The 121,896-nt window shown below is 39.5% G+C and overlaps 26 protein-coding genes across 26 annotated transcripts; 15 read left to right on the top strand and 11 right to left on the bottom strand.

The window, feature by feature from the left end:
* Positions 1-1,313: 1,313 nt before the first annotated feature.
* EAF01_007543 (uncharacterized protein) lies at positions 1,314-4,034 on the top strand (the record flags this gene model as incomplete). The annotated part of the gene is made up of 1 exon (XM_038915799.1): positions 1,314-4,034. The coding sequence occupies one exon, from the start codon at positions 1,314-1,316 to the stop codon at positions 4,032-4,034; it is 2,721 nt and encodes a 906-aa protein (XP_038768270.1).
* A 738-nt stretch (positions 4,035-4,772) lies between these two features.
* On the bottom strand, positions 4,773-6,685 carry EAF01_007542 (uncharacterized protein; the record flags this gene model as incomplete). The annotated part of the gene is made up of 2 exons (XM_038915798.1): positions 4,773-5,325; positions 5,382-6,685. 2 exons carry the CDS (start codon positions 6,683-6,685, stop codon positions 4,773-4,775), a joined length of 1,857 nt encoding a protein of 618 aa, XP_038768269.1.
* Positions 6,686-10,184: 3,499 nt separating this feature from the next.
* On the top strand, positions 10,185-13,460 carry EAF01_007541 (uncharacterized protein; the record flags this gene model as incomplete). Its single annotated transcript, XM_038915797.1, has 1 exon — positions 10,185-13,460. The coding sequence occupies one exon, from the start codon at positions 10,185-10,187 to the stop codon at positions 13,458-13,460; it is 3,276 nt and encodes a 1,091-aa protein (XP_038768268.1).
* Positions 13,461-13,642: 182 nt separating this feature from the next.
* On the bottom strand, positions 13,643-14,742 carry EAF01_007540 (uncharacterized protein; the record flags this gene model as incomplete). The annotated part of the gene is made up of 3 exons (XM_038915796.1): positions 13,643-14,015; positions 14,156-14,306; positions 14,439-14,742. 3 exons carry the CDS (start codon positions 14,740-14,742, stop codon positions 13,643-13,645), a joined length of 828 nt encoding a protein of 275 aa, XP_038768267.1.
* An 818-nt stretch (positions 14,743-15,560) lies between these two features.
* EAF01_007539 (uncharacterized protein) lies at positions 15,561-17,125 on the bottom strand (the record flags this gene model as incomplete). The annotated part of the gene is given in 6 exon segments (XM_038915795.1): positions 15,561-16,082; positions 16,134-16,322; positions 16,362-16,402; positions 16,418-16,753; positions 16,846-16,888; positions 16,940-17,125. 6 exon segments carry the CDS (start codon positions 17,123-17,125, stop codon positions 15,561-15,563), a joined length of 1,317 nt encoding a protein of 438 aa, XP_038768266.1.
* Positions 17,126-17,832: 707 nt separating this feature from the next.
* On the bottom strand, positions 17,833-20,947 carry EAF01_007538 (uncharacterized protein; the record flags this gene model as incomplete). The annotated part of the gene is made up of 2 exons (XM_038915794.1): positions 17,833-19,856; positions 19,906-20,947. The coding sequence occupies 2 exons, from the start codon at positions 20,945-20,947 to the stop codon at positions 17,833-17,835; spliced, it is 3,066 nt and encodes a 1,021-aa protein (XP_038768265.1).
* Positions 20,948-21,631: 684 nt separating this feature from the next.
* EAF01_007537 (uncharacterized protein) lies at positions 21,632-24,861 on the bottom strand (the record flags this gene model as incomplete). The annotated part of the gene is made up of 2 exons (XM_038915793.1): positions 21,632-24,340; positions 24,400-24,861. 2 exons carry the CDS (start codon positions 24,859-24,861, stop codon positions 21,632-21,634), a joined length of 3,171 nt encoding a protein of 1,056 aa, XP_038768264.1.
* Positions 24,862-25,504: 643 nt separating this feature from the next.
* On the bottom strand, positions 25,505-31,043 carry EAF01_007536 (uncharacterized protein). Its single transcript, XM_038915792.1, has 4 exons — positions 30,063-31,043; positions 28,494-29,645; positions 27,918-28,411; positions 25,505-27,834 (listed from the first exon to the last, which is right to left on the bottom strand). The coding sequence occupies exons 1-4, from the start codon at positions 30,306-30,308 to the stop codon at positions 25,623-25,625; spliced, it is 4,104 nt and encodes a 1,367-aa protein (XP_038768263.1). The 5' UTR covers positions 30,309-31,043; the 3' UTR covers positions 25,505-25,622.
* Positions 31,044-31,301: 258 nt separating this feature from the next.
* On the top strand, positions 31,302-32,675 carry EAF01_007535 (uncharacterized protein; the record flags this gene model as incomplete). The annotated part of the gene is made up of 3 exons (XM_038915791.1): positions 31,302-31,527; positions 31,586-31,723; positions 31,777-32,675. 3 exons carry the CDS (start codon positions 31,302-31,304, stop codon positions 32,673-32,675), a joined length of 1,263 nt encoding a protein of 420 aa, XP_038768262.1.
* Positions 32,676-32,936: 261 nt separating this feature from the next.
* EAF01_007534 (uncharacterized protein) lies at positions 32,937-35,065 on the bottom strand (the record flags this gene model as incomplete). Its single annotated transcript, XM_038915790.1, has 3 exons — positions 32,937-34,079; positions 34,137-34,534; positions 34,591-35,065. 3 exons carry the CDS (start codon positions 35,063-35,065, stop codon positions 32,937-32,939), a joined length of 2,016 nt encoding a protein of 671 aa, XP_038768261.1.
* An 883-nt stretch (positions 35,066-35,948) lies between these two features.
* Positions 35,949-37,255, top strand: EAF01_007533 (uncharacterized protein). The gene is made up of 4 exons (XM_038915789.1): positions 35,949-36,198; positions 36,361-36,627; positions 36,685-36,814; positions 36,872-37,255. The coding sequence occupies exons 1-4, from the start codon at positions 36,166-36,168 to the stop codon at positions 36,940-36,942; spliced, it is 501 nt and encodes a 166-aa protein (XP_038768260.1). The 5' UTR covers positions 35,949-36,165; the 3' UTR covers positions 36,943-37,255.
* Positions 37,256-37,469: 214 nt separating this feature from the next.
* On the top strand, positions 37,470-39,426 carry EAF01_007532 (uncharacterized protein; the record flags this gene model as incomplete). The annotated part of the gene is made up of 6 exons (XM_038915788.1): positions 37,470-37,595; positions 37,645-38,160; positions 38,209-38,416; positions 38,470-38,847; positions 38,900-39,145; positions 39,197-39,426. The coding sequence occupies 6 exons, from the start codon at positions 37,470-37,472 to the stop codon at positions 39,424-39,426; spliced, it is 1,704 nt and encodes a 567-aa protein (XP_038768259.1).
* Positions 39,427-41,601: 2,175 nt separating this feature from the next.
* On the top strand, positions 41,602-42,633 carry EAF01_007531 (uncharacterized protein; the record flags this gene model as incomplete). The annotated part of the gene is made up of 3 exons (XM_038915787.1): positions 41,602-41,646; positions 41,727-42,123; positions 42,212-42,633. The coding sequence occupies 3 exons, from the start codon at positions 41,602-41,604 to the stop codon at positions 42,631-42,633; spliced, it is 864 nt and encodes a 287-aa protein (XP_038768258.1).
* A 1,645-nt stretch (positions 42,634-44,278) lies between these two features.
* On the top strand, positions 44,279-44,939 carry EAF01_007530 (uncharacterized protein; the record flags this gene model as incomplete). Its single annotated transcript, XM_038915786.1, has 2 exons — positions 44,279-44,527; positions 44,607-44,939. The coding sequence occupies 2 exons, from the start codon at positions 44,279-44,281 to the stop codon at positions 44,937-44,939; spliced, it is 582 nt and encodes a 193-aa protein (XP_038768257.1).
* A 7,725-nt stretch (positions 44,940-52,664) lies between these two features.
* EAF01_007529 (uncharacterized protein) lies at positions 52,665-54,488 on the top strand (the record flags this gene model as incomplete). The annotated part of the gene is made up of 5 exons (XM_038915785.1): positions 52,665-52,833; positions 52,892-53,042; positions 53,097-54,064; positions 54,115-54,398; positions 54,453-54,488. The coding sequence occupies 5 exons, from the start codon at positions 52,665-52,667 to the stop codon at positions 54,486-54,488; spliced, it is 1,608 nt and encodes a 535-aa protein (XP_038768256.1).
* Positions 54,489-57,451: 2,963 nt separating this feature from the next.
* EAF01_007528 (uncharacterized protein) lies at positions 57,452-58,425 on the bottom strand (the record flags this gene model as incomplete). Its single annotated transcript, XM_038915784.1, has 7 exons — positions 57,452-57,544; positions 57,626-57,691; positions 57,744-57,848; positions 57,913-57,978; positions 58,031-58,129; positions 58,178-58,296; positions 58,350-58,425. The coding sequence occupies 7 exons, from the start codon at positions 58,423-58,425 to the stop codon at positions 57,452-57,454; spliced, it is 624 nt and encodes a 207-aa protein (XP_038768255.1).
* A 4,341-nt stretch (positions 58,426-62,766) lies between these two features.
* On the top strand, positions 62,767-63,472 carry EAF01_007527 (uncharacterized protein; the record flags this gene model as incomplete). The annotated part of the gene is made up of 2 exons (XM_038915783.1): positions 62,767-63,103; positions 63,159-63,472. The coding sequence occupies 2 exons, from the start codon at positions 62,767-62,769 to the stop codon at positions 63,470-63,472; spliced, it is 651 nt and encodes a 216-aa protein (XP_038768254.1).
* A 967-nt stretch (positions 63,473-64,439) lies between these two features.
* On the bottom strand, positions 64,440-66,946 carry EAF01_007526 (uncharacterized protein; the record flags this gene model as incomplete). The annotated part of the gene is made up of 2 exons (XM_038915782.1): positions 64,440-66,776; positions 66,852-66,946. The coding sequence occupies 2 exons, from the start codon at positions 66,944-66,946 to the stop codon at positions 64,631-64,633; spliced, it is 2,241 nt and encodes a 746-aa protein (XP_038768253.1). The 3' UTR covers positions 64,440-64,630.
* Positions 66,947-67,828: 882 nt separating this feature from the next.
* EAF01_007525 (uncharacterized protein) lies at positions 67,829-70,235 on the bottom strand. The gene is made up of 6 exons (XM_038915781.1): positions 69,940-70,235; positions 68,964-69,871; positions 68,902-68,907; positions 68,440-68,645; positions 68,231-68,318; positions 67,829-68,148 (listed from the first exon to the last, which is right to left on the bottom strand). The coding sequence occupies exons 1-6, from the start codon at positions 70,126-70,128 to the stop codon at positions 67,971-67,973; spliced, it is 1,575 nt and encodes a 524-aa protein (XP_038768252.1). The 5' UTR covers positions 70,129-70,235; the 3' UTR covers positions 67,829-67,970.
* A 401-nt stretch (positions 70,236-70,636) lies between these two features.
* Positions 70,637-70,901, top strand: EAF01_007524 (uncharacterized protein; the record flags this gene model as incomplete). Its single annotated transcript, XM_038915780.1, has 2 exons — positions 70,637-70,773; positions 70,805-70,901. 2 exons carry the CDS (start codon positions 70,637-70,639, stop codon positions 70,899-70,901), a joined length of 234 nt encoding a protein of 77 aa, XP_038768251.1.
* Positions 70,902-72,803: 1,902 nt separating this feature from the next.
* Positions 72,804-74,210, top strand: EAF01_007523 (uncharacterized protein; the record flags this gene model as incomplete). Its single annotated transcript, XM_038915779.1, has 1 exon — positions 72,804-74,210. The coding sequence occupies one exon, from the start codon at positions 72,804-72,806 to the stop codon at positions 74,208-74,210; it is 1,407 nt and encodes a 468-aa protein (XP_038768250.1).
* Positions 74,211-76,234: 2,024 nt separating this feature from the next.
* EAF01_007522 (uncharacterized protein) lies at positions 76,235-80,246 on the top strand (the record flags this gene model as incomplete). Its single annotated transcript, XM_038915778.1, has 3 exons — positions 76,235-76,305; positions 76,370-79,576; positions 79,661-80,246. 3 exons carry the CDS (start codon positions 76,235-76,237, stop codon positions 80,244-80,246), a joined length of 3,864 nt encoding a protein of 1,287 aa, XP_038768249.1.
* An 8,091-nt stretch (positions 80,247-88,337) lies between these two features.
* EAF01_007521 (uncharacterized protein) lies at positions 88,338-90,896 on the top strand (the record flags this gene model as incomplete). Its single annotated transcript, XM_038915777.1, has 2 exons — positions 88,338-88,879; positions 88,946-90,896. The coding sequence occupies 2 exons, from the start codon at positions 88,338-88,340 to the stop codon at positions 90,894-90,896; spliced, it is 2,493 nt and encodes an 830-aa protein (XP_038768248.1).
* Positions 90,897-98,685: 7,789 nt separating this feature from the next.
* Positions 98,686-99,715, top strand: EAF01_007520 (uncharacterized protein; the record flags this gene model as incomplete). Its single annotated transcript, XM_038915776.1, has 2 exons — positions 98,686-98,984; positions 99,046-99,715. 2 exons carry the CDS (start codon positions 98,686-98,688, stop codon positions 99,713-99,715), a joined length of 969 nt encoding a protein of 322 aa, XP_038768247.1.
* A 2,237-nt stretch (positions 99,716-101,952) lies between these two features.
* EAF01_007519 (uncharacterized protein) lies at positions 101,953-102,813 on the top strand (the record flags this gene model as incomplete). The annotated part of the gene is made up of 1 exon (XM_038915775.1): positions 101,953-102,813. One exon carries the CDS (start codon positions 101,953-101,955, stop codon positions 102,811-102,813), a length of 861 nt encoding a protein of 286 aa, XP_038768246.1.
* Positions 102,814-115,777: 12,964 nt separating this feature from the next.
* Positions 115,778-118,876, bottom strand: EAF01_007518 (uncharacterized protein; the record flags this gene model as incomplete). The annotated part of the gene is made up of 3 exons (XM_038915774.1): positions 115,778-116,334; positions 116,392-118,357; positions 118,409-118,876. 3 exons carry the CDS (start codon positions 118,874-118,876, stop codon positions 115,778-115,780), a joined length of 2,991 nt encoding a protein of 996 aa, XP_038768245.1.
* Between the last annotated feature and the right edge of the window lie 3,020 nt (positions 118,877-121,896).

The raw sequence follows: 121,896 nt of genomic DNA, 5'->3' as shown, positions 1-121,896 counted from the left end.
GATGAATCTCGAGAAAGCTTTGGTGGTCATTGATTCTATGGTTGCTTTGCCCGATTCTGTCTATGTTGATACGATGCCGAGTTGGAACATTTGCCCACATTGTGACTTGCATTTCTGGAGACACAAGATAGTTTTACGGTCATAAAGTTTCGACATTTATAAAAGGAAGGGTTTCCACGATGACGGTACGAACAGTTTGTTGATTCCATCCTTCTCGCCTGCATGCTTGTGTATCCTGTACTGCTCAAAACTTCAAGTTGTTGATTTTGGTCTTGAGAACGTTAACAAGCCATCGCTCCCAAAGCAAACTGCCTTGTTGTTTTGATGCCTGTTCCAATATGAGGGGTTTTGATCATGGCCTGCGACATGAGTGTTGCATCTAAGGAAGACCTACTCGAGTGAATCGTGGGGATCACGGTGCTAATTGAAGGCTAGCGTCCGGCAAATGGCCCGGGATATCTAGCTTCTTATCTTTTTCAAATCATTCTATGAAACAATTCAAAGAACCCCCAGTTAACAACGAAGCCATTGCCAGCCAATTTTTCCAGTCAATTGGCACGATAGTATGAAATCCTTCCTTATCATCAGTTCAGTATATAGACAAGCATATCAATTATGCCTTGAAATCGGAAATACTTCGTTCCCGTCGCTAGTAGTAACGGTTGGTGGCCGAATCTGATGCACCAATCATGTTCGACCATCATAGAGATAAGAAAAGAAAAAAAGCACAAGTCTGGTCCGCTCTGAGCCACCAAATGTATCTTACTCAAGCCCATGGCTACTGATGGGTATAGATATGGGTACAGAGAAAGGTTTTCTTATCTTCTCTGCATCAAGATAAAGAGATATCCGCGGAAATCCTCAAAGATCCTACTTTGCTTCAGGAGCTGCACCATCCACGATATCGTGCTTTAGGAAAGTCATAGTTTGACTTTAGGTGATACCCTCTGTAAATTTGATGATTGACACACTTGTCTGGAGAGTTCCTAGTGGGATTTCTACCGTAGGACTTATTGACTGAAATGATTTCAAATAATTGGTGCACTGTGCTCCATCGCTCCTTGTACCCATCTGGGTTTTGCCTTTAGTCTTTCCTTGCATCATCACTCTCCATTATTGTTATCCGCGGAGAAGTTTATATGTTCAATGGCTTGAAACCCTCGTCAAATATTCGTTTCCTCATCTATCTGAGCGCAAGAGGATTTCACTGGATTAATACCATCATATACTACAGACTTTCAGTTGTAAGAATTTTCCAACTGTTTCGTCTCATTCTCATGATTTCGATATCTTGAACGAAGAAGGGAATCCCAATGGCTAGTGCTCAATTCATGAATGAACTCTCTCCCGAGGTTGATGCGGAGATGTCGAAGATGATCCCTCAATTGCCACAGACTCCACCAGATTCAAATGAGAACAGTGCAGATGAGCTGGGTTCTTTATCAAGTCGACCTAGTTCAACCTCATTGTCATCGCAGCGATACACTCTCCCACCTCCAACGAATCCACCGACAGAAATTCTCAAGGAGGACTTAAAAACACCAGACAATCAAGTGCCCCGGGACCCTCGACTAATTCGGCTGACTGGAATTCATCCATTCAATACCGAGCCTCCATTAAGCGCTTTATATGATGAAGGATTCCTCACATCGCCTGAACTGTTCTATGTCCGAAATCATGGAGCTGTACCTCATGTTGAGGACTCATCAATACCCGACTGGGAATTCTCCGTCGAGGGACTGGTCAAAAAACCCTTTACGCTCACACTCAAAGATCTCCTGAGAGAATACGAACAAATCACCGTACCTATAACACTTGTCTGTGCCGGTAATCGTCGTAAAGAACAGAACCAAGTCCGGAAATCTAAAGGTTTCTCGTGGGGAGCTGCAGGCGTGTCAACGGCATTATGGACAGGCGTACCAATGTACGAACTGATTAGAAAAGCGATGCCAATGAGGGGAGCAAAGTATGTTTGTATGGAGGGTGCCGATAAGCTTCCTAATGGTTACTATGGAACTTCCCTGAAGCTTAACTGGGTTATGGACCCAAATAGAGGAATCATGATAGCTCACAAGATGAACGGAGAAATGCTTCGACCCGATCATGGTAAACCTTTACGAGCTGTTGTTCCCGGTCAAATTGGTGGCCGCAGTGTGAAATGGTTGAAGAAGATTATTGTTACTGCAGCTCCTAGCGATAATTGGTACCACATCTACGATAATCGAGTCCTCCCAACTATGATCAGCCCCGAGCAGAGTGCTAATGAACCCAAGTGGTGGACCGATGAGAGATATGCTATCTACGATTTGAGTACCAACAGCGCCACCGCATACCCAGAACACGAAGAGCGAATATCTTTGGTAAACGGAAAGCAAATATATCGTGCAAAGGGCTATGCGTATGGTGGTGGCGGACGACGTATTACGAGAGTCGAGGTGACACTTGACAAAGGAATATCGTGGGCGTTAGCTGATATACGATACCACGAAGACGAATATCGAGACCGTGCTTACGAAGATGAAACATTGTTCGGAGGTAAATTAGATATGGAATGGAGAGAAACATGTTTCACATGGTGTTTTTGGGAGGTTGATCTGGGGATTCAAGATCTTGCAATGTCAGGAGATATTATGGTAAGAGCCATGGACGAGAGTATGAATGTTCAACCGAGGGATATGTACTGGAGTGTGCTTGGCATGATGAATAACCCATGGTATCGAGTGACCATTGCCAAAGAAGGCGATTATTTACGCTTCGAACACCCCACACAACCAGCACTTATGCCAGGAGGATGGATGGAAAGAGTCAAAGCTGCTGGAGGGAATCTCGCCAATGGATTTTGGGGCGAGAAGATGGGTACTGAAGATGATTCTGTCGCTTCGGTAGAAGTCAAGCAAGAGATAAAAATGACAAAAGACGACTTGAAGCGTGAAATATCCATCGAGGAATTACGTCAACATGACAACGAAAAGGAACCCTGGTTTGTGCTCAACGGCGAAGTCTACGACGGTGCCCCATTCCTGGAAGGTCACCCAGGAGGCGCAACAAGTATTACCGGAGCCGCAGGCCAAGACTCCACCGACGAATTCATGGCCATCCATTCCGAGACGGCAAAAGCAATGATGTCCGCCTACCACATTGGAACTCTTTCCTCCTCAGTCCGCAGCTCCCTTCTCAACCCCGAACCCCTCTCCTCCTCATCTCAATGTCTCCGTCCCATCTTCCTCCAACCCAAAAGCTGGCAAAAAGCCATCCTCACCGCCAAAAAAGTCATCTCGAGCGATACGCGCATCTTTTCTTTTACTCTCGATCATCCAGAGCAAGTCATCGGGTTGCCGGTTGGTCAACATCTCATGATGCGCTTACGGGATCGCGTTACTAGGGAAGCGATCATACGATCTTACACGCCTCTTTCGCTCGGGACCGATAAAGGAGTTTTGGAAATCTTAATCAAGATCTATGTGAAAAATGAAAAGGGACCAGGAGGAAAAATGACAATGGCCTTGGAAAGTATACCCGTCGGGCATGCAATCGATTTCAAAGGACCGGTTGGAAAATTCGAGTACCTGTCGAAAGGGGAATGTGTAATTGGAGGTAAAAAGAGGAGGGTCAAGAGATTCTTGATGATCTGTGGAGGAAGTGGCGTTACACCTATTTTCTCAGTATTGAGAGCGGTTCTGAATGAAGAGGAGACGGGAAGTGCGCCAAAATGCATAGTGTTAGATGGCAATAGGAAGGCGGAAGATATTCTCTGCAGAGAGGAGTTAGATAGTTTGGTGAAGGGAAAAGAGGAGAGATGTAGATTAGTATATGCTTTGAGTCAGCCAACAGAGGAATGGAAAGGATTACGAGGGAGACTTGGAAAAGATGTTTTGGAGAAGGAAATCGGCAGGTTTGAGATGAGCGATGAGGATGATGGCTATAGGGATGGTGAACAGCTGGTTTTGATCTGTGGACCTCAACCGCTGGAGAAGAGTGTACATGGTATATTGGCGGATTTAGGGTGGAGAGATCAGGATCTACTTTTCTTTTGAGGTTTGGGGGTTTGAGGGATTGGAGGTTGGGAGGGGTGGGTTAGTATATATGGAATGGTTGTATTTATTGCTATGGAATTGCGTTTGGATCAATGGAAGGGAGGATGCTTGAATATGGTATTGATGGAGTATGTCAATAAATAGAATATGATTATTAACGAGATGTTTGTTGGATGTTATGTATCAGGGAGTGAGTCTACTAGTGAGTACATCGATTCGCGGAACATTTCTCAGCCTTTGAAACTTTCCACAAACTCATATTCTAGTCATCTGAGATCAAAATCCGTCCTTTCGATTATTCAATTTTTGATGAATAGTTGAATTCATTCTCGACATACATGTGCAAATAAACAAATTCATTCTCTAATACCTCAATATCAATATCCATTTTCTACTTATTCGAAGATTATTGAATCATTGAAATCATTCCCGAGCTACACAAACCGCCATCTCAAGCGATCCTCTCAAGTTCATTTTCCCAGTATCTCATCCGTTTGAACACTCACTAGTAATCCAAGTAAAAGAACATATCGTATCAGGATTTGAAAGCTTTATTTTTCTAAAGCTAGCTAGGTAGCACATCTAACTATTAATAAGCATCGGCTAATCATTGTGAAAGCTCTACCTGGTATATTGCCCCTCTTACTAGCGAACCCCGCGTTAGCAAGATTGATATGTGATGGATATATTCGCTAGCTCCCAATCGCTTAGCAACAATTGTTAATTTAATTCCTGTATCTATCTACCGAAGCCAAACCATCCTTTCTTCTGCTGTTGGTGCTGCTCCAGTGGTTCCTCTGGCTCTGACTCCTTCGCTTCTTCCTTCACAACAACCTTTTCTGAAGCTTTCTCGGTTGTTCTTCCTGGATAATCGACATAGTTCCACGCCGAATCGAAGAATAGTGGTTTGACGGGTACAACTTCCAGTTTTGGAGGATAGTTTACGAGATTCTTGAGGTCCACAACTCCGTCGGCTGGGTACTCATGGAGACGTTCAACTAAAGGAACTTGTTGTGCGTTTCCATCGCCTGGTTTGGGGGTAGTTGAGGTGAGATTAGATATCTCAACTAGGGCTCGATAGCGTTGAAGTTCGCATTGAAGATAAGCGAGGAGGTTTTCACTTTCGGAGGGAGTGACATTTAGATTAGGTGGAGCATCTGTAGTCGTTGTGTCCATTGACGAGGAGAGTTTTGAGTGGGCAGCTGCGCATTTTTCTGTTGCGCGGTTCAAGAGAGCTAGTGCATTTTGGGGATTTGAAAGAACTGCGTGGGAGCGGGCTATTATCAAACACCTATTTTAAGTGTCAGTTACTTTGCATGGTAAATCAAAGTTATTGGATCAACTTACTTAAGAGCTTGGAAATAGCTATATTTTGCATCTAGCTCTTCCTGTAGACTAGAATCTGCTGCAACACCTGGAAGCTCTTTAATTGACTCAATACTTTGTAAGATTGCGTCATAGAGAACAACCTTCTCACGTAGTTTTGCGAGTTTACGTCCTATAGAATCATCTTTGATGAATCTCTTGCTCTTCTCTGCGGAAAATGATTGAACGTAGTCGATAATCCCGTCTTGCTGTCCCACCATTACCCTGTTTCTGCCTATACGCCAGCCAATCATATCATAGCTAACAGCGGTCCTAGTTACTAATAGGCTTTGCATTCGCTTATCTCCTTGCCCAACGCCCTCCGAAGCTAGCTCGTCAATAGCATTCTTTGTAGCGTCTACTACCTCTTGACTAGCGATTAAAATATCGTCGTAAGCGAAGCCCCTATCCTTAGGACTGGATGAGGAAAGAGCGTTGGAAAGTTTCGTCGTTGCTGCCTTTACTGATCCAAGGGCAGTAGCTATTGCCGCATCTTCTAAAACCACGCTCCTAGATCGCCAGACAATAGTTTTGATTGTCCCATCTGATTCCAGACTTTCGACTTCTGATATTGTCCCTTCGTCTTTCAAACAATCGGGGTCTAACTTTTCCAACTGCCTTGTCATCTCTTGATCTTCCGAGGGGAAATTCTTGCGGGCAATGGCAGATATAGCTAATGTTCGAGGCAGTCCCATCTTATAAGCCGCGTATCGTATACTGGGATCAACGGGGTCGGTCAAGAGATCCTTGAAGATATCCGCTTTGGTGACCTTGGAAAGTGCAGTGTATATGATCCAAGCTTCTGAGTAGCTCTTCACACAGGACTCCCAACTTTCCTTCTCGAAATACCTCGCTCCGGCGAGAGAAGCAGTATATGCTTTAACTTCCAGTATGTCAACATCGTTCGCGTGGGTATTCAACTCATCGGACAGTAATCGAAAAAGATGGTGGGCACATTTGACGGCTTTGTGAAGGCGAGAATCGATGTGCGATCGGGTTGGACCAGTTATACCATTTTTGTCGAGCATGTGCGTTTCCTTCATCATCATTGCGTTCGCATAACATCTTTCGGCCAGGAGTAATTGAACATGAACAAATTCATGGTTGCGACTAATATCCTCCACAGTAATAGGTTTGTTGAAGTACTTTGCGCGGCGTTTTGTCGCGATGTCAAGTTTTTTTCTCAGTGTATGAATTTGGCTCGTAAGTTCAGCTTGATATTCCTTGTAAGATGAGTCGATATGTATCTTAGCACGTCTTTCAACGACAAACTTCGTGATCTCCATCGTTCGAGGGCGGTTGAGAGGAGGGTTGGGTGGATTGCGGGATTGTGGGGTTGTAGAAGAGGTACAGATCAGTTGAATTAAATCCTGGCAGAATGATTTCAGTACAAGGAAAGCGGTCAACGAAATACTGGGTTGGACCTTCTCGATTACTCATCTTCATAGTGTCTTGAGATTTAACTAACGTGATTCATCACCGAGTGGATCATATTACCAAATAAATTACTTTCACTTGAAATATTTATATCTCAATTTAACATACATTTTATTAATCAATTATTATGTAATCGAATAATAATAAAGCTCGAATACTTTTAATTATTGAAACTATTCGAAAAGATAAAAAACTTAGTATTTAATAATCTGTTAAGCTATATAATATATTATATATAATACTATATTATAAAATAAATGGTTTTACTTTTTATATCAAATCTCTATCAAATGGTAGTAATCTTTTGAAATTAAAAAAGAAGATTATTATTTAATATATAATTAATATGGATATAAAAGGTTTTATATTTAAATATAAAGGGGTGGAAGATATGACAAATTATATTCTTGAATTAAGAGGAGTAAAGAAAGTTGAAAAATAATGGGCGTATTGATTTGTAAAATGTAATAAAGAGTTAAGGATGTGTTTTACTTATATTTATAACTTTCAAAAAGCTTTTTGTAAAGATTTTAAGCTTATTGGAGATTGGTTTCGATTTATATCGAATATATGAGATAAATTTAGTATTCTTGATTGTGATTTATAGAATTTCGATGAAATAGGTTTTATAATAGGAATTATAAATGCTGGTATGGTTGTTATTAGCTTTGAAAGATTCGATAGAAGTAAAGTTATATAGTTAGGCAATCGAGAATGGGCGATAGTGATTATATGTGGTAATAATGAGGGGGATATTATACTTTTATTTTTGATAGTTTAAGGATAAATGTATTTTTTCAATTGATATATGGAAATTGATTTTCTTATAGATTGAGTTATTAAATCTATTTCTAATGAATAGATGAACAATGAGATAGAGTTAGAATGGTTAAAACATTTCGATAAATATATAAGAAATCAAATTAAGGGTAAATATAGAATACTAGTATTGGATGGGTATAAGAGTTACGAATCAATACTATTCCAGAACTATTATAAAGAGAATAATATTAAATGTATATGTTTATTATTGTATTCAAGTCATTTAATTTAGTCTTTTGATATTGAATGTTTTAGTACTTTAAAATGAGAATATGGTATTCAAATTGAGGGGTTTATAAGAGTATATATTAATTATATTTCAAAGGTCGAATTCTTTATAGTTTTCAAAGCTGTATATTAATGGTCAATTATGAATCAGAATATGAAAGTTGGGTTTCGAGGAGCAGAATTAATTCCATTTGATCTTGAAGTAGTGCTTTCTAAATTAGATATTCGAATTTATACGCCTACTCTTTTCCCTTTCAATTTAAATCTCTGGATCTCTCAAACTCCTTATAATCTTATAGAAGTTCTTTTTCAATCAATACTAGTTGTTACAACGGATTAGTAACAGGCTGTAGAATCACCAACGTATAGGCTATAATGGTACTATAAGCCTCGGTGATTCAGCTGCAGTATACCGGGGGACGCTAGGCACCCAGGAGAGCCTCAGGCATGTATATAGTATTAGTCATAGGATACCCTAGAAACATAGGACATAGTTCCCAGGACAATAGGCCCTAGGAAAGACAGAACACAGTAAGCAAGAAGGCTTCACTAGGATTAGTAATGTCCCAGGGGATTAGCCCCAGGACAAAAGAATAAGCTAGGACACCAAGTCACGGGATTAGTGTCCCGTGATGGACAGCTCAGGAACGACAGCGCTCCAGGAGCGCCCGGCTGTCCCAGCTGTCCAAGTAAGACGAAGATCTATATAAGGGAATGGGTTTCATTACAATGTAGAGCTTCGTGCTCAAGAACAATCATTAGTTTCATTACTATAGTTACGAGAATTGCAACCAGTTACAACCTTATTGAATTCCTACTTGAAGTCTAGTCTAAACCACCTCGAGAGATCTCTAGACACTTCCACGTGACCCTAGAGGCAGCTCCCGTAACACTAGTTAAATCTTGAATAACTCGTTATTAATCAAGCTTTTCTATACCTTTATTTAAGACTGTACTAGCTTTAGCTAAAGGTATAAAGAGACTAGCACATGAGAATACACTTTTAAGTGTAGAAAACTATACATTTCGAAAAGCTAATGAAGTATTAAGCTGATGTTGATGCGTAAAAAAGATATAAATATGTTAAGGAGGAGTATTTATTGAATAGGAGACTATGGATATATTATTTTAGTAAAAAGTTGATATTCAGATTCGATGCGATAAGTATTAAAATGGGGGGAATTTTAATAGGGAAGTATTTTTTAGTTGATATTGTAGTAATTGTGGAAAGATAGATTATAATATGAGAACTTATCAAATTGATATAATAGATTCTAAATTATTAGATTCTTAATAGCTTTAATTAATTGAATTAATGGTTATTGAATAATATGAATTTGAATGTGTTAATTGAGGTGAAAGTGATTTATTTGGTGATATGATCCACTCGGTGATGAATCACGTTATATGATTCAAATGTGGCTGATTTATAATTCAATTACCAAAGATGTAATAAGTGGTCAAATGCGTGGAGCTCCTCTATTGACTGTGTTGGATCAATACAATCAAATGCTTGCAGTCTCTCAACACCAATACAACAATCGAACGCTTTCAATACATCTAATCATGTCTAGATAGAATTGGGCTTGAAGCTCATACCCATATCCCGTGTGATGCTTATAGACACACTTTCCTCTGTGCCCCGGTGATGTCTGAATGTCTGTTTCTTCATCGAGACTTTATAAGTCGAATATGTATCGGTAGGTGAGAGAAACAGTGGGAGAGAACAGACTACCAGGAACCTAGAACTCATATCTTTCTTTCTCTCTTTCTTCCTTTCTCTCTTCCTATTCCAAATAAGGTTTTCAAACTAATCCATTTTAAAGACTTTCATGATCCAACACAATTCGGAACAATGAAATGGTGATATCATCACTATGCTCTTGGCGGACGGACAATACACCCCTCCATACAAAAAACAAATACTGCTTGCTTACTTAAGCAACCGGAGCAAAAATAAAACAATGATCCGACCCAGCTAAATTTATTGCCTACGTTGATATGTGAAGTTTTTGCCTCTTTTACCTTTATCAAACTCGATATCTCACTGAAACCACCATAGATTGACAGATTGTCGAAAGATCGGTATCTTCTCCTTGCCTTCTCAGTTTCAGTCTAATTTTTGACTGTGCAAAGCATGTTCTACGGTGACTACAGAGCTTGTGTGTGATCTTTTTCACTGACAAAATCGGCTGACATCGAGTTAGATTTTGATTTTCACGTTAGAGCCGCACACCGGTGACGATTAAATCTGTCTTCTACATATTCGTATACGATTTCTGTCTCTCTTGGTAGGGCATGCTCGAGCGCACGGCGGGATGTCTTGAAACAGGCAGTCTGCGGCGCCTTCTACCAGGACCAAAACACTTAGCCAAAAGTCGTCGCGCGCTTCATTCGGGATTCTGGACTCACGGTGCAATCGAGCTTGAGCTCTCGCCATTATGGCAGCTCATGTTACAAGGACCTGATTCTATCGAGGGCTCGAGCTCACGATCACCCAACGATGGAACTGTGAGCGAAAATCCTGGCCTCTTCTTGGACTTTCTCTATCCAGCCAGTACACTTAAATTCCTACGGCAATATCCAGGGTTGGGAGTTGATAGACAAGATGGGAAGAGGACCAGACTGGGATTGAGAAGTCCTGGCTATCGGCTCTACACATCTTCTGCTAAGAAACCTTCGTTAGCATTGGTTCCGGTAGATGCAGAGACGAAAGAATCCATTGAGATTAAGAAGCGTCCCATTATACATGAGCCACCTGACGATGCAGCAACCATTGCAACTGTTCTAGGAATAACAACATCATCCCGATACGAAGAGGTATGGCGAAAATATCGGCGTCTGGAATTTGGGAGCTGGGCCGAGGAGCGAATTCGAATTCAAGTCTTAGAATATATGGCAGCTTCAAATCGTATAGTAGATGCGGAGAGGGCCACTTCATTGTTCGAGCGATCTGATGAACGTCGAGAGAAACCAGAGATATACGAGATTGTGATTCGTACTTATTTGAGACTGCAGAATTTCACGAGAGCGAATGAACTTTACCACTACTCCCTCGAAAAGTTCAACACAACGGCTGGAGGATCAGATATCATGTTACATTTCATGACAAATAATTTATGGTCGCAAGCCTTCACTCTCTGGACAGAGGTGCAGCTGCACGAGAATCTCACCGGACCACGTTATGATATGTTTAAAAGTTTACATCACATAGAAGATCTTCCCAACAAAGCTTTACTCCTAGCAAAGTATGTCAACAAGTCACCCCGCCTTTCCTCCGAAGTTGAAACTCTACCATCTGAAGCCCTCACGAAATTTGCTACGGCAGTGATTACCTCAGCTCTACTGAGTGCCAAACACTTTTCATATGCCACATTCTGGCCGCTTCTAAGACATATTCAGGGCTGGGGAACTGAGACGGTTCCTCTTTATACACAGGCAACAAACATGCTACTATCTCTCGGTCAACTAAAAGCAGCCACCGTTCTTTACAGGCAGGCCCGAGAAAGCCCAATAAAGAATCTCTTACTTCCAAGATCCATGTTACAATCCATACTGCAAATATTCTTCAAAAATCATGATTTAGTTGGAGTACAAGAAGTATTTGCGGATATATTCCGCTTCAATCAGACTTTGGATCGAGCGTCGCACAGGAGATGCATGGATGAATTTGCACGACACGGAGATGCTGACACCGTTCATGCCTTGTTTGAACAGTTTGCAGAAAAGTATATGCGATTAGAAAGTGAATCTGCAACCAGTCCTAATCCTCTGGCATCGGCCGATGATATGGCGCCTCTCCTACACGTTCACGCAAGACGAGGAGAGCCCAAAATAGTCCTCGAGGTGTTCAAAAATATCCGAAAAAAATATCGTCTTAAGCCGACCATAACATGTTGCAACATTCTCATCAGTGCTTATGCACAGGTTGGTCAAATTGATGACGCCTTTGAGACTTTTGAATCTACTGTCAACAAACGAAAACTTCAACCTGATGACTACACATTTGGAACACTGATGGGGATGTGTGCCTCACGCGGTGATCTTGAAAACACCATTGAGCTTTATCGTGTGTCTGCTACTTATGGAGTTGAGAAGAGTGCAGCTATGGTTAGCACTCTCGTGACTGCTTATTTGGCAGGCGATCGATTGGAAGAAGCTGAAACCATATGCGAAGAGGCCGTGAAATTAAAGTTCTCGGATTCACGAACGCGCATGTGGAATTCTTTGCTTGTTGCTTGGGCAATGCGTTATGACCTTGTCAACGTTAATCGAATCCTTCAAAGAATGTCTAAGCTTGATATAGAGCATGATGGTGATACTTATGCTGCTCTCATGCAAGCGCTGGCTATGGTAAAACAGCCCGAACGTGCCTGGCAGATATTAGCAGAAGTTATGCCAGAAGCTGGTATACCTGCCACTAGTCTTCATTATGCGATCGTGATGGGTGGTTATCTTGCTACTAATAGCTACAAGGAAGTTTTTGTGATCCAAGATCGAATGCTTGAGCAAAAAAGAATGAAAACTGCTAGCACAAAGTTCTTGGAGTTGAGAGCTGCAATTCACGCAGCTAGGCTTACTTGGGGAGATCCACACGGCGCCATGGAGATTTTTGAACAAGTTGTCCAAACAATGAATCCTCGCGATATTAGCGACAAAGTCAGGAAAGGTATTCAGCACGAGCCACTTGATATCGCTTTTCCTACCACGTTCTTCGGGTATATTATATTTGTACTTTCGAAAAATATGGAGATAACATCCGCCAAGGATATGCATCAACGTTTCTTAAGATTGCTACCAGCCGATAGAAGAGACACACAGCCCGGGAATGTTACCACTGCTTTGATGTCACTGAAACTTCAAGAACTAGATTACGACGCCGTGGAGGATCTGTGGCATCAGTTCGTGTCCGATACCCGAAAGCGAGCTCAATCCCTTCGGCTTTCCAAATCACTTTCTCGTACCAATGATTCCGAAAAGGCGGAAGTGGTTGAAAGTGACGTCGGGAATGTATCTGAAGAGGGCGTTTTGGAAGATACCAAGGTCGATCAGCAGGAGAGCAAGGAGCCAATCAAGGCAGCACATAGACTCGCTCTGACAAAAGCCTTGCATTTCTACATGATGGCTCTTGCAAGGCAAGGAAAAATCAACGTTATGATACGAACTGTCAACGAGATTACGGATATGGGATTTCAATTGAGCAATCAAAATTGGAACGAATATATCCAACATCTTACCAAGTTTCGACATTTCAAACTAGCATTCAAGATATGCGAAACGGTCCTTATGGACCATTGGAAGGGATGGGCGAAGCTAAGAGCTTTGACAAGCGAGAAAAACAGATTACCTCTGGAAATTAGGAGGAAGGGAAAGCTATTGACGTCTCTACGTCCAGATTACCGCACATTTCTATACCTTACCAAAGGCTTTCTCAATATACAAGCTATGGCTGCGGAATCAAGGGCTAATCGACTTTTACTCAACGATTTGGAGCACGATTGTTCGAGGACACTGAATGCCATCAAAACCATGGTTAGAACAGGAGATTCTCTAGAACGAGAAATTTTGGGGTGAAGCGTATTTGATACCTTTTGTACAGTATGTATTTCATGTACGATACATAGATATAGATTTTGTGATAGATTATTACATACAAATAAACTCAACTTTGTTAGTCTCAAGACTTCAACAGCATATATTTAGACAATATTTTATCTCTCATATCCTTCTCTTCCCATTCCACAATCTTGAAGTACTCAAGATATCCCATTGACTCCACTAACTTTTCTCGCACTCGTGATTCCTACATCCGCCAACCCACTCAACGCAAACATGGCAGCAGTTCCAGCATTTGCACTGTATTCCAAATGGGCTAGTCGTATGACATCTCCCCCTTTACAAATATCGTCTTTCGGATCACAAATCGTCATCACTTTACTCGAATCGATACCCGCCACCGCAGTACCATTCTTGGGATCTCCAAACATGACGACGGATTTCACGCGTGATGTGGTGGTTGTGGGGAGCGAACTCATGGCTAGATGAACTAGTTGAGCTCCTTGAGAGTAGCCGGATACAGTGAGATGCGTATTGGGACAGCTGGTTAGAGTGTTGTTTATTAGGTTGGCCCTGGGGTGTGTTAGTTATTTAGTTTAGGGTGGGGTAGGGTGGGGAGGGGAAGGAGGAGAAGGAGGAGAAGGAGGAGAAGGAGGAGAAGGAGGAGAAGGAGGAGAAGGAGAAGGAGGAGGAGAAGGAGAAGGAAGACAAACATAGTTTTTGCACCAGCGGGATCACCGCCGGCGAGGAATCCGGATACGCTGGCGGAATAATCAACGCCTTGGATGAACATACTCCCTGTTTGGTTCATATATGCGGCGAGGGCGGTGAAGAATGGAGGACCGGTTAGGATGCCCACGTTGCCTGGTTGGTGAGTTAGTCATGTTGGCTTCGCTTCGCTACCTCGTTTCCCGTGTATTTATTTGATTCCTCTCTCGAGAGAGTGATAAGAATTTATAAATAAATAAGTAGGAAAATGAAACAGAATATACATACCCACTTCCCCCGTTCCCCGCGCAAACAACACAGTCATGGTAGCACAACTCCCATTGCTATCCAGCACATCATTCTGCGTAATCACATTTCCTCTATCCCCGAGGAAGGTTTTCAAGGTACTAGAGTTCTGGAGATCGCTTCCGAGAGTGCCGAGTTCGCTGGCTACGGAGGAGAGATCGCGGGTTTGGATTTCGATGGGGTGGGCTCTTCTGAGGTGGAGGTTGAGGGGGAAAAAGGGAAGTGAGGAGATGGTCGTTATGAAGAGGGAGATGAGGGGGAGGTAGAAAAATGTTTGGAAGGGCATTATGGGGAGGGAAATGGAAGGACCGGCCTTTGAGATTGATTGGGATGGATGGATGAGGGATGGGAAGGGAAGGGAATGTTCTTGGCATGTGTTTGTGTTTGTGGAAGAGGTATGGGATGGGATGGTAATAAGGAAGAGTAAGAAAATGATATGAAACCAGCTCTTTAGTTTCTGAATGGTGAAGATTTAGTTTGTTAGATGCATGGTTTCCTAGAAACATATTCAGCCACGATTGGGGAGGGAGAGATATCTGATGAAATCATGGCATTTTTGAGCGGCTTATCTGCAGGAATTTTGGTCTGAAGTTTGTAAGTCTATTGTTTTGCTATCTGCATGTGGTGGCTGTCACGAATGATGTTTGAGAGTTGATGTTGTATATGGAATGGATGGGTGTTTTGAAACGGTCTGAGAGGTTGTATTGTTATGTGATTATGTAAGCCGATATTGTCATTCGCTAATTGCCAATGGGTGAGTGCTCTCGTGATCTACTCCTCCTCGACTTAAAAATTGTAATACAAACAAGCTTGGATTGATTGATCTCGGAATCTATAATTTGATTATTTGATCTGTGATGAATCATATCGTCAGATCTTTAGGTTCGAAATGTTATTGCGAGTTCAAATTGTGCAGTGTTTCCATCAGTCCCGTACAACCACTGCTGCGAATCTTCGAGCAGTACATTGAGATTCCCTAGGCACACGAAGTCGAAATGCTAAAAGTTTTTCACAATTGATTTCTTCTAGAAGGCCTCAATCGTGAAGGATAATACGTCCATCAATTGGTGGGAGAGAAAATCGTCTATAGACTATCTCCTGACATCAACAACTGCCAACAGGGAAAAAAGAAGTTGTATCGGGAACCACGATCAAGGAATTGATTGCGCTCCCACTCCAAGAAGGTGCGACGTTAGAGCTAGGGCACTCTCGACGATCAAGATCAAACCTAGAGCCAGGTGTGGTTGCTCGCCATCCCAATTGCCTCTCAAGCTCGAACGACCACATTCCGGCGAGATATACCTTGTTTTTGGTCGGTAAGTATTCCCCAAATTGACGTGCCACACCAGCTATTGCCATGAGTATATCAGTTGGATACGAAAGCATAGTTTTTCTATACATCAGTAAGAGCTGAGTCCAGAACATTCGAAAATTGAAGTTTGCAGTAGGAGACTGAGGAAATAGAAGGTGATCATCGGGTATCTTTAAACATGATGATACGACAGAGAATGACTCTGATGCCATTCTTTTTTGACATTTCCATATCACTTCCCCGTCAAGAAACTGCAATGTCCTTTTGGTAAGAGCCCTTTCTTGTACAACCCAACCACGCTGATTTAGGGGTGCCTCTCAAATGGTCTGAAGCCATTTGTACTTGTTAAGATTTGTTATTCTTACTGGGCTTGTCAGACGCGGATATTTTGCTCTATAAAGATTTACACGTAGGACGTCGTCCACCATAAAGTTTTTCGGAAAGAAAAGGCCCTTTGATCCATCGGTCGCAGCAGAGGCTGCGATACAGCAAAAGGCATTCCCATAGACCTGGGACATTTTCGGTGCTTCATTCTCCCAATCTGGGATGGAATCCTGGATGATGCAAAGACTGTCAATCCAAAGTTATCTTACGTTGACGTCTCGTAAGAGTCTTTCCCCTACATCGATGGCATCTTGGAAAGTTTAACTTAGATGAGAAATGGGTAACCCTTGTTGAAAAGCTTCAATATTCTTCGTTGTCAAAGTGAGAACCGGTGCTTTACCCCAGCAGTGACTTATAGTCGCGTATGAACTTCCAGGTCCTATGTTAGACGACAAGATCAACCTTGGAGGATCGCATTCAACATCAATGAGACGTGTAGGCAAGCAACGCAAAGTCTTCTCAGAGATTGAAGCGGAATTGTATAATTCATGAGTTTCTTGGCACATTCTTATCGATGAATAACAGAAGTTCCTCCATCTCTCTTGAGAAAAATGATTGGTGTTTGTAAGAGAATGTGACATTTTATGAAAGTCGCGGTAACCTGTATAGCAATTTCAGCAGGAATGCTTAAACTCTTCGTGTTGAACCTTGGAGCTGTAGCTCAAGAATTGGACACTATGAAAAGTGCTTTACCATTTAACGTGTCTAAAACTAGCACTAAAACTCCACCACCCTTCTAATTTGTCTTCTCATAGGTTGTTTTGTAGGACAGCTTGTAATAGCCCACAGAAATGCCTTCCTTTAGTTCAAGAGACAAAGAGTTTATGACGAAACGCCTTGCAATATCATTCAAGGACAACGCATTGGTATTATTGTTTGAGTAGAAGCTCCGATAAACTCCCTCATCCCTAAATGCTCTCCATACCACAGCGCAGAAACGACAGCCTCCATGTGTGCCGTTCAATATCAACATCATGGTAGGTATTCTTCTTTGGCTAGTTTCAACCCTACCATATCCTCCGTTTCACTTCCAATCTCTATGTTGTGGAAGAGTATGCTGTTGCAAAGCTCACAAAGTGTTGTGATTTCATTCCCATCATAGGATCCGGAGGGATCGGGCGTTTCCAGGTTGCCGCTGGCCATGCCTTTGGAAGTCTCCGAGATGTACAAATTTCCTGCCTTTGCGGAATTGATGATATGTTACTCAGTTGCTGACATGAATGAAGACAGATGATAAATTTTTCTTGCGTCGCACTTTTGAATGGAGAGGGTTTGGGCAGAATTTATGAAATTGAGTGTATAGCTCCATGGTGTCTAGGATTCTTTCCAGGACCCCGGACACTATGATAAAATCAACCGATATCTAATTGGTGCTTAATAAGCTCCACATTATTTTGGACACACCTTGTCTTCTATCAGGATAACGCTTATGCTTCGACCAAAATATAACTTCATCTTCAAGTTTTTATAGAAACAAAGGTTTACTTGCCTGTACTTCTCCAGTTCCTGAACATTCGTGCAAATGAATCAAAAGCGCTGAAGGTACCAAACTTTATGCTCACCGGGAAGGACTTTCCACTTGAGAACTCAAATAACAGCCCTTATATCTCATCTCATAACTGCTAAATTTTTGGTTCATTGGTATCTTTATATGTACACTCAGATTCCCCTATTCTACCTCTACTCCTCCTTCGCAGGACCTCCTGCCGCAGCTTGAGCAATATGACTCTGCCACCAATTAACCCAATCACTTACAAAACTAGCCTGAATCTTCACACCTTCGACATCGCACTTTGTCATCGTGTGCAAGTAAACCTTTCCAATCTTCTCAAACTGACTCTTGTCCGCTCGATATATACCAGAGGCCAAAGATAAACTAGCTGTACTTGCAGCTTTGGCGAAGACCTTAGACTGGTCCTTGAGTACTTCCTCATGGATGCTCTTGATCAATGCGATGTGTGCCTTGACATTAATCTCAACCTCGGCTTCCGAAGACGATGTCTTCGATTTGGACTTTGCGAAAGCTTGAATTATAGAGAATGCCTTGTCACTCAAGTGTTTGGCCTTGGTAGTACGGATCAATCGTAACAAAGGTAATAGGATTTCCGCAGCCAAGGGATCAGACGCTTGCTTCTTGGCATATATATCAAGAAGATCCAAAACTCTGCTTTTGAAGTTGACCATATTTTCTTTGGCGTCCTTTTGTTCTTGTTTCTTACTTGGTCCCTTCTTTTGCATTCTTCCGAGAACCTCCTCTAGCTTTGGAGTTAGAGCATCCATTCCTGAATCAGTCATATCGGAGTCGCTATCGCCATCCTCGTCTTCGTCATTTTGGTCTAATGCTGAGGTGCCGAGAATCTTCGCTAAAGCGTCGTTGAGCTCTTTGTTAGCCTCGTCGTCTCCCTCATCTTCATCGTCTTCGGATTCTTCTTCATTCTCTTCCTCGTCGCTCTCTTCCTCTTCCTCTGCAAGATGTGAATTCAAGTGACCCTCCTCGCCATTCATGTCAACAACTTCGACATCCGAATCCATTTCGTCATCTTCTTCATCAACATCCATCGCGTCTTCATCATCTGGGTTCTCATCAAACATTTCCTGTTGTCCCCTCATGTTTTCGCTAGTTTCCAGCACGTCTGTCATGAGTTTTAATCCACCTTCAGTCATCTCACTCATGAAAGCAGTAAATACATGTTGAGTGACCTTTCGGAGAAGGGCGGATGGTCTAGAAAGGAAAGACAGTAAGAGCTCCACAAGAACCTCGAAAGGTTCAACTTCCGAATCTTCTGTTGATTTGTGTTTGATTAAGTTGTCGTAACATAGCTTCAACTCATCTAAAATGGACACGGCTTCAACATCTCCATTATACAACTGAAAGATTACTAAAGCATATAACAGTGACAGGGTTTGGAAAGTTGCCTTATCCTTTCCTCCTTTCTTCGCTTTCTTCATGAGTTTCTGTAATGTGGTGAATGCAGCATCTTTAGCACCAGTGATGAGTCCATCCATGGCGACTGCGTCAGGTGTGCAGGAAATAACTAAATCGCAGGGGTAATGATAGCCGTCCATATTAGATAATAGATGGGTAAATGCCGATGTCAATCGGTTTCTGATTAATGTTCGGGTTCCTTCAGAAATGGGAGGTTTAGCCTCTGAGTTATTCGAGTATGCTAATGATGCAAGCTGAGGTAACGCAGCGGTTTTGATCCAACTTGAGTTTTCTGATGCTTCTGTGATATCAACATGTCGAATTGCGGTTAAGACATAGTCTCCGAACATTTGTCGACGTTTTTCGGCGTCATTGGTTTCCGAGCTTGGTACGACTAAAACGGGAGAGGTGAGAACATCGAGGACGGCCTCGCCATTTGTGTCATCAACCATGCTTAGCAGTTTCTCTATCGTTTTTGTCTTTGTGACCCGGTCAAAACTGTATGCACCGTTACCGTCAATCAATCCTTGGAGGACAACAACCAATGCTTCAGGATTCTCTTCCACTGCGTGTGTAAGAACCTTGAGCGACTTGTCGGCGGCCCGGTTTAGGAAACGGTCTTTTTCCTGAACGTGATTGATGAGGCAGCGGACGAGATTGTGGCTGAAAATACTAGTGATAAGTGTTGTACACGAAATATGGCTTTGAATCATTCGTTGAAAAACTAAGAAGCCCCAGAATTTACGCTCTCTCGATGCAGATGCAGAAAACAGATTTTCTAGCGAACAGTCAATAATGGGTCAAGATATAGATTGTAAATAACGTACCATCAACAGTAACCTTCCAAAATTTGTCGAATTCAGACATGATGTTCTTGGCCTTGCTATTAGCTGCTTTAACATATTGACTCAAGACAATCTCCCAAACAAAATGTAACTTCGCATTCCATGTTCCAGTTTGCTTGGCTTGTTGTCCTTTACTCGAAGTATCCTCGCTAGAAGAACTCTCCTTGAGTGCTTTTGCAAGGGAGTTGAGGTGCTCCAATGGGTTACCACTCTGCCCCCAAGGGTTACTTGGAAACTTCATTTTTGGAAACTTGTCCCTCGCTCTGAGCCAGATACCAACACCTTCTGGCGAGAGTCCTAATCCAACATCGCACAATTTTTTCAAGGTAGATTCCGCCTGTTCTTGGTTCATCTGCTCCAAAGCTTCCATAATTACCCAACCGCATTCCTCCCGAGTCCAGGACTTTTTGCTGGATAAATCCAATAGCTTGTCCAGAATCAATTCCCATTTTCCATCGACCGAGAAAAGTATCTTGGACCTGACAAAGCATTGCAGTCCAAACAATAATCCAAGCGCATGATCTTTCTGTTCCTGTCCGCTAAGATCGCCCTCGGGCTTTGTTTTGAGGATTAAAAATTCGAAGACGTTATCGAAAGTCAATCCAGGATATCTTGTCGCACTTAAATTCGCCGAACCAAAAAGCTGGGCCAAGAGTTCCGAAAGTACAATGCTGAAGCCCAATCGCGCTCCCTTCCTGCCACTTGCGAGTCCCCGAAACAATCTTCTCTCCAAGTGCTTTTGTAATGTTGATTCTTCCACTCCATCCCCGCCTAACAATCCGGATACAATCGCATTGGCGGCATCAAGTCGTTGCGAATCATCCTCACTACTAAGCATATCGTAAAGATTGACTTCGCGCTTCAAATCGTCGCCTCTTGGGTTGTTGACAAAGGGTGATGTATCGAGAGGAGCAGGTGTTTCCACGGGCTTCTTGGTTGTTGGCTTAGAGGGTTTTTGTTGCTTTTTGGCAGCAGGAGCTGCAACTGCAGCATCTTGAGCTGAACGCTTTCTTTTGCTACCCATTTCGAATTATAAATTGATAGTTGCAGAAATTGTAAAATTTGAAGAGCTCAGTCTGAAAACTTGACCAAAAATTAAATTCTGCCATGAGGCGGTAAGACTATCAGCTCTCAAATCGGATTAGTAGACTTATACCTTGCTAGCGTCTTTTTAATATGGGTTCGAGAAGCTCCCCTCGAGCTCCCCATATTCTGGAGGCCGGCCAGGCATACAAAAGTCCAGAACTTCTCAACTACAGGTAACCAACGTCTTATATCGAAGATTTGGTCTATCACTTCGTCCAAGTACACTCAAAGGCTTCGAAGGAGTATTTCTTCATCTTCATTCATTCACACGTTGAAGACATAACCTAACCCATCTAGATAGCTAGTACATACACATCATGACAGTTGTCATCCAATGTCTGGAATCGAGTAGCATCTGCCTAAATCCTGATAGTTGATAACAACCATTCATCACAAATTAAAACATTAATCCCCTCATCCTATTCCTTCTTGGCAACCTCATTGCTCCTTGATTGTAAGATACATGTATGGTATCTTGTGAATGTATCACTATTGTAAGGTGAACAAAACAGGGGTATAATCATTCGACTTTTAAGTAAAGCATGTACATTGAGGGGCAAAGTTTAAATGGCTCATGCATAATACATACAAATATCCTTTTCACTATCTACCATTAATCTACTCAAGAGATATCGAAAAGTGGCTTCAACTTCAAAATCAGTGCCCACTCATCCTTCTTGACTTCATCTCTGTAGAACTCCTTTAGGGTGTCGATACTCTTTCTGCTAATCAATGAGTACAATGTATCAGATTCCTCCAAATGTCTACCATAAGTCGGTTGTGAACTGCCCATTTCGATTTTGATAGCAACGGAAGGTTCTCCTCTCTTGCACTTTTCGAGTTGCTTGTGATCACGTTCAATGGATGTGACTCTTCCAATACCCACAATCTCTTTACTACCAGTGACCGAGTTGTGTTTGACAGCGGCTATAGGGGTGTGCAATCTGAGATTTCCTTCAACAACATCAACACCGATGACAATAGGGCCGGTTTTGTTGAAGACAGCTACTGGTTTAAGAACGCAGGGGAAGACTGCCAAAAGTTTAGAAGCTTCCTTCTTTGCCTCAGCAATAACCTGCATATGCTTGGTGAAAGAATCGAAAAGATGATAGATAATATCTGCAGTAAAGATCTTGATGCCTTGATCATCAGCGTATTGTTGAGCCTCCTTATCAATCTTAACATCGAAACATAACATGACCGCGTATTCCTTTTGCTTCTCAAGCATGGTACCACAATTCATTACATCTCTCCTGAAAACTGGACCAATGCCGACATTGGCAACAGGAATCTTAGATACCTTCAAGAAATCTAGAAGAGCTTCCAAAGATCCAAGAGTAGATGCTTGGACGGTGACACCACGTCCAGACTTCTCAACTCGGCTGAAGAGTGCACCAAGATCGGACTCAACCTCAGCCTCGACATCCGACTCATCATCGTCAGGGCCAACAACCATCAATCTTGAACCTGCAATAGCGCCTTCGAGACCGGGTGCAGAAATCTTGACACCGAGGGCGGCCTTGACTTCCTTGTTATGGACATATTGGGATTTGAGACGAAGTTCTTTCATCTCGGCTGGTGTTAAGAGTGCTCGAATATTTGTGGTAATGGCTCCATCTACACCACATACTACAATACGATCGCCCTCTCGAAGGATACCGTTGGATAGAATAACATCAATAGTCATACCGAAACCCTCGATAGCCTTGACCTCGAGGACAGTACATTGAACTTCTGAAAGGTACATCAAAGCACCGACCATACGCTCTTGGGTAAGTTGAAGAATCAACTTAAGCATATCTGGAATACCCTCACCGGTGTGAGCTGACGTAGGAACCAGGGAAACATTCTTGGCCATAGATTTGTTCTCGTAGAAAACTTCAGCGTTAAATCCTTGCTCGGCAAAAGCAACCTTTGTATCTGCGAGACGCTTTGCGAATTCGTTTTGGACACCCTTGTTTTGAAGTGCCAAACTCTCTTGGAATCCGTTGTTATCGACCTTCTTCCAGCCATAAAGACGATCAATCTTGTTGAGAGCTACGATGAAAGGTGTCTTTCTATCCCGAAGAAGTTTCATCGATTCCAAAGTCTGAGGCTCAAGACCGTGCATAATATCGACGACAAGAATGGCAATGTTACAAAGCGAAGAACCACGAGAACGTAAGTTAGAGAAAGACTCGTGACCAGGTGTATCGATCACCAAGAGACCAGGCACCTTGAGGTCAAAGCTCTCATCTTTGTTTACTACTGCAATCTTCTTCCTGATAGCCTCAACTGGGAAGTAAGTCGCACCAATTTGTTGCGTAATACCACCAGCTTCTCCTTCCTGCACGTTAGTTTGTCGAATCTTGTCCAAGAGCTTGGTTTTTCCAGTATCGACGTGTCCAAGAATACAGCAAATAGGGGAACGCAAGTTGTCCTTTGATCTAGCCGCCAATGCTGCTTCGTGTGCCTTTCGTTTTCTTTCCGCGGCTTCGTTCTTTCGTTTAAGTTCAGCCAATTCTCTCGCTGTGGCTTCTTCGTCATCGGATGAATCTTCGTCTTCTGAATCAGAATCAGAATCAGAATCTTCTTGCTCCTTCTTCCTAAGCGGCAAGGAAGAGGCAGCTTTCTTCTCGCCTTCTTCCTCGGAATCTGCATCCCAGCTTTCCTTGACATCCTCATCTTCTTCGTCAGCAGCCGCCTCCCAGTCTTCTAGCTCACTGTCCTCTTTGCTTTGCTTGGCGGCTTGTTCAGCAGCTTCTTTCTCTGCTTTAGCTGCAGCCTCTGCGGCGATTCTCTCGGCTTCCTTCTTCGCGCGTTCGGCGGCTTCGGCAAGGGCTCTCTCTTCATCCGCCTTGATTTCGGCAGGATTCTTCTTTACACCCTTCTTTTTGTTGCCATAGACAACCTTTTTCTTTTCCCCGCCCTCTCCACCTCCAACCTTTACACCGGCATCGATCATTTGCTTTAGTTTCATTTCATTTCGCAATTTCTCTTCCCGTTGAGCCTTGGTGAGATAAGTTCCCTCCCTCTTTTGTTGTTCAATCTTCTCCTTCTCCTTTTGTTTTCGCAAAGCTCTGGCCTCTTCACGCTTCTTCTCCTCTTCAGCTTCTCGGCGTTCCTCTTCTTCGATTCGAGCCTTCTCAGCTGCAATGGCAGCGGCTCTTTCAGCTTCCCGCTTTCTCAGTTCCTCTTGTTGTTTTTGTAGCTTTGCAAGAGCAGCTGGAATCTTTTTGCCTTTCCCACCTGGAGCGGGAGTCGGTGCGGCCTCGACGGGTTTCTCTTCCTCGACTGGCTTCTCAGGCTCGGCAGCCTTTCCACCTGGAGTGGTCTTCTTTTTCAAAGCTGCCTACAGATTATACAATTAGCAAACTCTCAAAAGAACCTTGAACCAAGGATTTAACGTACTTGTTCCTTTTTCCTCTGCTTTTCTCTCTCCTTCTTCAACTTTTCTTTTTGCGCTTTCGTGAGCATTTTTCCGTCCGCACCCACTTCATCATCTCCTGCATCGTCATTCTTTGCAGGCTTAGCTTGCGCATTCTTTCCTTTTCCCTTCTTCTCTGGCAAGGCGAATTCATCATCTATTGAAGCTTCAACGGGAGCTTTATCGGCGAAATCATCCTGAGCTTGTTCGTCGGCGGCTGGTGGGTCCTCGCCCTCAACGAAATCTTCCATCTGCTTTCCCTTTTTGCCTTTCTTTTGCTTCTTGCGCATCATAGCCATGAGACCTCCTGCAGGGAATTCCTCTTCAGGATCAGCCTCTGCGGCATCGGCATCGGGTTCAGTTGCCTTGACAGGTTCAACGGTCTCTCCCAACTCCGCCTCCCAGTCATCATTCTGCTTCTTATTGTTCTTCTTCTTGGGTGCCATTTTGGTGTTTGAGATTGTCGTCAATTTCTAGAACGAAAAGGTGGGAAGAGTTGCCTTATTATAGTAAGAATTACGTGGCGAAATCAAAAATCGAGGTTATTTAGATCGAGGATTTAATTCGAGAAGATCCCAAACAAATCAGCTAGCCTTAAAAAGATTAGTGACAGCTGTTCAATGAATGTTAATTTGACAATCTAGTGAAAGAGTGCCAAAAAAGATGATGATTGAATAACTTTCGAGATTCACTGTAGCGTGAATGTATGAATGTTATTTCGAGTGAGATTGAAGATTTTGAGGTATGCGCGGGGCATTTTAATCTTTGAATGTGCGTTCGATGGTTTGACTGATTTGCGTTCAAATTCACACTAGGCAGGGATCTAAACGAGTTTACCCCCCTCCTTGGAATTCTTTCACTTCATTCTTCATTCTATATTTCTGTGTCCCTTCCAAATCTTTCTCTTTGTACTCTTCAAGATAACATTGTGAAGTTCTTGGGATCGAAGTCTTGATATATGAATTAGATGGATCGGGAGTTTTTTGTATAATAATTCATCTACTTTTGAGCGCTTGATTCTTTTTTTCATCTCAGTCTATAATCAATCATGCCTACATGTCTCCCTACTTCATACCCCATTGCAAAACTCTGGAAATATTACACGGGGTGTGATCTCTTATTTTGAGTCAAATACATCCTTGGCTCTTGAGATAATTACTTTTTATGATTCATAATATTTGAAATGCCATTGAACCATATGAAACTATTAAACGACTGGTCTCAAAAACACTCCCAAATCGTCATAAGCCTGCTCTATATAGACAATAGGGTCATTACCAGTTTCCAACTTTCCCTCATGCATATTCTCGAGTAGCATACAAAACCGCTTAAACTGTCTCTTGTTCTCATCAGTTTGACGATCCCCAATTCCAAACATTGCTTCGAGTTTGTCATTTTCCAATACCCTTTTCAGAATATCACCGTCAACTTGCATATCTGCAGGGCCATGTTTTGGTTCCAAGTCGGCTGATCCATCCCATGGCCGTCCTCCAACAAGACCAGAACTTCTTGCAAGATTGGCAACATATCTGAGAAATTGCCACGCTCGAACATTAAGGGTGGTAAAATGATATAATGATCCATCAATTCCTATCCCCAAAGTCTCAGAGTTCATTTCATCATTGAAGATCGCACCAAGACCATGAAGACGAGTAGAATCCACGACAGAATCCCCAGATTTATGAACTTTCCAACTTGAATCCCATACAGGACGACAATTCGCAGATCGAAATCGGATTACTGAAGCCGGTAGTCGTGCTTCAAATATAGTATCGAGTGTATCAACTTTCAAGCCCGAACTAGCCCACAAACCAATGACAGATCTTGACCTGTCCGAGACAAACTCAATTTGACTATTATCGGATTCTCCAAGAGGATTTGGTCTGCCAATCATGTGGTGGAGAGATTCGTGTTGAAATTGATCGGTATGCGTATGACGAAGATGAACAGTTCCATCAGTTTTGATGACCTCTAGAATTTGTAGAGAATGATGTCTGGTAAGAGCATATATCTTTCCAGAATCATAAGACAGTGAAATAGCTGGTGAAAGTAGTTTGGCTTCTGCCACGTTTTCATTAAACTTCCTTTCCGCCCTATTTAGCGTGCTATAGTATAGTTTAACTTCGTTGCCGCTTTGTGCACAGTAGTACAAGCCTTCAGAATCTCCAACAACTGAATACACAGAAGTGAAATTTTTGAACTGAGTCGTTTGCCAAAATGATATCTTGGGTCGACCAGAATATGTCACCGGAGCATCATCACTGTTGGTTGAGATAATCACAACCCTACCTCCACTGGTACATACGACAATAAAATTCCAAATGGAAGTTCCATGACAGTATAGCCATTCATAAATGCAAAGGATTTTCTCATCAAAGCGGCCCAATCCTGCTACAAAACTTGTTTGTGGCCCATTCTTCTTGACCCTTGGGTTAGATAAATCCTCGCCAGTTTCGGGGTCTATAAAGTAGAGTGTACTTCGGCCGTCTATAGAGGCGCCAACAACAAACGCATTGCGAACCTCCGAATGGATGATTCGATATGGTGTTCCTCTAATGGGGATGCGGCGAGGTACCGTTTTTGATTTCATTCCCATTCTGGCGAGTAGAATCCGATTGTATGATATCAGAAGAACATCAGTATCAACTAGTGATGCAGATTCGAGCGGTAATATGGAGTTGATATTCGGCTGCTGTAGGGTAGTGTTCAGTGCGTCCACCAGCCAAATTTGATCCGCTTTGATAGTCATTCTCGTTGTCAGCTTCCTTGGGGATTTTCCATCAGTATTTTGAGTACTTAGATTCATCTTAAAAATCTTCTCATCGCAATTCACGAACAGGCAGTCCAATTGTTCGGCTTGAGTTAACGTTGCCACACTACCTCCGAATCTAACACAACAAGACCTGCGAATATAGAAATCCTGTCCGGTTTGAGCAATGTCCAATGAAATAACTAAACCAGTGAGTGTTCCACACAGTAAAGTGAAGTTGTCAGGAGTTGACGAGGGTATAACAAGAATACTGGCCAATGCTCGAAGATCATAACTACACCCTTCGTAGATGGTAGGTACGCGTAAGTGAAATTCTTCCCGCCCAATGAACATCAGGAAAACTTCCCCATCCTTTTTCTCTCCAGTAACTATAAGCCCTTGAGGATCTTGTGGGTGCAGATACATCGCGATGCAAGTTATTTCTCCACCTTCGGGGGTCCACTCGATAATTGTCTTGGGAGTATACAACATGGTAGGTGGCGATGTACTATTATCGATGGTGGCATCGAGTATGCGAAGCATACGCTCTTTCTCGTGATGAGTGGTAAAAAGTACCTTTCCACCGCAGATGATGGCATTGTTAATGAATGAGGTTGAAATTGTTAAAGCTTGAGGATAGCCCATCATATTCAAATCGTTAAGTGTAGTACTAAGGAAATGGTCAGACGGCTTGATCACATCCACACGACTTTTCAGAGTATAGCTCATGATATGAGAAGCTGGAAGACATACCAATTGCCCGAGTCGAGAACAACAATGGATCGTTCTGTTACTTGTATTGCACGATTTCCGCAGACGCTGGTCACAATAGTCCGGCTCGTCAGATCTAATGGGATATGACTTGGGTCAAGTTCTTCTGCATTAGTCCGGTCTAGAGAAATTTGTAAAATAGCTGATCGATCCTCGAGCGAAAGTAAAACCCAGTCGTCACCACCAGCTGAACCTGAGTATACTTCTGAGGGCAAAATCCATGCTTTCGTGACCGCAGAATGAAACTCAAGATCTAGGCCAAGAATTGCTTCAATACCAGACCTCAGTTCTGTGATGGATGATAGTGCTCCTTTTCCGCTGCAAACAAATATCGAATCTGGCGTAGGAACGAAGCTCTGGGTTCTGGTATTAATGTTTAAGTTAGATTTCAAAACTTTCCTTATCACTACAAGATCCATAGCTGGCGACCAGTTTTGTGTGTCTTTTTTAACATTAGGCTGTGCTCGAGCCGTATTCTATGATGATAAATGGTCAGTGAAGTTCCCGGCAAATTCCTTCACCCGGTGTTGCAATGAGATACCATATGTTTATACTCACCAAATAAGTTCCTCCAATACTAGCGTCGCCCCCAGAAACAAGCACATCGCCATGGCGGTGAATATCCGGATCAAGTGAATAATCTGCACAAGCAAAAGCTTCCCCGATATTGCATTGCATCTCGCCAACATCGGTTATAGAAAGATCAAGATCTTGTCTATCGTGATTCACCTGTAATAGACAGATCCACCCATCCTCTCGAGCGAGATATACATCATCATGTTCCGCTGTATGATGGGGCAAACGAGTTGGTTTTGCCCAGGCTGTCCATAAGGGCACGTCTGAGCCTTGATAAAGGTCAAGGGGTTGTCTTGGATTGGATGCAATTGGTATGCATTCAGGTGCGCCCTCCAAAATGCCTTTGTAAGCCACCATAGAATGCTTGTTCACTAGAATAAACGCGGCTTGAAAGCGTAAAGGTATGAACAATAGGGGGATCTCCATCAAGGCATAACCTTTTTTGCCTCGAGAATTTCGTGATTTAATGGCTGAGAGGGGTTCCCCAGCTCTCCATGAATAAATGAGCATTCTTATCTTGCCGTTCATCGTTACTATCAGTAGCAGAATGATATCATCTTCTGAACCAGCTGGAGGATGAAGGAATTCCAATTTCAAAATTGCTCCTTTACAGAGAATGATCTTCTCAGACTCGATAAACTGAAGTTCTTCGCCATTGGTATATTGACGATTCAGCTCCGTTCTTGACTCCAATGCCTGGACTGTGAAACATTGTTCAGAACAACCTATTACCAAATATCTTGAACTCGGGTCAATAGATAGATGCGTTCCAGGCTGGAGCTTGTCCAGCGCTTTGGATAACCGTCGCCTACTTGACATGAACTTCCACGATCCGTCGCCAGACTGGTGTAGCGTTAAAAAGACCGAATCGCTAGATGTGTCCGCTTCGAGTTGTAAAACTAGAATCTGAGGTGGCAAAAGTGACTTGGAAGATGATGGATTATCTGACGATGCCGAAAAGTTGATCATGTCGACATCTTCACACTCCTCCTTGACACGCACTTGCTCCTTTTGGTAGTCTTCGAGCGATCCCAGAACAGTTGCATTGCGAATTCTGGAACCGAAGTCGTCCTTTCGGATAACTTCAAATAGATGCGGGCCAACTCCCAATCGTCTAATCTCGACAAATGTGTCCTGACTTTGTTAGCGGTCATTCGAAGTAAGATGGGTATCATCATATGAATGAAACAGGTGCCGGCGTGTGTAGTGACTTATCCATCTCTTCATACATGCTCAAGATAGAAAGTATTATAAGGTACTACAGTTACCTGCTCGGCCTCAAACGTTTGCATTCGTATAAAATCCTCCAATACTATGAGTACACTGGGTGTCATGAATATCTCTAACAATGTGAGTATATTAGGTGTTTAGAATTCTTGATAGGCTCTGGGTCATTGTCATCAAATGATCTTCTCCAGTACTTGCAGAATCTCAGTGACGACAGTTCTGTTCCTCCCCAAATAATAAAAGAACTAATAACGACAATAGACAAGAGCAACATAGCTAAAATACAGCCCGACAGCATGACAAACGAAAAATGCGTTTACTTACTCCAATATATGCTACATCGTTGTACTCCTGACCACGAAGTTTAATGGGCAGAATCCAATGTACAAGAGGGCTAGGAATGATTGTTTGAGTCAAAACACCACGGATCGGAGGACGTATCGTTTCCATGGTATGATCGATTGCCCTATCGTCCATTCGATTGTAGCGTTGAAGCAGTGTATGGGTATCGACAGTCCTGGTAACCCATTGTCCGTCAACCAAGACTTGTGTTTGCAATGGAAATGCCATGGGGACAATTCAAATAAGCTTGATTGCCCAATTGATTGTCATCCGAAATAGGAAGACACGACGTGCCTCGTATATGCAAACCTAGTCGAGAGGTACTTGATAATAGGTATTGTGTAGAAGGTGGAATGATGAATGATCGACCGCCTTAGGTATTGAATGTGAATTTCGAGAGGAAATTTCGAGAGGACTGATCAATGAATTGGACAGATATTGATTGCATCATTAGCCTCGGGAACTTTATTTTTTTAAGCTTTTGACCATAAGATTAGGGGGAGAATATTGATATTGAAAGTTGGAGGTGCTTCAGAATATTAATATCCCGATAATGGTACTCAGGTAGGTGAACGACATGAAAAGTTTGGCCTATGAACGAGCGAGCCTATTCATCCATGACCACCTGGTAAGGACAATATTGATACTTGGGGTTGCTTTCAAATGCTAGTATTCCGATCATGCTCCTCAGATGAATCGCCTGAAAGCTGTCTCTACCACTTGAGCAATTGAAATGTTGTAGCCAGCACGAATCCTCGTATCAATATAAATTTATGTGACCTTGATCGTGACTTCTGTATTTGTATTTAGCCTTTACCAAACAAGGCTGATCGATAGACCTCTTTCGGGCCGAAATATCATAGAAAATGTAAGACTTCAGACATTTATCTCTCTAGAGAAAGCGTAAAGTATTCCGTGAGAAAATGCATACCCTTTTCAACTCAAAACATATTTCGGTTGTCATCAAACTGAGTTAATAAATGAATCTATCATATTTTATTTGACATGGATTGAACAGAATCCCTGACTGAAGACGGGAAACCATCAAGGTCGCTTCTACTCTATTTTTACGCTAAGCTATCGATCAAACTGGTAACAATGGAAGGGGTATTCTACGAGACTCACTACAAGTGATTTATTGGCTCTTTGTCGGATTTCTTTCTCCGACTTTACAACAGGCTATCATGATAATTCGACTCTCTAAATTCCATCATACTCAATATGGAGTCTAATGAGCAACCCATGAAGAGAGAGAAGTCCTCGGCAAGCTCCTCGAGAGCCTCGTCCCGCTCCCCCTCAAATTCCACCAAAGCGAAGCAAGCACGAGAGCCTACTGAAAAGGAGGTAAAGATCTTGGAGGCATGCAAATGGAAAGATTTGGATACGATTAGAGAATTGGCCACATCGAAAGGTGGCTTGGTCTCAGATGAAGTGCGTCGTCAAGCATGTAAGATGTTCAAGCTCCCGAACAAACCTTTGGATTCGAATCTGACAATGAATAATAGGGCCTATACTCCTCGGCTGTGACAATGAACACAGCGACACAAAGGGCGATTTGACGAGCTGGAAGGAACTGCCAAAGCATGGGGATGAGGATCAGGTTGCGCTGGATGTCAATCGGTCCTTCATATACTATCCAAACGGTATGGTTACGGAAACACCATGAAGCAACATAGTGCAAGCTAATTATGACCAGATCAAACCTCGAAAGAGATTGGCCATAGGAAGGAAGAACTCTCTGACCTCATCATCGAAGTCCTACGTCGCAATCCTTATCTCTGCTACTTCCAAGGTTACCACGATATCTGCCAAGTACTCCTTCTTGTTCTCCCACCTGCTATTCGCACCCCCTCAGTCGCCCGGCTTTCTGCACTTCGAATTCGCGACTTCATGCTTCCAACTCTATCTCCAGCTCTCGCACAACTTCGCCTTATCCCATCCATCATAAATACTGTCTCTCCTGCTCTTCGCACTCATCTCTCACAAACCCAGCCATTCTTTGCTCTCTCGGGTACCCTTACAATGTACGCACATGATATACAAGAATATGGTGATATCGCCCGGCTTTTCGACGTTTTATTGGCACGAGAGACTGTCTTTTCTGTCTATATGTTTGCACAAATTGTCCTTTCACGCTCCGAAGAGCTTTTCGAGACACCCGCCGATGAACCGGAAATGTTACATTCTATACTTTCGAAACTACCTAAACCTCTCGATCTCGAATCTCTCATTTTCAATACTGTCAAGTTATTTGAGAAGCATCCACCTGAAACTTTACCCTCCTGGAGATCGATTTCTTCATCCAGCGTGCTTAAAACCGCTCGTTGGTCTGATCAGGTCACAAAACAGAGCCTTTCAGATGGCCAGAGATATTTCGCGCAACAAGTCAAGGAATTACAATGGGCTGCAAAACGTGATGAATTATTAAAGATGATGTGGAGATACAGACGGCCTGCTAAGGCTATTAGTATTGCAGTTTTGGCCGGAATTTTCTCATATCACTGTATACCTAGATCGAATGTAGTAGGAAGACGCTGGACGTCTATATTTGGGGTTTTCTGGGAATTACTGGGCGGGGGTTACAAGGACCATTGAAATATAGGTTGGGCAGGGTCTACTGACTGTGTATAAGGTCTTTGGGGTATCCGGGTATTGGGAATGGAGTATAGACGGGTTCATTAATGGTTGGGTGGAGCATGATTTCTTCTACAGCGTAGATTATCTCCGGCTCTCTTCCTATCATAAGAAAAGTTTTTGTTTTTCTTCACGAGTACAAATTGGATGATTGAAATAACACGCCTTGATAAGTGTACACGCTCAAAAACTTCCAATCCAGTATCAAAAAGAAGTGAAGGGTCAGATACCCTCCCCGAACGCGTTCTTCAACCCCTCAAAATGCGCCCTCTGTTCCCCGGCTAATTTACCCTCTACATCCCCTACAATTGTCAAAATCAACGAATAATTATTAAACAAAAAACGTTCCTTCTTCCTCTTATCCGGCATGACTCCCGCGCACTTGGTCAAAAAGGCTTCCATCTCGCTTCTCAGTCTTGCCAGACTACTCGCGACAGGTTCATCATCCCCTGCTTCGGTACTCAATTCCAAGATGCCCTGTAGAAATTGACCGAAACGTTGGGTCATGAAGTGCGGAGCTGCGGATTGTTTAGCTTGTTCTGAAGCTGAGGGTTTGCGGGTAGGGAGGGCGGATGTTAGGGTGCGGACGGATTCGCAGTGGATGTCCATGGTGAGTTGGAAGCGTGGCCAGAGGAGCATGGATGTTGCGTTGATGTAGGAATCTACGGCGGGGATCTTGCGGCGTTGAAGGGAAAATGCAAAGTGTTGATTCAAGCGCACACATAGGAGGAGACCCAGACAATCGTGGGACTCGTGGACGAGAGACTTGGTGAGAGATTGGCCGAGGGAGAAAGTGGGTTCGAAGATGAAGTTGAAGTGTCGGGAGATGGTAGCGTAGGTTAGAGAGGGGGAGAAGAAAGAGGTAAGAAAGGAGTATTCGGCGGAAGCGTTGTCAATCAGCGCTAGGTTGAAGTTACGGAAAGGAAACTCCATGTAATGTGTTTGTTTATCTTCTTCGGCTAGGAAGGAGGGTAGTGCAGTTTGGTTTGGGGTTTTGAGGAGGTCGATTCGTCGACCGAGATTGAATGCGTCATGCGGCGGACCTGTTTGTTTAGATCCTGAAAGAAGGGTAGTCTTACGAGACCCATCATCTGATCCGAGCACATCGTGTCTGTCTAATACATGAAGCTTGATCTTTTCCAACGCCTTCAAATACCTCGTGAACTGATTAAGGAAGTACCATCGCATTGTATTCATGTATGCTTGACCAAGCTCCTCAGCCAACTTTGGGTGATGTCTATGCAAGAATGCATATAAATCTTTGTAGCGAAGAAAGTGCTGTTGTTGAATAATCTGTGCATTTATATTCGGCGATCGCAATGCTTTTACTTGAGCAACGAGGAAATCTCTGATTCTTTCCAGTGCCTAGAGATAAAAAGTCAATATGTTTTTCGCAGGAGGGATCAGAAGAGGCGAGTCTACTTTGGAAACTAAATTCTCCAGCAAAGGCTTAAGATCGTTCACACCCTTTATAACACGTTGCTCCTTTGATTTAGCATCCATTGCCTTTGATCGTTTCTCAACTTCCGCTAATGCTCGAACCCAAGCTTCATCTATAGCTCCATCCACGATTTTTTTAACGACAGCTGGAGAGACACTGATCTCTTCCACTATAGGCCCAAGTCCGTTCTCTACTACTTTGCGATTCTCCAACCTTACACTCAAAGCCGTTGATCGTGCTTGTAGAGTTTCGATCTCCGCAGAAACCATAGCAAGATCGTTTTGAAAGCTGGTGAGGTTTATCTCGACTGAATTAAGAACATCATCGCAAGCGCGAATTGATCGATGGAGGCCTTCGAACTTTTCTTTATCGCGCTCATCTGTTGAAACTATCAGCAATTGCGCATTGCAATTTAAGAGGAAGTAGTATACATACATTCCTCCAGTGTTTGAGTTTTATATACATGCTCAACCTCAATATCGAGAGGTTCTCCTGCTACAATGTCTTGTAGACTTAACCCTCCGAAATCCCATTCGCCTTCATCGTCTTCCTCTTTAATGGGAGCAACTGTCCCATTTGTAATCCCCGAGCTCTTCGTTGGTGGCAGTTTCGTGCTTTCCCCATTGTTCAATAGTGTTCCCAAAACCTCCAAAGGATCTGGCACATTCGGAGGTGTGACTGCTTGTTTGAGGTTCGAACCATTGGGTCTCCGTGATAATAGCAAGGATGAATTAGAGTCATTAGAGACTAACGATAGGGAAGACGATCTCGGATTGAAAGGGGGTCTGCCACCAACTGGAGATGGTACAAGATGACTCGGTCGACGAGGGAGATTTGGGATCCTATTTAATGGGGGAGGGGGAGAAGCAGAAGGTGTTGTATGTCCGGATAATCGATCTAATGACCACATTCTGATGGTCGAAATGTAAAGTAGTTAATTCCTCTCCCCATGCGCCAATAACAAATTGAAATGGAAAGGATTCGTATTTTCTATGCAATACTTGAGGTGTTACTCCTGGTGTCATCTGAATAAAGCAGTTAAAGTATAAACAATAGGGAGCTTCAGCTTATCGATATAGAACAGACCAGATTATCGAAAATGGCATCCTCAGCACCCAAAGCTTTGTAAACACTTAACAAAGCAAAGTAATGAGATTGGCTACCTCAACTGGAGAGATTATACCAGGAAAAGAACTCAAACATCACTTCTCACATAAACAAGTAGGTACCTCTTCTAATGCCTACCTACTCAAGCTCCAGCTGCTGTTGAAAGCTTTGTATAATTGTTGAAGGGAGGGAAATATGTTGTGAATTGATAGCGATAAGGAATATGGATCTATGTGGTTAGGTAGGTATGCCTCTCAAGCCACCTCTATTCTGCTTTGTGGCTGGAGTACCTTGACAAGAGAAGACTGGACGGTGAAGTCGTGGATATACACAAGGAAAATGATTGAGAACTTGGATTTACTAACGTACCACTGTGCTACCAAGATATCTATAGCAGCCCTGGAGTCTTCATTCAATGCTCTCCTTCTTCCCCCCTTCTTAATCAGTACTCCCAACTTATCTTCAGAGCAGCATCCTGTCATGTGATCCGCGTTCCCCTCACTTTGCACCCAAGAAATAGTCAACCCGAAATATAACATAACAACAACAGTAGATCGAGATAGCCAATTAAAATCGGAGAAGCAGCTTTGTATTTTTCAGCCACTCTTTCATGTCCGATTTATCCAATAACCGTAATAGGACTGAAGTTCAAATCCAATAATTTAACTGGTTGAACTATCTCCACCCTCGACTTTTTTTCACAAAAAAACTGGAACTAAATGGTCGCTAAAATCTACCAATCTTTCCAGGACCAGATTCCCTTCCACACACCACATTCTATTCTTCCTCGATTTTATAAATTCTTCCACACCTCCTAATCTTTTCGCAATCATTCTCATCACGACTCCTCAACTCTATCAATTTTTATTCTAACTCCCCAACTCCCCCCAAATACCTCTCAAGATGTCTGGAGAAGCCCCAGTTGATGACTCTCAAGTAAGATAAAAATTTGTCCTTTCTTTCTGTGTGTCGATTTCACCCCGCACATGAACTCTTTCCCCCCCCACCAAAAATCGCTTTGCGTGCATATCAACCAAAATCAACGACGACGAATATGATCAAACTTGATAACTGACCTTTTTTTTCTTCTTCGAATAGCATGAGCACACCTTCGATTCCGCCGATGCTGGTGCATCCACCACCTACCCTATGCAATGTTCTGCCTTGAGAAAGAACGGATTCGTCTGCATCAAGAACCGCCCTTGCAAGATCATCGACATGTCTACCTCCAAGACCGGTAAGCACGGTCACGCCAAAGTCCATCTCGTCGCCACCGATATCTTCACCGGAAAGAAGCTCGAAGAACTTTGCCCATCCACCCACAACATGGATGTCCCCAACGTTTCCCGTGTCGAGTACCAATTGGTAAGAATATAATCACACGGTCAATCGTTGGGCGCGTTCGCTAACGAATCTTTGAAGCTCAACATCACTGATGATGATTTCCTCTCCTTGATGTCTGAGGGAGGTGATCTCAAGGAGGATGTTAAGTTGCCAGATGGAGAGGTCGGCCAAAAGATCCGTGGTCTTTTCGACTCCGACAAGGACACCAGTAAGTAATGCATATTCGGGATAATTCCAACATATCACTGACAAATCCTTCTTCCAGACGTTATTGTCCTCACTGCTATGGGTGAGCAACTCGCTATCGATGGAAAGGAGGCACCAAAATCTGGTTAAACATCTGAAAAGTAATATCCCCAAGATTTTCGCGATAGCATGGGTTATTTTGCGTGAATGTCTGTTCGCCCGAAGGTCCTTAAATTCAGAGGAATATGATGCTTTCGGATATCTACATTCTTATGGTCTACGTTGGGGCGATTTGATCTACGAAAACTTGGTCATACTGGTTATCTTATCTCTCCTAGCTTCCCCAGTATCATAATTTCATAGCTGAATGCTGTTTTATGATATCCTTGACCGGCGTAGTCAAGCGGGCATGCTACATAGTTTGTTTTCACGAAATAAAAAATTATCTCCCAGTTATCAAGAATTTATGTGAGGCGCATAAATCTACAATTTCCACCAGTGAAGTACCTACTAGTAGTACATTAAAAAAAAAGTAGAAGTGCTATGTCCACCCGCTTCTAGCGCCAATTTTTCCACGTAAACGATTTCGGGAAAATGAAACCCGATTTTATGTACTGAATATGCCACTGGAAGTCATGATTCAAAAACTCTCAAAGTGCTAATCTCTGCTATAAGCTATGTCATCAGCGATTGATTATCACAAATTTCGCAGAGGGGAGACATGTAGTGAAGAAGGATGCCGCGCTCGAAAATTCTATATTGAAGATGGTAAAAAGTTTTGTCAACGAGGTCATGAGCAAGCAGTTTGTAAACGTTTCCAAACTAAATTGGTCATAAAATAACTCAGTCTAGGGTTTTACACAAACTCAACAAGATGAGGATGACTGGAACCAACAAGGGAAGAAGTCAAGAAAACGGCGAGAGCAAAAAGAGCAGGTGGAAAAAGTTTTCGGGGGCCGTGATGCCACGCAACTCTATTTACAATGTTACCAATTGATCCTTTGGAAACAAACCCACTGGTTAGTGACAGTGAAGGGCTTTCCAGAAGAATTAGAAACTATCGTGAGAGATTTGTGGGAATTGAGATTGAGAGTTTTACAAGGTTCGGGAGACGAGAGAAGTGAGTATGGGACCGAATTTGGGTCAACGACGGAAGGAGACGACACGGATACGGATGGGACAGGTTATAGAAGTACGGCTTCGACTGTTATGAGTAGGAAGAGGGCATCTAGGGCCAAGAAAAATCTTCCAAAATTAATTGAGACTCTGGGGTTCTGCTACCTTGGAATACTGCTTTTACGACTGCCTACAAGTTTAGGAGAAATATATAAATGGGCAACTAGGGATGAGATTATCTATACACGAGTGGTAAGTGAGGTTCGTAAACATAGTTCCCTATTTACTAAACGAATGCAGATTAAAGAAATCCCCAAGGAAATGAGAGCTCGATTACCAGGTCATTATTTCAGAGCACTTGAGATCCACGGTATCTTGAACGGGCATAGACTTCATCAAACAGTACTCGATATGATTTCATTCTTCAATTTCAATTTCGAAATGGTTTTCCCCCCAATAAACCACAAAATACTTCTATACAAGAGTGTTAGAGATTTGGGTCTTCCAGGTGTGTTTCCAACCTCAGATTCAGAGTTCTTTTTTAAATCTAACCTTTCTCAGTTGACATTTACATGGCTGTAAATCATCTTGCTGAGATTCTGGAATACAATTTCTCATACCCGATCCACAACAAGCGGTTACATGGAACAACTGGATATCCAGAATATCAACTCACCAGTCTGATAGTTATTGCCACAAAACTCAGCCAGCCATTCGACGACATACACCGTCATCCAGAAAGCAATCTAGATGCCACAGCCGCAAAAATCAACTGGACTAAATGGCAAAGTATCATGTTCGATAATCCGACTGAAGGCTTGAAGCGTGGAGATGAAATCAAAATCACAGATGCAGACGTTTTCAAAATGACTGGAGAACAAATGGACGACTGGATGAGTTGGTATCACAAGACTTGGATCGATGATAGGGATCAGAAAGGTGAGCAGATACTACATTGGTTGAATATGGTTTTCACTAAGATTCTGAACAGTTCCTCAGCAAGTTTTGGAGCTCTTTCCATTGCCGGACATCCTACCTGAGACGACAATGGCAATAGTCGATCCAGATCCAATCAATCGGGCCAAAGAAGTCCACAAAACATTAATCCTTCAAAAGCCAGTAGCTTGTGTGGATGATGAAGAATCCCAAGATATTGTTCGCCCTGGTGAAAAGTATAGAAGATATCGGACAGTTGAAGAGTTACCTGAAAGTGCTAAGGCCTTTTTTGAGATTGCTGGTAAGTTGTTCCTGTTAGATGATGTCTTCATGCTCTCGTTGACTGGTTTAGCGAGAAATATTGGAACTTCTATTGGGAAATTGGTACATGGTGTTTTTACTACTGAGATTCAATTGGAAAAATGGATGTTAGATGAGCGTAGGAAAGAATTGTTAGAGCAGGAAGAGAGTGAGGGGAAAAACGCTCATCAGGAGGAGATGATACATGGCGTCGAGGTAGATGACGACGTCGAAGAGGAAGAATCCGATGATAGAGACGTTGATTCTCCCACGAAAGAGTGAGCATGAATCAATTGGGTTCCTTATTAGTTCGTGTGCAATTTTCGAAGGACTGGTTCAGGTAATATTTCCGGTTCGGATGTATTGGGAAAGGGTGCGATCTTGCTTCGAATAGGTTCATTGGTGTTTAGGATTCATTATAGATACCCAGAGAAATAACTGAATGGAAGCTTCAGGCTCGATAATGTTTACATCAATAGGATCAATTAATTTCTAACATCGTTCTATCACACCCTGATGGCTACCTGTTTGATGAGCGGGCGGCCTCAAATTCGAGGGTGGACACCTGGTCATGTCATGTGATCCAACGCGCTAGGGTTTTTCTCGCTTCCCAACCCACATTCTTTGCAATATTCGACTTGAGTTGGGACTTCGAAATTCAGATTTCCACGACAAGTACGACAAATCGAAGAACCTCAGCAACCAGTAAGTATATACAGCCCTTGCGGTCATTTAAAATGCTTCCGAGTAATTACTGACCTCGTTTGCGATTTTAGTGCAGATGTAAGAACCCCCGATATCCCACCCGCCACCTACCACGAGATAACATGATTTTCGGATTTATTTGCGACATCGATACACAGATTTATATGATAGGAAACTGATGATACATTGATAGCTTCGTCAAGACCCTTACGGGCAAGACCATCACTCTTGAGGTCGAGTCCTCTGACACCATCGACAATGTTAAGGCCAAGATCCAAGACAAGGAGGGAATTCCCCCCGATCAACAACGTTTGATCTTCGCTGGAAAGCAACTTGAGGACGGACGTACTCTCTCAGACTACAACATCCAAAAGGTACGATTGTCTCACACTCCGGATTGAATCGACAAGTTTGGACATCTCTGGGAATTATTGGAGCTGGAGGACGTACATAAAGGGGATAATGAGATGGAAGCATCGGAATTGGCTGATTGACATTATTTTGCCCATAGGAATCCACTCTCCACTTGGTCCTCCGCCTCCGTGGTGGTCTTATTGAGCCATCTCTCAAGGCCCTTGCCTCCAAGTTCAACTGCGAGAAGATGATCTGCAGAAAATGCTACGTACGTTTTTCGATTTTTCCCATCAAGTCACGACATACTGATTAACAAATTTAGGCCCGTCTCCCTCCCCGTGCTACCAACTGCAGAAAGAAGAAGTGCGGACACACCAACCAACTCCGCCCAAAGAAGAAGCTCAAGTAAATGTTTCGCTCCTATGGCGTTTGGGTTCACAGGGAGATTGTGGAAGGGAGGATTGGTGCGCGGATGTATCAATGGGTTCTTTGCGTGGCCGGCTCTGTATTTGAGAACAATAGCATGAGGCAAATGAAGCAATGAGACGATTGTTCAGCACACCAATTACAAATATCTTCAAGAACACTCTTTCGTGTGCCGTTGAATTTGAAGTCGATATGTGCCTGCCTGCCTGAACTAATTTGATTTGCCTTTCTAGTTCGATTGTGGGCTTTGGGCCAATATTGAAGGACTTCTTGCTTTGGACAAATGGCTGCATCACGGGAACGAACTATCTATCCTATATACCGTCCAGTATTGCGTCAAGCGATGACTTTGTGACGAATGGTACTTTCTGACAATCTTCCCTACCAGCATAATCTCCAGATGACCTAGTGAGATGCATTTATTGCCTGGTAGGCGAATTCCCTTCCAGCAGAAACCTAATTAGAGTTGAGCGGAGTGGGATCATGATTCGCTGGGTACGTATTGGAACAAGGGTAGTACAACAATCGGTGGTCATCTTCAAGGGTGGATATACTGGTATAACAATAGTTTCTAGTCTTATTATCGTGGTGGATCAGCACAAGTCTTTTCAGCACTGTGGCTATTGTGAAAGATGTAATGTTGTAAAGCACCAGAGATTTATTAGATCAATTTGATTGTTACCCGAATGAATATATCTAAGTGATTCCTGTCTAGTATAACATTAAGAGATCTCTTTGTACCAATTCGAATAGTTATACGATTAACAAAGAATACTTATGTAAGAAAACATTTTGAACTTTCTATATCTCATCTAATCAGCGGAATGAACACTCGTTTTGCAGGGATGATATCGCCTGCATCTCTTAGCGCGCCTATCTCCAGATTCGCAAGCTGTCCCAAGCTACAACATAGAACATCACTCACGCAACAATCCTCGCAACGTCAAATTATTCTAGTTGCAGCAAAACAAAATGTCGGGAGCTGGATATGATGTCGTCGTCGATGTGGACGAGGAGGTATGCTTATCATTTACTTTCCCCAGGACTCATTTTTCTCCCTTCAATCCAAACCCATTTTCTCATACTAACAAACCCAGGGCGATCTAGGCCACACTGATCTCCAAGAAGATCTCTCCTTCCACAATTCCAATTTCGAAAACAATCCCTCCTCATCCCGCAATAAGCCCACATCGCCTGGTCTCCCCGCTCCAGCGACTGCAGGTGGTCCCAATACCTCGAAACGTTACCTCTGGTCCCTACATTTCTACTCACAGTTCTTTGATGTCGATACTTCTTCCGTTCTAGCACGATGTTGGGCAGCTTTATATCCTCGTGCAAATTTCTTGGATGTATTAGAGGGGAATCCGGATTTGTATGGTCCATTTTGGATTGCTACGACGGTTATCTTTATTCTATTCATGGGAGGAACGGTTAGTTTGTATCTTGCGGAAAGAGGAGAAGGAAGATTTGCGTACGATTTTGGGTTGTTGAGCGGTAGGTTCTCTCTTTTCCTTGAGTGGGAATTGAAGTGCATCGATGGTTAGAGAGAATGAACATAATACTAACTTGGGTTCTTCCGCAGGCGCCGCAGGTCTAATCTATGGATACACATTCGTAATTCCAATTCTTCTCTTCCTTGCCCTCAAATATTTTGGCAGCGAATCTGCCAATCTTCTCGAATGCGCTGCTCTTTACGGTTACTCCAATCTCGTATGGATTCCTGTCGCATTGGTCTCCTGGTCATCCCTTACAATCATGAATTGGGTATTCGTAGGAGTTGGATTCGGGTTGAGCGTTGCTTTCCTTCTTAGGAATTTGTATCCAGTTCTCAGCGCTACGGATAAACAGACAAGTAAAATATTACTTATCATGGTGGTTGTTCTACATGCAGGTTTGGCAATTGCTATTAAGGTGTTGTTCTTTGCCCATGGAAGTCCGGTTGCTAAGAAGCCGGAGGGGGAAGATCCTGCTAAGGAAGCCAATCCAAGTAGGATGCTGTTTTAAATTGGAGATATTGTGAGGAATATTTTGCCTCATGATGAAGGGTTGAGGAGATACTGAGTAAAGGCTGGCCCAAATTAAAGGGGGAGGAATATCTTTAAGGAGTATAAGTCATTTCAAAATCCAACAAATAGATTGATACCCATTATCATGTACAATATATCATTTTAACCTGTGGTTTGGTTCATCGTGTTTCGACTTTCGCTTTAAGTACTACACTCCGTTCTATCATGGATCCATTATACACTTGATCTGCAACAGCCGTTCAAAGTATCCGAGAATTAAGATTCTAACTCTGAATTTAGGTTGCCTAGAAAGATTTACTGATATATTTGTGTGTCTTGCCAAGATATCGTCCCTCTGGAAAGTAAAGGTATCCAGGTGCTTAAGCTCTCGCATAGCAAGTTGTTCCTGGTGAACTCCTGGTGAGCTCGTTTGAGAACGAGATTTGGCTACTTGATCTTCCAGGTGAGCCGCCTTGTAGATTATTGAATAGATCAAATTATTCTTTACGATATCAGAATTCGCGAAAACATCTTGATTTAGCATAACCTATGATTTTTTTCTATGCCCATTGTTTTTTTAATTTTGATGTGCTCTCAATTATTTGTCTTGACAATGACATGACGAAATCTAACATGGATCGCTAGACGGTAAATCGGGTACCCTACTTTCGGGCCACTCTCCTTTTGAGCCACTTTTTACACCAAAAATGGAATTTTTAATTCTTTTATTTATAAATAGAATTTATTGAAAATTTATATATATATAATTCAGATCGTTTTGAATTTAATCTAAAGTTTTTAGATTTTTAGGATTTTTTTATATTGAAATCTAAAACTTCAAAATATCGATTTTTAAATTTATATAAAAATCATATATAAATTTAAATTTTTTATAAAATCTTTAATAACTTTTTAATAAAAATTATTAAAAATAAACTATAAATTTTTTTTATAAATTTATAATATATTTATTTTAAAGAATTCAAAAAAAAAAAATTCCTATAAATAAATATTTAAAAGAATACCCTCAAAATTACAGAAATTATTTATATTACTCTAAACTCACTATATACTATATCTCTATATCTATTAATTTTTTTTTAAATTTTTTTTAATTTCTATATAAATTTAAATTCAAAACTTTCAAAAAGATATATAGTTTTCTTTTAATAATTATTACTAAAAAGTTATTAAAGATTTTATAAAAGTTTTAAATTTATATATAATTCTTATACAAATTAAAAAATCGATATTTTAAAGGTTTGAATTTCAATACAGAAAATTCCTAAAAATTTCAAAATTTCAAAATAAGCTTAAAATAGTTTAAATTATATATATTCAAATTTTTATTAAATTAGATTATATATTGATAAAGATATTAATAGGCTAAAAAAACGATTTATGATATAAAAGGGTGGCTCAAAATAGAGATGGCTTGAAAGTAGGGTGGTCGACTTACCTCAAATCCAGGGTAATATTTCATCCCTCCATCCATTCCACCATCAAAACCACACCTCCGATAGAAGGGAAGAAAGAAAGTCTTTCCATAACACGACCGTCCATACCCTTGCAGTCGTCAACTAGATCCAGCGTCGAATACATATTTGCTTTCACAGATTCGAAACTAATAAAAAAAGGAGATTATGGCGACCCCGAGAGTATCGCGCACTCTAGCCCGCGGGTTCCAATCGCGCATTGGGGCTTCATCTGCAAGATGCTATACTATGTCACATTTGTCTACGAGCAGTTGCAGGAATTTTAACAAGAGGGTTCGAGATAGTGGATTGATGAATGCGGGATTCTTTGATCGAGAGTCGGTTCAACTTTCCAGACAAATTCGATCGTATTCGCAGGAATCAGAGACGAAATCCAAATACTACACTTTCGAAGATGTTTGTTCTTCTCCCTCCTTTTCCCTCACTCCTTCCCAATCAGATTTACTAACCTAATGTTTTTCTTTCTCTCCCTCAGATCCAAACCCTCACCTCCTCTCCCCACCCCAACACCCACATAATCGATGTCCGCACACCCCTCGAAATCCAACAAACAGGACGGATTCCCAGCGCGGTAAATATTTCTATCACGACACATCCGGATGCGTTTAGTATTAGTGAAGAGGAATTTGAAGATCGGTTTGGCTTTGAGAGACCGGGGAAGGAAGAGGAATGTGTGTTTTATTGTAAGGCGGGGGTGAGGTCGAGAGCGGCGGCCCAGATTGCGAGGGGGAATGGGTGGAGAAGTGTGGGTGAGTTTGAGGGGAGTTGGGGGGAGTGGAGTGAGAAGGGGGGAGCGGTGGAGAGGTGAGGGGAGAGGGGAGAGGGGGGATAATGGGATGATGGGAGAGTGGTATCATTGGTATTTTGGTGGGATATAGTATTGATGGGCTACAACCCGTGTATTGCAGATACATTTATTGTGTGTTGACTTCTCAAAATCATACTTACAAGATGAAATCCTCTTGCCTTGCAAATGAAAATAGATTACTGCAGACCTAGTAGTCACTCAGAGTAAAAGTAACTCTATATCATACTCTTTTTGATTATATATTATATCATGAAGCAAAGTCCTCGTATCTGTATAAGGCTTGTATTCAGCTCTACACATTCAATATGCATTGCTCCAGCCTTGAGAGGATCTGTGCGGCTATCTCTCCTAAGTCTTTGGATGGAAAACCAAAGTTTGATACCTATGGAAGATGCAAAATTCGATAGGAAGTCAGATGGTATTTGTCTGTACCACTGAAACCCAATCCTTAAGTCTTAGCAAAGTGGTAGTCATTCTTGCTCTCTCAATGTTTCTCATGTAATATCATATATTGTTCTTCTTACCCTTGCTGCGTTCATCTATCTATAGCATTTCGTTTCGTTTCGTCTTCTCGAGTCACTATTCCTGTATATATATTAAATACCTATCTCCCATCCAATAAGTGCGATCGTCTAGCAATTTATTATACAGACTTATCTCGGGTCGTCTCATTTTATCTCATCTCATCTCATCTTATGTTATTTTTATTTCATATCCTTTTCCTGAATTTCCGATTTCCAATTCCCAATTCCCAACACTCACTCGTTTATCAAAAGGAGACTATCTATTCAATAGGTATTTAATAATGTTTTACTCTCCCCTCATATCACAATTTTCCCATCCATATAGAAAACAATTGAAAATTGATTAGTAGAAGCGAAATTTAGATCTGATCTAATCTGTAAGCTTGGAGAATTGTGGGAGCTGGGATTGGATTGGATTTATAAGTTAGGTAACCGATTTCCCTACTATATGCACGTTTTTATTATTTATATAAAATATTGAATTAAATTGAATTAAAAATTAAAAAAGCAATATTATAATTTGAAATTTAAATTTGAAATAATTGAATTAAATTGGTTTAATATTTTGAAATAAAAAATTTAAAAATCTCAAAAATTATAGTAATAATAATAATAAATAAGACATCGAATTTTTATAGAAAAAAATATTTATTTATTAATATATTTTATAATATAATTAAAAATATGAGTTTTATTTAATGAAATTATAAAACTATATATATTATAATATAAAATATTTGAAAAAAAAAACTAAAGCTTTTATTAAAAATTTGAAATTATATTGATATTAAATTCTAATATTTTTTGTAGAAAATATTTTAAAGATTAATTATTAGTAAAATAATAAATTTAATATATTTTATTTCATTTTTAAGTTATATAATATTAATAATCTTTAAAAAAATATAAATATATTAAAATCTATAATTCATTAATATTACATCTAAATAAAGATTTATAAATATAATTAATAATTTGATTTAATTCAATAATAAATATAATATAAATATTTATTAGTTTTTTTAAGAAATTTTAATTTAAAACATTTTTATTATAAAGATTTTAATCAATTATTAAAGAATAAAACTATATTGATTAAATCTTAATTTAATAAAAAAATTAAATTTTGAAAATTTGATTATTAATTAACATTAAATCAACTTTTATTTGAAAAAATTATTTTAAAAAAATAAATTAATAATATTTCGAATTACAAAAAACTTATTTCTAAAGAATTTTATTTTAAAATTAAAATTAAAATAATTTTAAAAATAAAATTTTAAAAATAAAAGATTTTTTTAAATAATTTCCCTTAATAAATTAAAAATTTATATATTTTAATATCTAACATAATTCCTTTTCCAAAAATATAATTTTTAAATCTTCAATATTAGATATAAAATTTAAATTCATTTTAAAATATATTTTCAACTTTCTCAAAATAATTATAAATAATTCAAAAAATCTAAGAATCCATATTAAATTTAATTCTTTTTACTTTTTTGATTTTTTTGATTTTTTTATAATATTATTGATATCAAAAAATCTATAAAAATCTATTATAATTCTAAAAATCTATTATAATATATTATTTATTAAGAAATTATATATCAAAATTCTATATTCTCTTTATCCAATTATTCAATCAATTCTCAATTTAATAATTTGAAATTCTTATAAATCTAAATTAATAATATTAATTAATCATAGAATTGAATTTTATATTATTATAATGATTTTTAAATTTTAAATTTATTTTTATTTTGATATAAAAAAGCGTACATATAGTAGGATCGTGCACGTAGTAGGGAAATCGATTAGATGTGTATTATATTTTGTAGATGGAGTTGGGAAAGGAGGTTTGTGAGTATATGGTTTTGTGTGTATGTTGAGATTTTTCGGGGATGGTTGAAGGTTAAAATGAATGAATGCATAGATGGTTAGATGGTTTGCTGCTTGTTATTTGTTTATAGGCTGAGAGGTATGCGTGTATATATCTATAGATATAAAGTTTGATAACTGATGTATATGGATTTTGAGAATAATAGAAGGAGGAGTATAGGGAATAAAAAGGGAATAAAAAGGGAATAAAAATAAGAGTAAAAATAAGAATAAAAATAAGAATAAGAATATGAATATGAATAAGAATGCGGATGTAATCAAGATGGTCAAAGGAGATATAAATGTACTCGTAATTTATGCGAATTACAACTGTAAAGCAAAAGAATCAGATCTATACATCTAATCCAGTACAACCGCTCATAAACCAACTAGGAAATTCAATTCCTAGGTAGACAAGATATATAAGATTAATACAAGAAACACATGAATAACAAGACTATGAAACTAGAAACCATTCCCAGTTTCCAACTCGATTAGAAGGATGAAATTAAATTTCTGATATTAGGTATTAGGTAGTTAGGGAAGAAGGTAGAAGAGTTGAGTCATGAGATGGGTGGTGGCGAGTTCCAACTTCCTATTATTGTATCTTGAATACCTAGTGGGTAGTTGATTTTGGATTTTGGATTTTCTTAATTTGCGGAATGAGGGGAGAGGAAGGGGGAGGGGGAGATGGCAAAGGGAGAGAAGAGGAGAAGGGCAAGGGGAGGAAATTATTGATTACTTCTGACTCCTGACTCCTGACTCCTGATTCCTGATTCCTGATTCCTGGCTCCTGGCTCCCGACTCTAAATCCCCAACTCTGAACTCTAAACTCTCAACTTTAAACTCTCAATTTATAAATACATACATACATACATACATACATACATACATACATACATATATGTATATATAGATAATGAGAATTTATAATTAAAGTGTAAAAATGCTTTGGGAAAAGACCATAGGATAGATGCTTCATGGTATATGAAATTCAGAACGGGGGGTTACCGGGGCCTTGGAGCAAAGACGAGTAGGTAGTTCATACCATCCGAAATTCAGAATGGGAAATTAGGGGGTTCGCAGAGCAATGTGTAATGAATTGTTCGATATGCGAGGTGTGCTTCTACCAAGGGAGAAGATTTGGCAGTGTGTGGTGATGATGGATCTTGATCTTGACGTATCACATCGAGCACTTTTTTTCCGGGATATTCTCGATCCTAGATTCAAGATGTATGGGCCGGATCTGAGGGCTGATTCTCAGTCTCAAGTTCGAGATATGTAGACCAGATTTGAGGGCGTAGACAAAGTGAGGGGAGGGCATTGAGAAAAAAGCGGAGGGTTTAGGAATGGAGGAGTTGAAAATTACCTCTTACGTGTCCTGTTTTTCAGGGAAGCCAGAATGAGAATCTCTAACGAAGATGTGGATAGAATGCTACACTTATGTTTGGCTGGAGACTCTAAAATAAGAATGACCACATCCTGGAGTATTGTTGAACGAAAACTGGAAGATACTGGGAAGTTGAGAGTACTTGATTGTTGGCTTGAGAAGGATACGGAAGACGTAGCACCCACGTATTCGGAGGTCCTAAATGTCTAATTGTATTCTATCTAAAGAGCTAGCTATGTATACAAAGTCCTGGCCTTATATAGACGCTACGGAAAGAGCTAGTCTGTTTCGCTTTCGCTTAGGGCTTGCAATACAGTGGCTAGGTGAATTGAAGCTATTCACTACGATCGGGACGATCAAGGTTCATACATGGATAAAGATGAGGATGTTGAAAAAGCTAAGAAGAGGGAAAATTTGTAAGAAAAGAGAATAGCAGCAGCAGGAGAAAAGCAGAGAGAAAAGTGAAATGAAAAAATTGGAGAAGGAAGAGGAAGAAAGGAGGGAAAGGAACAAGAGACGCATAGGAATGGGAAGAGAGAAAGAGATAAGATGCTATTCCATCAACTGCGAGCTTGTGAATTTGATTCATTTGAAAGACGTCGTGTGGTAAGAATGAGAAAGTAGAGGCATGTGTATAAGGTGATATTTGATTCTGATGTTGGAGATCTAATTTTTTTGGAAAGATATTTTTGAGTTTGTATAAATACTCAAGAGATAGAATCTTCCAAATGTTCTTGATGTGAATTAGAAAGGTAGAACTGAATTCGGTGTATCAAAATTTCAGATGAGTTATAGAACAGTATGAATTAAGTCTGAGAATAGCAGAATGAAAATCGATCTTCTTTCGTCTATGACTATGTGTATAGGAGTTGGTATCCAGCAATGTGAGAGATGTTCCCGTGAGTGTTTCCCAGCGTGAAATTGATAAACCAAACCAAAGTGAAGCAGAAAGGCAGAAAGGGTAGGCATATTAAAAGGAGAATCAAAAAGACATCACATATTTCTTAGACCACATCTCGCACCGAAAAATCCATATTGATACCCAGGAAATCAAAGTAGCAACAAAACACATACATAACAATTAACATCAAAACAAACAACAGTAAACCCCATCACCAAAATTCGCATCCAGTATCCCGCACCAAGTCTAGATTAGAATCTCCCACTAAAGAGATACTCGACTCGTGATCATATGACATGACACCTTCTCATCATGATGAAGGATTCACACCCCTCTTCTTCCAACGAAGTAAGCTTATTTTCAGGGAAAATACTACGTAGAATACTAGGTCGAGTAGCACGAGAGTAGATACCTAGTAGCTCGGGTATTTATTCCTTTGTGTGATTATAGCTTGATTTGTTGATTTTGGTATTGAGGGTTGAGGGGCGGGGCTGGGAATTAGTGATTGGAGACTCGGGAGAGAATGGATTGGGTGAAGAGGATTGAAAGATATGGTTGGATTATAGTTTTTTTTGAGTGGTAGATGGTGGTATTATTTGGAGTTTATAGAGGTTGGATAAGATGAGGGTTTGGGTCCTTGTATTAGAGATGTTGCGAGTGGAAGACTGATACTGATTTGGAAAATTCGAGGTGGCTGTGTTGTGAAATATGTTGGTCCATGCTGCTGACCAGAACAGACTCGCGAGTTAAGATACATACATTACTTCCCCACTATTATCATTACACTCCGTACCGGTATTACATACTATGTAAGCATGTAATATGTACGCGTATCAAAAGTAAGTTAACCATTCGATTAACTTAAAATCACGTTGTTGGACTGACTCCTCGGTGGACTGAGCTAACACATGTTTTATCTATGAGGTGATCTGAGAAGTTGATTCAGATTAGGTTTTGGGTGGATTTTTGGAGTTTGGAGATGGGTAATGGGAGGGATGGGTGTTGTTTGTTTGATGGAGGAATCTGGCGTAGAAAGGTACCGGCTGAATGTATATGTGTGTTTTGTGTTTTGAGTAGGAGGCTCCGAGGTTCGTTCAAGTTGTGGTGTTTTTATGGAAGGGGGGATTTGGTCGCGGGATGAAGATATATTTTTGATCTTGAATAGGGGATACATGTATGCCAAGACTAGGGTTTGTTGAGTTGGTTGATTGTACAGCACAACCAGCCACCAGTTTTGTTCATTAGGACCGAGTACAAATTGGAGGCTCCGAGTACAGATGGATTTCTCGTGATTTAGTTAGAAATGGAGATTCATCATCATCGTGAGCAGATGGAGTTGAGTGTTCCTCTATTGTTCTGACACGTCTTGAGTATTTTGGTTTACTACTCGGATATGCTTCTAGTTTGAAGAATCTACCTAGTAACCGTGGCTTCATCTAGACGTTAGCTACCAAAGTCTATAGTATGCTTATTAGTACGACTACGGTACTTAGGATCAATATATATCATGCCAGAATGGAGTTTACTGCAATCACTCCTCTTCCTTGGACTTGATAAGTATGGAAGCTTCGGAAGATATGGAAAATGGTTGGTAATATATTTGACCAGGATTGTTCGTAGGTATGCAAATCTTTCATTTCTAGTGGTGGTGAACGGATAATATGATGTCGATATTAGGCTCAGAAACAATAACTCAGGTCAGCAAAGGGTCAGCACCACAATGGCACCAACAGAAAAGTAACAGGCGCACACTATGAGAACCAACCATAATCATTCCGTACCTGTTTGCTTGCTTATACTTTTCTTCAACTCATACAAACTTTGACTTTCCTCATTCTAACAAAAGCTTGACCTTACGAACCTATCCACCTATCAATCAACCCATAACCCTTGAACTACTATCTAGCCCTATTGTTTGCTTCCGAACCTAGACATACGAATCAATGGATTGAAAGAATAATGCCGTCTCTTGATAGAATGAGATACTGTTGCATTCTCTTCTCGCCCTCCTTATCTGTTGTGTAGAAGATTACCGAGTACCGGTATAGAAGTGAAGTGAAGTGAAGTGAAGTGAACATGTAACTACCTAGGGACCGGTGCAACACGCGCATTCGCTACACTCATCCTCGTGAATGAGTAGATTCTAATTGTCTTCTACTTGACAACTGTACTCCGGATAACTGTACTCCCGTAGCCGTATCCCGTGTTACAGTACAGCTTTCCGATGAACATCTCATTTCCCAGAATCATCCACCACATATCGCGCCACTAGTCAATAGATCGTAGATGCCCTTTTGGGACGTCTACTTCCGCCCTAGTATGATTAGCTCATAGACTTTCACTCCACTGATGTTCACGTTGGAATTTTCTTTCCTCTCTTTCCTCTCTGTCCTCTCTTGCCGGGCGGATGAACCCTTGTTGGAAAGGTCTCTCGAGGGCCTTTAATGAAATCTAATAATCCTAGTTCAATCCAATCCAATAGCAAACAACCTTGGAAGCTCCTTCAATACTCCTCGTTAGATGAATTTTTCAGATCGGTCTATTCACCCGATGGTGCCCCAATCTAACTAAACTCATCAAATTGGATCATAGATGATTGGATGCAATCGTTGCTCAGGCAGCTGGAGTGGATTACTTAATCAAATTCCGTTACTTCCCAATTCTTCCTTATGGTAAGGCTCTGGTGCTTCATAATACAATACAATAAATAAATTCCCCGACTTTCCCATCCTCCCACTCAGATTCTTCCCTTCCTTTCCATACATTTCAATTCTTCTTAATAACTTTTATCCAACAACTTGTCGTATCGTACAAGTAGTAGATATCTTCTGACAAGAGAGACTGCATAGTTACTAGTCAGATTGATATTCTTATAAGATTGTTCTTCATATCAATCTTCTCTTTTTGTGATTGTTACTTGCGACCCCAAAAATATTTTCGGTTGTTGTTGTTGAGGAAAGGCGTCATTGTCAATACATTGTCAATACATTACATTTCCCGTTTGGTTCATATACCACAACGAACAAACCATGGCGGACGTGGTACAAAATATCACTTATGCCTCACCTGTGGCAGATGCAAAATTGGCTCAGATTATTGGGCATCCTCAACTCAATAGTTATTTAGCCAAACTGGCAGAAGTCAGCGCATGGCAGATTGTGCTTACAATTCTTTGCCTCATGGTAGCTTATGATCAATGTAAGAAGAAACTTCTCAACGCGTCAATGGACCAATCGCACCACTAACACCTTGAAAGTTAGTTATCTCTGGCAAAAAGGTTCAATCATCGGTCCAGCATGGAAAGCCCCCTTTATCGGTCCATTTTTACAATCTGTCAATCCAAAATTTCATGAATATCAAGCAAAATGGGCAAGCGGTGACCTCAGTTGCGTATCTGTTTTCCACAAGTAAGTCAACACCATGATGTGCCGCTTCAAAAATTAGGCCCTAATCATTTTCAGATTCGTTGTTATTGCTTCTACGCGTGATATGGCTCGAAAAGTTTTCAATTCCCCAGCATACGTTAAACCATGCGTAGTCGATGCAGCACACAAGTTATTGGGCGAGACCAACTGGGTTTTCCTGGACGGAAAGGCTCATGTCGATTTCCGAAAGGGTCTCAATGGATTATTTACTCGCAAAGCTCTCGATTGCTATCTCCCAGGGCAAGACGACGTCTATAACCAATACAATAAAAGATTCGCCAAGATTACTGAGGAAGCTGGAGGAAAACCCATTCCATTCATGTCCGAATTCCGAGAATTGCTGTGCGCCGTTTCCTGTCGTACATTCGTTGGTTTCTACATCTCAGATGAAGCTATCAAGAAGATTGCCGACGATTACTACAACATCACTGCTGCTTTGGAATTGGTCAACTTCCCAATCATTCTTCCATTCACCAAGTCTTGGTATGGGAAGATTGCTGCTGATATGGTGCTTGAGGAATTCTCCAAATGTGCCGCAAAGAGCAAGGTTCGCATGGCTGCTGGTGGTGAAGTTTCTTGTATCATGGATGGATGGATCAAGTCTCAACTCGAGTCCGCTGCTTGGCGCGAGGCAGAAGAAAAGGGTCTCTCAACTAAAGGAATGACCAAGCCAACACCATTACTCCGTGAATTCACCGACTACGAAATCGCTCAAACCGTCTTTACCTTCTTGTTCGCTTCCCAAGATGCTACTAGCAGTGCCGCTACCTGGTTATTCCAAGTGATGGCTCAACGTCCCGAGGTTTTAGATAAGGTCCGCGAGGAGAACTTACGCGTTCGTGGTGGTGATAAACGAGTTAGACCAAACATGGACATGATGGAAAGCATGAAATATACTCGTGCCGTGGTTAGAGAGTTATTGAGATGGCGCCCTCCTGTTCTCATGGTCCCATATGTTGCCAAGAAAGCATTCCCAATTACTCCGGAGTATACTGTTCCTAAAGGTATGTGAAGCTGACACAAAACCAATGTCCAATTCTAACCACTGCAATAGGAGCCATGATTGTGCCAACAACTTACCCAGCTTTACGCGATCCTGATGTATATGACCGACCTGACGAATTCGACCCTGAACGTTATTTCTCTGGTGACGCAGAAGCAAAGGGTGCTAAGAACTATTTGGTCTTTGGAACTGGTGCTCATTATTGCCTGGGACAAGAATATGCCCAAATGAACCTTGCTCTTATGATTGGAAAGGCATCGATGGAACTTGACTGGGTTCATCATCCAACTCCTAGATCAGAAGAGATCAAGGTCTTTGCTACAATTTTCCCTATGGTTAGTATATAATCACGTTGAATGGCACTTGATCATTACTAACACCAATTACAGGATGATTGTCCATTGACCTTTACAAAGAGACCTTGATCATCTTAATATCTCTGTTCGAATTTTCGAAATTTTTCACCAATCTTCACACTACCTTCTCACCATTTTTTATTATCGGAACGCCAATCTCCGCATACTAGGGGCAAAGTTGCGGCAGTAAGGTTATGATCATTTTAATGCATTAGACTGGGCGTTCAAATGTTTCTGTCCATTACATTATAGGGGAAGGAAAGGCGTTATTCACGAAAGTAGTAATGAAGATAGGGATGGAAGAGTTGGTTTGTGTAACTTCTTCAACTTTTGACGAAGAAAGCACGTGAAACTCACCAAAGGATATGTAATCAATTATAATTAGTCATCATCTTTTGTTTTTCAAACGAGGTAAGAAGTGAAGCATAAGAAATGAGAATAAAGATTCATTTGAATTGCAATAAGTGGGTTTATGAATACTTTGATGATTTGATTGAATAGTGACCTTGCTGTGCTTTACGTAGGTTGATATGAGAGAAGATGAGATGGATAGGGGAGGCGAAGAAATGAGATGAGATGATGAGTTTGAGGAAGGGGGAGGGGGAGGAGGAGGGAGAGGGGAGAGGGGAGAGGGGAGAGGGGAGAGGGGAGAGGGAAGTGGCGAACTTGGAGAATCTAGGTTATTGGGATGGATGAACGAATGTGTAGGTTTGAAAGTTAGAGGGGGAGTTTTAGAGAAGGGAGCGTAGAGAGGGGTTGTCGTACACGATCTGCTATACTCTATACGATGTCCGAGATGCGAGATGGGATGCAAGATGGGATATACGATATACGAGGGTGGTCAGGTGAGGGTTTGGATTTGGATTTGGATTTGGATTTGGATTGATTAGGGTGGTGTGTGTGTTTATTAAGGAGGGGAGGACGGAAGGAGGGGAGGATAGAAAAATTGGATGGTGTGTGGTGTGTGGTGTGTGGATTATACTAAGTACGTAAGTGCTTTGATGTGGGATGTTGATGGTCTTTTTGTGTGTGGGTTTCATGTGTGGGGTTATTGTGTGGGGTTTTTGTGCATTGTGTGATGGTTTGGGGTTGGGGTTGTGGTTTTGGGAGATGTGTGGAGAGGTTATGGTTATGGTTGTGGTTGTGGTGCTTGGGATGATAGTGAGGAATAGTAGTGAGGAATGGGTGATGAGGAATGGGTAATAAGTGATATTGCTCTATTGTTAATTGAGTTGGAATCGGGTTTGAAATAGGATATTGGGATATAGTTGAATGGGAATGGTCTTGAGTGGAGAAGGAGTATTAAATGAGTCAGTATTATTAATTGAGTGAATGAGTGGGTGGGTGGCAGTGGGGAATTTCGAATGTAGCTGAGAAGGATTGGTCACGAGATGAGATGATTGGGGCGGGGTGTAGATGGATAGGGGATTGGATAGTGTATGGTACTTGGTGTGTGTGTGTATATGGATATACAGATATACGGATAAGGAAACTCGGAAATATGATATCGGAGAGGAGGATTACTAGGTAGGTAGGTAGGTAGGTGGGTAGGTATGAGAAGATGTGCTGTGCTGTGGAGATGGCGATTGTGTTTTAGGTTTTGGGTTGTGTATTTTGATCTTTGTATTCTTTTTGGATCTTTTTTTGCGGGGGGTAGAGGGAGTAGAAAGAGGGGAGGAGGTGGGAAGAGGTGGAAAGAGGGAGTGTTGTCTGAAGGGTTCTGGTGATTTTGAGGGCATCGTTTTTCTCTGTCCGTGACTGTTCTTTTTTGGGTTTGAGGGATTGAGTGGGTGGGTGAGTGAGTGAGTGGGTAGAGAGGTAGATAGGTATAGAATGATTAAATTTGATAATCTCTTTGATGTTTGAAAAGAATCAATCTCTTCTGTGAGTAGAATTATTGTTCTTTCCTCTTTTTTGAGGAGGGGCGGAGGCGGGGAAAGGGGAAAGGGGGAAATGATGTAATCCAATTGGTTGTGGTTGTGGTTTGGGTTTGGTTTTGGGTCTTGAGATTTGGCGTGGAGGTGAAGGTGGAGATGGAGATGGAGGTTAAAGGGAGCTGGAGAGGTTCTTGATTTATGGGAGTTCATAAATTTAGTATAAATGTAATCTTACATTGTGGTTGAAGGAAGGGTGTGTGGTGTGGATCTGAATGAGCAATATTGAAGAGCTGAGATGGGATGGAATGGGATTGAATGTGGAAAGTTTGTTCGATTTCTTTGGTTTTCTGGTAGGTGTCAGGGTGTGAGGGTGTTTGTTTGTAGAGTTTATGAGAGAGTGTGTGTTTATGTTTGGTTGTGTGTGATGTGGTGCGTGGAGTAGAAGTATGATAAAAGGGGAGGCTCGAGATGGGGTGGGGAATTCAGGTTTGGGGAGGTGCTGTGACGTGGACCATGTGGTTGAAGTTAGCGGGATGGATTGGGAGTGGAGGATTTTTTTAAGGGGGGTTGGAGAGTTGAGGGATAGCATGGGGATGGGATGGGGATGTATGTGTTTCTATGTACATGTATACATATTCTTCAATGAGGAAATGGTTCAGCCAGGCACTTGGAATCTGTGATCCATCCCCATTGTTGATGCGTAGTACTTTGATTTTGAAAGCAAAATGACGGGAAGGAGATGAGAGATGATAATCGAAGAAGAGTGAGAAATCGAGGGGATTTTGCTTTCTTCTTTCTGCATAGGAAAGGACATACATATTTCATTGACGGGATCATATCACGAGAAACAGATGAGATACGAGAATCAGGAATACTCATACTGTAGACTATGTATGCAGGGTCTCAATTTGTCCTGCTCTGGGGTGTAAGGAAATCAATGGAAATTCCATTTCTTCGTATAGCTAAATAGATGGATAGGCATTATCAATTTCGATTCCAATTCGAATCCGAGGTCTGTTTCTGTTTCTGTATCTCTCGCACGCGCGCTCACGGATCCATGAATATAGTCTCTCTCCCCTTGTGAAGTCACTAATAATGGATAGATCTCTTTGATGTGGATACAGAGATCTGGGGATTGGGACGAGATGAGGAATCTTATTCCTTGTGGGTGTGGCGGCTGTTAACGTAGCTGAGTTCAGGCTCGCGCTTGGAATTGACGTAACTCAATTCTGGCTCTCGCTTGGAGTTCTGAGGAGAGAATGTTAGTATTAGGGGAGTTGGCGGGGTATGGAGAAGGAGAAGAAGGGAGGGGGGGGTTGCGGGACGTACGACGTAGCTTAGCTCGGGTGAGCGTTTAGAGTTGACATAGCTCAATTCGGGCTCTCGCTTGGAGTTCTGAAAATCTGTCAATAGGGGCGTACCAAAGAATGGGAAGTGCCAAACTAACCACATAACTGAGCTCAGGCTCAGCTTCACGCTTCGAATTCACATAGCTCAATTCTGGCTCTCTCTTCGAATTCACATAAGTGAGTTCGGGCTCCCGCTTGGAGTTCTGAAGAGAATGTTTTAGTGGATCGGATGGAGATTGGGATTGGGATTGGGATTGATGAGCATACCACGTAGCTAAGCTCAGGTTCTCGTTTGGAGTTGACATAGCTGAGTTCGGGCTCTCGCTTGGAGTTCTGAAAATCTGTCAATAGGGGCGTACCAAAGAATGGGAAGTGCCAAACTAACCACATAACTGAGCTCTGGCTCGCGTTTGGAATTCACATAGCTCAACTCTGGCTCACGCTTTGAGTTAACATAGCTAAGTTCTGGTTCTCGCTTCGAATTCTACACTCCCATGAGCTAAATACCACACAATACCCTCACAAAACATACCACATAACTCAATTCCGCAGCGCGGCTATTCACATAAGATAGCTCTGGATCACGTTTAGCCATAAACCAATCCAGTTGAGCATATGTAGCATCCAACACACCTCGGGCTTTGACTTCTTCTGCTTCTAGTCAGTGATGATTTTTTTGTTTCTAGGAAGGGTGTGATATAGACCTTGAATAGGGCTCAGAGGTGCTGCATATGCGAGACTGAGAATGGCTGTAGCCAGGATTATGGTCATGCGAACCATTTTAGAGAGGTGTTTTGGGGGTGTTTGGGCTTCGGGGTGGGCTTGTTGGAGGTTGGCTTGGAAGGATTGATGTGATTGAACGATTGAGAGAAGTAAAGTTAGACTTTTAGTTATAGACTTTTAGTTATGGACTGTTTATATAGATATCTTTTGACTTCAAATAAATGAGAATGTGTGAGTCTTTTTGGTCTACCCACAAAGCGAACGGGGAGATCCGAAAGTGCTGCACAAGACTATCCTATAGAGTTACATACTTCCAAGTATTGTAACTCACTGTTATCTAGCTGTCGATCTATTCTTTTCGTTCATTCATACATACAAGATAAGACCATCCCCGCAAATGGAAGTGTTGTAATACGTTTTTAGACATACAACTGTATGCATCACCGCGTAATTTGTGACGATGAGTCGTTGAATCTATCGAATTATATCTTCGGCAAGTAAAATAAAACGCATCCCCGATTTGAGAAGCCAGAAATATGTAAGATTACAAAATCGTGAATTAGATCCTAGTATCCTTTCAAAGCATATCGGTAAATTGAGGTTTGTCGAAACCACTACATGGATGTCGAAACAGGTAATAATGAGACTTTTCAAAAATCTCCGCTGCGACGAAAACTGTGGCGAAGCAGATGTTGAAGAAATACCTCATTTAACTGTTTCTTTATCACTGTTCCGTTGTTTGTGTTTGCTGAAGCAATCCTTGTCAATAATGACCTAGATGTCATTTTTAGATATATATCTGCATGTATAAGTGGCTTCTTACTTTTACGAGAATAGACTTGGTTTGATTGGGGTTATATATCGGAAAGCAAGAGTGAAACTGGAGCATGAGATTAATATATGGAGAAGGTGTGGGCGTGCAAATGGGGATTACGTGGGGAGGAAGCAGGGTTAGTTAGGATAGGGGTGGAAAGACACCCTTTATTATCACTGACAGGAGAAATACACACTGATCTAACTTGTGTTTCTGCTGAGTGATTTAATGTGGCTAGAATTGATGTCACTCTGTATAGCTGTTATAGGCCGCAAGCAATTTGGGCAAGTGACTTCACTACAAGCGTTTCGGGTATGTCCAGGAGAGGAGATGGTGTTTACACGGTCTACATAGCATTTGTTTAAAACAGTTCAAGTTTGTTATGATGCCGCTGATACTACTACTGCCGTGTATCTCTACACGGCTTTGATCTATCACCAATCCATGTATTCCGTATATAAAATATGATACTTACAAACAGGGTTGCTATTCAAGTATCTATATCTGACTTACGAATGACGTAGCTTCCACATCTAGCAAGCAGCTAATTGAGATACGGATTCTGAGATATCTTCATCTTCGTTCTCTGCTACTAATCAATTGCTTCCGTATTAAAACCGAGTCTAAAAAATGTCAAGTCGTCATTCCGCGGAAACGCCAAATCTACACTTGGAGAGCTCATCCACACTTTACAAGATAACCAAAGATACAAGGAATGATATCCTAATCTACTGGTAGATAATTATCTAAAAAAAACCCTTCTCATCCAACTAAAAGTCCAAATCACACTCTGTACGACCTCTCGCGAAACACAAAAGTTTGCACGCGAACGGGAGAAATTAGCCGAACCCTCGATTCCGGGACTGCAGATATCGTCGTGCATATCCCTATCTGCATAAGTTGGCTTGCATATTCGTGGATCGTGGATCGAGATAATCGTGCATTATGTGGCTTTCTTTTGCTAGCTGAAAGAGAGGAGGGTGGTTTTCTCCTATCTAGAGAGAATGCGGGGAGGGAGTTATGGTGGGTAGGTGTAGCGTGTTGAGATGGTTGAATATTGGGGGTTTAGTGTTGATTATGAGGTGGTTACAAATGAGAATTAGGATCTATTGGCAAGTAATTGCTTATATCAACTAGAATTTAAGTCAATAATGTTCATTTTGCTATCAGTTATTCGATGCATCATGGAAAGAACCTGGTATGAGTATCATGTCAACATCTTCTCCTAAAAATGAGCTAATATAGCTACTTGCTTTATAAAAAAGCAACTCAAAAGGAATAAAGGTCTTATTAAAGTGAACAAAATCACTAGTGGGTGCATATGGATTGACGGGACAGTTTCCAATCATCGAGATTTATAACAAATTCATTTTTTGGTTGTTTGATATCAGAATTTATGGTTTAATTGTTTTATTCTATAACGTAGTTTATCAGTATATGCACCATATCAATATGTACATCACTTTTACCTTAATTTACACTCTTCAATCTCAACATACGATTTATCAACCATTTATTATATAATCGAATAATAAAAAAGGGAGAATACTTTTAGCTATTGAAGCTATTAAAAAAGACAAAAAACTTTTGATTTGAAAGGTTGTTAAATTATATAATATTACATATATAATACTTATTCAAAGAATAAATAGAATAACTCCTACAACTGAATTTCGATTACAAAATCTGAAACTTATTAAAGTAAAAGAGTAAGTGATTATTTCATATATTCTTGATATGAATTCGAAAGGTTTTTCTCCTAAACTTAAAGGGGTAGAAGATATAGCGAATTATATTCTCAAATCGAAAGAAAAAAAAACTGTTAAAAAGTTTTGAGCATATTGATTTATAAAATGATATAAAAAATTAAAGATATATTTTAGTTATGTTTATAATTTTCAAAAAGTTTTTTATAAGAATTCTAAGCTTTTTAAAAAATAATTTCGATTAATTGTGAATATGCGAGCAAAATATGATATTTTGGATAGAGATTTCTATAATTTCAATGAAATAGGCTTTATGATAGGAATTATATATGTAATAATGATTGTTATTAATGCTAAGAAATGTGGTAGAAGCAAATCAGTACAGTTAGGTAATCGAGAATAGACTATAGTAATAATATACGGAAATAAAGAGGATAAAATTATTCCCTTATTTCTAGTAGTTCAAGGATAGGTTTATCTCTTTAATTAATATATCGAAATCAATCTTCCTATAAACTAAGCTATTAAATTTATATTTAATAAATGAACAAATAATAAAACGGATTTAGAATAATTAAAATACTTCGATAAGTATATTAAGAATCGAAGAAAAGGTAAATATCGAATGTTAGTGCTGGATGGGTATAAAAATCACAAATCAATAGCTTTTTAAGTATACTATAAAGAGAATAATATTATATATTTATATTTACTATTGTATTCAAGTCATTTAACTTAATTATTTAATGTTGATTGTTTTAGTAATTTAAAACGTTTATATGATGATTAAATTAATGGATTTATTAAGGTATATATTAATCATATTTTGAAGATTAAATTCTTTATAGCTTTTAAAGCTATATACAAGGAATTAATTACTTCTTAAAATATGAAATCAGGATTTCAAGGAATAAATTTAATCCTATTTAATCCTAAAGCTGTACTCTCGAAATTAGATATTCGAATTTGTACATCTACCCCCCCCTTTTTCGATCTAGATTAATGAATCTCTTAAACCCTTTACAACCCAACTAAAGCTTTTTTTTTAATTAATATTAGTTAAATCTTGAATAACTTATTATTAATTAAACTTATTTATATTTATATTTGAAACTATATTAGCTCTAACTAAAGATATAAAGCAATTAGCTTATAAAAATACACTTTTAAATATAGAGATTTATATATTTCAAGTAGTGAATAAGGTATTAAGTAAATATCGACACATAAAAAACTTAATTATATTAAGGAGGAGTGCTTATCGAATAAAAAGCTTTTGATATATTATCTTAGCAAAAAGTTGATATTCAAATTCAATATAACGAATATCAAAAAGAAAGTAAATTCAATAAGGAAGTATCTTCTATTTAATATTATAGTAAATATGGAAAGATAGGTTATAATATAAGAACCTATCAAAATAATATAATAAATTCTAAATTATTAGATTCTGAATAATTTTAATCAATTGATTCAATTATTATTGAATAATATAGGTTTGAAAGTGTAAATTGAGGTAAAAGTGGTGTATGCACTGATAAACTACGTTATAAGTAATTATAACAACTTCTAGAATCTACGAGTAATATATCGAGAGATATCTGCGAGTATATTTTTGCAGTGTCCTATTAGTCTATACACCAACTGGTGGTTAGTATTGAGAGAAGAAATTTCGATTTTATAAACATCACTTATTTAACACAATCCGAAGTGCAGCACCCGATTCCTAGTTTATGATGTTATATCATACGCATTAACTGTATAACTTACAGTATACCATCTACCACATTCCGTTCGAAAACAGCTACTCCATCATTTCCTCTCCTATCCGCACTTCACTTCTCACTTCATCAATCTCTAACCTCTCCGTTCTTCAATATGGGTTTCAATCAACGCATACTACAGATGTTTAAGTACAATAAGCCATTCACATATGCAGAATTGGATACCTCACGTGTAAACTCGGATACTGAATATCAAGATGAAGATGGGCTTCTCAACCGCTTTTCTGTCGGCGATGAATCATTAGAAAATGCTGAAAAGGGAGACACAGATACTTGCTATAAGCATCACTCATTTGTGAGATGTCTGGGCTGGCTGAATGGTCTTTTCTTTTGTTTGTCTTTGTACTTGTTTACAGCAGCTATGCTTAATTGGAAGCAAGTTCCAGGCGGAAAAGAGCGAAATTGGGCGTTGAAGCAAGTCTCCGAAAAGTGTAAGATGCAAAAAATCTCCAGCACTGAAAGAATATCTTATTAAGAAAACCACAGCTCCAATTCTAGACGCGATCGACATTCCGCTTTCAACCTGGCGACTCAACGGCACTTTTCTCGAACGTGAAAACGAATCCATCTACCGGCAACCTCCATCCCCCGAAGTCGACGCAGCATGGGCCCGCATCGAGACTCAAATCCTATTCCCCTCTCCCGACAAGATCTTCTCAACCAGGGTAAAAACCCCGATCTCTATGCCAAATTTCCCGAATCCTTTGGATTCGGCCCCGACGCCTTCATCGGCCGCATCGACGTCTTCCATCAAATCCACTGTCTCAACCGGCTACGCATGCATCTCTACTGGAACGTAGCATACTACTACCCCCGATGAACAAATGGGGAAATACCACCAATTGCATGCTTCGCATTGCGTGTATGCGTTATTGCAGAATCTAATGTGTCAGGGAAATGTGGATACGTATGGTCATTATTGGGTGGATATGCAGGAAAATGCGGTGCCGGACTTCAATATTAATCATAAGTGTAGGGACTTTGAGGCGATTCTGGAGTATCATGATGAGATTGCGGTGCCGTTGGAGAAGTTTGGGGAGTTGAGGAGACCGCTGGATGAGCCGGTTAGACATATGACGCATGAGGCAAAGGAGATATTTAGATGGTTTGATAATCATGCGGATGATGGTCAGGATGGGACGGAGATTTTGTGATGGGTTGAATTGGACTGGATTAGAAGTTGGATGTTGTGCAATGATATTGAGATGTTGGGAACGAACTGCTGGTGGGAACTGTTGATAATGTGCACCGTGTTGAGAAAAAGTCGTCTCGGGTTTTGAGAAAGGATACCTACTAATATGTAGCCTATCTGGTACAAACCATATCTAAATCAAAATTTATCCAGTAGCAAAGCTAGAGAAAAGAAATTGCATAAAGCTTACATAAACGACTAGCTATTGGTGACTAGTAACTACAACACCATACCCGTGCATCTCAACTCACACATTTCCCAAAAGATCAACAATCTGATGGAAACATGCTTCAGAATCTCCAACAAATTTTGTAATACCTAGTTCAAGCTCTTGACATTCCGTCAATTCATACAATTTTCACATAATACCCCAGACCCCCTTCTTCAATTCATCGTCTCATCAAATTTCCTAAGAAACCAAACTTGTTCCTTCAGTCCATTACATACTACCCCATCTATTCAATCCAATATCCAAACGCCAAGTTATCAAATTTTCTCTCCCCCCTTTTCTCTTTCCGTCCATTCATTCATTTCATTCTATCTCATTACTCCAACCCCCTCCCTCTTTCCCCCGAAACATCCCCCTATCACATCCCTATACCCTACCCCCTAACCGTAACCGTCTCCCTCGCCGTAACCGTGACACTCACACTCACCGTCTCCGTCTGCGTCTCCGTCGCACCACCCACACAACTACTCATACTAGTAATTTTCCCATCCCCTCCCACTCCCAAACAAACATTCACCGCCGCGCTCATACTCGTCGCTACTGGCGCAGTAGTAATCGTACTCGTTTCCTTCGGCGGCGAATACTCAACGTCGTTGTTCTCCGCCCATCATCACTCACACTTGTAGCTATAGATGTGCGAACAGGAGTCTGAGCAGTAGAAGAAGGAGAAGGTGTAGTCTGTGCCAAACCATTACCACCCGCTGTTGCGGAAGCTGTAGGACTAGCGTTGATGATGGTTATAGATGTCGTTGCGCCGCTATTTCCTTCGTTGCTTGTGGTTTTGGGAGCGCCGTTGCCAGAACCAAATCTAGAATTAGATTTTGAACCGGATCCAGCAGTAACGGGAATAATAGTTAATGCTGTCACAGCACCGTTGTTCGAATCTGCGGTGTTTATACTGATGATTATGGTGCTGGCTATTTCTATAGTTTTGGGGATTTCGACTGTGGTTCTTTGGGTTGTAGGTGCGGGGATAGATTCTTGACTGGCGGTTTCTTTGATGGAGGATGTAGAGGTAGGTATCCTTGTGGTGCTAGAAGATGACTCTCTTGTTTTTGTTGATGGTGTTACGGTTGTTAGGAGGATTTCTGCGGTGCTAGCAGGTTGTGTAGTGGGTAGTTCGGGGAAAATTGTAGTTTGTGGCTCTGAGGATGGGGAAAACGAAGAGACCTCAGACGTTTTGATAGTTGTTGCTACCGAAGAGAATGATGATGTGGAGGAGTCGAATTTTGTGGTTTTCACTTGTATAGATGAAGTCGAGGTTGTAGATGAAGATGAAGAGCTTGGGATAACTCCAATAGTTGAGGATGGAACAACTGTGGTTATGTATACAAATGTTGTTTGCAGAGAATCACTCGATGTAGTCTGAGATGAATCTCCCGTTATTGAGGATTTTTGAGTAGCACTCTGCTCAGATGTTCCTGTGGTAGAGGTTGGGACAACTCCTAGAGTCGAAGATGGCACAATTGTGGTTACGTATACAAATGTCGTTTGTAGAGAATCAGTCGATGTCGCCTGAGACGCATCTCCCGTCATTGAAGTTTGGGGAGTAACACTCCGCTCAGACGTTCCTGTGGTAGAGCCTGGCGCTTGAGTAACCGACGTACTAGACGGCGTGATTGTGCTCTGCGGTTGAGCCGTAACCTTCGAAGTCTCCTTCGTCGATAAGACACTTTCCACTAAACTTGAGGCTCCAGCAGTACTCGATAGAACCGTTATGGGTGACAGTGTTTCCCTTACAGAACTCTGAGAAGTGACTCCAGAAGCCTTCGTTGTAATACTAATCGTGGGTCCGGAACTCAGACCCGAATTACTGGAGATTTGCGGGATTCCCGTGGCTACCGTGCTTGAATTTCCAGTACCAAATGGTGCGACTGATACACCCGACACTGACGTCAGTACTGATGTCAAAGTTGCTGACGAAAACCCCTCAGAAGTCTCACCCGAAGAGCTCTTTGGGGTTGCAGTAGCCTTTGAAGAGGTAGTTGGAAGAAGTGGGAATGTCGTACTCTGAACAGAATTCAGACTTGATGGTGTCGAACTATCTAATGATATTGAGGAAACTTTCGCCGTAAGATTACTCTCAGGTAAACTCGTAGGTAGAGGCGCAAATGTTGTAGTCTGCAAAGAAACCTGGCTCGAGGAGGAAGAACTCGCTTGTGAATCAGATGTACCCTGACTTGATGCTTCACTCTGCGTAGAAGATTTTCCGGTAGGCGCCGTGTTCAACGGTGGAGTAATCGTCAATGTTAGTTCTGTTGCTGTTGGAATTCCGCTTCCATCTCTGGTTTTGGTTTTTGAAACTTGACTTGATCGTGCCGGGGCTGTACCTCCTGTACTTGATATGATTGAAGAAAGTAGCTGGGAGGAAGATGTAGCAGGGCTCAATGACGTCTTTGATTCGTTATATTCATCTGATGACGTGCTAGAAGTACCCGTCGCGTTTTTCGATTCCGTCGTTTTCGATCCCTCAGTTGATTGTACCACAGACGTCGTTGAAGTGCTGCTCGACTGTGAGGAAAGAGTCGTTGCACTCGTACTGGATGTGGTGATTCCTTCTATTGACGATGTGGATTCGGGTTGAGCTGTAGTACTGATTATCGAAGAAGTGACCGTCCCAGGTAAAATAGTGATCGCGATGGGAGTAACACTATCTCTTTTCCTTTCACCACCTCGTATAAAACTAGTGCCAAATTAGAATTACCCAACGCGGAACCCTCTCAAAAAGTGACATGGGGTAGAAGAGAAGAGCACTTACTTCCTACTTGTTCCATTGCGCCACAACGGACCAGCCGCACCAAGATGAGAAAGAAAAATGGTACTAAAAAGAAATAGCGGAGGTGAGACCTTCATGATAGTAGAGATGATATCTTTTAATAAATATTTCGTGGGAAGAGTTTTTAGGAGGAAAGGAAAAGCTAGATGTGGACCAGGTTTATATACTGATAAAGATGGGAAAGATTGCAAGTTTTGAGTATCAAAATTAATGATTAACAATTTAGCAAAGAAATTTGTGAACAAAAAAAAAAGAGAAGGAAATAATCAACGACAGACAAGACACGAAACAATGAATGGAATTGAAAATAGGAAAACGAATGATGAGTAGAATATGGAAACTGAAATCATGTTACCAAAAGTCTCGACTCATTCTATATACTCGAAATCTCAATAAAGAGGACCGGGAATGCGACCCAAACCCACTAAGTGCATTGCATTGCAAACTTGGCGCTTTTCCAGAACTCCATCAGATCGACAGGTAAATAGACAACTGGTCAGTTTGCTGTACGATTAACTACAGTTCGATCTGGTTTCCACTCGACTTTCCTCATCCAATAAATGCAAAGTACACAACATATAGCTCAAACATGACGTTGGCGCTTAGTAAAATTATCTCGTCTGAAAGAATCGCGTTGTGAATCATTTGATTGGCTAGGATTAATTTCAGGGGATGTGTTTAGCGAACCCGAAAATGAGTGGATGAAACGACAAGCGCGAATAAAAAGCTTGACTCACATGAGAAATGTAACGTGAACCTGTCGTATTAAAGATGAATCGATATGTTCAGTGGCTTGTCGATGAGAATATCGAATAGTTCAAGCATGAGGCTCAATTCTCATGTTGTGGTAGGTTACCCAGATGATGGCCATTGAACGGCTGCGCGCCTAGACCTTTCGGGATCTGCATAGATCCAATGATCTGATTGTTTGCATGAGAATGGTTATAGAGAAAAGTCTAGATGTAAGATAATTTGATTAAGCTAAAAAGCCGCTGAATCTAGATCTCCCAAAATAGCAAGTCTTGTAATCTTACGTGCATTGCCGATTTTCATTACTCCACCCGCCGAATCTACCGACCGTCCTCATCCATCATTCTCCAGTCAAAGTTTGAAATACCCCGGCTGCAACCTTTTAAAGACTCCCTCGGGATCATACTTTCTTTGTACATCCCTGAGTTTATTCTCATTAACCTCTCCATAGCCACCAAAAACGTTTTGTTCTTTACTTGCGTAATTCATATAAATAAACCGATCATCAAGTCCCCATTCTTTTGCCAAACTACCACAAGCACAGTGTCAGTTATCATGGTTAGATGGATCTTGAAGAAAAGTAGAACGAAATAAGGAAGGATAATACTGACTCAACAGCCCTTTCTACAAATCGATCCAATACCGTGAAAACTTTCTCGTCATCTTCTTCATTTTCCCATCCCCAATTAAGGTTCATTACTATCTTCTGTTAGCTTCTTTCTGATTCGACTCTTGTCCATGTCCTCTCTTCCTCCTCCCCTGCTCCCCTGTTACCTCTCGCCTTGTCCCCTTTGCACATATTATCTCTTTCTTCACTTACTGCTAAGCGGACCTCCTTCCGTCTCTAAACCCAATATGTTCCCGCCCCTTTTCTGCATATGTCCAATAATACTAAGTGAAAGAGGTTGAAATGCAACAAATGGCATAATTCCTGGTACGTCTACAACGCCATTCGCTTCTTCCACGAAGATCTCATGAATCTTTTTGAAAAGAGTGGCGTTATTTTTGAAAGTGACTGTTTTCCATCTAGAACAAGAGAGAATTTGGTATGTTAGCACTGATCATAAATACTAGGTATTGGTAAGAAAAGACTTCCGAGGTGTAAGAAGGTCTTTCATCTCGTCTTCTTAACAGATATATGTATATATGCTTTCAATCAGAAGAGTCAATGAAAATAAGACATAGTAATTGCAGGATGCTAGCGTTCATCTTAGATCCGCGGAGGATTGCATATATCGCTTATCTGGTAACGCGAACAACGATCGAAGGAAAGATCACCTACGTTTCTCTAAAAACATATCAGCACAACGACACCCAATATCTCATATTACGACAATATCTTACCTCAAAAAAGCCGTCTGATTAATTGACACCGACAACTCCTCCATACTCGCTAATCCCGTCGCACCACCCAAACTTACAAGGTCGTTCAACGCTTTAAAAATTGTCGCATTTGCCACCGGTTTTGCATACACAGGTCCACTAAACGTCACAAACCCTCCCAAACTTGGTACATATCCACAACCAATATATAAATGGGCATTGTCGTCAGTCGGTGCATCAATAATAAATTGAGAATACACATCAAAGAGTGAAGCATTGGAAGCCAAACTGTAATATTTGGATCCTCCCCATAAAAGTCCTTGTTCAAATGCAAATGCATCGAACCTCGTTACTATCCCGAAGTTCGTACCGGATCCGCCACGAAGGGCTTGGTAGAGATCTGGATGTGATGTTGGAGATGCATTGACAATACTGCCGTCTGCGAGAACAACTTCGTAATTGAGAATGTTATCGCAAGCCCATCCGTACTTGCCGGAGAAATAAGATATTCCACCGCCAAGTGTAAGTCCTCCCACTCCCACTCCGGCTTCCCTTCCTCCTACTACGCTGACTCCCAATGGATCTAACACTTGATAGACATCATACCATGTATTTCCAGGTCCGATACTTACTGTTCCTCTATCTGCACTCAATTGAACTGTATTTAATTTTTGCAGATTGACCAAGATACCACCTTGTATACTCGATGCTCCAGCAAATGAAGCATGCCCCCCGCTTTTCACAGCGAAAGGGCAATCCGTCAGTTGAGAAATCTTGATAGTTGTAGAGATATCTTGAGGAGTTGTAACATCGAAACGGCAGCTCGGTACGACTTCGGCTTGTTGAACTGACCAATATGGGAGGGGTGCATAGGATGGAGACGACGGGGTTGTGAGCTTGGTGGGAGAGAGGAGAGAGAGAATTTTACACTAAATTGATAAAAATGTGATTAACCGATATCGTATTCATGAAGTGAATCGTGAAACAGAACACTCACTGCCAATTGACACTTATTAACGCCTCCGTAGGTCTCGCCTAGCTCTAGAATTTGGGCATATATTTCCGGATCAAGGGAATCCAGACCTAGGCTGGTCAAGTTGGCTGAATTAAAAGCTGGCGGTGTAAACGCTGCGCATAGAGAAATGACAGTGGTAATTCCCACAAACAAAGTGTCATGAAAACGCATGGTCCAAGATTCTGAGAGTGTGTGATACTTTGCCTGAGAAGAAATGCGAGAGCAGAGTACAATTACTCTTAGAATCTACACCTACGAGATCAAGGGCCCAACGCTCGTGGAAAGCATATTTATACTATCTATGTCCACATGAGCGATCACATCGGAACTGGGTTTTACCCGTGACGATACTTATCTCCAGTCGGTAACTTCGGAATTTACTCAATCACATTAAGCCTAGTATATGGCAGATCTCCCAACAACTAAGCCCACTTGGGGGTTAGCTCAATATCATAATCAAAACTTCGTAAAGGAGATATATTTGAATTACAACAAATCGTTATTGAATCAGCAATTACTATTCTGCTATGACATAATTACTTATATCACTCTTAGATACTAAATCAAGAGAGCTTGAATGGTACATCAAATAGAGTCATACAGAATCAAAGCTCTAATTATTCTAGAGGCGAAGACAATGTGCGGCGGTGCAACGGTCAGGAATGGAGGATATACCAAGATGACCCCTTTCTTTAGATACGCGACAAGGCTCGGAGTCGCAAGCGTACCGAAGATATTGGAACTTCATTTGATGCAAAAACCCTCCTCCTCAACATATCAAGAGAAGAAAGAATGGAAGAAAATGAAGCACTCGACGTTAGTATGATGGATACTTGAAATGATACAGAAAGATTGAGAAGACTACTGAGATCCCAACGGCTCTGCGAGAAAATCCTATCAAGCTTACCAGGAGAATTGAAACTCTAGACAAAAATACGATTTAAAAGGTAAGCTCTCCGCAAAGTCTCCAATAAAGAGCGCTTTGTGTATAACCGCAGCAATTTCGCTTCAGCAGTTAGTTCTATAGCGCGATCACTTACACCAGTGGCGCGCTGTAGTCGTATCGATTCGTTGCTGCTACTTACATGGTTCTGCTATCAAAACTTCCAGAGAAATTTCCTATCGAGATGGGAATCATGGTACGAGTGATACAAATTACGAGAAACTCAGACAAACACCTCACAGGGCGATATCACAGCCGCATATTTTATCCACACACCAGAAGTCTTCACCGAAAACTCGGTACCCGGCTCAGTTGGAAACTCTTCCTCTGCGTGGACATATATCCGCTCATAAACCAGCAAATGTCTTTCCCTCACTACAAGAGTACGAATCCTTGGTACAATTCTATCATTTGCAGCCAAGATTATGAACATCTCGCCGGCTCAGCAGCCTGGAAAGCTCGAGCTACTAATAGCTTTGGGGGTTGAGACTATGACGGAGGTGGATTAGTCCATATAGATGGCACTATTTTGAATGAAATCGATCAATGGACGATGAAAGATTGAGCAACCCATTGAATCCTATCCTGCAGGTGTTCTTCTGCCCAGCCTTTAGGGGAGAGAGGAAACCGATGGCTCTGTTGTCAAAAGTATGTGGACGCCTGTGCTGGAACTGACTGACCTGTACTTTCGCATCTCTAGTCTGAAGTCTCTAGCCGCCGCGTCTAATGAGCGCTATGTGAATTGGGAAATAAGTAGACCACTATGGAAATAAATCCCGCGCTAGAATACTTCACTATGCAGACATATTGACCATCCAGCCAAGCAGCTAACTTTCACTCTCCAGCTTCCACATTCCTAAACTGAACCTATCAGAGGAGTTTTTTTTTTGCTCATATAAAATAATTGTTCGAAGCAGCATAGCATCCACACAGTTCTTTCCCTTCCCATCTCAAATATTCCTCTCTACATATACAAATCGAAATCACATAAACTCCGATATCCCACCTTCGAAAAATAACGATCAAATATGCCACCAAATCCGTATCTCCATTTACTAAGTTCTCCAGAATTTCTCTTTCTCATTCTCTTTCTCATTCTCACTATTCAATTTTAACTTTCCATCATCTCTCAATCCCAAAAATCAGTAACCAATTTCGTCGAGCCTGATACCCAAAACTCTACTCCCAAACGAAGCTGAAGAAGAAAATGATAACCGGTTTTATTCATCTCACAGTACAGTGTGAAATCAAAAAATCTATCTCAGGAATCAATCCCCGAAATCAATTCGCAAAAACACAAATACCTTTCGTACAGCAACACCTACAATCCGACTCTATATGAATCTCAATTCGAGATCCATTGTCTTGCATTACATCTGCATTTACATTTGCATAGCAAAACATAACATTTACATCACATTTCAGCCCATACGCATAGACTCAGCGAACACCTATAATCCTTCACGTCCATACGACAACCTATCTCGGCTGTCCATACGACGGCTAAACCTCGGTTCTCGTTCGCCCATTCGTACGAACGAGCTGGCTGGCCTTGTGAATGAAGTGGATTCATTCCTGTATATATTTCTATCGGTCATGCAATGCAATACATACTACCTAGGTAGGTGGGTAGGTAGGTATCTTTTATTAGAATTTTGGATTATTTATTATAAACAAATACCGGTATACTAGGTAGGTAATTGGAAATGAATGACGATCATCAATTCCCATTACCATTCCAATTCCATGAAAGGAGTAAGTACACATGAATTTAATGCCGCGGGTTCGGATCTGAGGATCCCCTGCTAAACCTCTCAGTATATATAAAGACACTCTTTTCTATCTCATCTACTTCCTATCACCATCTCCATCAAACTGTACATACTCGACTCGCTCTCCCATCATGCTCGCCACTACAATTATCTCATTACTATTTCTGGCATTACCAGCGCGATCAGCAACCGGTCAAGCTACAAACTTCAATATCAGTATAGCCGAGCTCGAATCATATGGATGCAATGCATCCTGTCAAGCAATCCTATCCGTATCTAATCCTGCCGACCTCGAAACCACAGGTACAGAATTCGACTTTGATTTCTACAGCACACCAATCAATTTCTCTTCCTCTGCTCCAGGTGATCTTCTGAAAATGCAGCCTGTCGATAGCTCTACCCTGGACATACCCGATGGCATTGCAACTTTCCGATTTCAGTATACTTCTAAAGACTTAGATGGTACTATCGTCCCATCCAGTGGCTTTATAGCATTTCCTTTTGCCTCCCCAGCCAATGGGAGCCAGTTTCCACTTGTCGCGTTTGCCCACGGTACAATTGGTGTTCATCGAGGATGCGCACCCTCGTCTTCCACTAATCTTTTTAATTATAATAGCTGGGCCCAATTGGTTTACGGTGGCAATGCTGTTGTAGCCACGGATTATGCCGGTCTCGGAAACAACTATACCTTACACAAATACTCTGCTTTCACGGCCCATGCCAATGATATATACTATTCCGTTCAGGCAGCTCGGAAAGCATTTCCTGGTATGTTCACAAAAGAATGGGCAAGTCTAGGACATTCTCAAGGTGGTGGCGCCGTATGGAAGCTATCGGAGCATCCTCTTGTACAGAAAAAAAGCTCTGGATATCTTGGAACAGTCGCCATATCTCCCGCATCTAAGCTTTATGACATGTCAGTCGAGACGTTCAAAAGCATAATCCCTCGTCCTGATTTTCATCAATTTGTCGCTACTGCCGAACTTGGCCAGCTTGTTTACGGCCTCAAGGCAACCTTTCCCAATGACACGGCACCATTGTTGGCCGATGCGATGAGAAAGCGGGTGGAGTTGGCCGATGTCATGCAGTCATGCACTTTATCTTCTATGGGCCTCTCCCTAGACTTGCGACGGGACCAGTACGCAGTCGCTAATGGAACACCTGCGACTGATGAATTACTCAAAAAATTCCAGGACATGAACGCACCAGCACAAGGTGATTGGGCTTCGAAGGCAATATTGATCATCCAGGGCTGGAACGATACCTCAGTTCTCCCTCAAACTACCTTGGAGTCATTCCAGGCAACTGTGAATGCAGGAAATGTTGCACATTTGATGAGATATCCGGGACTAGACCACTCTGCGACAATCACAGCTTCTACTCCTTTGTGGTTGAAGTATCTAGCTGGGTTGTTTGCTCATAAGAAACAACCCCACAAGTCGTCGGATACCACGATTGTGCCATTTAATGTAAACGTGGCCAAAACCCCATTGGAGCTTCCTACCAACGAGGAGCCTCTATTGAGCCTACTAGGGTGAATGATAGAAAATCATGATGAAGAGGAGGATGTTTGCAGGACGTCTTTTCTTAAGCAATGACTTCAATGGCTCGCTAGAGCTCGTGGCGCTCTTGATAGGTTCTTTCCATGTACTTTAGAAGATTGAGTGTAGACTGCCAATGCGCGGGCAAAACCGTCGAATCGTTTGTAGATAGAAACTGAATCTGAGTAATTTTGCTTTTACATAGTAAGCTATGAAGTATGTTTGATGTGAAGCTTGCACTCTCTAAGCTCCATCATAGTTGTGAAGTCGTGATGTTTAAAGGTGGTAGAACTCCACGAGATAGAATTCCTCAAGTAACCAGGAACATTTCGAGATAGAATGTGCTAGAAGCTTCATTCTCTAAACTTCCACTGTAGCTGTGAAGTCATGAAGTCTCAAGGTGGTAGGACATCATGAGATAGGATTCCTCAGATAAACAGGAACCTTTGGAGATGGAATGTGCTATATAGTATTCAAGTCATGGTTAACCATCGATTACTCAATAAGGTGATAGTTACGCGTATCATAGTATGTCTTCCCCCTTAATCGATGCAATGTGCTGATGGCTAAACAAAACCCAGGCCTCTGTATGCACTGTACCCTGCCCGCATCAAGCATGTAAAGTCGTAGACGTATAGAGGATCAAGAATTCATTGAACTTCGAATATCTAGGTAGGTAAGCTCGGATTGTGGGGTTGCAGTTGAGTTGGGATTAAGGTTATTGATGTAATCGAGATAAACAATTGCTGAAATGAGGTAAGGTTATGATCAGAGTTACCATAATACCATGTTCCATATTGAACCATTGAGGCTGAGGTTGATGATGTACAGTTTAGTCTGGATCCTGCGACACTGTTTCAACTTCCGACCATGGAAATGGAAATGGTTGATGTTCTTCATTAAAAGTAAAAGTATAATGATGATTCCAAGGTTACCGACATTAGCCACGCCACATTCTAGTCCACGAGCCACGAGCCACAAGCCACAAACCATCATTCATCTGGGCAGCCATCATCAATCACCTGCAGCTATCAACTATCAACTATTATTTATCAATGATTATGTATTAATGTAATTAGCCATTATCCAATAGTCGCCATCCATCAGCTATCATCTCTCAGCCGTCAATTATTAGTTCTCATGTATCAATTGATTTCTACTCAATTCATTAGTCATTATCTGTCAGCCATTATCCAATCTGTCAGCCATGATCCACCAGCCATAATCCACCAGCCATTATCCACCAGCCATGAGCCCCCACCAGCCCACCCACAAGCCACCTCCAAAAAGCACTCCTCTCATTCCATCCTGCCCGGCTCTTGGTAGTTCGTAGAAGAAGGCAAAAAACCAAAAACCCCCCCCCCCCCCCCAAAAAAAAGATCTAACCACCGATTATCATTTCCTCTGTAACGTTTCGTACTTATTATTATGCCGAGTACTCGACTCAGTCTATCTACTTATCTACCTAACCTCAGACTACTCGAACTACCAAGAAACTCCATTGATCGAATTCACAATTTCACCATGCCATCGCCGGCGATCAATATACAGATTTTATTTCCCAGACTACATCCACTTCAACTGATCGGTCCAATCAAGATTCCAAGATCTCCGCCGCCTTATACCTAGCTACTACCTAGCTATTGCTACTACTGATACCACTGATACCACCGATACTACAATCTTTTTTGGATCTTGCTAACCTTAATAACTTCCTTGTCATTGAATTCTCATTATTTTCATGATAACTCGCACCACAACCTGTCGCCCTATGCTAATTTGACTTCATTTATGTTACCATTCATTCACTCGCTCACTCAATCACTCACTCACTCACTCATTCATTCACTCATTCATTCATTCATTCATTTGCTCATCCAATCTCATCCGACTGTCCTGGCTACCTTCCCACCGGGGTAAAGCGGGCAGTGGGTAGAGTTTGCCCTTTCTGATCAATTGTACATTCATACTTGAGCATGACGCTTGTGAAGAGATTCCATTAAGTCACCTCCCCAACTGCGATGCCCACCAAGTTCAGTTCGGAAACATCTATTAGGGTGTCGGAAATTCAAAGAGTACGAGAAGTTTATAAGTTAGTGATTGGAATCTTTCTTATCCTTTCGACTCGTATTCAATCCTAATAATTGATTGTCTAGATATCTTCCCCCCTTCGCAGCACCCCTCATTCCCCCGCCCAAACAAAATGATAAAGATGTAGGAAGTGCAAAAATCTACCCCAAGGCATTCTCCTCATCGGATCGGGCACTCAATGCCTTTGCACAACTCGGCGCTTTGCGACTAAAGGCAAGGCGGGCTATGATTTCCCTCGTCGATCGTACACATGAATATATCTTGGCAGAGTCGACAAAGACCTTATCATCACAAAATGATGATGTGCACGATGATGGAGATTTCCTATGGCTAGGCTTACGAACTATACCCCGCGAAGACTCATTGTGTGCTGCGGTCATAAATACACCGCGATCAGAGAGTCAGCGTGACGATACTGAATTTCGACCTAAAGTGATACCCAAAGTTATAAACGATCTGTCTAACGAAACCTTGCGCTACGACCCCGATATCATCGGATGCCCGAAAATACGGTTCGTGGCTACTGTGCCCATACGATCTCGTGAAGGGTTTGACATAGGGGCTTATAGTGTGTTTGATGATCTTCCTCGGAATGGATTGTTGCCGGAAGAAATGGAATTTCTAACAGACATAACTGATACAGTGATGGAGCACCTTGAGAACATTGCTGTAAAGCGAGACCATTTGAGAGGAGAGAAGATGGTGAAGGGACTAGGATTGTTTGTAGAAGGTCATTCTAGCATTAAGTCTTGGTGGCTGCGCACTCGAAATGATCGTGAAACATCTGTTCGGGGTAGAGATTCACACGCTACAACAAGCGTAGGGAATCTGACGGTTGCTACTGAAGCTACCCATGAAACTTCGGAGGCTGCTGATCAATTGCGAGAGATGGAAGAGTCGATACCTCTACTGCCGACCTCATCCTCACCTACGAGTAATCTTCGCAAAGATCTGCCACTCAGACCGAGAGGTGAAAATGACGAATCGAATGACCATTCCTCTGTTGAAGTGAGGGATAGCTCACCTTACTTTGGGGAACAACGCGATCAACCATCCACCCTTAATCTACCCAATCATTCTCCCCAAATACCTCCTGATTCTCCATCGAATGAAACCCCCAGAAGTTCATTCTTCAAGTCTGCTGATCAAGCGCTTCTATCCGTGGCAGCCAGAGAAACAACCATCAACGAAAATAAAACTCGATCTCCTTCCGAAAAAGCCGAAGTTTTAAAAAGAATGCTTTCCCGTGCTAGCAATCTCATACGTGAGTCGACAGATGTGGAAGGCGTAATTTTTTTTGATGCCAAAGAAAGCTCTTTTGGGCACCAATCTTCTTTGCATAACCAAGAGAGAATTGCTGGCTTACATGATGCTGCACAGATATCTAGCAGCGAAGATGCTTCGAAAACAACTTCGCGGCCTGATACCTCGGATAGTGTTGATGGAAGAGATCATGACAGGGGGTCAGGCATGAAGGTACAGGCTTCACAAACACGCATGTGTGAAGTACTAGCATATTCTACAGCCTTACGCTGTACATTGCGTGGGGACCCAAGCTCTCCAGAGCACCTCACTGTCAAAGAAAATTTTGTTCGCCGCCTTCTCAAGCGGCATCCTCATGGCAGAGTTTTTGCATTTGACGAAGGGGGTCATATGTCGTCAAGTGAAGATGATCTTCTCGACGCTGCGCCGAGTGGAGAAATATCAATTGTTGCAGAAACTCCTCAAAACTCGATAGTTAAGAAAGCATCCTCTAAGGTTCTGGAAGGCCAAACTATGCTACGAATATTTCCCGGTGCTAGATACGTAATGATTCTACCATTGTGGGATTCGCATAATGAGCGCTGGTTTGCTAGTACTATGCTTTGGACTTCAGATCCAACTCGAGTACTCAGTCTTGATGATGATCTAAATTACGTGGCTGCTTTCGGAAACAGTATCATGGCTGAAGTCTCTCGTCTAGAAATAGTTGCATCCGATCAAACGAAGACTGCCTTGATATCATCTATAAGTCACGAATTGAGGAGTCCATTACAAGGAATTCAAGGATCGATCGAGCTTCTACAAGATACGCAAATTAGCAATTATCAAAGGAGTGCGTTGGAGACAATTGGACATTGTTCTACAACTTTACTTGATACATTAACCAATGTACTTGACTTCGCAAAAATCAATAACTTTACCACAGCGCAAAAGACGGAACAAAGAGTGGTACGCAACTCGTCTAAGATACGAAGGGCTATCCCAGCAGAGAAGTTTCAGATCTATGGGACAATCAGCTTGACCTCGGATCTTGATATTGCCTCTATCACCGAGGATGTCATTAATGGTATATATGCTGGGCATGTTCATGTTATTCACTCGAATCCACATGATGCTTACACTGATGGTGACTATCTAAACTCACCTACCAGTTCTGATTTTCCAGGAATAAAGGAACCGGCGCCGCTATCTGTAATTCTTGACGTAGACCACAAATCCAACTGGACTTTTCTGACTCAACCTGGGGCCTGGAAGCGTATTTTGATGAATATATTTGGCAACGCCTTAAAATATACCACATCAGGATTGATCAAAGTCAGTCTCGGATGTAAGACTGCCACACCGAAGAATTCAAGAATGAATCAAGCGTTCATCACTCTGACGATCAGTGACACTGGTAAGGGCATTGCGGAAGATTTTCTAAAGCGTCAAATATATACTCCTTTTGCCCAGGAAGACAGCTTGACACCCGGCGCTGGATTGGGTCTTAGTATTGTTCGTCAAATTGTCAGAGCACTCGATGGAAAAATCGATGTTTTTAGCATCCAAGGCACTGGTACAGTTGTAAAAGTTGTTCTCAAACTAGAGAAGTCCCAACCACATTTTGGTGACCTAACTCGCTTGCCAAACAATATCGAAAAAGCTAGAAGTTACACTAATGGTCTAGACTTGGTATTCATAGGAATGAAAATTTCAACGCCTGAGCCTGAGAAAGAGGCATATCTGGAATCCAGTCATGATAGATCTGTGGGTCCAGCAATCTCTAAGATGACCAGGAATTGGTTTGGAATGAAGCCTAGTGAAGCTGTTGAATTTGATGCAATGACTGCAGATATCTTCATGGTAACTTCCGAAAAATTCTATGAATTAGAGAATCATTGGAAAACTCTCTACTCGAAAACTACAGATGATACACAGAAGAAGCACTTGATTGTTTTAACAGGCTTTGAACAATCTGAAAGAAGAACGTTATTCGAGAACTACCAAAATATACATTTCCTCAGCAATCCGTATGTTTTATCTTCATTACCCATGGTCTACATTTCTTATTCTTCCTCAATTGAAATCCTTGAAGACGGCTAATAATATTCTAGAATCGGCCCCAAAAAGCTCGCAGATTGTTTTCTCTCCATATTTGAAAGATCTAATAGCCGGAACGATAGTTGCTTCCTCGCAATGCCTCTTCTTAATCCACGACGAATCACCTCTCCTTCCCTTAACACAATTATTGCCAAACCAGATCAAAGTCACTCACTATCCGGAATTCTCTTGACCAACAAGCCGATCGCACTCCTCGTAGAAGACAACACCATCAACATGAAGATTCTCATCGCCTGTATGAAAAAACTATCTGTGCAATATTACTGCGCGGTAAATGGTCTGCATGCAGTAACCACCTACCAAAACGCGAGAGTCAAACCGGATATTATATTCATGGATATAAGTATGCCGATCATGAATGGGTTTGAGGCATCTCGAAACATTAGGGGGTTAGAGAAGAGAGAGGGTTTGAAAGCAAGTGTTATTGTGGCGGTGACTGGGTTGGCTAGCGACGAGAGTCAAAGGGAGGCGTACAGCAGTGGGATTAATCTTTTCTTGAGTAAGCCCGTGCCTTTGAAGGAGTTGGGAAAGATTGTGTTGGAGATGGAGAAGGAAAATGAGAGGAGAGGAAGTGGGTAGGAGTTAAGGGTTTGATGGAGTTAGAAGGAGGATTGGGTGAATAGATGAACGGGTGTTTCAGGTTTCAGGAGTAATTTGGGATATTATGAGATGGACTGAGATCGGATGGAATCGGATGACACTGGATGACATCGGTCCTCGGATGATGTGAAATCCTATGAGACTCGGCTGGGCCTTGATGACATGGAATGAAAAGCAACGGTATAAAAACGGATGGGTTGGAGTGGAATGGGATGACATAAAATAAGCAACAGAAAGAATATGCATTTACCTAGCCTTCTATACAAAAATACAATGATACCCTGTATACGAATGATGGGATTTTTTATATTTATCTTTTTTGTAATATAGAACTTTTGTATATAGTTTGTTTAGGATGGATAGTTTAAAAGTTTAGTTTGATAGTTGAAAAGTTTATAGTTTGGTGTAGGAATTTGATGTAGTAATTTAATGTAGTAGTTTGATGTGGGATTTGAAGATTGTTAATTATGTAGATTGCGAAGATTGTATGATTTGATTTGATTGAGTTGGAGTTGCGGAGTGGATGGGTGAATTTTGATTGATCTTGAGATAGATTTGTTTGAATGAGCGAGTATGGGATGTGAGGGGTAAGGCATGGTGAGGTTGGGGCTCGGGTTGGGGTTGGATTTGTAGAAGGGAAATGGGAAATGGGAAATAGGTTGTGATATTGAAGGGGGAGAAAGAGATGGGAGGGGAAGGGAAGGGAGGGGATGGGATGAGATAGAAGAAGATGGGAGGAAGGGGGAGGGGAATCTTTTTGGGTTTGGAAGTTTGGAGTTTGGAGTTTGAAGGAGATAAGGAGATGAGAAGATGAGAAGATGAGAAGATGAGAAGATGAGAAGATGAGAAGATGAGAAGATGAGAAGATGAGAAGATGAGAAGATGAGAAGATGAGAAGGCTGAAGTATAGATTTTAGATTTTGGGAGGAAGAGGAGAGATGAATGGAGGGAGGAGTGAGGGAGGAGGGGATATGATTGTGGTGAGGATATGAGGGTTAGATTTAAGGGTTAGATTTGAGGGTTAGATCTGAGGGTTAGATTTGAGGGTTAGATTTGAGGGTTAGATTTGAGGGTTAGATTTGAGGGTTAGATTTGAGGGTTAGATTTGAGGGTTAGATTTGAGGGTTAGATTTGAGGGTTGGAGTTTCGATTTGTTGGGGGGGGGGGGGGCAGGAGATCTGGGATGGGAAAGTTTGACGAATGGATTGATTGATTGGATTGATGGAGAGAGACAGGAGGAGAGGAGGAGAGAAGGAGAGGAGGATTAGATTTGAGATGAGGGTTAGATTTGAGAAGGGGAGATGGGAGATTGAATGAATGGATTGATAGGTGGTAAATGAATGATGATAGATGATAAATATCAATTCCCTATCATTACCTAGATATAACAGAATGGATGTGAAAATTGTCTAGAATCATATCATTCTAGGCTCATTAATTTAGATTCATCATTCTAGCGAAGAGGTAGCTTAGATTTCATTTCATTTCGATTAATTCATATTCTATGATCCATCTTTCTATTATACTTTACCCACCCACCTACCTACCAATCTATCTACCTACTCACTTAGGTATTCAACAGAATATCTCATAACCAAACACCCACCGCCATCCACATAAATAAACATGATGTGATAACTTGTGAGAAGAAGGATGGATGCGATGCTGATGAGTATCAAATCAGCATACTAGGTAATTATATCGGTACCTAGATGATGAGAAATATAGATACAGAAATGATCTCATTTCAATTCGAATTTCCACTCTCGAGGTATAAGTCGGGTATCCTACTTTCTGACCACCCCCTTTTCAAGCCACCTTTCATTACTTAAATAATAATAAAACTTTTTTATTCATGAATAGAATTTATTGAAAATTTATGTATATATAATTCAGATCATTTTAAGCTTATGATGAAGATTTCAGATTTTTAGGAATTTTTTAGATGGAGATTTGAAGCTTTATAATATCGATTTTATAATTTGTATGAGAATTACATATAAATTCTTTTTTTTAATCTTTAAAAACTTTTTAATAAAAATCATTAAAAATAAACTATAGACTTTTATTACAAATTTATATTATTTATAATATAAAAGATTCAAAAAAAATAAAAAGTCCTTTAATTAATAAGTATTTATAGGAGTACTTTTGAAATTGTAGAGATTATTTTTCTCTATTTAAGTTATATATTTATAACTATTGAATTTTTCTTAGTTTTTTAAATTATTTATATAAATTCAAGCTCAAAACCTTTAAAAAAGTAATTCATTTCTTTTTATCAATTACAATTAAAAAGTTATTAAAGATTTAAAATTATTTTCAAATTTATATATAATTCTTATATATATTAAGATTCTATAATAGGGAATATATCGAATAGACTCTAGATTACTCAATAGGTATAAAGTAATAAATGTATTAAAGGATATTGAAAACTAAGTATATACTCTAACTAAATCCGAAGATATACTAAACTATATATATTATCGATTTAAACCTTACAATCTTATAACTTTAATATGTCTTCTTACTATAATATTTATATTTAATACTATAAATAATAAAGTTTTTCTTAATCTATACTAAACTAATTAATCATTTAGTATAAATTATCTAAATAAATTATATTATCAATCCTTTAGTAATCTTTATAGAGCTAGAGTTTCCTCTAATTAATAACTATGTCCTCGTAATAATACAAATCAAAAAATCAATATTATAAAACTTCAGATCTTTATCTAGAAAAATCCTAAAAGTCTGAAATTTTCAGAATAAGCTTAAAATGATCTGAATTATATATATATATAAATTTTCAAGAAATTCTATTCATAGATAAAAAATATATCAATAAGCTAAAAAGGGATTTTTGATGTAAATGAGTAGCCCAAAAGAGGAGTGGTCAGAAAGTAGGGTACCCGACTTAAAATTTAAATCCTTATGCTGAGGGACTTGCTGTCCTTGGGACATTTATTAGGTAGGTGTACATGGAGATGGATATGTACTCATGGGAAAGATGAGGAGATATTAGAAGTATGCTGTGTGTAGTTTATAGATTGTTGTTTAGGGTTTGGAATGAGAGAGGATGAATATGATACATGTTTTTCTTGGCGTAGTCAATTTTGACTCTACCCTAAGGACTATTGAATCCTATACTATTCGTCGAGTAAAGAGTAATCTGCATTCGAAAGAAGGAATGCAGTGTTCCTGCTACGGTTGAACTCTAGTCGGTTAGGCGATATAAGTGTAAGATAGAGTAGGTAGAAAATACAAAGCCAAGTTTGTAGAATCGACAAAGATACTACTCACCTACCTACCCCAGGTTGATCGACAAGCGCTAATACCGATTCGTAGGATCAACCCCATCTCGCTGATCTCTAAATGATACAATGTGCGTCATACGATTGAGGTTCGTGAGGATGGCTATATGGAATTTGTATGTGTAGGAGATTCAAAGCTAGTTTCGTGGGTTGGTGTCAACTTTACATGTGGAAAGAGGGTTCGATTGTAAAGTGGAATGTAGAGATTGATTTGCCTGGGAGAATTTACAATTTGAGATGCATATGGGCTGTTAATGATGGGGAATTGTGCTGTATTCCAGTACTAGATATGGTATTTCTTTCTCATCATGAATCATGTACATTCAGATGCACATTCGGATGGTGAAATGATAGAAGTTTTAGATCTATGATGAGATGGTCTAGCAGATAGCTGGTCTGTAACCATAGGGCCGCATAGCTCGAGGTGCATAGTGATAACATGTGTTGTATTATTGTCCTGAGAAAATATAGGACCATCGAGGAGAAATAAACCTTCCCGTGCATGCCATCGGAATACCGAGTCTGCAACTAGCCGAACTCAAAAAGTCACACACTTCGTGTATATCAAAACTTATATCAAAGATTTCGGACCTTCTCAGCCGGTAAAGTCGGGAGATAATGGTACACGTGAGATTTACAAGATTGGTTTCATACACATCTTCCACTCATTCTTGCATCTTGATTTGATGTTCTTCGTACTAGGTCGACATCAGATGGAAATATTATATGGACTTCCATAACATCGTCATTGCGTAGGTCTTTCAATTCTTTACCCGTGTGAAGGTATAGACTTAGTGTATGCAATAAGGTCTGCCAGCACACAACACATTTGAATACTAGTACCTGGACCTATGTATGGTTCCATGATTTCATTGGTCGAACGAGTCCCGTGATGTAAAATGCATCGGAAGTTTGTTCTGCTGATGCATCGAGTGCATTTCACGCTGCTCAGGCGTAACACCGAAAACGAGGTTCGAAAGATTGGTTCCAACAGTGGAGCAGGTAGATATATGTGAGTTGAGAGAAGATATTTTCCAGGTACCAGGAACAAAGATTATTAGATGGCACCACCGACCTCGGCATGGATGTGTTCAAAAACAAAAGCCAAGAAATATGAGTGGCGGAATTCAAAGTCGATGTTGTGTGACCCAAGGCTTTGGGATTCGGGTCAGTTGATGGGTGGTTTTCATAGAAGGAAAATCATATCCTCACTTACGAGTCATCTTTCCTTCCACCATCATCGTCGTCGTCATCATCATGCGCGGATAAAAAAGTACGCCATTCATGTTCTGCCACTTATTTTTCAAGAATTCCTGTGATTGTTTTTCGTGCCTTGCATTTTGCCGATGCAGAAGTATCTTTTTTGGGTGGTTCCTGAGTGTGGTAGGTAAGGTTAGGTCAATTCGGACCTGGATTCGCATTTGTCTGGGTATGGTCCGGCTAGACGATCAATTATAAAGATCTGCAGGATCGAGTTATGCCTACCAATACCTACGCTGCCTCGCTGCCAAATAGAATTGCTTAGCTGAGGGATATCTTTGTACGAAGAAGATGAGGCTAGATAGTATGAGATGAGTGTACCGGACCGGTGTATGTAGTGGTTGGATGATAGAGTCAGCTTACTATTTTGGCGGGTGGATGTAGTAAATGTAGTAATGTAATGTAGCACCTAGCAATCCATCTTCTTGACAGTACAGTATCGTGGTGTTTTCTTGGCTTCAAAGTTGATTGTTCACTGGCTGATTTATATAACGTGTTGGATGAACGAACACCTTCTTCCTTCTTCCCCAATATATGGATGAACTTGTGATTCGCTCCTCGGTTGATGTTATTGGATCGGAATAATTAACTGCATCGATTGACTCGGTCAACGACTAGACAAGGGGGCCCAAGATTATGTTTTATTCGAATCCCTTTCGACGGTGAGGAAGAATTCAAAGATAATGACTGATAATAAAAGGATCCTCCATTCCAGGACTCTTTGCCCTGCCCTGCCCCGCCCCTCGATTGCTTATCGCAGTTAGTGGCGGCACATTAGCTCACAGGTAGAGAGAGCACAGGGCGTATCGGATAGAAAGTGTCAAGCATCTTGTCAAGCCATGAGATTCAAAGGAGCGAATGAGCAGGAAAGATTACCCACCGAGCCACCGTAGAGTCGAGAAAGAAAGGAATAAGACCCGATCCGATACGATACCGATAGCCCAATATCATAAATATCATTCATGTTCACGAGGCGACTCTCGAGAGTCGGTATACTCGGGATGTTGTGTATGATATATGTTGGTGGCATCACATCTCAGACTACTGTAATATTACACATATTTACACATATTTACACATATTACACATTACATGATGATTAACATGTTACGTGTAATCTATTTGCTGTTAACAAATAGAATTCTTACCAGTATTTTTTTCTCAAGAGGGGTAGAATCGTAGAAGAAACTTATTGAATATACTATTTAATATTGATCCACTTATGAAAATGTAAAACGATGACTTGCAGTGCTTACTGAAATATAATAGGATGCTTGGGTTATGTTAAGCGCATGTGCTGCGGGCTGGAGCGGTTCAGGTAAGGGACAGGAACATGAATTCAAGTTAATCCTCGTCACTTTCAGTGGCTCGAGAGTTGAGTGAAAGTTTTGAAGATGCAAGATGGGTTGGTTGTAAAGTGGAAAAAAAAAAGTGTACCGTTCCTGAAAATATGGGTTTCCCGCTGTCATCTTGTCATCTTGTTAGGTCCTCCTTATATTCATTCATCCGTACGCCCATTTATTCCTTGATTCATTTATCCAAATCAATGTTCATACGAGTATTCCGGACCGGACTTTGGTTCCATCTTAATAGCCAGCTTCGTACCAGCTCATAAGCCATCAAATGATATACATGTAGACATTGTTCAGCTGTGGGTAGACTAAGAGAATAGGAATACCATACCCACCTAGTACGTGAGACTGAATGAAAATGGGACTGGTCGGAATGAAGGGGGGTATGCGTCTATCGATTTCTTCTGCCGAGAAGTTATTTTGGTATTCCGATTTGGAAAGGTAAATGTGTGTTGCGTGTCTATAACCGGAAATCCAGTCAATTTCTTTGTATCAAAGACAGACTTTGACTAACTCTCATACCGATGATTTCCTTTATTCTACTCCTCATTATTCGGTAACTTTTCCCTTCGTACCTTTTGTACCTTTTCGTGCCTTGTGGTAGACCACTTGGAATTCGCTTATCGTTACGCTACCATAAGGTTATTGGTTTAACTATGACAGCTTGAGAGAGCTTGAGACGGAAATTTATGATACTTTACCAGCTTCCCTGCTTAGATGAAATACTAACATTGGGTATAATAATAGGTGAGGAAACTAAAAAGATTCCTTTGAATAAAACTCTCCATTGTCTGCCTCCCTCCCTCTCTCTTCCTCTTCCTCTTCCTCTTCCTGACATAAAAGTAATCGTGCCTGGACTCATCCCACCTATCGATACTTTTTTTTATAGCTACGAGACCGATCTAATTTTCATGGTGATATAATATAACATATGATATATAATATATTAATGAAATGCTATGAAAGCTAGAGAGTTGAGTGGATATAGATAAAAATCCTTTGTACCCTCATACCTTACACTTACACACACTTATACACCCCTTCTCATACAATTTTATTCAGTCAGAAAATCTTTCGAATCTTCCAAATCTATCAAGTCGTCAAGGTATATCTTGTTCAGGTGTTCGTCTTGTCCTAACCCGAATCCTTCCTTTCGTGAAACACTCAAGGCTAGCTACCCGGCTACTCGAGTCGAGCTATTCTTCTACCCCTTCATTTGCTTCTGCCACAGCCAACAAGCAAGCAAGCAAGCAAGCAAGCAAGCAAGCAAACTTCGAACGAAAGACCATCAACTACAATCCACGCACATAATCAATCTTCATAATATCTCCAAACTATAACATACATAATAGCCATACAAAAGTTTTACCTTATCGTCCCTCGGAATCTTGGGATCAACTCAAGGTACAAGTCTTGAATCATAGATCCATTCACAACGATATCGAGATCAATTCTTGCAGATCTTATAAAAAGTCGTCTAAAGCGTCTAAAGATTTATAGAAAACAATCCTTGCATCACTCACTACACTATACCGGGTAGCGATAATCTCTCGCAATCAAATCAATTTTTAATCTTTGCGGACGGAAACGAGGCAAAAAGAGGAAAAGAGCAAAAGAGCAACTTTTATTCTCCCGGTCGCATATTATTGTTGTAACCACTACCTACCTAGTATTTCCTTGTCCCCCCCCCGCCATCCTCTTATCGACGACATAATATTATCGCCGTCACTCGGATAACCTCTACCTCTACCTCTACCTCGACCTCGACCTCGACCTCTATAATACTGAACAAGTATTGGGAAAAAAATAAAAGTCTTTCCCAGAAAAAGAAATCCTCGATTGTTAATTCATCGTCCTGTCAACAATACTCTCTTTGATACGGTTGCAGGTCTAGGCTGTGTCGTCTTCATTTCCAGGCTGAAAGAATATCATCGGAGCTGGATTCTTTTGAAACCAAGCCTCTACTTGGGTACCTTTGCCCTGCTTACCACTATCCATAACACACTCTTACTTGTCTTGATGCGGTGACAGAGTTACGATTCATATCGCCTCATCCTTTTCATCCCTTTCACGACCTACTATCGCGAATCACCCCTCTCGTCGAGTCCGTAGTGGTCAGTTCAATATCATCGACCACAATGAGTACCGATCCTCAATCAACTCGGGAGCCAGCATCTGGTCCGAGATCCGGTCCCTCCTTCCCACCTACAAATACCATCCGTACAAATACCCTCAATGGTTCCGAAGTCGAAGGACCATTCAGTGGCCTGAATCCCCAAGAGTCGACGGTTACGACACCTCGACCCAATACCGCACCCAATACCCAACCTCGGCCGATGCATGGATCGGAAGATGCAACAACTCCTACAACAGTCACATTCAGACCGGTCTCAGATGCGCTTGCCAATCAGAGACCTCTTCCACAGGCTCCTTTCGATGTCGCCGCGACCATTCCAGAAACCGTGGCAGGTTTGACAGCCATGAACAGAAATAATTCGACGAGATCAAATAATTCTATCGGTTCTGAAGATGTTGATATGGACAAATCCGATGCTGCTAGTTCCAATGGCAATAGCCCAAGACCGCACAAGAAGAAGAAGAGTCAGAAATTCTATTGCACGGATTATCCGCCATGTAACCTCAACTTTACCAGAACCGAGCATTTGCAGCGTCATATAAGGTAATTCACTACGTTCTGAACCACTCTACAATCACCTCTCATCTACTAACCCTTGGCGTGATGCAGAAAACATACAGGAGAACGTCCTTACGAATGCTTTTGTGGGCGATACTTCTCTCGAAGAGACAATCTACGCCAACATGCCCAAACGGTACATCAAAAGGAGGAAATCCCCCCCGGATCGTTGGCAGCCACTAGCACGAGATTTCCTAGACAGCCTCGTACAGATAGATCTAAGCCTCCTGGCAGACAGAGAGCTGCCACAGTGAGCGAGCAGGTACCTTCATATCGTGGTCATCATCGAAATTCTTACTCCACTTCCAGCATAATGTCGAATATGTCGCACGCATCGAGTTATAGTCAAGCACACAATCTCAGACGTCCGCTCGCTCTACAGATGCCTAGCCCTTTGACAAGACGCCCAAGCTCACCTGGAGGTTATAGTACGCCCACTTCTGCTACTTTTTCAACTGGTCAGAATAGTCCGCGATGGCCAACGCTCGGGTTTCAATCATCTCCCGGGCCAGGCGTGGGTGTACAAATACCAGCTGGTCGCATTTACGACGGACACCACACGCCCGGTCGAAGATTGTCTACACCCTTGGCCGCAAATCCGTTTTCTCCTTCTGGTCCCGCCTCCAACCCTTTTGGCACATCATCAACTTTCTCTGCAGCGGCACCCTACTCGCCAAGTTTGGTTTCAAGCCCTACAAACTCGACATTCAACAATGGGGGGCAATCGATGGCTACCCACCATTTAGATATGGATAACAGAAGGAGAACTTGGCACCAAGGAACCAATGCGGCCACACTAGCATCGTTCACGACAAGACTGCATAGTGTTATGAACGCGAACCACTATGCTGATGGTCCTATACCTGAGCCCGCCGCAATTCTTCGCAGTAATGCTCCTCCACAAGAACATGCAAGGCTTCCTGGTATCTCAAGCTTGTTGCCTGGTAGAGGAGAATCTCCTCCGCCTCGCCGTACTCGAGATCAAATGATGATTGATAGACCACACTCTTACCATCAGCCGAGCCTTAGTATGACTGAACGTCCAAGAGAAAATCTTGTGGATAGACTAGCGTCCTATTATCAGCCGATCTCTGACATGGCAAACCGTGGCCCAAGTCAGAGAATGATCGATAGACCGCCTTACTACCAGGCCAACACTCCCATGGCTGATGACCCTCGTCCGAGTCAAATGATGAACGATAGATCAAATTCTTACAACCAGCCAAACTCGATTGTGCCTGAACGTCGTCCAAGTCAAATCATGACTGATAGATCAAGCTCTTATTATCAACCAAGACATTCTATATCAGAATCAGTACCCTATTCCAACCCAAGACCAATGCCTTCCAGGGACCGACCTCTTAGCTCTCACCTTGATCGACAATTTACCCAATTGGAAATTCAAGGCCCATCACATGCGGATGCTGCAAGCTGGGCTAATGAGACAGCTCGTGCTGTTCATGCAACTGCACAGCAATCACAGGCCAATCAACCAAGAGTAACGTTTGAGCAGCCAGCACTTGGTCCTCGAACAGGGGCATCTTCGTCTTACCACCACAAGCACACCGCTAGCTTACCTGTAAACATGCACAGATCAAACAGACGGGATGGATGGTACAATGGTCCAGTAGTATACCAACAGACTTCTGACAATAGATTCCAAGGGACCTCCCCGGAAGGATCAACCGGCTCTGAAGGTGCAGCGCCTATAACTCCACAAAGTGCCACAGCGACAGATTATAATCCTGCTGTCGTGCGATCAAATGGGTACCACGAGGAACCTTCTCGGACCATTCATCCCCAACAACCCGCTGTCCACCAATACCACACAATATCAAATGGCAATGAACATTCTTATACACATAAGCCCCCTACGTCAACTCAAACTATGTATCCGCAAGTCCCTCAGTCATCTTCGCAACACTATCGCACTGAAGGATTGGACGCTCTGGCAGCAGCCGCAACAAGTGGTCAGATCAGTGTACACAACGACGCATTTTGAAGGATTGATTTCGTTGGTTCATACCTTTTGTGTAAATATTACACCTCGAGTCACTTTCTTTAACGATACCCGACTTACATTCTATTTGCAAGAATGTCACGAATTCATGAAACAAGACAGATTTACTTTTTTATCACGATTTTTCTCTTTGTTTTCTGCGACTGCTGGGAAAGGGACATTGTGATTTACCAGCGTTGGTGTTTAGGTTTTTGGCATTATTAACTTTTTTTTGACATTATTAACTTTCAAGCTTCATTCACTTGTTCACGACATTCGATATTGTGTTATCTACCGTAGATCTCATGTATCGGGGCTAGTACCTGATTGTGTCATAATGTTTTCGTCACATCCGATATTGTCGACCACTTATTACACAGTGCATTGATATCCTATACGTACCTTCGATTTTCTTGAATGACTTGGAGGAAGCTTGAACCCGAGTTGACATCCAATTTCCTTTGTGTTCAGGTCTGATATTTGGGTAGCGTTTGGGTGGGATTACTTTGGATTGATTATCATGATTTAGCGTACCTGGGAGGGTTTCTATTGTCATTTCTAGCGTCAGGACAAGGCGGTACTCTACTTGGGATTTTCTAAACGGGCGGCATGCTTGGCTATGACTTGGCTATGAGATTTGCACTGTTGATACCTCTATACCCAAATGCTATTCAAACATTTTCTCAAGGCATTTTTGGCTATTTTCTTTAGAATTTCTGGTTCTAGATGTGTGTGTGTATGTGTGCTTCTTAATTTTTGTGAGTGGCAGATTTCATGTTTGGATCTGGGGGAGGAGGGTGATTTTTAGGGAGGATGGTGGGATGATGTCATGGGGTTTGGGATGGGATTTAGTGGGGTGAACGAGTTGGCTGGTGGGCGTCTGGTTAGTCGGGTTAGTATGCGTGCATCTTCCTGAGGTGGTGGTGGTACATCTTTGCTTGTATTTTCGTATCTAAGCAGGGGGATCTTTTGGTATGTTATGTTATGTGTGGCCTCGAGATTTGAGGATCTGAGAATGTGGGGCTTGATTCTTGGACCTTTGGATTTTTTGATCTGGGGAGCGAGGAAAGGAGGTTGGTTGGTTGGGTGAGTTGGGGTGTGGTTTGGCTGGGGAGAAGCTTGGAGGATTGGGGATGAATTGAAGGCTGGAGGTATGGATGGTTGAAGATGGATGGTGGGTTTGTGGGTTGGAGGGTAGTGTGCATTTATGCATGCATGTAGGGTAGTTCGTCGGTCGGATGGTGTGGAATGGGCTGGGATGGGCTGGCCGAGATGTAGTTGAATGATTGGATGAGGGAATAGCAGAGTAGAATAGAAGAGCGGGATATCTCTGGGGGGTAGGGGATGGGATGGAAGGGGACGAAAGGGGTTTGGAGGTGGGTGTTAAATTAGTTTAACTTGATTTAGCTTGATTTAGCTTGGTTTCACAACGTCAGTCAGGTAACTTGACTTCTTCATGGGACTTGTGCATAATGTGATTATTATCTTTTTTTCTTTGTATTTGTATGGATATATGTAGGGTTGATTTGCAGCTCGGGTAGGTAGGCATGTAGGGTCGACAGGTTTTGATGGGCTTGATAGGTAGGTAGGTAGGTAGGTAGCTGAGTATGTAGCTAGATAGTTAATAAATAGATATATACCTAGACCTCACCTGGGAAAGTTGGAAATTCATCTTGTCTTGTGTTGTTTTGCCTTGTATTTTCGGGGAAATAGGAGATGGGAGATGGGAGGATGGGGGAAGAGAGAGAGAGTCTGTGTGTGTGAGTGTGTGGTGGTTTCTGTGTTGGAGTATTTTGTAGATAGATGGAATGGGGTTGTTGATGTATGTAAGACTTACTATGTGGATCTATGTACGCTCACCTCTCTCTTGCCTGGTATTTATCTTCTGCTTACTCCGTACCTAGGTAGAAGAATGAAAGAATGAAAGAATGAGAGAAAGAATGAAAGATTTTGTGCATATGTGCATATGTGTGTATGTGCATAGATGTATATTTTTTTATAGCTAGCTCTAAAGTTTTTGTGCTTTGTGGATACGCTTGATGGATATAAATAGGTATGTGTATGTATGTATGTATGTGTACATCCCAACCTCGCTGTTTTTACTTTTTTGATTTTGGGGAACGGGGGGCGGGGGAGGGGTTCTTGCTTTGCGATTGCGGGTTTTGCGATTGCGATTGCGATTGTGATTGCGGGTTGTGGGGTTTGTGAGGGGGGAGGATTAAAAGGGAGGAGGGGGATGGATGCGGATGGGGATGGGATGGAGAATGAGGGGCTATGGCGTAGATGGAGAGTTGGGGGTAGGTGGGTAGGTGTTGGATGGGATGGAAGAAGGTGAGATGGTGAGATGGTGAGGGGATGTGGGATGTGAAATGTGAAATGAAAGATTGATGGAGGGGAGATGGATTGGAAATCGAGGGGGATTGGAGATGGGGATTGAGATGGAGATATTAAAAGTGGGAATTGGGTTAGAAATGGGGGTTGAAAACTCGGGATAGAGATCTTGAGGATGGATGGGATGAGATGCTGAGATGCTGAGACCATGCTGTGGGATGGTGGATGGTAGGTGGTAGGTGGTAGGTGGTAGGTGGTAGGTGTATGGTGAATTGGTAAGTTGGCTGATGGAGAGATCTCTGGATGTAGGTATGTATATTGCTATACTATCGATATTACTATGTTGATAGTATGCCGTTACTATGCCACCACTACGCGAACAGGTGGCTGAGGTGGGCTAGCTAGAACATGAGCCTTGAGGTGCACAGGCTTATGTTCCTAGTTTCAGATTTTCTTATTTCCCCATTTCCTTGATTTAAAGATTTAGAGATTATAGATTTAAGCTTCATTACGCAAAAGGAGGTACGAGGAGATACGAGGAGGTGGGGGGAGTTTAGAAAGATAGATCGATAGATGGATAGATGGTTGGTTGTGAGAGGATATGTTTCAGATTTGTAGGGGTACGTGGGCGTGTGTATTTATGTACGAGGGGTACGTGGGTTCAGGTTTGGGTCTGAGTAGAGTGGATTTGATTGGTGGGGTGTGAGGGGCGTGAAGGGCATGAGGGGCGTGAGGGGCATGAGGGGCATGAGGGGAGGGTGGAGAGTGGAGAGTGGGAGGGACAGTGAAGGTGAGAGTGGAGAGGGTGTGAAGATGTGAAGGCATGAGGGGGCGTGGTGAGTTGGAATTCGATGAACTTGGCCAGGGGTAGGTGTATGTGAGGGATGTGAGAGAGTGTGCGAGAGGTTTGTGTTTAGGGTTGAGGTTGAGGTTGAGGGTGAGAGGAAGGAAATGACGAAGTGAGGAAGTGAAGAAACGAGTAGATAAGTCTGAGATGGAATGCGTAGAGAAAGGGAATGATGTGGAAAATAGGAAATAGAAAAGGGGGTTAGAAATGGAGGGGTTAAATATGAGGACTCAGGATTGGGAATGAATGAAGCTTAAAGAATGAAGCTTTATTGTATAATGAGATAAATAGGTAGGTGGGAGAATGCATGCTTGGTGATTTTTGTCCTCGTGCATCTCCATCTCCATCTATATCTATGTATAGAGAATAATAGATAAACGAATAGAGATGGGAATCATATATGAGGCTTTTGGTATGAAGATCCATAATGAGATGAATGGACAGAGACATGATCGCTTTTATGCATCCATGGAATCTCAATCGAATCGCGTTTATAACTTATTAGCTTATGTATGATCAAACTCCGACTCAATGGCGGAGCTACATATTTAGCTATAAGTAGGTAAGTAATAAGTAGGTACTTGGAAAACTGGGTAGTGGGATACACCATTCGATCCATATACTAGAAATTCCAGTCCAAGATTCATTATCTTGATATGTATTATACATATGATAAAACAGGACTGCGGGAAAGCTAACATGTAATAGGATAAGATTCTGTCCAAGAGGATTCGCCCCAGATACGAACTTCAGAATTAGGGTAAAGGAAAGAGAAGAGAGGTAGATTGGCTCATTTGATGGGATGGGGTGAGATCGGAGTCGGGATGTATACTTATCTGTGCTTTATGCAGAGAAGTGGAGATGGAGATGAGATGAGCTGAGTGGGTTGGTATGCTTTCGTTATGTGGATTTAGAAGGATGAGAAGGGAAGGAAAGGAGGGGTAAGTGGGTATGTATGTGGGTATGAGAATGATGGCGATCTTTTGCTTTCTTGAGGGATTGGGAGTTTAAAGGGTTGGGTGTGGGAGGGTGTGAAAGGAAGTTGGATGGTTGGATACACTTCAATATGATACGACACATGATGAGAAACAGAAACTGGGACTTATCTCGTTGAAACTTGATGTCAATATATATCTCTTTGATGGGCGGGAGTGGGATGGGATAATAATTTTAATACGAGGAGATGTGGATATTTACGATGCTGCATATGGACATTTTGCGGATGGAAGAATGTCTATGTGTGTATGTAGGTATGCAGGTATGAATGCTTGGGTGCATTGGGACCACGAGATGAGAGCGTGTTGAGGTGAGGTTGTATTTTGGCTTGAGTTTGCATGTTGGTATGGGTATGGTGCATGATAGATGCGGTCAGCAGGAGAATACTCTTGATGTTGATGGAGTGGTGGAGAGGGTATTGGAAGAGGTGGTTATATCGAAGTTGGAAATTCTAGCTTTGATTGGTGTAGGGAGAATGAGGTTTTAGACTGGGCTCTAAGTGAGATCGAAGTGTAGGGCATTTCTTACCAAGGGGTTTGGGATGGAAGGGAGTGATGCTATAATGGGTCTTATTGTCTTTTATATCAGACTACGGCTGGTGATTTCGTGACTTGGTAAGTAAAGATTAGCGAGGAGAAGTAATGCCATTGTATTGTATTAATTCAAACGGGTAGAGTGTTCTAAACTGTCTCAATGTTTGTTACAGATTTGAACAACCAGGGTTGATTAGTTGTTGGACTATTATCTGGAAAACTAAATGATCTGAATGACATGAAAAAGTGGAAGAATGCAGTATGTACCAACCGAGGTACTAAGCTAATGATGATAGGAATTACTCTCAAAATCACAATATAGGTATTGTTCACGATACTAGTTGAGTGGATTATAGATTTAAATTCAAGATATAGTAAAAAAAAAGATGTTATGAAGTAACTCATCTCTCAAATATCTCAAGTTTAACCTCTAGCATTATCTCAACTCTTCTTTCTCTTCAATCTCACTATTCTCTCCTTTTTTTATCACTTCCCTGAACATCTGCAAAGGCCTTATTATCATTATCCATCCACTCAGCTTTCCACTCAGCATGGCATTCCACTTTCTTACCATCGTTCTTGGTTTTGAAGATATCTGAGAATGTGGGTGTGGATGGAGTCGACATTTTGGAGCTGAGATGAAGAGAGTTTGTTTTTCCAGCTTTTGAACGGACGTGAGGTTTTTACAGATGTGCTGTGTAATTTGAGGTTGGATTTTGTATCGTCGTCCTCGTTGTTATCTCCATCCTTTTCATCTCCATTGTCTTCGTCTTCGTTTCCGTCACTTTCACCCCCATGATCTCCATCCTCGTCCCCATCACTTCCATCATCCCTATCGTTCTCATCGCCCCCTTCATATCCACCCCAATATCTCGCTTCACCCCACCACTTACACCTCTCTCATGTCCCTTCATCAACCCACGTATCCTCATCTACCCTCACCTCTCCTTCCGGTACAATCATACTTTCATTTTCCTTCGATCCAAGAATCACAATTCCATCTTTATAAACTGGAAACTCTGGTCCAATTAGCCCACGGTCTGGATCTCCTTCTTTCACAAATCCAAAAATATAAGCTTGAAGTGTTTGTGCGACAATTTCGGTAGATGGAAGGACTTTTCCCGTGTTATCTTGTTACATATTATATTTAAATAGCATCTGTAGAAATAAGATAATCCTATTTGAATATACAATGAATATTATACTCAAAGCTTGATATACGTCATCGTTTTGTTATAGTATACTATTGCCTATATTGATTCAGATTGAACAAAGGATGCTGTCCACTAGTTGCGTTGTACACTTTAGGGCTTATTAATAATATAGACCCAAGTCACATGAAACCAAATCCATTTGAAGACGTTCCTCTTGGTTGGGAGAGCGAGGATTGTTCGTTGTCGGATGTAGTTGTGCCAGAGGGAATGGTTGAGGCGGTGGAGGAAGATGATAATTTCGTCCCTTGTGAGTACTATTATCATATGATACTAATGAATGAAGAAACTGATAAATAAATAATATAGTACCAGTAATGGTCTGGATACATGGAGGAGGTTTATTCTTGGACACAAGAATCAAGCTGGAAGTCCATATGTTTTTTTCAATGCCTCCATTTATACCAGATAGGCTGCGCACAAATTATCTATACCCATGGATTATCTGTTAAAGGTTTTACTCACTCCATGGATTATTTATTAAAACTTTAAAATTATTTATTCCATACAAATAATTCATTTATTTATAAATAAATAGATTATCTACGGATATATGGGTTATCTATAAATAATTTGCGGATTATCTGTAAATAATTTATGGATATATAGATTCTCTGCTTTTTTCGCTTAAAATATGAAGCTATTTTTAGATTTATATTAATTTTTATATTAATTATAAAATTATATTAATATTATAAAAGATTATAAATAATTATATAATATACGGGTAGGTAAATATCCGTAAATAATTTGTATCTACCTTACAGGTTATTCATTCAGATTTTTGAATTATTCGCCTTACAATGAATAATTTGTGAGTTACCCATTAAGGCCATTATTCGCCCCGCGGGTACCCGTTGTGCAGTCTAATACTAGATAGTGCAGCTTTCCATGATAGCATTATATTCGATTTTCTCCCTCCCTTCAACGTTTGCTCACAGCTAACATTCAACCCAAGGTAACGTTAAATTGCCGTCTTGGTGCCTTCGGTTTCCTCTTCAACCCCGAAAACTCGACCGAACCCCTAAACGCTGGCTCATCAATTTGAAGTTGCCATCTTCCTAGGTCAGCACCTTCCACCTCGACTCAACATATCGACGACAATCAGATATCTCGGTTGTCGTTCTAATTATGTAAAGGGGGTGTTATACATGAAAGTTTCTGTTGTCATTATTCACAATGTTAGCAGCGTGACGATAGACTACAAATGGAGACTTGACGCTATCGAAACGTTTGATGACGGATAGATAACTTAGATGAAGAAAACGATGATTATCAGAGTGATGGCAGCAGTATTAGTTGTAAAGATAGCAATAACGAGATGAGATTACGAGTGTTGCTAGCAGTAATGCACTCCGCAAAAAACCACCACCCGATCTGTAATCATCTGCTCGTCATTATCTATCTGTGGATCATCCGCTCGTCATTGCCTACCTGTGAATCATCAGTCACACGACTAGTGTGGAGAAACTATGTAGACAAGATTCCCCCCCAAAAAATCCAAACTGTCCTATATAAGAGGTCTACATTCCCCCGAAGAGTGTGCTCAAACCCCTTCAACATCATTACTGCCACGTTCAAAGTCTCACACATTCCCACATAAACAAAATGTCTACATCAAGAGACTCTTCACCTTCTCAACATCTTCCCGAGTCTTAACATCACTTCCGGCTCAAGAGAACCAGTCATACATCCTAGACGTAGCTTCTGCTTCGAAGGCACTTTTAGTCGAGGTTGGCCTCCATCTTTCAGCAGGGGTAGAAGTCCACCACGAGCATCTTCTCCATCTCGGTAGATACTCTCTTATTATCTTCATTGCAGCTTGAGACTAACGATGTATATTTAATAAACCATCCCTTCCATTTGCATTGAGAATGTCTAATGAATATCGAGTGTACCCAGATAATTGGCGGAATGACATCACCGTCAAAGACGAATCGGCAGATGTTTCAGCTGCTTTCGACACGAATCGAGCTTTTATAGAGGATATATCCTCGATTATGCGCTCTAAAACCGCTACGGCTGATCAAATGGAAGATCAAATGCAAGAGGAGATGGTTAAGGTAATCTTCGGCTCGAATAACATCGAGCGGGTCGGCCTTGGATATGATGAGACCTTTCGATTGTGTTTGGCAGTTTTCCGAGGAGAGTGCATCACTCCGTATCCTGCACGGTTAGTCAATCTATTGCGCTTCATCGTGAATCTTTGATCCTGATGCTAACATACCTTGTAGTTCTATAGAATATCAGTCCAAGCTCGAGGAACTCGTGAAGAAGGACCTCAACCTGGGGGAATCCGCCATTGTTCGAGGCCGACGTGAAGTTGTTCAACACGCTGCTGCATTCCAGCATCTCCTCGAGGCCTTCGTGAAGTTCGACCAACCTATCACCGAGGGCTTGATCAAAGAAACTCACCGAATCCTCACCACTGGGCTCAGCGGTACCAATTCCGGTCACTTCGATTACCAAGACTTTGGAGGAAAGTATAGAAAAGCAGGCGAGTCAGCCTTCGGAGGATCCCATGAGTTTGCAAAGCCCTCAGAGATTCCCAAAGCAATGAATTCTTTGGTGCAAAATCTCGCTAACGATATCGAAACCATTGAGACTACTCGGAACATCGATCCCTTTATGCTCGCCGCGAGTTACTGCGATCGATTTGTGAACATTCACCCCTTCAGAGATGGCAACGGACGAATGTGCCGAATGATACTCAATGCGATCCTCGTGAAGTATTCTGGAATTGTAGTAGCTTTAGGAGGAAAGGACCAAGATCGAGATGAGTATCTTTTGATTGCTCAGGAGAGCGCAAAGGTGGGGGGACATGCAGGTCAGCTCGCTAAATTGGTCTTAGATTCGGCTCAAGGAACTCTCAAGAAGCTGAAGAACAAGTTGAGCAGGCGTTGAGTATTTTTCTTTTCCCTTGGTGCAACTATCTTCTACCAATTTGAGGCATATCTTTTTACTAGTCTATGATATTTGCAAGGACAATTTAAACGAAGCTTTATAGTAGTTTACCGGAATTGAAAGGTGAAGATGTGAATTACATTTTTACAGGCTTGTTTCCTTTGGAAGACGAAAACGCAGGGGTTCTGGATAAATTACTCAGAAGTGCGAATGCAATGGCGGAATTGAGCACGATTTGTAATGCGGTGTTTTTACTTGATACTTTTGGGAATGAGGAGAGTTATAAGTATATTTTCGCAGTAGAACCAGGTGTCCATGGACAGGATGTTGGGTTTTCGGTTAGTAGATTCGTTCTTGGTATTCTATCTTTCCGTTTCGAATATTCTAACTATATAAAAGTTCTATCAAAAACCACCTTTCGAACCAACAGATATATATATATATAACTTTAAGATATTAAGAAGATTTCATTCTTATTAAAATACAGATTTATATAAGATATTACTTGAAAAAATATTAAATTTGTAAAATATTAAAAACAGTATTTAAGATATAAATTCATTCAAATAAATCCTAATTATTTATTTTAATTCTTGAACTTTCATTTATCTTTATTTATAATTACGGTTCTAATTTTAATGACTTAATTTTTCAATAATAAGAATGTATAATAAAATTACTGAATATTAATAATTTAAATTAAATGAATATGTATCAATATAAAAACATAATTTTTTATTAGAGTCTAATGATAATCTTAACTTTTGAATAATGTAGTATATTCTATATTATTAAAAATATAAGTAATATATAATGTGAGATTCTATAATAAGTATACTAAATCACTTATTAATATCTTACTAATCAAGCTATATATGAATTAATAATATATGTATAATATGATTTTATATTATAGAATTATATTATTATATTATAATATAGCTATATCTCTTATCAAATTGATTTATAATGAAATAGAATGAGATGGAATCATATGGAAGATTGTTAATAAATTGATTAAATTGATTAGTTGTATTTTTCTTTTATAATATAAAATGATTCTATAAGATTCGATTTAAATCGATCTTATTTATAAGTATAAAAACTACTAGAATTTCATTATAAACTATATAAACCTGGGATATTCTTTAAAGAAAACCTAGAAAAAGCAAGCAAATTCAGCTCAATCAAGCTCTCTCTTATAATTTGTCTTCAATTCAACTCTTATATTATATTCGATTTGTCCCTCAAGCTAAAGTGACTAAGTCTTTCACTATTACTAAAATATTATTATTATTATTATATTCTAGAAAACTACCTCCAACATATAATATCACCAAGATAAAAATTAATAACTCTTATAAAATTTTATAATAACTTGATCATAAATAAATCCATCATGAGAATTAATGATATTAAACAAGTCGTTAAATGATCTTCAACGATACTACTATTTCAACAATTGATTCTCTCAACTGACTTGAAACAATCAGATTATTAAAGGGCTTTGTTAGTAGTCAATTCAGGTCTGTTTTTTCGCCTACGAATAGATTGTAAAAACTACAAGGCCAGCTCCGATATCTTGAGAATTGTTGTAACGATTCATGAAAGATTGAACAATGAAAAGATGGGTTGTAATATCAAGCAATTCAATACTGAAGTTATGACAAATATTGAAGTTGAGAAGTGTCCCATGACACTGGTGAAGGTCAGCATGAAGCAAGACATGCCCCGCAAATCATTCCCTATACTAAAGTCAAGTCTTGCTTTCTAGTACCACAAGACTGAGATTTAAATTACACTGGTTCGCTTAACAGTAGATGGTACACCTAGCGAGACAACTTGTCACCCGAGACAATGTAACGTGAGTCTGGTGGTTGCTAGAAACTTTGGCGACGTATTGGTGAAAAGTTCTGTATGATCACGTGATTGATAGCACCGCCTAGCGAGCTAGTCTAGGGCTCAGCTTTACCACTAATGCTGCGGAGCTCCACCATGTAGCCCACATATCCTTGAAATTCTGTAATTGGGTAATCCTATATATATAGTCTACTCTAGCTCCATGCACAGATATAATAATAGATAGAACCCCTCACCTTTCTTTCTTTCCCGTCATCCCTGCACATTCAATTCTATAGTATCATTTCGAATCCACGAATTTATTATTTGGAATAACTCTCAAATTGTAATTATAATCAGACTACACTATTAACAATTACAATATTACAATGATCAACATGGCAAGAACTCAAGCAACAAGTTTTATCGTGTTATCTGACACACACGATTACCAATTTGGCGATAACGCCTCGAGCAAATTGCAGCTTCCAGTCCCAAAAGTTGATGTTCTTCTCCACTGTGGAGATTTAACACAAGTTGGAGGTGTTCCCGCCTTCAAAAAAGCACTGAAAATGCTCAGCAACTTTGACGCAGAGCTTAAACTAGTTATCGCAGGAAATCATGATTTGGAGCTTGATGGAGGATGGTGCAAAGCACACCTCGAGGAAGACGAGGACTATCTTGATGACCATGCACGGGCCATGGAGGTAATGAAGGGGGAATTAGCGAAAGAAGCAGGTGTCACTTATTTAGAGGAAGGAACGCACACTTTCAATCTTAAAAGTGGTGCAACATTTAAGATATATGCTTCTCCATACCAACCCGAATTTCACGATTACGCCTTCCCTTATAAACGCAACGAAGATCGATTCAATTCATCTGGGGAAACTGCAGAGGGCGTAACTTCCATTGCTGAAAATTCTATCCCAGCTGATGTGGATATTGTTATGACCCACGGACCACCAAAGGGCTTTCGTGACGAGAACCTGGGCTGCGAGAATACCCTTCGCGCTGTCCAACGTGCGAAGCCTTTGATGCATTGCTTTGGTCGTATCCATGAGGGGTATGGTGCCAATAGAATCGTGTGGAATGGTGAGAAGAAAGCAGAGGATGACCTGGTTAACAAGTATCCGCAGGCTATGGATTTGCATATTGAGTCTGGCAAAGAAACTCTGATGGTTAATGCGGCGATTCTGGATGGAGAACATCAGCCTACCAATGCTCCCTGGATCATCAACTTGGACTTGCCTTCGTCATAGGCAAACGTCTTCCATTTTTAAGGAAATTTACAGGATTTCCCACAGTCCAGATTGTAATTTAACAATATAAGGGTTTGAATATCTAAAAGCAATTAGAAATGTGAAAGTAGTTCAATGTTCTAATCAATTCTGATGTCTCAAATGACTTGATCATTTCATTGGTTTGGAGATCTAATAATCTTCATTGTTGAATTGAAGTCTAGACAATTCAACCCTCTGACTTAAAAAACAACTGGTGTGACTCAAGCCACGCAACAAAAACCATTATTTTAGCCCTACGAATAAATTAGCCCTGTTTGTTTCGCAATCCGAAATTACCCAACTCACTTCTCTAATGTCTGGAATCTTGTGGGACAATGATCACATATCTTGCTTCGTGCCGAGGTTGTACTACGATTGTTCTTTATATGCAGACTGAGTGCTTCTTATGTACCCTGATGAACTCTGCTTCCGTCATTTTCAGGGTTGTCAAAACCAAAATGATTGGAAAGATCAATTGCCTACTCCAAGAGACGGCGTTAAAACCTTGACAAAGATCAGACCTAAATGAACAAAGAAGATAGTGAAAATACGATCTGTAATTCACTGTGTTTGAATCAAATTTTGTGACACGAGTCCTAGTACGACTTCACAATTACCATCCGGCGTTGCATCGCAATCACAATGCGATTTGTAATTCTCAGCTGATCGCAGACATATTACACGAATGAGACAGTTATTGAGATAATCATACACAAGAATGACTCCATCCTGTGTCTGTTTTATTTCTTTCACGTGACAGTACTCTGATTCCATCTCAAGCTGAAGCTTCTAAGCATTTTCACATTCATCATTACTTCAGTTAAAGCATTTGGAGGAGATCATCATGGCCGTCCTTTCCATCCCAACTTTCCCTACGTCCCCCGCCAGCTAGCTTTCCCAACACCTCATCCCAAAAACCATCGATCCCTGGACCAATAGTCCATCTCAGCTACGAACCTCTTCAAGCCATCGTCAATGTCGGTAACCCTATTCAGTGCCATTTGGACCAGGATATCCGATAGCCAGGACTACAATCTTACAATATAAGTTTTTGAATATCTGAATACAATTAAAGATTTAGGAATGGTTCATATTTATCATCTACAATAATAGTATATCGCAAGGGAGGATAGTGATTATACAAAAGATAATAAGAGCGCGTTCTGTTAAGGTGACTTGCGCAGGGCTCTGAGAGACACATGGGTTTGAGGTTTCAGACCTACCCCGGGTCGACAGCAGCACGCGTACAATTTATAATCACTGTAGAATTTTTATAGTTTAGAAAAAGTAATAAAAAGTCTTTGTACTATAAAATACTAGTTGATTTATTACTATCATTTACTCTTTATATGTTCGAATCGATTTTTTTTAAACTAGTAGATCTGAATTATTTACGAAATAAGATTCAAGAATATATTTACTAAACACTGAAAATTATTAAATAAATTATGGAGATTCATTTAATAAACAAATACATTTACCCGGTACTCATATTAAATTATCAAAAAATTATTATGTAAATATTTTTTAAGTTTTCTCTTGAAATTATTAGAAACTCGTTTTTAAAACTAGTTCAATTTTTATTATTACATTTTTTGATAAATAGATAAAAAAAGTCTTTATTTATAATTTCATTAAAAAAACTAATATTATTTAAATAATTATAATCATTATAAACAATATCTTTTAATTCCTTTCATTATTTCAATCATTTTAATTATTTAGTAAGTAATTCAGCTAAGGATTATTTATTAAATAATAATAATAAATGATTCGAGCGCACCCTAAGAATAGTTTTATAGCTTAAATGATTATTATGATTTATTACATTTTATAGGAAGAAAAGGGAATCAAAAAATAAATTTTAGTCTTTATTTGTCAAAATAAATTATAAATTTGATATTCAACTTTTGTTCTAATTCTTTATTTTAATAACATAGTTTATTAGTAAATCAATTATATCAATAGATCGACTACTTTTACCTCGAATTGTCATTTCAAAGCTATATTATTTAATAATAAATAAATCAATTAATTAAACTATTAAGAATCTAATAATTTAGGATCTATTATATTATTTTGATAGGTTCTTATATTATAATCTATCTTTCCGTATTTACTATAATATCAATTAAAAGATACTTCCTTATTAGAATTTCCCCCTTTTTAATATTTATTATATTGAATTTGAATATTAATTTTTTATTGAAATAATATATTAAAAACCTTTTATTCAATAAATACTTCTTTTTAATATAATTAGGTTTTTTTTATATATTAATACTTACTTAATATTTCATTTATTACTTAAAATATATAATTCTCTTATATTTAAAAGTATATTTTTATAAACTAATCTTTTTATACCCTTAATTAAAGCTAATATAATTTTAAATATAAATATAAAAAAGCTTACTTAATAACAAATTATTCAAGATTTAATTAATATTAATTAAAAAAAAGCTTTAATTGAATTATAAAAGGTTTAAAAGATTTATTGATTTAAATCAAAAAAGGAAAAAGTAGATATATAAATTCGAATATTTAATTTCGAAAGTATAGCTTCAGAATTAAATAAAATTAAATCTGTTCTTTGAAATCCTGATTTTATATTCTAAAAGATAATTGATTTCTTATATATAACTTTAAAAGCTATAAAGAATTCAACCTTCGAAATATAATTAATATATACCTTAATAAACTCATCAATTTAATTATCATATAAACATTTTAGATTATTAAAACAATTAATATTAAGTAATTAAATTAAATAATTTGAATATAATAATAAATATAAATATATAATATCATTCTTTTTATAGTATACTTGAAAAGCTACTAATTTGTAGTTTTCATACTTATTCAATACTAATATTCGATATTTACTCTTTTTTCAATTTTTAATATACTTATCAAAGTATTTCAATTATTTTAAACTCATCTTATTATTTGTTCACTTATTAGATATAGGTTTAATAGCTTATTTCATAAGAAAATTGATTTCAATATACTAATTAAAGAAATAAACCTATTCTTAAACTATTAAAAATAGGGGAATAATTTCGCTTTCTTTATTTTTATATATTATTACTATAGCCTATTCTCGATTATTTAATTATATAGATTTACTTCTATTATATCTTTTAGTATTAATAATAATCATTATTATATATATAATTCTCATTATAAAACCTATTTCATCGAAATTATAGAAATCTCCATTCAAAATGTTGTATTTCACTTATATATTCACAATTAATCAAAACCACTTTTTAATAAGCTTAGAATCCTTACAAAAAGCTCTTTAAAAGTTATAAACACAATTAAACACATCTTTAATTTAATTCAATACTTTACAAATCAATATACTCAAAACTTCCTAATACATTTCATACCCTTCAATTCAAAAATATAATTCATTATATCTTCTACATTCTTAAATTTAAATAAAAAATCTTTCAAATTTATATCAAGAATATATTAAATAAATACCTTCTTTTCTAATTCAATAAAATTATAACTTTTTAATCAACTTTCAATTATATTAGATTTACCTTGAATTCTATCACTCAATATAATTCGAAATATATAATAAAACTAAACTACCTTTCAAATTAATAATTTTTTATCTGATTCAATAACTTAAATAACTAAGATTATACATACTTCTTTAAAATAAATTTTTATAATTAATTATAAAGAAAATGTATATTGAATATAGAAAAATAATTCAAGGTAAAAGTGATCGATCCATTAATATAACCGACCCACTGATAAACTACATTATACTTATTCGATTTAATTATCTTAGTAAATCGATAAGTAATTATATAGACAACGATAAAACCCCGAATGTTATTATTCTATATATTAGTATTTCGAATATTACATTCTACAATTAATATTATTTCAATTAGTATTTATAATACTAATTAACTTTTCAATTTAATTAGAGAATTACCTCCTTAAGAATACTACATAAAAAAAAAGGAAACTTTCGCTTAGTAAGACTTCATTTAAATAATCTAATTAATCAGAGTAAATTTTAACCTTATTAGTAGTAGTAGCAGTAGTAGTAAATTCATAATCAATTCGATCTATATAGCTATGCTAAGATCATATAATACGCCTATATCTGTATCTAATTGAATAAAATAAATAGGAAAAAGATATAAAAACTTATTCCTTTTTAATATCTTATTAAATCGCTTATATTATATACTGTTACGGGAGCTGCCTCTAGGGTCACGTGGAAGTGTCTAGAGATCTCTCGAGGTGGTTTAGACTAGACTTCAAGTAGGAATTCAATAAGGTTGTAACTGGTTGCAATTCTCGTAACTATAGTAATGAAACTAATGATTGTTCTTGAGCACGAAGCTCTACATTGTAATGAAATCCCATTCCCTTATATAGACCTTCGTACTGTACTGGAGCGTTCAGGACCTAGAGAGGTCCTGGACCTTTGGTCTGTATGGACCTACATTCCGTTATGCCTGTCATGCAGGGTCCATCACGTGCTAAGAGTCATGTGACGCGGTACCGAGGATGGACCGGCGTAACATATACCTATTCTATTCAACACTTATAATCTATAATACTTATACTTTCGAAAACAATATTATTATGATTGCTTTATTTTCATTCTATAAGTTAATAATATATGGTCTATTTCCACTCGGTATAATAATATAAACCCCCTTTCCTCTTTTTTATAATACAACGATTTTTATTGTTATTAATATTATTGTTGTTGTAATAATATAACCTTATAATTATCCACCTCTACTCTATAGCAATTATATTTCTTTATTTGCTTTTTATTTTCCTTACTCTTTTCCTTTTTATTTATCTCATTTAATCTCTCGTTTATCATTTGTTTTGTCCTTTGTGGTGGGGTATAAATCCCCTTATTAGTATTTTAATATAGTATAATATCTAATTATCTTTTTCAACAAAACTATTTTAATTGAATTGAATAAAGAATTAAAAAAAATTATATAAAATAGATTAAAAGCTTTTAAATATTATAATTTTATTATTGATTCGAGAAGAATACAAAAGACGTAGTACTCATAGTATTTGTAGATTCTAAATGTCTATATTATATTTTCTTTGTAGAACTAGCTAAATATAGGAAGTTATAGGTCTTATATAGATACTATAAAAAAGTTAATCTTTTCTACTATTACTTAAAGCTATTATATTCCACATTTACTTATAATTATAATATGATAGCTAATAAATTAAAGTTATTCATTAAATCCTAACAATCTATAATCATATATTAAAAACTCTCTTTTTATAATTTTAATTTATAACTTTATAAGAATTCAATAAAGTTATTTCTTTTATTATTTTATTCTCTTTCAATCTACTTTATTACTTTAATATTAATTTTATTCGTATTGATAAGATTAATAAGTGTTTAATATAGTTTTGAACGATAATTAGTAATAAGAAACTAACTGATTTTTTTAAAGATTCGAGACTTGAATTCATGTAAAGATTTTTAAAAAAAAAACAAAAAAAAATGAATAATTATAACGTAGTCTCTTAGTATTTATATAATATTAATATATAGTAGTAGTAGTAAATTCATAATCGATTCGGTCTATCTAGCTATACTAAGATCATACGATGCGCCTGTATATGGTTTATTAATATATATACTACTCTTTTTATATATAAAATTCGTTTATATGTAATTATGTATTTTCTTTATTTATAAAAAGAATTTTTAAAAAATTAAATATATAATATTCACTAAATATATAAATATTATAAATTTCTAATAGTAAATTGAAAATTCGAATCGTCATAGTAGTTATTATAAAAAGAATTTTTATATAATGAAAATCGTAATAATTTTAGCTTTTTCTTAGAAAATAATAAGAATATTGAAATAAAAATCAGATTTTCAATTATTATTAAATATTCTTTTTTTTAAAAGTAATAGTGATTAATTATTAGAATATAAATATTGAGAAAAGCTTGATTTTAATATATTTTTAAAGTAATATATATATTAATATACTGTATGTACTAATAAACTACGTTAAAAATAAAAATTGAATAAAAATTAATAATCTCTATAATTTCGAAATTACTCTTATAAATACTTATTTATTAGAATTTTTTTAATTTTTCTAATTTTCTTAAAACTATTATATTATAAAATTTTAACCAAAAACTATCAAAGATTTTAATGAAAAATAAAATTTATTTATTATTCTTATAAAAATTTGAAAATCGATATTTTAAAACTTTAAGACTTTATTCAAAAAATTCTAAAAATCTGAAATTTTTAAAAAGAACTTAAAATAAATTGAATTATATATATAAAGTTTTTCAATAAATTACATATAGAAATAAATTTTTGTTGAATTTTGATAATAAAAGATGGTTCAAAACAGAGGTGGCTAGAAAATGAGGGGTTCAACTTATGCTATATACTAGCTATATAGGATGATGATATTAATATAACGCTCCCTTTTACTTCGCTTAGAAACATCCCTGGGATTGAAATTCAAGGGTATTCACTACCCTATTTCTTGTCAATGAAATATCATTCAATCATGACAGTCAACGCGAAATAAACAATAGTGATTATGTAGAAAGATAGTAAAGTATACAACAAGACTGCTATGTGAATGAAAGTGATAATCCCCCGATACTTCAAATTAAACCCCCAAGAGTATAGTAAAGTCCCTACAAATAATAATCTTGTCATAAACTACAGATAATTTATATATAGCATAGGTATTCTATCGAATATATTACATCTATCGCCTTATTCAATATTGTTACTTCGGGGCTATAAATTTCAAGTCTCGTTACTTTGGCCTCTCATATAATACTAGCGTACTACTCGGCGAGATAATTAAAGATATATAATATAAACTAAAGTTGAATATAACTTCTACAAATTTTATTTTAATTTATTAAAGTTTTAAATAGTGATTTATATATATATTTTTATAGAGAAAAAAAGTTTCATAGAATTTAAATGAAAAATGAAAGAGATGTAGTACATAAAAGTTAATAAGTTAATAAAAACAAGTATAATTTTATAATTCATTTACGATTCTATTTATCTTTATCAATTTTGAATATTTTGTTTTTATATTCTATTATTTAATTGGAAATTAAGTAATGTTTTATTACAAAAAGAGGTTTTCATTTAATTCTATAAAATAGAAAAGTTATTAAAGATTGAAGTTAAATAAGTGAATTAAAATTTCTAACTTTTATACTTGATGTCCTTGAAAATAAGCGAATTTATCTCTTTAAAAATAATAATTTTAATCTTTTTTTCTGTTTAAAATATGAATAAATTTTCCAACTATAAATGAATCTTTATAAATATATATATATTGAAAAGCAAGATTTTGATTTAATAATATATTCAAATTTCGATATTAAAAGTATTAAATCAATCCAATTATTAAAGATCGAAAAGATATTTAAAATAAGTACTTTTTAAATCAATTCAATAGATTTAATTACTTTTATTTCAATTATTTCAATTTTTATTTTTTAGAAACTTTTCAATAATATAATTATTATATTAATCAATTATATATATCAATTATAGCTTATTTTATTCAAAAACATTAAAATTATAAATGTTTTTAGTTTATACTAACGTAGTTTATTATTATATAAATTATATCAGTACGTATACTACTTCAAAAATACATCAAAATTAAGCTTTTCTTAATATTTATATTTTAATAATCAATTATTATTTCTTTAAAAAAAATTTAATGATAATAAAAATTAGATATTCAAAAATCTAATTTTTATTTATATATTCTTTTTAAATTCTAAAAAAGTTAAAATTGTTACGATTTTCATAAATAAAAATTCTTTTTATAATAACTATTATAATAATTCGAAATTTCAATTTATTATTAGAAATTTATAATATTTATATATTTAAATATTATATGTTCAATTTTCAAAAAATTTATTTTATAAATGAAGAAAATATACAATTATATATAAACGAGTTTTATATATAAAAAGAGTAGTATATGTATTAATATAATATATATACTATTAAATTACGTTCTACATCTTTAATCATTTCGCCGAGTACTACTAGTCACTTATTAAAAATCACACCTAAAAAAGTCATTTTGTTACTTTTATCATATACAAAACGACGAAATAGCATCAACAATCTACTCATTAAAAGAAATAACAACAAAAATTAAATACTACTCGCCGAACATATTTGACCCCTAATATGATTAATTGAAAGAATTACACAGACTATCGCAACTCTCAATCCCACCACTCAAACTCCCACCACACCACACCACAGAATACAATTCTCTTTCTCTTTCTTTTTCTCTTCCCATGCTTGTCGCAACAATAGGTGCTGGAGATTATTTAATCATTTCCAAATCTCGGATAGGGTAGGGGGTTTATATACACATGAGATGTATATTTTAGGTGGAGTAGGTAACGAGTAGTTAGGTGAATATATGTAACTTCCGTTTAATAGATTCACTTACTCATATCCATCATCTTATACATTTTTCTCTTGTTCTCAATCCCACCATCCCCTGCCCCATCTCTCAGCCTTCCCCTCCCCTTTCTCACTTCCCACTCTTTGCCCCTCTATCTCCTCTCTCACCTCACCCCATCATATATAAAGAACCACTATATCCCTACCCCACGCCCATACCAATCCTCATCTTCATCCCATTCTACCTACCTGCCCCATACACACCTCACCAATCAAACCCATCACACCGATCACACAAACCTACAACCCAGACCCGCCTCCCGCCAACCCAAAGTCCACACCATCTTTCCTCCAACTTCTCAATATCTATTCCCGGGTTATAACATCAAGTATAAAATTTCACCACCTCTCTTACGAACAAAATAGCAAGCACAGAACAGAATATCAAAATCCCGCCTAAATAAACAAATAGAGATCGAACTCACAAAAAAGTGTTCCCGACAAAAATAACACAATCCATAGCAAAACCACCAACCAACAACAACACTACCAAAACTAACTTCTCAAACCCAAGAAAAAAACTCTCCTGAAGATTCCAATATATCATAACCTTATACCTCCTAATCCGAGAGATTTTCCAACCCATGAGAAGCAGGTAGATATATTTACTCCCACACCCTAGTGCGATGCCCACCCAGTAACTCAGCACAGATAGCCTTGGGTCTACTTCATCAGTTTGTGACGTGCGGTTGAATGACTTCTGATTTCTCTACCACGCTAGATAATCATACTAATTTATTACACACCTTCCCTCCTTGCCTTGGCCTTCTCAAACCACAATATACACCTCCCCCTCCCTCTTTCCCAATAGCAACCTCTCTTACCCCAAATCTATCTCCAAAGAAAAGTAAAGTAAATCCCACTCATCTCATCTACTCATTTCCCAATTACAATACTACATTATATTATACATTTCCTTGTAAAATTACGTTTCTTTTTTCTATTCTAAACTCTAGTGAAAAAAATTACTCATCTATTTCCTTTCATTTTTAAAAAAGTGAAGTAAATCCTACTCATTCTACCTATTTATTTCTTAATTATCAATACTATATTATATTATAATGTAGTTTATCATCGAGTGGATTATATTACTGAATAAGCCACTTAAAATTTACTAAAATTACTCTTTTTTTAATATTTATATTTTAATAATTAATCAATATTTTTTAAAAAAGAAAAAGATTTATCAATAAGAAGAAATCTTTTATAAAAATGTTCAGTTTTTAATGAATTTTTTTATTATATTTTATAAAAAGTGGAAATTATTACGATTTTCGTTATAAAAAAACTATTTCTATAATAACTATAACACTAGGGTACAGCTAATTGTCGAATACTAAAATTATATTAAAAGTCATAGAAATCATCAATATATTTTTTAAAAATAAAATGGCTTATATATAATAAATTTCATATCAATCTCTTTATTTTCAATTGAATTTTGATAAAAATAAGATCGTTCATTTTTGGGATTTTTATTTATTATAAAATCTATATAGAAAGCTGGCATAAATTCAAAATATTAAAATTTACTAATAAAGTAAACGAAAGTTATAAACTTTCTTTTGAATATTAATTCAATCTTATAATATATACAATAATATTCTTACATTTTAAAATCATAAAAAAATCAATTCTGGATTTCTGAATATTAAATAAAAATACATCTAGGATTTTGATTGATTTTAATGATTTTGAATATTTATTTTTATAATTAAAAATAGAATATAATGATAAATTTTAATGTAATTTTTTAGAGCTAATGAACAGCTGTACGCGGTGACTATATTATACTAATTCAAATTTTCGATAAATAATTAAATTTTCATAATGATTATGTATTAAAATTTTATAATTTCAAATTTTGAAAATATATTTTTATAAATGAATAAGTCGGGTACCCTACTTTCGGGCCACCCCCCTTTTGGGCCACTTTTTACACCAAAAATGGAAATTTTAACTTTCTTATTTATGGATAGAATTCACTGAAAATTTATATATATATAATTTAGATCATTTTTAGCTTACCTTGAAAATTTCAGATTTTTAGAAATTTTCTGTATTGAGATCTAGAGCTTTAAAATATCGATTCTTAAATTTGTATGGGAATCACATACAAATTTGAAACTTTTATAAAATCTTTAATAACTTTTTAATAAAAATTATTAAAAATAAACTATAAAAATTTATTATAAATTTATAATATATTTATTTTGAAGGATTCAGAAAAAAAAGAAAATTTCTTATAAATAAATACTTAAAAGATTACTCTCAAAATTATAGGAATTATTTATACTATTCTAAACTTATTGTATATTATATCTCTATATTTATTAATTTTTTTTAATTTTTTTTTTAATTTATATATAGATTTAAGTTCAAAACTTTCAAAAAGATATATAGTTTTCTTTTAATGATTGTTATTAAAAAGTTATTAAAGATTTTATAAAAGTTTCAAATTTGTATGTAATCCTTATATAAATTTAAAAATCAATATTTTAAAGCTTTAGATCTCAATACAGAAAATTCCTAAAATTTTCAAATTTTCAAAATAAGCTTAAAATGGCTTAAATTATATATATTCAAATTTTTATTATATTAGATTATATATTGATAGAGGTATTAATAGACTAAAAAAGCGATTTTTAGTATAAAAGGGTGGCTCAAAACAGAGGTGGTCTGAAAGTAAAGTGATTGATTTAAGGTATATAATTATATACAAATATATTTTAGATTTATTTTAAAGTAGTCTACTTAATAATATAATCTACTTAATAATAAACTACCTTATATCTCCTTATGAAATTACTTCTCTTTTTCCTAATCTAAACTCTAAAAAAATTGCTCATATATTTCCTTTCATTTTTAAAAAAGTAAAAGAAATCCTATTCATTCTATCTATTTATTCCTTAATTATTAATATAATATTACATTATATCTCTTTACAAAATTACTCTCCTTTTTTCTAATCTAAATTCTAAAAAAAATTATTCATCTATTCCTTTTTTTTTAAAAAAAACAACATAAATCCCACTCATTCCATCTACTCATTTCCCAATAACCAATATCACATCACATCATCCATCTCCTCACAAAATTACTTTCCTCCTCTCTAATCTCAACTCTAGAGGAATTACTCATCTATTCCCATCCGCCCCCAAGAAATAAAAATCCCCTCCCTCTTCCCCTCTCCATCTATCTCTAAAGAAATGGAAAGAAAGAAAGGAAATAAATCTTACAGCCTATCTTATCTATCTATCCCATCTATCTCTCACCTCGAGAACGTAATGCTTATTCAAATTTGCAAACATTATATCCTTCTCTTTAATCCGTCACTTTTCTCATTGTACTACTTTTTCTAATCAGCTACACTCTTTCTTTTGATATACTACTGCCCCTCGATCTACTACTCCACTACCTCACCACTCCACCATTCCCCGCTTTCTCCTCCTTCCTCTCCTCTCTCCTTCTCTATCCATCCTCCTACCCACCCCCTCCTCCCTCACCTCTCCCTTTCTCCCTTCCCCCCTCTCCCTTAATCAAAACCCAGAAAAACACAATCCAACCTCCACAATCCAATCTCCACAACCAACCTCCACACCCACCCCATCCACCCACCATTATACTCACCCTCCAAGCGAAATCCAATCCAATCCAATCCAATCCAATCTAACCTATAACCCTCTTCCCCCTCCCTGTCCCTCTCCCCTCCCCTTTCTCCCCCTCCCTCAACCCAGAAAATCTCCACACCCCTCTATACCACTCAACTTGTAGCCACCTACCTCTTCCACGAAACCCCATAAATAACCCACCGACCCACCTACCCACCACAATCACTCACTTCTTCCCCGAAACCCAGGGAACAACACCTCTCCCGATCTACTCCTTTACCTACCTACTTAGCGATAAAGTCAATAAATGTTTCATCTCCACTTCATCTCCTTTTGAATAGGTAGGTACTGAAGGAGTATACTAGCCTAGTTAGTAGCTACTAGCTACGCAATCACAATCCCAATTCTCAAATCACAAATCAACAAATCGACAAATTCATCTAACCATCCCTAGCCAAATGAACATAGGGCATTCTATCATTCAGGTATATTCCTAGATAATTAAAACTTCATTACACTAACAAATGCATAATAATCTGCTTATTCTATTCGGTATCCGCATGTAAAAAATGCCTTCACCCTATTCACAGCCCATCGTATTTGATCACAACGCTTCCTATGTCCATGTACCCCTACTTCCCTAGATGCCAAATCTACCCCCAATCAACACATCGTCCATTTCATAATCCTTCTAGATATTCATAATTCTTTCTAAGACCTATCCCATCCGACGCTATACCCATACCTCAAATAGATTCAAACCCAACAATCCTTCCCTTGCACCTGATACGACAACTTATCTTCCTTCACCCGTACTAGGTGCCCCAGGAATCATATCCAATACCTCCAACTTTGGTATCATATCCTCGCGGGTTTTAACCTCAATGACACTAACCGGTCCTAAATCCGCTACATTGGTATCACCTCCCCCAAGAAGTGCAATGCTACTAATGACATCCGCTGGTTCTAGAAGATGCCATTTAGCCAACGTTGGTTTACTTGATGCGCCTACAGTAACAGTGAAAACATGGTTGACATCCAAATCACTGTTGTTGAGAGATCTGAACATATCTTCATCTGTCGTATCATCACCTGCACAAAATGTAAATTCGGGAGGTTGTCCAACTTCTTTGCCATAAGCATCAACAAGACGTTTGGCGATTGAACCTTTGTTGATGAAAGTAGGACGAACTTCAAGGTTTGCTTTACCAGTCATGACTTCGACGTCCCAGGCTTTACCGACTGTGGCCATGAGCTCTTTTTGACACTCACGAGACATACGTTCACCCAGTTCTGGGTTGGAAGGACGGTAATGCCATGTTAAAGCGCAACGTTTACGTTCAATGAAAGAGCCTAATTTTGTTAGTTGGATGCTCCAAGAGAAATCTATGGGATAGAAATATCACCAACCTGGAGTTTTCTCAGTGTATTTCTGGAAACATGCCATAACTTCCTTTTGCCAACCCATGTCGAATTGTTCGGCAAGATTCTCCCATTCTTGACTACCTGGATGACGCATAAAACTACCATGTTCAGCACTGAATCCCAACTCTGGGATATGTCCTAAATGTTGTCCCAAGAATTCTTGATCTCTACCACTAATAATCCAAATGGCATTCTTAGGATCGGAGGCGAGTGCTTTCAGGGTTCGATATAATTTATCAGAAGGTAAAGCTGCAGCAGGATCTCTAACGATAGGGGTAAGAGTACCATCATAATCAAACATGAACAATCTCTTATTGGCGGCTTGGTATTGAATCAACAAAGAAGTTTTGTCCAAGAGTGGTGTTGCAAATGCATGACTATTGGAACCAATTTTGGTGATCAATGTTCGAATAAGACTCTTCGTCCAGGTTGTGATATCATTACCAAAGATGTACTCGGATAACTTTTCGTGAAGCTCTGCTTTTTTGGAAGGGGGCATTTCCAAAGCAAGTCGAATATTCTCGGCAACAGTATTGAAATCCCACGGATTGATGTGAATGGCTGCATCCAAGACAGCAGCCGATCCAGAGAATTCGGAAATGATCAAAGGACCATGATTCTCTTTTTGACAAACCACATACTCCAAACTTGTTGTGTTCATACCATCACGTACACTAGTGATTAAACCAACATCTGCAACACGAAGAAGAGCGAGGTACTCTTCTTGGGAGAGATATTGAGGATAGTGTTGAACGGGTGAGAAACTCAAAGATCCGTACAGACCATTGATTCTCGCAACGAGTTCGGCAACGTTGGCTGCAATCCTATTTCCAGAATCCTCTCTTTCTTCTTCGACGCTAGTTGGGCTTGTCACTTGTACCAAAACAACCTTCTCACGCCACTCTGGGAAGTTTTCCAAGAAGCGTTCAAAGGCCATGAGCTTTTGGGCAACACCTCTGACACTATCAAGACGATCTCGACCGACGATAATTTTCTTGCCCGCATACAATTTCTTCAATGCAGCAACCTTATCATCAACGGCGGGATCATCAAAAGCGAGCTTTTCAACATTTCGCGCATCGATTCCAATTGGGAAAGCCGCTACATCACATCTCGCACCATATGCTTCAACACCCGCGCTCGTAGATGGAAATCCCAGAATTCGAGTACAACAGGAATTAAAGTGTCGCGTATAACTAAATGATTGTAATCCGACCAAATTTGCGCTCAAAACACCCTCCAAAATCTCCTTTCTTCTCGGCAAGCAGCGGAGAAACTCGCTACTGGGAAATGGAATGTGTAAATAGAAGACAATGCTCATGTGTGGAACTCGTTGTCTTAACATGCTGGGAAGAAGCAAAAGATGATAATCGTGAACCATAACAATGTCGCCAGGTTTATAAATTTCGAGGATTCGGTTTGCGAACTTCTGATTCATTCGATAGTAATCCGCCCACGATTGTCGTTCTTGTCGGCCATTCGTAGGTTCGTGTTGTTTGTAATGGAATAGAGTATATAATTCATGTTCGGCGAATCGTCTCCATCTCGATTGGTCTCTCAAACAAACACTCCCGTCCTCACTAGTATCTGCATCATCACATAACCAAACTGGAACTATCTTGCCATGTGATTGATTTGCGAGTTGTCTTTCCAGTCGCTGTCTATCTTCACTTGTAACAAATAACCCATCGGTTTCTGGTGGTGTTGGAGGCATAGTCACACCATCAACTGGGATTGGCGCAGAGCTCTTATTGAAAGGAACTCTATTTTGTGGAGGCTGCGATTGTATGGGATGACCTCCAAGAGGAGGCGTGTCTGGAGGGGTAAGATCCTCGACCGGGTTAATCTCTCCAGTCCAGCCAACCAATGTATGATGCCATGGCGATTTTTCCGACGCGAGATATCTGAACGAGTCGAATTGCGAGGAACCACCATGTCTTTGCGACCAAGTCTATGAGGTTGTTAGTACCAACATTTCCGAAGTACGTGCATCCACACTCACCCAATCCGAGCCTTTTCTGTACATCAAAGATTGTTGTATGCAAAATGTCGCCGAAATGATTCCTCCTGTCAACCCCAAGGAAGGATGCGCCGCTCGTGGATCAAGATCCGATAAGGAATTTTGTCTCTCGCGACCAGGAGCTAAACTCATCCTGCGAAGAACTTCTTGGTTTGATAATGTGCCAGTCTCGGCATCGGATGGGGATTTTGCCATGATTGAAGATTGGTTGAATCCTTGGACAAAATAGTTTTGCTCGTCGATCTCGATGGATTTATCTTCTGCTTCAATCTTTTCGTATGCCCCCAGATAACCACCCGGAGTGACTGGAATGTTCGTAACCGATGGACTTAAAGCTGGGTGTCGAGTAATCTGTTTCTGGAGAGCTGCTGGTCTTTGTGGTGGAGGGGTAGCTGTTGCTGATGACTCGGTGAAGCCGGAGCTTGACGAATCTCTTGTATTCTCTGCCATGATGAATGATAAGTAAAAGTTTATGTAGGAATGGTGTTGAAGGTATTTGTAAGAGAAAAGGGCATCAATAGATTTATAGCAGGGTGAATTTTTGGAAGAAAGAGGAGCTGAATGGTCGGTAGGTTATTTTTGTTTTGGCGGGAGAATTAAGTGAATGGAGGGGTAGTATTGTGTTTGTGAAACTCTGAATGACTCTCGAAAGTCTCTCAATCCAATTTTGGCAGAATGAATAACACGAGACAACAAAGGATCTCGTTCCAAGTCTGACTGTTGTCTTTTTTTTCTCTTTGGACCGATTTTGCGTGGTTTATATCCTTTTGGGTAGGAGCGTGGGTGCAGCGGTTGAAATAAGGAAAGAGCGCAGTATAGAAAATGTTGGAATGAATGGACGATGGGAATTGGGATTCATGGCACACCTTGGAATATTCTATCCCCCAAATTTCCGATTTCTGATGAAAACAACCCACCGAGTTGCAGATTTGCCGGAGCAAAAGCTCAGGTCGTACCAATATGTGACGTAATTAAGGTTAAGACGTAGTGGTATTGACGAATGATACCAGTGATCTTGGTAAATAATATGTAGATAATTATAGATTCTCTTTGTCTCGTCTAATTTGTACGTTTGGAATGATGTATGTGAAATGGATGATATTGATGCTATTTTGCGATGGGAAGATGGGAAGGCAGGAAGGTGTTGTAGCGAAAGTTTAAAGGAAAGAAGGGGGAAGGGAAAAGGGAAAAGGAAAAAGGAAAAAAGGAGTAAAGTACTAGCCAGCAACTTGAGCAGAATAGAGTTTACCTAGTAGCTACTACCTCCCTAGATAGATACCTTGGGTATATTTCCAAGGCACGGGAGTGACATTACCTAGGTAGGTATACATAAGTAGGTAATAATAGTATCTACCTACGTCCTGCATCCTCACGGCGCTATCAAATTCCATCCATCAGAGATAACTCACTAGTTGTTCTTTCCTAACGATATGAGGCCCAGAGACCTTTCCAACTGGGAGTGGAGGGGCGGTGGAGGGGTATGGAGCATCAACCCAGCTTTGATTGCATTAAATCGGGTCGTGATTGGATCATGTGAGAGAGAGAGAGATCCTCCGATGTTGATACTGCCAGGTCTCCGATACTAGTACTGGTACTGGTGTGTGAATGTGGGTGGGTTTACGGTATGGTATGTATGTACTTGGGTAGGTTGGTAGGTCCGGAGGGTATTATAAAGGACAATTACAAAAGGCCACATACCAGCCAACAGATTATAAGTGTTAGGATGTCGTATCTTGTAGAAGCACACCTACCTCCCTATCTATCTATGTATGTACCGGTACGTATCTCACAGTACCACAACCAAAGAATGATAATTGGAACATCAGGCCAGAATGATGAAGGAGACAGTACTTCGTAGTACTTCGTAGACAAGCGAAAAAGGTGCCAGCAATAATTCTGATTTTCCTTAGCGTCGGCCATAACATGAATAATCTTCCGTGATGCTTGCTCGGCTTCTGAATTATTATTTAGCAGGATGGATAATAAGTTAACTACTTGGTACCTCTTCCATGATGTTCTAGATTGGTTCGATTATTTGACAAGTGTGTGCTGGTGTGGTGGTGGTGGTAAGTAAGAGATAAGTCAATGTTCAATCTATCTATCTACCTACCTGGGTGTACATCGTATATTGCCAACGAGTATCACACGGGATTGTCTCCGAATGGATAACGTTAACACAAATATTCTTCTTTCTCATCTCTCCCCTTCGCTTATTCAGCATTACATTACATTTATCAAAGATCTCTTACATATCATATCGTACACAACAGCAACCCGAAAGATCACAGCATTTATTATATCTTGCATTTATTTGGTGTCATCTAATCATATATCTACTAGGTACCTAGGTAACAAAATATCGAACATTATTTAACATTACATCGAACATTACATCCAAAAGCACATCTAACCGTACATCTAATCCCATCCCTTCTTCCAGCCTCAGTAACTCACATTCACCTCACTCCCCATCACCCCCATCACCTCCATCTCCATCTCTCCATCTCCCAACCCATAAATAAGCATTTCTATCCAGATCCAAATCCAACATCCCCTTTCTCCATCCCATCCTCAGCTCTATGCACATCTAGTCCCCAGCGCACGGTACAACACCCAAGTAGGTACCAATCTAGAAGATTCATTCATTCATTCATTCATTCATCCATCCATCCATCCACCCATCCACCCATCCACCTGTCAAAAACCCCCACCACAACCACGTGAGTTTATCATTATCCTCCGAAAATATTTCTGTTTCTGCTTCACCGCAACTTTTATCAGCACATCACCTATTGAACATTAAAAAAGAACTCCAACCTCCCTCTCCCTCTCCCTCACACCGATTAATCCACTACATTACCGTAGACAGGTGCACGTATTCATTTCAGCTTCCATGTACTCACTATCTTTCTTATCCGGGTCCGACACGTTTCCATTTACTTCTTCCCGCAATCCCTTTCTAATCGTCCCGAGGTCCAATTAGTAAGCTCAACTATTCCATTCGTCAACAACTCTGGGGCTGGTGTGTGGGGTGATTTTCGTATTTTGCATCGACGATACTGTAATAAACTGGACTGGATATTGCTCACCGATTTTTATTAATCTACCATTACCTAGATGCTTATGAGATGGAATTCTAAATCTCTAGTTAAGGTGTGGTTGCTTGCTCTTCTAGCGTTCTCTTCATTTGTTCGAATGAAGATTTCTTGTTTGTTTACTTTGTGTTTGTAATTAGTAGATCACGTTGTAGTCATTTCTTTACATATTAAATCGTTCCTGTCTCTCATAGGCTATGATAAAGAGAAGTTTAGTTACGGATGGTTTTAAGTCGGGTACTCGACTTTCTAGCCACCTTTGTTTTAAACAACTCTTTATACATTAAAAAGTACTTTTTAAATTTATTAATATTTCTATTAAAATATAATATAATTTTTAAAAAAAATATATATATATAATTCAAATCATTTTAA

The sequence above is a fragment of the Botrytis porri genome (assembly GCF_014898465.1).
Source record: "Botrytis porri strain MUCL 3234 chromosome Unknown BPOR_010, whole genome shotgun sequence".
Lineage (NCBI taxonomy): Eukaryota > Fungi > Ascomycota > Leotiomycetes > Helotiales > Sclerotiniaceae > Botrytis > Botrytis porri.
This window is presented reverse-complemented; position numbering and strand designations above follow the sequence as displayed.

What these genes read in the sequence shown, in the direction of transcription:
- EAF01_007536 (XM_038915792.1), bottom strand. Translation starts at nt 30,308, where the DNA reads ATGGCATTTCCATTGCAAACACAAGTCTTGGTTGACGGACAATGGGTT. An exon ending in ACGATGTAGCATATATTGGA is followed by an intron (nt 29,646 to 30,062) that starts GTAAGTAAACGC and finishes TAACAAAGTCAG; the next exon opens with GACACATTTGTCGAGATTAG. An exon ending in GTTCTCGACTCGGGCAATTG is followed by an intron (nt 27,835 to 27,917) that starts GTATGTCTTCCA and finishes CCATTTCCTTAG; the next exon opens with TACTACACTTAACGATTTGA.
- EAF01_007533 (XM_038915789.1), top strand. Translation starts at nt 36,166, where the DNA reads ATGTCTGGAGAAGCCCCAGTTGATGACTCTCAA. An exon ending in CCCCAGTTGATGACTCTCAA is followed by an intron (nt 36,199 to 36,360) that starts GTAAGATAAAAA and finishes TTCTTCGAATAG; the next exon opens with CATGAGCACACCTTCGATTC. An exon ending in CCCGTGTCGAGTACCAATTG is followed by an intron (nt 36,628 to 36,684) that starts GTAAGAATATAA and finishes GAATCTTTGAAG; the next exon opens with CTCAACATCACTGATGATGA.
- EAF01_007525 (XM_038915781.1), bottom strand. Translation starts at nt 70,128, where the DNA reads ATGCGTTTTCATGACACTTTGTTTGTGGGAATTACCACTGTCATTTCT. An exon ending in TTAATAAGTGTCAATTGGCA is followed by an intron (nt 69,872 to 69,939) that starts GTGAGTGTTCTG and finishes TTATCAATTTAG; the next exon opens with TGTAAAATTCTCTCTCTCCT. An exon ending in TTTGTAGAAAGGGCTGTTGA is followed by an intron (nt 68,149 to 68,230) that starts GTCAGTATTATC and finishes TGCTTGTGGTAG; the next exon opens with TTTGGCAAAAGAATGGGGAC.